The following is a 143,415-nucleotide window of genomic DNA, read 5'->3' on the forward strand; positions in this document are numbered from 1 at the left end:
TAGTTTTCACTTTTAAATACTCAAGACCCACATTTGGTTTGAGTGTGGACGTTCCCAACTCCCTTTGTGTGAGTAGCTCCTCTAACCCAGTGATCACCTTGCAGGATCTTGAATCTCAGATGCCATCTCCTGGTTTTTGCTTTCTTCCCAGTCTACTGGAGGTTGAGGATGAAGGGAAAGTGTTCTGAAAGTGGGTTAGATATCCCAGGACCAGTCCAATATAGTGGCTTCCTTGAGATGATTTTTTTTTTCTCCAGAAGCCTTCACACTGCATACATAGTTCACCCACTATCTCTCCTGGGAGAGGCAGCATGGAGTAGGCCAGAGGGAAGGATAAGGAGGAGGGGAGTGGGGCTGCACAACAGAAATCCTGAAAGCAGAGAACTAAAACTCATTGCCCAAAGCTGCTGCAGAATGGAAGGAGGGGGACTTCCAGCCCCCCTCAGTGTGGCAGCTGCTTGCTGGTTTAATAATGGTGTTCTGAGCAGCCTTTGCACTGGCATTTAGACGAGTTGAGAATGTGAATTCTTGCAGGGGAGGCAGCCAGGACAATCCCGCTTTGTTCCAGTTCTTGGAGGACTACGGAAATAATTTTTAAAACAATAACCCTCCTACCCGGGCTCTGTAACTTGTTTGTTTGCTCTGAGGAATGCTTGGTGACTCTTTGGTCTTTGGGACTCATATTTAAATTCTGTGTTCTTGACCCCCCAGTAAAAGATCAGCTTTGGGCTATAGGAAGAGACAGTGATGTGTTAACCGTGCCATTCTGTATATGCTGCCTGCTCCTAAAGGACCATGGGCCAGCACCCCTTACGGATTTGCTTGTTTAGTCATCCACTCAGCAGAACGTTTCCAAGAACTTAGTTATGGGCCCAAGACATTCCAAGAATTTGGAGTAGAAAAGAAGTAGAAGATGTGGCCCTTGCTTTAAGAGCACATATATTATGATTGCCTCTCTTTAACTCTGACCAGAAGCCAGGATGCCCACATTATGGCTGTTGCTCCATTGAATCATTAGGCCTTTCTGGGACATTTCTCATCCAGGCAGCAAAGGCTGAGCAGGGCAGAGGGCTACCCAGGGCCTGAGTCAGGCAGGAGATAGAAATTATGTCGGTGGAGCAACTGTGGGTGTCTAAGGGACCATTCTCCTCCCGGGAACATCAGATCACTTGGAACTTGTTAAAAATAGCTATGGTAGGGCCACACCCCAGTTCATCAAGAATTATAACCTGCTCATTTTGACATGGTTACAAGACGCCATCCATTTGTTTGCTCACTGACCTATGGGGGGGCTGCTGCTGGGAAGCTTGGCATTTAAGCAGGTCTCAGTGAGGGGATAAAGGAAGGCCTCTCCTTGTAAGTGCCCTCCCTGTTGCCATGTGAGGAGTGAGTGGAGACCTCCTAGGGAAGAGATAATGCCAGGTGAATGGAGTGGCAGGAGTAGCCTGTGGACAGGCTAGAACTGCAGAACCCAGTGCGATGACAGCTGAGACTGGGCCAGCTGGGAAAGGCTGTGTTAGCTGAAGAGTTTACATCCATGTGGGACTGAAAAGGAATACTGCCCTTCATTTATACACACAGAAACCAAAACACAATTAAGTCAAATAATTTACCCAAAGTCACATAGCTGGTCACTCACAGATAAATGTTCATAAGCTGGAATTCACACCTTGATGTGTAATCCCAAAGCACATTTTCAGATTCAGTACACTAAGGCCATAAGGAGACAAAATTTAAACATGATATCATTTTTATTAATTTTTTATGTGCATGAGTATTTTATCTGCATGTATGTCCATGTGTAACATGTTTGTCTGGTGTCCTGGGAGAACAGAAGAGGGTGTGGGACCCCCTGAAACTGGAATTACAGACAGTTGTGAGTCGCCACTTGGGTTCTGGGAATGAGCCCCTGTCCTCTGGAAAGAACAGTCAGTGCTTTTATCCATGAGCCATTGCTCCAGCTCCGTATGATACCATTGTTTATGCATCTTTATTGCTTAGCATTTGATTAATTTTATAATAAAATAGCTTAACTAACACAAGATGATTAAGATTGGAATAAAATAATAATCCCCATGGACCAAGAAGAGTCATAAGATGTGTTTGTGTGTTAAAGAAGAATAGGGTTTGCCATTCAAAGCACAGACTTCTTCCCAAGAAGCCTGTTCCCTGGTGTTGCTCTGTAAGCAGCTTGAACCAATCCCCTGGGAAGGTAAAGCACTCTATGGCTTAGTGGGGGCTCTTTGCTTCTGTGCTACGGCCTGGGCCAGTCCTTCTACCCTTCCTTTCTGTCTGTCCTGTTGGCAGAGGTGTTTAGCAACACCTAAGGCAGGATTGCAGAGAGGAGGAGAGACCCTGTGAAGCCTCACCCCTCTTCATCTCAGAGCAGATACATGAGACCTGAGCACCGACACCTGCTCAGACTCGGGGTCAAGGTGCCGTTGCTGACCACAGTCTGGTACACTCAACAGGTCCCTCATGGTCAAACTGGCCATTGTAGTCCCTGCAGGGAGGAAAGAAAGCACACATGGAGACAGCTGGGTGATTCAGAAGCCACCTTTGACCTTGGAAACTTCCCGTCTAATGACAGAGGCATTGCTCTTGCCTTCAGACAACTCTAAGTGGGATGAGGGAGGAACAGTATCTGTTTCCACAAAGTCCAGACTGCTCCAGGGGACTTCCAGGCCAATGGGAGACACAGAAATCACAGGCATAGGGGATTTTGGAGCACAGGGGGTCAAAGTTACCAAACTATTAGGAAAATAAAGTTAGAGCACAGCTGGTCTAAGGGCTAAGGATCATAAGTAGTGCACCTCTTGCCTTTTCCTTCTAAAACAGTAGGCACACATGGCATCTGCTAAATCAGAAGCCAGCAGAGATACTGGTGGCCCCAGCTGCATTGTTATTAATGATGAGGGATTCTCTGCCTAGGACTCATCTTTTAGGTTGCCACTAAGCTGGAACCAGGGGACCCTCCTGAGACTGAAGTGGGTAGCTGGCAACACTTGACCATCTCTCTTCCCACCCATCTTACAGCCAGGGCTGGTAGTGCCAGTCCATGACACAGCTGTTGGTTCCCACCTATAGCGAACAGCTGGGCCTTCCAGAGCACTGTCTAGCATGTGGTATATTTGTTGGCTTTGGTAAAATGGCACCCTCCCATCTCATCACCCTTCCTCCTCCACACCTCTCCTTGGAACTGTGGTTGCAGTTGTTGGAAGTCTGCTGAGAAGGATGTCGGATCCATCAGGTTCTTTCTTTCGGCCCACAAGTTACTCATGTGCCACCTTGAGCGGTCCTCCATTTTTCAGTCAGCATTAAAGTAAGAAGGATGGCCAAGAGGGGAGGGAGGTCATGTGACTTGAGTCAGCTTGTCCCAGCTTCATCTCTGGGCTCCACCCTGGGTATGTGATCTTGGGTGAGGGGATTACAGTTTTCCTCAGAGAAAAGGTTTTAGAAATCATTCTCGAATGAATCTCAATTCAGCATTATTTTTGAGATGGGAGAAATGACACACTGAACTCAGCTACTGTGTGAGTATTCAGAAAGTTGGATCGTTTTGTAGCTTTTGAAGAGGAGGCAAATAACCCTCCTCATCCTCACGGGGTGTTATGCTGATAATATTGACCGAAGGGGAGATCAGGTGTAAAACAATGTGCCTAATAAATATGGATAGTCTGTCTGAACTATTCGGCTAAGGGGCCTAAAAAGATAAATAAATGGAGACAGTGAGGGGGCTCAAGGGGTAAAGCCCTTGCCCCCAAACCTGACGAATTGAGTTTAATTCCTAGGACCCACATGATGGTTTGAAGAGAGAACTGACTTCCAAAAGTTGTTGTCTGACTCGCGCACGCACACACACACACAAACACACACACATTGAGTATTGCGTGCTGTGTGCACTCAAAGATGATCCGTAGTCCGTAAGGCTAAGATTTCTTTATTCAGATCAACACCAGCCCAAACGCAAAGCCAGAGCGTGCCCAGAGGCTGCAAGCTAGCGTGGCCAGAGAGAAGGGCCATCCACATGTGCGCGGTCCCTTAAGAATTTGACCTCCCCTGACCACGCCCTCATGGGCGTGGCCAGGCACACCTGTAGGGGCTACTAGGAGGCGGGGCTACAGTGTCTCCCTACATACATACACACACACACACACACACACACACACACACACACGGGGACTCAAGAGAGTCCAGGGAAACCTGAGTAGAGGGAGCTTTATCTTTGTTGAAGTGTGAAAGCACTTACTTACGAACTATAGAAATGATCCTGAAAGCATAGTCTTGAAAGTACTTATTTACAACAAATGGTTTTGGGCCTCTGTACCAGTTATTTCACTCAATGATGGGACAAAATGCCTGCTAGAAGCAACTTAAGGGGATTTATGTCATCTCACTGAGGGGACACAGCCCATCAAGGTCTGGTCTGGGTACAAAGCCTCAGTGATCAGGAGGTAGAGAATGAACGCTGTTTCTCAGCTGTCTTTCTGTTCTCTTAAATCAAGACCCCCATTTCATGGGGTGATACCATCCATATTCAGGGCAGATCTTCCCTCCTCCGTTAAACCTTTCTAGGAACACCTCAAATAAGCCAAAGGAATGTCCTCTAGGTGATTCTAAGGCAAATGAAATCAAATTGATAAGTAAGGTTAATCATCACAACCACTTTCCGTAGTGTTAGCACTGTTTTAGATTTCAGAGATACAGACATGAACCAAACAGATAAAGCCCCTGTCTTTCAAGTGTCTTATATTTTCATGAGAAAAGACACAGTAAAAGATGGGGGTGTGTTAGTTAAGTGTTAAGGAGCTGGTTGTAAAATAAAGCAGGTGGGGGTTCGGGGGTTATTGGGGTGAAGGGTGGCAGGAGAGGAGAATAGAGGAGAGTGTAGGGACCCAAGGCTTGAAGGTGGTAGGATTTGCTCTCGTTCAGTAGTGAAGGCAGAGACAGAGAGGAGACACTGGGCTCAGCACAGACCGTGTTTGGCAGGGTGCTAGGGAAGAACTTTAGATTTCTTGGCTCCAAGATACTCGTTAGAAATGCCACCAAAGGTGTGGGTCTGAAGGTCAAGGGGTCTGAGCTAGATTTAAAACTGGAGGTTTGCAACGTAAGGGTGCAACTCAGGGTGTGAATGCATTGAGGACACAGGAGCAGGGTGTGTGTGTGTGTGTGTGTGTGTGTGTGTGTGTGTGAGAGAGAGAGAGAGAGAGAGAGAGAGAGAGAGAGAGAGAGAGAGAGAGAGAGAGAGAGGAGCTCCTGGGGTGCAGCCCATGCTCTCAGCATCAGGAAACTGAGAGAAGAGTCCTGGTATAGGGGATTGAGAAGGAAAAAGAGACTTAAACTTAGAGTTGACAAGGGGACGTGTATCAAAGAAGACAGAGTCATCGTCCATGTTAGTTCAGGAAAGACGGTGGCTAGGGGACTGGTCATTCATCATCTTCTCACTAAGCACACTAAGGTCACTGGTACTTTTCTCTTGTGTTGAAATTTAGTTGCCAACATGAAGCGCTAAACTGTGGCACTAACACAAGGTGCTTAGGTCACAACAACTCTGCTTTGTAAGCACGTGATGCCATTATTTGTGGAAAGAGTTAGCTACTGGGGGTCAGGGGGGTATCTACCTTCTCTATCTCTGTGTGTGCCCTCTTTCCATGTGGTGCCCTACCAGATTCCAATGCATTGAGGTGCACATACCTGAAGGTACGTTCCTGCCAAGTCAGGTTTATCGAGTTATAATTTATATAGAATGACATTCACCTTTGTTGGATCTATGGTCCAAGTAATTTTGTCAAACCCACATGATTTGGTAAACATCGCTTCCATTAAGATACAGAGCATGTCCATCGTTGAAAAAGTTCTCATGCTCACTTTTTGTTAGTTTTAATCTGTTCCTTTATCATTCATACAGAATTTTTATTTCTTTATCTATACAATAAGTCTCTAATTTGTATTGATTAATTTCTGCTTCCTGTTTTTCTTCTCTTTTCAAATTGTTTAAGCAGTTTTGATTACTTTAATTTTTCTGTGTCAGTTTTAGGATAATCTTGCCTATTGCTACTAAAAATTATGTAGAGATTTTGATAAGGATTGCATAAAATTAGTATGTAAATTTGGGGTTAATTTGCCTCTTTGCTGTGTTGAGTCAAATCCATAAATATTCCTATTTATTCCTATTGTTTTTAATTTTTCTTTAACTTTCTAAAATGTTCACATAAGTCTTGTGCATATTTTGTTGTTGATGTTGTCTTTTGAGACAAGGCGTCACTCTGTACTTCAGGCTGTCCTAGAACTCACTATAGGAGCCCAGGCTGGCCTCAAACCATGGCAATCTTCCTAAGTGCCTCAAGTACTAGGATTACACATGTAAACCACTATGCTCAGCTTGAGTCATTTACATGTTCTGATATTTGAGGGGTTGTAAATGATATTGCATGTTAAATTTTTTTAATTTCCTTATGGTTATGGCTTTCATGTAGAAATACAATTAGTTTTGTATGTTTATCCTATATCACACAATCTTGATGAATTCATTAGTTCTAAGAACACTTTAATAGATACCTTGGAATTGCTTCCTTTATGGGTTCCTTCCTATATGGGTTTTGTGCCATGCATTTCCTTTTCTTGACTCATTACTGGCTGTGACAGCAGTACGGTGCTGAGCAACAGTGCTGGAAGGCATGCTTGCCTGTCTCCAACAACAGGGGACAGGATTCAGTTTTTCACCACCCAGTATGATCTTAACTGTGGATGTTTGTTAAAGAAAAAAAACGTCAAGTTGAAGAAGGTTCTTTCAATGTCTGTATTTCTCACAATGTTTTAAACTCTGATTGCTCCTGCAATTTTGTCAGAGGTTATGTCTGTATTGATGGGTATGGGGCACCTGATTGTTTTCTTTAGTCTGTTAATGTGGTGGATTGCACTCGTTAATTTTAAATATTGACCCATTTGAAAATATTGACTTGTCTCACTTGAGTGAACCTCATTTGTCCATAATGAAGAATTGTTTTTATGTACCACTGAATTCTGTTTGCTAGTACTTTACTATGAATTTTGAACCTATTTTTGAGAAATATTACCTGGTCTGCATTCTTTGGCTTCTTTTGTTTTAGACTTTTGGGGTCTGGTGTTGGTCTCAGGGTCACACAAGCTTCACAGAATGCATTGGAAAGTGACCTTCCTCTTTTACAATCTGGAGGAGATGGCACAGAATTGAGCTAGCTCTTTTTATGTTTGATAGAATTTTCTAGTGAAACAGTCTGGGCCCAGAGATTTCCTTTTGAGGTAAGTTTTAAAATAATGAATCCAATTTTCTTGGTGATTATAAAGACAGTTCACTTTTGTTGCATGTGGGAAAGGTAGTCTTTTGTTTTTGAGGATGTGGTCCGTTTCATTCATGTGTGCAGCATCTCCTGGTCATGCCTTTGAGCTCATAGGTTCCATAGCGACATCCACATCTTCACTTGTGGTGTTGTTAATTGTGTTATTTTTCTTTCTTCCTTGAAGTTGTGTTAGCATTTTGTCAGTTGTACTGACCTCCCTCCCCCAACCCCACTGTGCAGATCTCATGCTGCAAGTTTCTCTCAGCAATGCTCTAATTGTATTCCTCCAGAGTCCATGTGTTCTATTTTAATTTTAATCAGTTCAATGTATTGCTTTTTTTTTTCTTTTTGGGTTTTTCGAGCAGGGTTTCTCTGTGTAGCTTTGGAGCCTATCCTGGTACTCGCTCTGGAGACCAGGCTGGCCTCGAACTCACAGAGATACACCTGCCTCTACCTCCTGAGTGCTGGGATTAAAGGCGTGTGCCACCAATGCCCGGCTTCAATGTATTGCTTTTTATTTTGCTTGAAACTTTCCTTTTGAACTGTGGACTTTTAGAGCTGTAGTGTAGTTCAAAATTAATATGAAGCAGTTATTTTAAGTAATGAATGGAAGATTAAGTACATAATAAATGATGAAGTGTACATAATCAACATGAGAAAACTTCACAAAGCAATTGAAAAGATACAAAAAAAAACTGAAACAAAATAAAACCAAGTGTCACATTCTTTCCTTATGTATGTTGTTACATGTGTTTAAAGTATATAACATAATGATGTGAGGTAAACACAGAGGGTAAGCTGGTTCCCATGGAGTCAGTTTAACATGTCCATATCTTATGTACATTACCTTTGTGTATGAAGGAATGAATTAATGTATGTGTGTGTGTGTGTGTGTGTGTGTGTGTGTGTGTGTGTGTGCAGGAGCATGCTTTAGTGTGCTTGAAAAGCAGCTAAAGTCTCCTTTCTCCACAATATTGACTATGAAGCAATATTATTGAGTAAAGCCCCCGTTCTCTGGGTCTTTGCATTCATTCTGAGATGCTTCTTGAGGTTGAGGGGAGTGATGTGGGTATCCATTTAGGGCTGAGCATTGAGATGTGATTCATTCTCAGCGCTTTGACCAGTTATGAGTCTCTGCATTAAACAGAGCTTCTCTGACCAAGGTAAGAGGTGAGCTCTTCAATAACCAGTGCTGGGAAAACAGACTTGATATCATTAGATTTTTTTCCCTTACATAAGTTCAGAGGAGGTTTCAGATGGATAAAAGATTAATCACAGAAGATGACAGGATCCAAATCCTAACAAAAACATAGAACTGTTTAAAGATAGTTTTGAAAAAAAAGAGGCCCGTGTATGACACAAAATAGTGACAAAATAAAAGATCCATTGAGCTAGGAAGACATTTTTCACAGGAAAATGCTGCATGATCTAGTGATTTGATTCTCCCCTACAAAGCAGTAATTTTCATAGTAAGATTCCTTCAAACCTGTAGAAACAAACAGAACAGGGACAATTTAAAGGAAATGAAGATGTCCACCCCACCTCATAGTAGGAAGAAACCCATAGAATAGATGCCAATTTCTGTGCATCAGACTGCCAGAAACAAAAAGATAAAAGCTAAGGAACCCTTCCTGTACACTGCTGTGGCAGAGTAAAGTGTCATGTGATTCATGGAGAATAATTTAGCCAAATCCTCTATTATTCAAAAGTCTACACTCAGACATACATGCAGACAAAACACCAATGCATATAAAATAAAATAATTTTTTTGAAAAGTCTACTCTCATGAGTTGATCTTAAAGAGCAGGTGAGATGATTGGGTAAATCTGTGCAAGCTCATGACTGAGTTTGATCCTTGGGTCCCAAGGTAGAAGGGAACAAGCTCACCAGACATGTCCTCCACATAAAGACCACATGTACACTCACACACAGAGACCCAATAATAAATAAAATAGAAACATTGTTTCGATGAATTGATTCTAAATATAGTCTTTATAGTCTTGCAAAGGCAAGAATTCACATTTACCCACAGAAAGCCTCAAAACCATTTTCCATGTCAAATGATTACAAGCCACCCAGCTGATACCTTCAACATCTAGAAACACCCATCTTCTCTTAATGTGCTAGCTTTATGTGAACTAATAAAGAATGATATCCAGGATATCGATTTACTGGGGCTGGGGAGCAAGGTAGGGAAACCATGTATAATACTTATTTTTTAATTATTATTTTGGTTTTATATATGAATGGGTTTTTGCCTGAGTGTATATATGTGTACGTGTACTTGGTGCCTGAAGATGCCAGAAGGTGCTAGGTTACCTGGAGTTAAGGACAGTTATAAACTACCATATGGGTGCTGGGAACTGAACCCAGGTCCTCTGCAATGCTCTTATATGTTAAGCCATATCTCCAGTTCAATATTCATCTTTTGAGACTAAGACTCATTGTGTAGTCAGCCTAAGGTGGACTCAGACTCATCATGTAGCTCAAGCTGACCTCAGTAGTGGCTTTCTTCATCCATCTCCTGAATGCTAAGATTGAAAGTGTGTGATCCTGTAGCCAGCTATTTTATTTATCTCCATTTATGTGTGCACAGACTCACTCTTGAAGGATACACAAAATCTGGTGACAGTGGCTGGCCAGCAACAGCTGAGTGATTAGGACTTAGGAAGCTGAATGGAGGCAGGCATGGGAAGGAGATTTGCTAATAAAATTTATTTTTATAAAGTATTCTTTTGTATCTGCGTATGTAGGGTTATCTATTCAAACAATAACTGAAATAAAATGTGGGATATTCTTTTGCACTGTGTGAATATATGTTATTGTGATTGGCTTAATAAAGAAGGTGACTGACCAATAGCTGCACAGGATAAAGTTAGGTAGGAGAACCAGACTAAGGACACTGGGAAGAAGAAGGACAGAGTCAGCCAGACACAGAGTTTCTAGCCAGACACAGAAAAAGCAGCATGGAAAATACATAGATGAGGTAAACAAGTCTTGGAGCAGCACCAAGTTATTAATGTAACCAATAATGGAAATGGGTTAATTTAAAATGTAAGAGTTAGTTAGTAATAAGCCTGAGCTATTGGCCAGGAATTTATAATTAATATTAAGATTCTGAGTGGTTAATTGGGAGCCAGCTGGAAAACTCCATCTAAAATAAAATCTTAAACTGTCTCCAAAAGAGAAAGAAAGGGTAGAATAGCCTTTATTCCCAGAGCACAGACTGTGTATCCAGTGGGAGGAAACACAAGAGTTAAAAAGCCAGGGGAATTTGGAGTTTGTCCTTCTAGGAAGTGTGCTCTTGTGGCACCTTGGAGTCCCCTGGTGAGAAAAGTCTAGACAGTCTTCTATGCCAGCATTTCTTCAGTGGCAGAGGGAAAGACAGTCACAGAATAATAAACATTTGCTGAAGAGAGATGAGGGACCACAGCAGATATTAAGACAATAATGCTGGGAGAGCCTGTTTTGGAGTTGGCTCAACCCCAGACATGCCTTCCATTGTCATCATCATCTGCTATGTCTGGTCCTGCTGCTACTGGGAGCATCTACCCTACTGTCTGAGCCCTTCCGCAGCCCAGACTTCACACAGATCAGTAGGTGCTAATACCTGTGTGCCACTTCTGCCTTCTGGAATCTGGGGCAATGCCTAGGACTCACAGTAAACTCATCACCCTCTCCATCCTTTTTGGACCCACAGCTGCTCCTCTTGTCATCCACACCCTATCCGGTATCTGTGTGACCCCTACACTCTGGTGACAGGTGGTGAGCCTGTTCTCTGAACTCAAAGTTTCACTTTTTGCTTAACCCCAAATCCCATAAATGATGGATAATAAAAGTGTTGGTGGTGGGTGTAATCTTTTTTAAAAAAACAAAATTTATTTATTCCATGTGTTTTTTCACATCATGTATCTTGATCCCATTCATTCCCCATCCTTTCTTATCCACCCTCTGTCCCTGCCCCCCTCACCACCAAACAAAACAAAATTCAAGAGAAAAACTTGAAGAAAATAAGATAAGAAAATTTTTAAAAAGGGAAGGAATTTAAAAATCTCGAAATGGAAGCTGCAGTGTGACCCAGCAAGTCACTCTGTATACCCCTTTGTCCATACATCTCTACTTGCAAGTGTCCATTGCAAAGAGTCATTGGTCTGTTTCAACGCCCCTGGTCTATACTGCATGTTCGATGCTAGGCCCCATGGGGAGTAGTCTTACTCTTCTCTAAGGACTGTCTGTCTGTCTTCAATTACAGCTCTCATTTGATCTCACAACAGTTCGATGAGGAAGAACTGATATCTGGTTTTGAACCAGCAGCAAAAAAAAGTGCATACATTTGTTTTCCAAGTTCTTCTCTATGCATTGTCTTCTGCCTTCAGACAGGCAGGGAAAGGTCAAACCCAGGTATACAGCGGTCCTCTCTAAAGAGGCAACTTTGGAACAGTGGGCTCTGGGATGCAAACAAGAGTGTCTGAATCCTTAACCAATGGATTCTTTTGTTTGGTGTTGGTGGGTTTTATTGAGATGTGGCTTGATTGTGTTGCCTAGGCTGGCCTGGAACTCTCCACTCTTCTGAGTCCTGGCATTATAGGCATGCATCACCATGCCTGGCTTTTAATGAATGTTTTACACCATTTCTTTAAGTGTAAAAAAGGAGGAGCACCAATAACACATTAAATGGAAACCAGTTTAGATTTCTTGGTGGGGGGGCATTCTTTGCTTCCTGAAGATCATCTATCTAATAAAATACTGTCAAATGACCATGTTTTAATTTATGTGTAGCATTTTATTTTCATTTTTAAGGACTTGAACCTCCCGATGCTAACTAGTGGCCCAGTAGTCTTGCCGGTTCACTGTATCATATCCTCTCCCCATTGTGCAGATGCAAAAGACAATAAATATATAGGCAAAGACCCTCTCTTGTCTAGAGACAAATCTATGCTAGAACTTAAAACCCCTAGTTCCCAACCATAAAGTCTGAACCCTTTACAATGTGTTATGTATGGATTTGTTTGTGATGAACCTGTTTGCTTTTCTTTAGGTGGGGAAGAAAACACAGTAGTTTTTCTAAGGAAGTTAAGATATTGATGAGGTATTTATTAGTAAATTCTCCCTTTAGTGTAGAAGAGAGAGAGAGAGACTTCCATCTATAACTAAACTCCTCTAGGAGATTGAGGAATTAGCAATTGGTTTGTGGTGTCAGAGCATGAAGAGATAATTTATGGACGATAGAGCCAATTGCCAATCCCAAAGGCCAGCAATATAGACACACTCTGTCCATTTCTTTCAGAGTAAACAAAGATATCATTACGTTCTTCAAAACTACAAATGGATGTGGACAGAGATTTCATTCCTGAGTGAATTAAGTTCAAAAACCACAGAGTCTTCCCACATACATAGCAGGAGTAACCCTGGGTTTCTTTCTTGTGTTTGCTTTGAGACAGGTTGATTGACTTATGTGCAATTTGGGAGCCTGGAGTTTTCTTGCCCTCTGCAGACTGGAGCAGAGCCTCCGCTGGGGTTGCAAAAAGCAGGCCGAATGAGGCAGAGAAGGTATGAATGGGGCCTGAGCATGTTTGGAGGGTGGGGTGGCAGTAGACATTGTTGCCCCCTCTCCCAAGCTGGCCCCAGTAATCTTCAAGTACTCAGCTCCTTCATTCTCCCCAGGCATGGAAGCCAGGAGTCAGCTGCAGAGCCCAGCCCTGATGAGGCCTGCCCTCCAAGGAGGCTATACCGGGGCAACTCTGGCTCCTGCTCTAGGAGGGGCAGTCAGCTGGCATTATTTGCTGTCATTGTCTCTCCTGTCCACCTTGGTTGAAAAATTGGAAAACAGCTTTGTTAATGACCCTTACCCCTTTGCCTGGGCCCCAGCACCCTGGGTACTTCCTGAGCGACAGCCCTGGCATATGGGGGGCAGTCTGAGAGCCCCTCCTCTGGGTGGGGCTCAGGGCCTTGGCAGATGGATGGCTGTCCAGGATGCATAGAGCGAGGAGGCTCATAGCACTGAGGCCACACCCTGTATCCAGGCTCTGCATTGTTCCCTTCTGGAGAAGACTTTCTATTGTACCAACAGCACCTGCCTTCCCCAGAAAGGGTGGAGGCTGACACCCAAGTGAGGGGTTCGTTTTTTATCAGAGCAACTGATGGAAGATGACAATCCACTGCCAGAAGGCTGTAGGGACAGTGGACCAGATAACTGGGCACTCTTCTCCTTTTGAGTTTGGTCATTTCTGCTTTGCATCTTTCTTGCTTTAGCGTCCTCAGATTCTCTGTCTTCCCAGAGGCCGAGGAGGCAAAGGAAGAAATGAAAAAAGACAGAGTGTGAAGGTGACATGGTACAGGGTTCCAAGTAGTCTCCATGTGGGCCCCCTTTGGGCTACAGAACTGTCAGCTTAGGGAATCCCCGGGGGAGACTGGCGCTGGGTTTTTTTTTTTCCATTCTACCATTGTTAAAAACTGAACTTGACTAGACCCCCTTTTTTTCTTTTTCTCTACTATACGAGGAAGACTGACAACAAAAGTGATGCTAGTTTCTTGGAGTGGGTGCATAACATTGTATGGGGGCAGTTCTCCAGGGTTCAGCACGGTTGAAGACTTGGTTCAGCATTCGGCCTCCACAGCTCTCTTTGGGCGCTTTTTCATTGCCTGAAGCCCACTCTGTGTAATGCTGTGGGAGGTTCCTGATCAGAGCATGCTCAGTTCTGCTATGTCTCAGATGTGCCAGTCTCATCAGCAGTCCTCAGCCCTGGCTCAGTTTCCCTTCTTTCATCACATTCATTAAGTCTGCCATCGAAGGCTGGTTTTCTCACCATGGTGTCAGACTGCACAGTCACATGGAGTGAAGAGGAAACACCTTCCAAAGACTGACGGACACAGAAGAACCTGAAAGAGTGCTGAGACTACATGCGAGCAGACATGTGACTATTGGGAGACGAGCCTGGGTTCTTGGCCAGCAACAATGGTCATCCTTACCATAGTGTATATTTGAGTGTGTCTGCCTGTGGGGCCCTGTGCTCTGCACACACATGTGGTTTCCATGTTCCTCACAGCAGCCCTTTGAGACAAGACCCCTTATACTCTGTGGCAGATGCCAGGTCACAGAGGTTAAGGACTTGCCAAAGCCTCACCTAAGACAGTGCCATGCCTACATTTGGGTCCCCGAAGTCCGACTCTGGGTTGTCTGTGGCTCACTTTAGGTTTGGGGCTGAGGGTGTTTCCAAATGGTTTGTCCAGGATTCATGAGAAAACTTTCGTGGTGACTCTGAGCAAGTGTCCTCAGGGTCCCAGATGTGGTTCCGACTTGGTGGCTCCAGCTGGGAAGCCTTCTAGGAAGGAGCCCTGCCCTTCAGGTCTCCTCTGTCCCTTCTCCCTTTGTTCTCAGCCCACTGCCATCTGGAGCTGCCCCAGGCATCTGCTCCTGAGCTTTGCCCTTTCCCTTCTCCTCCCCTCCCAGCAGGAGGAACCTTCCTGTGCCCAGTGCCTCAACTCATTGTCAGCTGGGGTCACTCAGAGCAGACACCTGTCCTCTGACTCACGCAGGGAAACCACCCAGCTTCCCCAGGCCTTCAATTTCACAAATGGATCCATTTGGTTAATTGCACTCCTACCCCTAAGCCCCTCTCTCTGCCTGTCAGCCACAGTCAGCCTCCTCACCGCAGGCCCCACAGACACAGAGCATGCTCAGGACCCACAGCTGTGGATACACAGGACCAGGGCTGTACTCTTCACTGGGGACTGTTTAACTTTTCAAAATTGATTCCAGGCTATCAACATTTATCCACCTTCACCCATGGGTGCTGAGACAGGCAGGGGTAGGTGTGGGGTGTGGTTGGCAGCTGTGACAACTGGGGCCTAGGAGCTCCTGTTGTCCATCTTTGTTCAGCAGGAGCAATGCAGTCACTTCTAGTCTCCTGTCTTCTCTCTCTTTGAAAAGCCGGTTTCATGCTGTAGTCCAGGCTGGCTTCGACCTCACAGTCTTTCCCTCAGGTACTGAGATAAGAGGCTCGCCTAGTTTCCCCGTGGCCCTTTCTGCTAACCCAAGCTCATCTCTCCAACAGAGGCTAGAGACACTGTGTCCCACCCTGAGTTCTCGTTTCTGATATGACAGCCAGAGATTGTGGGCAACGCTTCTCTCTGACATGGGAGCTTGAAATGTCTGGTGGCATTACACAGCCACCAGCACTTCTCACAACCAGACTCTTGGCCAAATGGTGCGACTTAAAACTTGGGGAAAATCTCCCCCTGTCTGTTGCCTCCCCGCTTTTGCAGCCCCCTCCCCACCTCCTGTCTTCACATTCTTCCTGTCTGTGGGAGCCTGCCTGCCGGGATGGCAGTTGGATTCAGAATGCTGTCTGCCTGGGATGTAAATGCAGAGGAGGAGAGCAAGAGGGAGGAGGGTGGGCAGTGGAAGCTCCCTCCTGCTGGCTTCATCCTTTCTTTCTGTGTCCCACTTGTCACAGCAGACAGGAATTTTAAAAATGCAGTGGGGTGCCCATCTTTGGAATAGCAGCAGCAAACCCGCTATTGGCTCCGAATGGAAGTTCCATCAGAACTGACTCCACTGTCTCCTGATGGCCAAAGGGCTGGGTCGTGGTGGAAGGAGCTGGTAAGAAGAGGAGTGTGGGCTGCTTTGGAGGTGGGGGTGCCAGAGCAGGAAGGAGGAGAGCAAAGGTATAGTGACTGCTCCGGGATCCTTTAAGGGCCTCCTGTTCTTATTGGGTGGAAGTAGATACTACCCATGCCGGTAACCCGCTGATGATCCCAAGAGTGAGTGGTGGCTCCTTGGGCATCAGGCCAGAGTGGAGTGTCTGCATAGGCATTGTCTCACTTACAGACAAATGAATAGATGAGAAAGCTTAGATTGTCCAAAACCAGGTAGCAAACAGTGCTCCACTGTGATTTGGCGGGAAGGTGTGCTGGAGTTAGAGGCTTGGGTTAGAAGTTCATGAATTGACCTAACAATTGTCACAGCAACCCTTCAGTAAATGAGTATATCCCCCTCTCCTACAGACAGGAAGGCCATGGCTCTGAGAGAAAACAGCAAGCACCTGTGTGGCTGGGGTGGGGTCTGCAACTCTAAGCCCAGGCCCTTTGTGTGCCAAGAAAATCACACTTCACCTTTTAAAGTTAAATCCCCAAGTCAGGATCCAGCATATTCCCTCTGGTCTGTATGGCTCCTGGCTAGTTATTAAGCTCAGCTCTGTTCTGCTCTGCACTGACACTCACTTCTGTCATGGGCTGGGGACATAGAAGACATCTCTCCTGCTCACAAAAAGCTCAAAATCTGGTTACAGAAGTGAAGGTCACCTCTCTTCCTCCACCCCATGCTCTTCTATAATTTTGTCTCTTTTCTGTACTAGAATCAACCTGGCTTCCAACTGGCTTTCGAACAGTGCCCAACCACACACATATGGTGTGTGTTGAATAGAGGTGTCATTGGGTGAATCACAGTCTGGACCTATATAGACACCCACTAGGCAAGGCAGAGAACCTACCGTGCAGTGCTGGGTGCAGGGCACTGAGGTTTGGTACAGAGAGGGCAAGGGGGCGTGCACTGATGGCTTCCTTTTGGAGAGGGAAAGGAGTGGCTGTCCTAGAGTCACCTTCCCTTTATCTCAAAATCTCATGCTCTCTTAACCTTTTATTTTCAACTTCATAATTTTTTCCTTAACGATCATTTCTTTGATGCCATTAATATAAACAGTCCATTTAATTCCTTTCAACCTTTGAAACTTCATTTGTAATTTTTTTTGAGACAGGGTTTCTCTGTAGCTTTGGAGCCTGTCCTGGATCTCACTCTGTAGACCAGGCTGGCCTCAAACTCACAGAGATCCACCCACCTGCCTCTGCCTCCTGAGTGTTGGGATTAAAGGCAAGCGCCACCACTGCCTGGCTGAAACTTCATTTGTAAATTTAACCATTCATTTTCCTTTATGAACTATCACATTTTTTTATAAAACAAAGCCCTCCAGCTTTTCTGGTTAATGCTTTTAATAACTGCTTTAGTGAGATGTAATTCACATACTATAAATGTATCCTAATAACACATAACATCAATGATGGTATATAGTGTTTTGTTAGGGTCTAGTGTTGGACAATTACCAACAACTAAATTTTTATGATTGTATCACCATTTCCAGCAGCCCCACCTCAAAGCCATATCTACTTCTTTAGCAGTAGAACTCTGTCCTCACTCTATCCCCAGCCCTGGGCCGTCACTAGCCTACCCTCCCTGTTCTTGAATCCACTGGTTCTGGAGATTTCGTGTATATGGAACCATGCAATAGGTGGTCTTTATGTCCGGTTTCTTTACTTAGCGAGATAGTATTGAGATTCGTCCAAGCTGCAGTGGGTAAGCACTGTATTCCAATGAGTGTCTGAGTGACAGTCCATTGCATGGGTAGACCGTGTTTTGTTCACATGATGACTTCTTCATGTGAGGACCCTACATCTCTTTCTGATGAATATTAATTCCCAGGATCCCTTTCTGGTGCTCTACCTCCTGACTCCACCTTCTATCCCATCTAGGCTTCTCCTTCTTACTCCATCCCACTCTTGAGCCCCACTCACCGTTGGGGTCTGTCACACAGGATTATTACCATGGTCTCCCCAGCCTTCCTCTGAAACAGCTGGAACCCTGTCTTCTATCCTGATCCCAGTTGTGTTTCTTCCTCCTTGAAAAAGACCAGTAGTGTTCAAGTTCTGTGTAAACTTTCTATGGGATGGTAGTTATGAGGACAGGGAGCCCAGAGAGAGAAGCCAGCTTGAGTGCTGGAGAGGCAGGGCTCCTGCCCTACCCAGCTTGGAGGATTCCTCTGGAGCTGAGAGTCTCTTCTCCCTCTTTTCCCTCAGACCCTCTCCTGAGTGGGTCTGGCAGGAAGCCTTTGCAATGCTAAACTTTCCCATTCTTGAAATGCTCTTTGAAAGTAGAGGTCAAGAGTACCCCCCTTACCCTGCCATTTCTCTACCCAATCCAGTCCTTTTTCAGAGACCTCTCTGCCTTTCTCCTCCCTCACTTTCTGTTCCATCTCCCTGGGATAGGTTTCCTGCAACCCCAGGTTATGGTTTGAGTGTGAAATGTTAACCCTGGGGCCTGTGCTGGTCTCCAGCCGGTGATACTGGTCTGTGAGGGTGTGGAACTTTGGGACATAGGGTCTAGCTCGCTAACATAGACCACTAGGATGGACCCTGACTGCTGCCACCGTGTGTTTTCTAGTTCTGTCCTTTGAAGGACAAGAGAAAAAGCAATGACATAAATACAGTTCCAAAAGAACTCTTGACAGCTGGCTAGATGGTAGCAGAGATGAGGCCTAGTGGCTCTTAATTGGGTTGCAGAGCTAAGGAATGAGGCCACCTGTATCCATTGGGCTTCCTTGCAGTGCCAAACTGGAATGTGCTGGGTTCCAGCTGGCCTTGGGTCAGAATGACAACATGAAGCAGCATTCCACTTCCTGTGTGGGAAGGGCTAGAAATGCAAAGATGTCCATCCTGCTGCTGTTGTGGTGGGGAGCGTGGAGAAAAATCAGCCTAAAGAACCCCAATGACCAGAGAGTTAGGAGATATGAGCAGACCCAGAGGAGGCAGTCACAGTGTGGAACACAAGTTTTATGCAGGCCACCCCCACTCCAGGGGCAGTTGGGTCCTCTGCAGGGCTCTGGTCCTGATTGTTGCCTGTGAGTATCACAATGTCGTGGGGGTGCTTTCCCACCCCAGGAAGTCTGGTCTGAAACTAAAACTAGATGCTCCCCAGATCCTTGTGGTTGTCACCCGGAGGAAAAGGTCTCTTCTCACTTCCTTCTTTCCATCCCTCCTTCTCCTCAATGTCATAGTCAAGTGGTCAGGTTTCAGTCTATAGATTTGTTCTGGTTGCTGCATAGGAAACAGCTGTTTTTCACTCAGATCTCTAATGGTAATGCAGGCATTCTCTGCCCCTCCCCAGAGAGAATGAAGACTGCCTGACACCCTTCCCTAGTCCAGAAACCTCAGTGGCCTTAGCTGAGGCTTGCTTGTGAGGCAGCTAGCCTGTTTATATCTCTAATGGAAAGGAGCTTCTGGCTCCTCCCTATTCTCCCTCCCCATCCCCTCTCCCCCTCCCCTCCTCCTCCTCCACCCCTCTCCCTCTCTCTGATAACTGTGGAGCCAAGCGTGAGGCACACCACAGCAGATGGAGACCACCCCTTCCAGCAGCAAGAAGGGAATTATTAGCCTTGTCCCAGGTTTCCTTGGCTGTGTGAAAATCCTAGGTGACTGTTAGCCCACACACAGGCCAGGAAGCTAGTGGCTGTCCCCACTGGGCATGGGGAAAGCAGTGCTTAAGAAGCAGGCAAATGAGTGACTCCCCCAACACGGAGCAGTGTCCCTGGTGTGGTGCAGTTCCCGAGTCTTCCTGTAGGGGGTGATTATTAGGGCAGACTGGCTTTCTCAGAAGATGCGAAGATGTGACAAGAGATTCAGCGGCACAGTGCCCAGTGCTGTCAGAGTACGGAAGCCGTCCTCCACGCTGTTTCCTTGTCTAATGCCATCATCTCCAACCCCCCTGCCCCGCCTTTTCCCTCCTTGTTGGTGTTTTTGTTTATAGACGGTGGTGGCCATGTATAGCCACATTTTGCATCCCCAAGAATCCACATGTTGGCCTTAGACGCCCGTGAGCCGGACAGACTTTCTTGTACTTGGGTGGTTGTAGGGAGACACTGTAGCCCCGCCTCCTAGTAGCCCCTACAGGTGTGCCTGGCGTGGTCAGGGGAGGTCGAAGATGATGCGGAGAGAATTCTTAAGAGGCCACGAACACGTGGACCCTCCCTTCTCTCTGGCCACGCTAGCTTGCGGCCTCTGGGCATGCTCTGGCTTGCGTTTGGGCTGGTGTTTATCTGAATAAAGAAATTTTAGCCTTACGGACTACGGATCACCTTTGAGCAATAGGTGGTTGTCTGCCACTTTCTTCTTTGGTGTGAGAGGGCAGAGGTGGGAGTGGGTGTTCCTGGGGTCACAGAGTGGGACCTCAGGTGTCCCAAGCTGACCCTCTGCTTGGGGGCATCTTCAGAACCTAGTGCTGATGTTCTAGGGTGAATGGCAGGAGACTGGATAGGACACCTGCACACATGCATTCTTAGAGCCTGTGAGGCTGGCACTGAGGGTGGTCTTACCTGAGGTCAGACAGAAAGCTGAGAAAGAAGTAGGAACATTCTGGAAAATGAACACATCTAGGGCATTGGCTGAGCAGGAACAGCCTCTGTTTCTGAGGCTGCCGAGTCAACACTGCTCAGATATTGCTGCTCCCTCATTGCTCCGCATAACCACTAACAGCAGATTCATCAGGCCTTTTATTAATTGGAGATTTATTAGGCAGATTTATTGATGGACCAAACACCTCCTGGTAATAGGGAGCATCTGAAGCGATGGCTGCTCAGCCAGCTCATGAGGATTTATCGCGCTGTCTCACTGCAGAGGGAGGCAAGAAGCAGGCCTACCGACACCCGGGGTCTGCAAAACACTGACATAGGAACAGCTCTTCCCACAGGGCAGGAGGCAGTGACCACTGGGATGAGCATGGGAGACACTGGGAAGCAAGGGAGATGGCGGGGAAACAGAGGAGTCTGTGAGGACCTTGAACACTGGTGCAAATCAGTACTGTAAATACAGGCATAGGATTTGGGGCTTGGAAAGGATGGGTGTGGGTCTGGGCTGGGCAGGGGACACAGGATTCTCTGAGTGTGGGGTGACTGTGAATGAGAACGTGGGCTCACCCCTTTGGCTGTTTCTGGCAGACACAGCACACATAGTTCTTTGTCCTTTAAGAGGGGAGGGGGGAGGTTGTGGATGAAAATCTGATTCTGTGAAGGCCTGAGCCACTGAGGTTTGTGTTTTTGTATTGACCATTTGAGAATGCTGTGGGTTCGTATTAGGAGTCGCTTGTGTCCTCTGTTCCTGCAGGGGAGGGCTTGCTTATCCACACAGAACTCTCCAGCCTCGTGGGATGAATCTGAGCCCTGGCATGTCTCTCACACCACGCTCAGATGTGCCTCTGATCCAGCTCCTTTCCAATTCCTAAGCAGGTTGTTTTCGGTTAGCTATCACGATCAGCCTTGCTGCCTGTCTTTTTAATGGGAGTGGCTGAGGTTTGCGTTGGCACGGGGGCTTTTATTATCTCTCTGCTCCCCCACAATTTCCTGTGGCAGTGATGTGTGAATGTGTTCCTTAGTTGGTTCTTGTAGTACTATTCTAGTCACTTGATTAGCTTATTCCAAGAACTAATTGCTGGCATGTGGCCTCAATTCTCTCTGTTGGTGCATCCCTAGGCATTAATTCACACACAGCCTGGGAGAGCCTACAAGACTGTTATTCATGGCTCCGAGGCATTTCAGATGGAACTTACCCCCTGTGCCAAGCCCAGTCTCTGCATCCCAACCATGAGAGCCTGTTTGCTCCTCCTTCTGTATTCTCAATGCCAGTTCACAGCTGCAGCTAGTCAACTTTCCAACCTGGAACTCTCCATGCCACCCTCTGTCCTCCCTCAGAGCTGCCAGTTGTGACCCAGGAATCCTCAGATCTCAGGAAGGCCTTGGAGATGGAACAGACATCTTCCAATGTGGCGCTCCCTCCCTTCCCAGGCCGCCTGTGGGTCTGGAGCTGACAGGAAGTGGTAGCTCAAATAGAGGAGACCTCCAAGCAACATCCTTCGTGAGCTGCACCTACAGAGCAGGGGGATTCATTAGAACAAAACAGCCCGCCACCAAACCCTACCCAGCCATCTACCTTCAGCCTATGCCCTTGTGAGCCCCTGAAGGCTCTCTCTCAAGAGAAAGGGAACTTGTCTTCCCCAGCTGTCTCAGTGAAAGTCCCCAAGGACCAGCAGGTGTCCATTCCTGAATAGTTGTGCTTTGGGCAGTTCTGATTGTCTTGAATCTTGGGCCCCATTCTGGAACTGGGGTAAGATACTCTTGGGAAGGGTGAGAAATTCTCCCAGGGAGGGAGCCGCGCTATAGATGAGAGGAGAGACTGGATGCTGAGTGATCACCTTTAAGTGTCTACAGACATCTTGCTGGCTGAATAAGATGCTGCCTGCAACCACAAAGGACTCCGGGTACAGCCGGGGATACAGGCGACTCGCTGACATCAAGAAGTAGCATCCATTATAGTGAGAATATCTCAGAATGTTTTGAGAACATTTAAGATGAGGACATCCTGCAGACTTGTTGGGAAGGTGTGGCAACCTTCCCATTCTTCCCATCTCTACCATTCTGGGTAGAGATGTTGCCCTGGGACCTAAGCCTGGGTGATGAGTGATGAGTTAGGTGAGAAGGAAAGCTGGTCCAGGCAAACTTGGAAGACAGTGATTTGTGTAAAAACAGTGTGGAGCCAACGGTGACCACCCAGAAGGAGGGCAAATGGGAGAAACTATTGATTCAGAGCTGGATTGGGAGCCAGCCTCCGTCTTTTGCTTGTGCAGGGCCCAGGCCAGGTTGGGAGTGGAAAAAAGAAGGCTCTGAGTGGGTGGAAAGGCTGGAGGACGTCCTGGCAGCAGGGTGTTGTAAGTAACCAAGGAACATACACAATCTCGCTACTTGGTCCTGAGATGGAAGCAGAGGTCTGAATAGGGAAACTGGGGTCACTGACTATGTTAATCACTTTTTCCATTATTGTAACAAATACTAGTAAAGTTGACTTGAAGGAAGAAAGGTTTATTTCAGCTCACGGTTTCTGATGACGAAGCCCGTAGTCACATGGACTGAGAAGTAGACCAGCATGGGGAATGGGGTGGAGCAGAGCTGCTGATCTCTTAGTGAACTAGGCTTTGGGGGACAAGATCCAGTCACTAAGTGCCCATCCTAGTGAGGAGTAGCTGTGCAAATGGGATACCCAGATTCCTCCTATACCTACCTTGGGACAGGCTCCTGAAGCTCTTCAAAAAAATGCCCCACTCACCTGATGTGAGACTTGGGGACAAGGGTTTTGAGAATGTGTCAGCTCTGTACTAACCCCCCCCTCCTGCCCCAACACTTGGTGCAAAGTCCCGAAATACTGGGAAATGGGCTGCATCAGGTTTGGGTGATATGAGGGTAGAAACTGAAGGCTAGCCTCGCCCGGAGACTATGGAGCCAGAGTGGCTCTGTGCTTACATCCAGCCCCTCCACACTGCAGCCAGAGTGGCCTTTACACACGGATCTCACCACCGTGTCATTCTTGCTGAAAAGCTGGAATGCTAGCCATCAGTGGCCTCTGTGAGTAGGCCTTTGTCTCCCTGACAGTGCCATGTCCCAACCCTCTGGCTGCCACAGGGCCTTGGCACAAATACTTTTCCCTACCTAGGATGCTTTTTCTAACCCACCTTTATAAGATTGGTTCCTTCTTGCCACTCGGGATGCCACTTCAGGACTTGGCCAGATGGTACCTTCTTCCCATCCTATTGCAACTTTTTTGTTTGTTTGTTTGTTTGTTTGTTTGAGACAGGATTGCAACTTCCTTTTTAATAAACACAGTTATTATTATTATCATCATCATCATCATCATCATCATCATCATCATTATTATCATTACTGGTTTTTCAAGACATGGTTTCTCTGTCTTGAAAAACCACGCTTTGGAGCATGTCCCGGAAATCGCTCTGTAGACCAGGCTGGCCTCGAACTCACAGAGAGCCGCCTGCGTCTACCTCCAGAGTGCTGGGATCAAAGGCATGCACCACCACCGCCTGGCAATAAACTTATTTTTTAAAGAAAAGTTTTGGGTTCACATCTGAACTGAGTTGGTACAGAAAACTCCTACACATTCCCTGACCCCAACAGCAGAGCCTTCCTGTCACCACTGTCCTTTGCTAGATCTCACTGATAGTCCTGGGGCCACAATACCATTATCACCAGAGCCCCCGGTACAGCAGGAATCACACTTGGTGTTGCGTATTTATCTCTTGGGTCTGAAAATTTTGTAATGATGTAAATCTGCAGTCCACAAGTATGGTATGATACGGATTTATGTCTGTCACCTCCCAGCACCCTCTGATCTTACTGACGGTGTATCTTGCCCTTTTCAAAATGACATAAGTTGGAAGCACTCACTTTATAATATCCATCCAAGCAGCTTCTCTGACTTTTCATGGCTTGATAGCTCATTTCTGTTCAGCACTGAACAATGTTCCAACATCCTCATATGTCACAGTTAATTGATTCATTTGCCTGTGGGAAGGCACCCCACACTTCTGCGCCTGCTCAATAGAGCTGCTGCAGTGTGTGTGGGTGGATGGTGTTTTCATCCTTGAACTTAAGCCTTCTGGTCATCTCATTTTGCTCCTTTCCAATTCATTTTCTGTTATCCTCTTGGAAATGTGGGGTACGTGAGTGGATAAACTTGTTTCCACCCACATATGAGTTCCCTAGCTCAGTGCCTGCACCAGGTGGGCCTGCAGCGTGGATGAATGCCTGCTGCCTGCTGCCTGCAAGCCTGTGGCAGCCACTGCTCAGGGGACCAGAGCCACCAGCTGAGCCAAATCTCCAGGCTGCCTGTCTTTCTCTGTCACTTCAGACATATTGTACCACTGTCACAGCCTGCCTGAGACAGGGCTGTGAGGATGTCGCTCCTGAAGGCGACAGCTTGAAAGAGGGAGCTGTGGGCACCTACTCCATCTGCCAGGGACAGCTTGTAGGATCAACACCAGGGGCCTTCAATCTGGGGGGGGGGCAATCAGAAAAACAAAAGGGAGAAATAGGAAAGCAAGCTATGACAATGAGTGGATAATTCTTGTGACTACTCACCTGTTGTGGATAGGCACCCAGTCTGCCAGTGTGTATGCACCCTCCATCCCTGGGAGGGGAAGTCCTGATCCCTGGCAGCATTTAGCATGTGTGACGCTTTTGCTGAATACCCCACGAATGCTGCATGATTCCCAGAGGAAGTGCTTCTGGGGTAGGGGTTGGGATTATCTCCATGTTCCAGAAGAGAAGTACAAAGCTCTGAGGCTTGGGGCCTCTGCCTTGTAAGTGGGAATGACACTAAAGCAGGCAGTCTGAGTGCATGGCTAGTGCCCTTGAACTGGACCAAGAGCCACCATGCCAGCATCTTCCCTGGCTGGTGGCATGCGATGACCAAATTCACGTGTACCCATCTGAGACATCTCAAATCTGAGTTGCTCAGGAGGCTCACAAATGTTCAGGCAGGTCACTCAAGGGTATGGACTGTTTCTGAACAAGGTAACAGAAGTTCCTTGGCACTCATGTTCACAAGGTGAAAAAAATCTAAAACCAGATTTGGCCCCTCCCCAGAAGTTTAAGAGGTCAGAAGTTTGCACATTTGAGTGTTACCCACCACTCTGCTCAATTGGATTCGTTTTTCTTGGATGGTGTGTGTTGGCTATGGCTGATGGATAACTTCTGCTTGCAACCTCTTCTCTCAAACTTCCTCCTCCTTGGTCCTGCTTGTACCCCTGGTACCAAAAAACATTTTGTCCAGCATTCAAAGACACCAGTGGCCACTGGGCAGTCTTCAGCCTCCACATGCCCTCGCTCCTTCACTTTTTCTGTAGGGAATGAGGAATGAAGCTTTCCTCATTCCACCAAGGGGCTCTCATCAGAGCCCACAGACCCACCATCCCTCTTACCCATTAACCCCTTGTGATGGTTAATTCCTATTGCCAACTGGATATAATCTATAATAGCCTGGGAAGAGAGTCGAAAAGATGGATTGTCTAGATTAGGTTGGCGTGTAGGGCATGTCTGTCAGGGATTGTCTTGATTAATGTAGGTGGGAAAACCCACCCACTGTGGCACCTCCCCTGGTCAGGGGATCTTGAATTGCTCTTGACTGTGGATGTGACCAGTTCCTTCAAGCTCCTTTGCCTTGACTTCCCACAGAGAGAGAGTATAATCTGGAATTGTGAGATGAAATAAACCCTTTCTTCCTAGGGACTAAACCCTTCCTTTTGTCGGGGTACTTGTCACAGCAACAGGAAACAAACTGAATGCACCCTTTATGTTATTGGGGAGGCCTGGAAAGGGACCTGGGGGTGACATGCCTTGGCCACGGAGTGATGGCTGTGCCACTGTGGTTGACATTAAGTCGGGCAGTCTTTAGAGACGTGGATGTCATTGTTGTAGGCCAGGAGCCCCGCCTACAGCTTACCCTTGCCCCTTACCCCTGGTTATCAAGCTGGGTGAACTGTGGACCTTGCTGATGTGAGGCCTCTGGCAGGCCTCTCTGCCCTCACTGTGCACCAGTCTTCTATGCTCAGAGCTGGAGCTCTAGGCCCCCATCCCCTGACTCCAATGGAAATCCCCTCACAGTGTGTGGGAAGGGTTGCACACTATGTGCCTGTCTTCTGTGTGCAGGCTGTCATGCCTATACTTCCAGTCACCCACTTTCTCCTGCCCCTTTCCATCTCTGTGAGAATGTTACAGGGACCAATGTTATAATTGATGTGAAATTTATCTAAAAAAAATATACCATTTTAAGTACATAATTTAGTGGCAGTCAGTACATTCACAAACTGTGCATTAACTACCACCTCTGTCTAGTTCCAAACCATCTTCATCTTCTCAGAGGAAACCCATGCCAATAACAGCCACTCCCTATGGCATCCTCCAGGCTGGCACCAATGATGTTCTATGTCTGCAATCACCAATTCTGGGTATTTATATGAAATCCATACATGGAATCTTTTGTATGTGACAGTGTGGGCTCTTTCCCACTAAACATGTTTTGGGAATTGTTTCACAGTGTAGCAGATGCCAGCATTTCATTCTTTTCTGTGGCTGCATGGTACCCATAAACCAAAACCCACCCATCCACTTCTCCACCCACCTTAGATGGATGTTTGAGCTATTTCCACTGTTTGGCCCTTGTGATGCTTTGGTGAACATGTGTCCACATACATGTACACATACATGTACACACATATGTACTTGCTTAAGAATCTGTTTTAAATCTTTGGGGCATATACTTAGTAAAATTGAAGGGTCACAGGCAATTTTCTGTTTAAGTTTCATTAAAAAAAAAAAACAAAAAACAAAAAAATGACAATCTAGGGCCTGGAGAGATAGCTCAGAGGTTAAGAGCACTGACAGCTCTTCCAGGGGTCCTGAGTTCATTCCCAGCAACCACATGGTGGCTCACAACCATCTACAATTCAATCTGGTGCCTTCTTCTGGCACGAAGGCAGAACAATGTCTATGTAATAAATAAATAAATCTTTTTAAAAAAACACAAACTATATACTGCCTTTTAAAATAGCATTTTCACTTTGGGACTTGGCTGTGTAACAAAGACAAGGACACTAAGTGGAAAAGTCCTGGTCTAGACTGCGGGATGCCTGGATTCGTTTCCTAGCTTTGTACTAACTGGCTGGGCAATCCTTAGCAAGTCTCTGGCCCTCTTCTGACTATTGCTTGTTCATCTAAAAAGTGAGGAGATTATTTACAATTAAGTAGCTTGTATAAAATTAAATAACGGTTGAGCTTTTTATCTTTGAACATTTGGTTTCAGGAAGAATGGGTTCCTGAGAACAAAGAAGGGGTTTATCAGGCAGCAGAGTGCAGCTATCATGATGCCCTTTACTATGCTGTTAAACTGTGAATTTCAACATCCCCAACAGCTGGGCTTTTTCCTGCCAAAGCGTTTCTGATTAATGAGTAATTTCTGGCTTCCTAGTTCCATCAAGATTCCCAGAATGAGTATCTGTCCCTTTCCCATCACTTCTGCCACTTGGCAGGTTCTGAGCCAAACATGGTGGTCAGGGAGCCTAAACTAAGCCCTCCCATCCCTTCTTGAAGAAAGGCCATGACTTCCCTAGTGCAAGCTCCCTCCACACTGAGGCTTCAGTGAGAAAGTCAGGCTGATCTTTGGAGATGTGAAGTCAAGGTGAAGCATTAGTGGCTTTTCTGAAGGACAGTGTAAGGACCATCCTGGAGAGTTAACTCTTGTGATGCCTTCTAACCACAGGGTCCATCCTTGGAAGTTCTACTCTCTTGACTTCTTCCAGCTCATTGTCTTCCTGACATCTGACTGTAGAGAAGGGATTTTTCCCACCTTAGTCACTCTCCAGCCTGTGCTTCCTTGTGGTTTTCTAGAGGAACACACACACACACACACACACACACACACACACACACACACACACACACACACACACTTACTGCCCCCTAAGATTCAGGGATCTTCATAGATGAGAGAGCAGCAGGATTGTAAGAGCAGACATGGTAGATAGCCTCATGGAAACAGTGTTTGCTGGACACAGCAGAGCCGTTGGAAACATGAATGCATCATGACTGTGATAACATGCACAAGACCTGTGCACACTCCAGCCAGACAAAACCCTAGCATGGAGTGGGGGAGGTGAGCACAAAACCATTGCTAGCTGAGGACTTATTGGGATTTAATAGCTGCTGGTAGAGTCAGTTTTCTTTCATGATATGACCCTTAGTAGGGGAAGGACAGCCCCAGTCCCAGAAGTAGCTGGGCAGCACAAACTAAACTGGATGGGATTAATAGAAGAAGAAAAGGAGAAGGAGAAGAAGAAGAGGAAGAGGAAGAAGAAGAAGAAGAAGAAGAAGAAGAAGAAGAAGAAGAAGAAGAAGAAGAAGAAGAAGAAGAAGAGAGGAGGAAAGCTCATCCTTGTGTAAGTAAGGCATGGAGATGAGATATGGGAGGAGGAGGAGGGCATGCATATGTTCAAAATACATGTTATGGAATTCTCAAATAATAAAATGTTTTAAAAATAATAGCATCTAAGTAACTTCTTTCATTTATTCATCTAGTTGTTCATGTTTCTTACCTATCCTTATGTCCATTTGTCACACATTTTGAGGGTTCTGTGGTAAATTCCTAAGATTGGATAATAAACTTTACCATTTATGGGGCCTTCAAGTGACTTTTTGGGATGAATATGAAGCCGAGGATGCCATCGTGGGAGCAGAAGTGGGTATTCGGGAACACCTAAGTAACACTTAGCAAATCTTAATGAAAGGGGACAAGATCACAGACTGTCCTGCACACGGGTTAATCTTTCCTGGGCCAGTGGTCAAGACAGCATACACTGAGACCCTTCAGGAGCCACATGCCAGGGGCGAGTGAGATGCACATTGTTTGGGGCATTGAACCAGTAAAGAAAGTTAGCGTGAACTTGGGGACAATAGTGAGAGGTGACAAGGAGTGGTATATTTGTATTTGTGCTTGAGAAATAACAGTTCTGGTCATGGACAGAGAATGAATGGGGGACAGGTAGAAGCAGCAGGGCTACTTAAGGAGCCGTTGCAGTCACTCTAGCCTGGAACCCTGGTGATCCAAACCAAGGAGGTAGCCATGGTAAGGAAGGCAGGTAGATAATAGAGGGCAGATCTCAGATCTCTCTCTGTCCTCTCTCTCTCTCTCTCTCTCTCTCTCTCTCTCTCTCTCTCTCTCTCCTCCTTCCCTCCTCCCTCCCTCTTTCCTTCCCTTCCTCCCTCTCTCTCCCCTCCTCTCCCCACCCCCACACGGCTGGGCTAGTGTTGGGCTCAGTTGCTGAAATGTGAGCCAGAATCCTTCATTCTGACATGGGGAGGTAGTGGCTGGTGATGCTTCCTACTCTAGAACCCCAGAAAGATGGGTGTATACAGTTGACTGTGGCCTCAGGTTCCAGCCAAATAGAGCAGGAGCAGTGATATCTGTTCAGCTGATACAGATGTCCTCAGAGGAAAGCTGGAGGGACTCTGGAGACTTCCACCTGCGGTCTTCCCCCATGACTTGGTCCCATAATGCTGGCAGGCTCCTACCTTTCCATAGGGTCAAAGAACATCAATGAGCTCTTATTCCTGTGTCCTTACCCAAATGCATCCTTTTCCAAGCACAATCAGAAGGTGGTCCAGAGAAGCTTTAAGCTGGTACATCTATTCAGGACCTCTAAGCCAGTGTGTGTTTTAATAACTGCTCTATGCAGAGTTGCCTTTATTCCATACTGGGTCTTAGACACTGGTAGAATTGTCCTCTGGAGATGCCACCTTGTAGCAACTGGACATCTGGGACAAGTAGCAATGCCCAGAGATGTTTTTGGTTGGCAACAGGGCTGACTGGACTCTACTGACATTGGGTAGGTAGAGCCCAGGGGCACTTCCAACACCCTACAATACAAAGTACATTTCCCATGTCGTGGATTGTTTCGTTCCAAGGTTAGAAACCCTGGTCTAGGAGATTCCCACTCTATGACTAAGAGGCCCCTCAAGTCTTTTGAGACTCTGGGGGTGAGTAAAGCAAAGCACATGTTCAAGAGAAACTCAACTGCTGTTGTTTTCTTTCTCCAGCTGAGCACTGTCTGGAAAGCCCACGTGGAGCGGCACAAGGCGTCGAGAGCCCGTGGGCTGGGCGACTGGGAGCAAGGCCCGATGCTGAGGATGGACAGGCAGCAGGCGCCACCCTGGGTCCACATAACCCTCATCCTCTTCCTCCTCAGCCTCGGAGGGGCTATTGAGATTCCGATGGATCGTGAGTTCTGTGCCTGCTTTTTCTATTTTACTCATGATATTGGAGGAATGGGTGTTGGAGAGAGAGAGGTCAGGGAGGCGAGGAGGAGAGGGAGTAGCAGTGGATTCCAGGCTTCAGAGCTGGGTTTTTCTCCAAAGGCTTAATGTACACTGCCACTGGGAAATTGGAAACTAGGATGCAGGCCTCTTCTTAGGCATGTGGTTAAGCTGGTATCTGTTGCCTGAGGAGTGGAACTGAGAGTTACATAGTTTGGAATTCTGAGAGTCACCTGGAGTTCTCTCTCCCATACTTACCCGCATGACCTTATCCTTGACTTACCTTTCTAAAAGCAGTCTCCAGGATCAAGTGTCCTTACTAGTCTCTCTAACTCGACACACCCAAAACTGATGCCCGCCCTTGGCTGGAGTAATAAGGGCAATGGTGGATAGACTGGGAGAGGGTTGGCAAGGACATTCATTATCTTTGTAAAAGACACAGCCAAATGAGACATGAAGCTGTACTATGTTATCATGGGAGAGCCAGGCACAGGTTCTTTCTGTCCCAGGATTCCCTCGGAACTATCAAAATATGGAACTCTTTTCTGCCCCTGGTGGCAGAGCCCTGTCTGAGCCTGACACACTGGACTGATGTCTGGCTCTCTATCCTCGTTCTCTGGTACTGTGTTCACTGGTGGCTGTTGATCGGATCCTTATTCCTTGGCCCTGCTTGTAAGCACACACCCCTTTGCTACAGCATTGGTACATGGCCCAGAAGTCTTAGTTAGCATCCTAGTACCTAAGGTATAGGCATAGCACCTCTGCCCCTTATTCTCTGCCTCAAGGAATTCACGGAGTCCATGTGATGCCAAGATAGACTTGGACTCTGTCCAGTTAACAGATGGATGAAGGAGGTGGGAGGTGAAGATGGCCTCCAAGAAGGCCCCACAGCACTCTAAAGCCAGACCTCCCCCACTCCAGTAACAGCTACCCCAGAGGAGTCTGCACTTATCGATAACAGAGACCAGCAATAACATATGAACTGATACCAGGAGCAAGCTGGCCAAGACCACTGCTGCCTGTGTATCTATACATGGAAGGAGGGAGAGAGGAGAGCTGCGAGACCAGCGTTCCCATGGTGACCGTCTGTGGTGGGCTCAAGGAGAGTCTTATTAACAGCCAGGCCGACAGTCTAATGAGCGGTGTGATAAGGGTGTGTCCCTGGAGAGGAGGGTGCAGAGGAAATTAGGTTATCGAGAACATGGTGAAGGCTCATTTCTCTTCTGCCACTTCTCACTCGCCTGCCGTTAGATACACAGGTCTGGTGGGGGAGGGGCTCCTGCAGCGTGAACACGGAAGTAGGTGGTTTGGGCTTCTCTATTGAAGATATGGATTTCTAAGCTCTACTGGTGATGGGTATACAACAGGAAACCCAAGTACTGCCTGAGGCAGAAGGCTGAGGGCCCTGACCTCCTCATCACTGAGGAAGAGGAGGAGGAGGAGGGGGAGGGGGAAGGGGGGAGGAGGAGGACAGGGAGGAGCCATCCTTTCCTGTTGTATACACAGACCAGATGACCATTTCTTGTTTAGGGTCACACCTGTCACGGTGATAAAGGCAGAATAGAATCTGGGTCTTTTGACTGTGCTGTGGCACAATGATCCTGCTTCCCTTTTAGTCCTTGGATTCCACTGGAATTGCAGCTGCCCTAGGCAGACAGAGCCCTCAGAGTGGTGATGATCCCACCACATGTGGTTCTCATAGGATGTGGGTGCCATCCTCAGCTGCCAGGTCAGGGAGCTGGGACAAGCCGAGCCAGCACCTGACAGCAGCACCTTCGAGAGGAGTCTCTACCACATGGTGTAGTTGGTTCGGCTGTGTCAGGATGGACCCCAGAAAGCACCGCACCTCCCTCGTTGCCGCAGACCCATGTCAGTAACTCCTCTGCAGAAGCTGAACTCAGAGCCACGACACAGCAAGGACAAGGATTTCCTCAGCATGTTTCTCCCCTGGCTTAACCACAGCCCTTCCCACGTTCTCCGAGCTTACCTGCCGTCCGGGCTTGGGACAAGCCAGGTGTTCCTAACTTCCCCCCTTTGCTGAGAGTATCTGACTAGAGACTGTCCTGTGGGTGTCTTACTCATTTGCCCCTTCAGGGCATTCTGTGTGCCTCTAAGGCAGGGACACTGCTCCCACTCCGGCGCTTGGCGTGGCATCTTTTTGGAGCAGCTCCCTGGATGGCTGCACAATCCCTTATTGACTCACCCAGCCTCTGGCTCCAATTGCCCTGCCAATGAAGTCATACGCCACATCCCTCCCATTAGCCCAGAGGAGAACAGCATGACCTTAAAAAAAAAATGGTCATCTCATCAGCATGGCCTTGCCAAAAGAAGTGAGTCTTCTAGAAGCTTGCATATACTTCCAACCTCTTTCCACTCAAGAGGATTCAGCATTTCCTCCTGGGAGCTCACAGAAGAGGACAGCAGGATGGGGAGACACTCCTCCCCACCCTCCTGTGGGAAGGCCTCAGTAACACACCTACCCCACATTCTCCACCCTCCCAGGATGGAGCCCAGAGATCAACTACCAGAGCCCAGGAAGAAAGGAGGGGCATGTCCTTTGGGATAGGGCCTAGGGCCACTGCCATGTGTCTTGGCTCAGGGAGTATCCCTCGATGTGGATTGGGCTCCTGAAGTCCACACCTATGCTAGAGATGAGAACTGAACTACTACAGGAGTTCCCATAGATTTCCGAGGTCTCCTCATTGAAACCCACGGCCCCATCCCAAAGGATATGATAGACTGATGTCCTCCTATGGATGGCCTAACCCTCCCTGGGGAGCAGAAAGGATATGTGATAGGTAGGGTTTTAGTTGGAGGGGGAGTGGTAGGGGAGGAGAAGAGGGAGAGGGAACTGGGAGTGACATGTAAAACAATCTTGTTTCTAATTCAAATAAAAAAGATAGAAAAATTCTAATAACTACTATTTAGAGTAGATTCAATTTTTTTTCCAAAGTACCGCACACATGAAAACCATAGAAAATTATGCAGATATCTACAATGGATAAAATATGTTAAATAGAGAATGAATGCTATTTGAATTAATTAAAATGAATGTGAATACAAAAAAAAGAAAAGAAAAGAAAGGAGGGGCATGAAGGCAAAGCCCTGGAGCCAGAACAGACACCTGCTCACCCCCACAGAGATGGGTTAGAGGGCTATTTTCTCCTTAGAAACCAAAAGAACAAATTCATTCTCTACTTGACATCATCGACAGCGAGTTCTGGGAAAGGAAAGAATGTGTGTTGGGGTGACAGAGATGAGCACTGTTGCCCTTGTCCTCAGACAGGCTGTCCCCACTGCCTTCTCTCCATCTCGCTTGTCTTCTGGCCTGGTTCTATCCCTACAATAAATCCATTGGGGGCAGGATGGTAACTAAGATGTCATTGTCCCACTAGGCAAGTAGATGCTCAAGACGCCCTTAGCCAGGTAGGCAGCATGGGCTAGGGTCAGCAGTCAGCCAGTTCTAAGCTGGCTCGGCAATCTCCATTCACTGAAGTATCTCCATTTTCCCTTGTGTGCAATGTCAAGGACAATGGCGTCATGAGGCCTGCATCCAGCTAACTCACTAAGGGTGGATTTTGGAAACTCTGCAACAACATCTGGGGAAGCTAGTACATATTTTGTCTCCAGAGCTAGCTTCCATAGGACGTAGCCATGTGACCACCCCTCCTTGAATTCAGGATGCCATGAAGGCGGCAGAGCCTGGGAGCAGGGTACATGACGACCAAGAGGCATCATTGTGACCTGAAATGAAGCCAGAGCCCAGCTGGTGGTCAAAAGGAATGTGTTCAAGTGCCGGTCCTACCTGTCTGGAGACTGTCCCCTCCCTCGTGTCCTCCTGTGTCAGTCCCACTGGCTTTCGGTCTTTTTAGAATTACTGTTCTTGGCAGGAAAACCACATACAGGTGAAAGTTGTGTGGCAGGGAGCACCACAGAGCCTGTGTTCAGAGCCCCGTGCCTGTCCTCTTGGGCTTTTCATTCCTTTGTTTCCAGCCCAGGCAGACCTGGAAAAGTGAAAAGCAAAATGTCCCTTCATTGCTCCAAGGGCCACACCACCTGGCTCATGGAACCTTTCTAAAGGCTATACCATGGAGATTTTCTTTTGCTGACAGCCTGTATGGTGGCCTGCCTGCTCGTTCCTGTCACACACCATCCCTTCTTCACGTCCTTTTCTCTGCTTCCATGACTCTCTTGGGCCTAGGTGAGCCCTGGCTTCCTGCAGGCCACCCTTTCTGAACCTGCACCTCCTCCTCCCAAGTCTCTTCACTCTGGTTGGAAGACATCAAGGTCTCCATGACTCTGTTCCAAAGCCTCTTGCTCTCCCCAACAGCACCCACTGTGAAAGAGGCAGCCCACTGTGCCTGTGTGTGCCTGACCTCTGCACCAGCATGACGTGTGGATCTCACCTTGCTCCCTCATGGTATTGTAAGAAAAGACACTGAAGAGTCCTAGAGAAATATGTTATCCTTTCTCCACATCTGTTTGAACCAAGGCTTGCTTTCCACATCTAAAACCTTGCTACCCAGGGCGCAGTTCGTAGGCCACAGCACCACCTAGGCATTTATCAGAAGTGGAGGACTTAGAATAGATGCGGTTCTGTGGTCGAGCCCTTGCCTGAGTTCCACCGCCAGCACTGAAAGAAAACAGCAGAGCAGAATCCAGGCTCTACAGCAGGCCCTCCAAGCCAGAGCCTGCATCTTCTCTAGCTGCAGTGATTCATTTGTGGGTTACAGTGTGAAAAGCAGGAACACACCTGCACACGGTCTGTGTGTTCAGACAGGGCTGGTGAGGATGTGTGCTGCCTACCTCTTTGTCCCATTTGTGGAAGACACAAGAAGAGTGGTGGGCTCAGACACATGCTGGGATTCTGTCACCCAGGAACAGGACTTTTATAGAACATGTTTTTGTGTAAGAGAGAAACAGTGTAGTAAGGGAATGGGGTGCTTTAGGCCTTTGTCCCATAGACGTGGTTAAAGTCTACTCATCTACTCATTCCCCAGCATCTCCATGCTGACCCTGTGCACCAGGCTCCCACATTCCTCAATGGTGCCAGATGCTAGGAAGCCTCGGAGGGGCTATTGAGATTCTGATGGATCGTGAGTTCTGTGCCCGCTTTTTCCATTTTACTCCTGATATTGGAGGAATGGGTGTTGGAGAGAGAGAGAGGTCAGGGAGGCGAGGAGGAGAAGGGGTAGCAGTGGATTCCAGGCTTCAGAGCTGGGTTTTTCTCCAAAGGCTTGATGTAGGCTGCCACTGGGAAATTGGAAACTAGGATGCAGGCCTCTTCTTAGGGATGTGGATAAGCTGGTGTCTGTTGCCTGAGGAGTGGAACTGAGAGTTACATAGTTTGGAATTCTGAGAGTCACCTGGAGTTCTCTCTCCCATACTTACCCGCATGACCTTATCCTTGACTTACCTTTCTAAGGGTTCCTTTCAGGCAGCGCTGTCATTTGGGGACATTTGGACTTCCCTGGTAACATCTCCATTGGTTACTGGTCCTGCCCTACTGTGTAGGCTCGGTCTCCCTGGTGATACACCTTTTCCATGAAGTATTTGCTGGGTCTGTTCTCCAACCTTGTCTGGCTCTTCTGGGAAGCTCCAGATCTGGGATAAATCCCCATGTGCAGTGTTGTTCCCATGTCTCCTCACCCCAACCCTGTATGATAGGGCAAGAGGATGCCCGACAGTTAGCTGGTCAACTGTGTACAATAACAGTGTTTTCCTTCTCTCCCACTCCCAATGCTAACCCACTGGAACTAACAGCAAGCATTCAGAATGAGCGTAAGTGCTTCATGTGCCTTCATGCCCTTGAGTCTCTGGGAGGTTGGAGGGAGAGAGGCGGGTCTGGGGAAAGGCCAGCTGAGAAAACTAGGCTTAAAATCAGTGGCCTCTTCATTGCATGTGGGTGCTGCTCAAGCTTAGAGCCCTATAGTGAGTCCTTTGCCAATATAAGATCATATCCCCAGGACAGGGGGTGGGTAGGTGGTCAGAAGAAGGTCTGCGATGGCAGCTGGGATGCTCCCTAGCTACTGCAACTTGTGGCTGGCACTGCCCCCCTCCCCGGGACGGAACACCAGCTTGCTGGTGCACAGGGAAGCCCTTGCAAAGCTCTAAGGGACTGAAACCTCTTTTGGCTCTTGCCTCAACAGTCTGGCCATCTGTTGAGAGTCGTGGCTCAGAACCATCACAGTCCTAAATTCTGCAGTAATAGCTGGTTTCGTTCCTGTACCCATTCAACACACATTTAGCAGGAACTGTTGTGCCCTGTGCAATGTGCCAGGCACTGGGATATTAGCCTGGGTGAAACAAAGCCTGCCTGTCAGTTGCTCAGAGGGAGACTGGATCTTCTTAAAGGGGTTCCTGTGTTCCACGTTTGACATCCACCCCTGTCCTGTAACCCTGTTTAAGAAGCTGCATCTTCAGGGTACTACTCATACCTGCTTGCTTGCCTGCTTTCCCAGGCGCCTCCTGGTGCTCTTGACTTTAGCCACTCTCTAAACCAAGTTCAGGGCAGGTGTCTGCCGTTCTGACCATTGCCACATGTGTCCTGTTGCAGTGACCCAGCCCCCAACTATCACCAAGCAGTCAGTGAAGGACCACATCGTGGACCCCCGTGATAACATCCTGATTGAATGTGAAGCTAAAGGGAACCCTGCCCCCAGGTGAGTGGAGGGAGAGGGGCCTGGAAAGCCACCACTGGAATGACCTACTTCTTGGTCATACTGAAGGCAAGCAAATGGAGAAGTTCAGCATAGGGCTTGAGCGACTGCTCAATGGTTACAAACGAATACTGCATTTGACAGGATGTGAGATCAATTCCAAGCACCCTGGTCAGGTAGCTCAGTCACCTGTAACTCCAGCTCTAGGAGCACCCACTGCACCTGACCTCCACAGGCAATCATACGCACATACCCCACACATACCCCACACGTGCCCTCACATACCCCACCATACCCCACACATACATCACACATGGCCCCACACATACATCACACATGCCCTACACATATCTCACATATACCTCATACATACCCCACACATATTCCCCCACATACCTGATACATGCCCCCCACATACCCCTGAATTACTCCTCATGTACCTTCCATACCCACACATACCCCTGAGCATACTCCCACACATAATTAAAAGTAAAACAAATCTTTTTTTTTTTTTTTAATGTCTGGTTCATCCATCCGGAAAATATCCACTGACATTTACCAGGTGCCACACAGGAGCAGGTGTGAATGGCCACGTGGTTCAAAGCAGCTGTGCAGCGGCTCTATTCCTGTGTGCTCATGAGAAAGTTGCTCAGAGCTCTGAGACTCCATCACCTCTTCTGGAAAAACAGAACTGCCCTTGTGTTTATGGGGTTTTCACTAGTTTCAGCAAAGTGGGAAATTTACCTCGTAAGGAAACCAGGATGAAGATGTTAAAAGGCTTGTTTCTGTTACAGTGAAACCCTGGAGTCTCGGTGTGTATCCCAGGCTGGCCTCAAACTCATCACTCTCCTGCCTCAGTCTCCCCTCCTAAGTACAATGGTTACAGGTATGTGCCACTAGACACAGCTCGATGTTATTTTCAGACTTTTAGTATAACATGCTATGCTGTCCTGTGTCGGCATCATCCACCTTTGTTCAGTTTACAGGAAGTCCCTCTTCCAAGCTAACTCGGGGTTTTCATACTGAGCTTGTGTTTGCTTGTCTCAAATGTGAGGTCGGTAAACAGGAAGAAGAACATCCTATCTAGACTGTTACGTGCTGTTCCATGATCTTATTCACCTGCCCCTCTTCCTCTGTGGCAAGGCCAGTGTCTTCCTGAGGAGAGAAGGTGATTTTAAATGCCTTTCCTACCAGTCACCAGCTTGATTGAGCCCTCAGGATTTAGAGCCACTGCTACGTCTGTTTCTGCTGAATGACATAGCCTAGCAAAATGAAGATGTTAAATAACATGCTCCATTTTCAAAGTTGCAGAGTGTGTCTGGTATCAGGGAGACAATGCAGGGTGGAGGTTTGCTCTGCCTCTGAGATTGTGGGAGACAGTCAAACCAAGAATGATGAGCCCAGAGCCAGCAGGGATTCCCTCATCCCAAGTGGGAGGCACCCTATAAGGCCAGTCAGGACGTTAGTGACCATGCCTCTAAGATAGATCTTTTTCTACATGGGTCCTCTGTGGAGACAAGGACTCTAAGCACCCATTGCTGTTCCTTGCTGTGTTTGTACCACATCAGCACAGGGAGCCAAGAATGTGTGTGGCTGGCTGCAGCATCCTCCCAGGACAAGCTGAGGATGATGATGATGATGATGATGAGGAGGAGGAGGAGGAGGAGGAGGAGGATGCCCTCGACCCTCCTCCTCTCCTCTTCCTCCTCCTTTTTCATACGAAGGGTAAAACTTAGATTCTTGTACATGCTAGGCAAGTGCTCTGCCCCCGAGACCCCACTCCCCCAGACCTAAGGAGATAGTTTAGGCTCTTTACAGCTCTCTCTCATTAGCCTGCCAGTTCATCTAAAGCTGCCCTTCCATGGTTCCTATGCTACTGTTTCGTGGTCTTCATGCAGTACTTGTCAACCATGGAGCAGGCAGCCCCTGCCATCCGTGTTGCCTTCAGAGCAAATTATACTATTAAAGTGTGGCAGAGCAGAGGTGGCACCGTGGTACACGTGGGTTGGTGAAATAAGGAGTTTGCATTAATAGGAGGAGACTAGGAATGTCACAAGATAAAGGAAGCAGCTGGCTCTGTTTTGTTTTTTTAAGAAGCCACTGTGTCCCTGAGTTATGTGCTCACAGAACAGAACCACTAGAGAACATGGGTGCCTACTGCCCGTCACCAGCCTTAGCTAGTAACAGCACCCACTGTATGTGGTCCCAGTAGACCTGACCTGGGCCTTTGCATTCTTCCATGTGTCTCTGCCCAGCCAGGACTGTGTCCGTTGGCACAGAGGTAGGGTGACAGGGTAGAAGTCTGCCCCTAAGTGGGGGACTAGGCACCCTTTCCGGTCCTTACGCATGGTTGGCCTGGTCCTGTCGTTCACAGCTTTCACTGGACTCGAAACAGCAGATTCTTCAACATTGCCAAGGACCCACGGGTGTCCATGAGGAGGAGGTCTGGGACCTTGGTGATTGACTTCCGCAGTGGTGGACGGCCTGAGGAATATGAAGGGGAATACCAGTGCTTCGCCCGGAACAAATTTGGCACTGCTCTTAGCAACCGGATCCGCCTGCAGGTGTCCAGTGAGTGTCAGGGACGAGGCTGGTGCTGGCCCCCCTAGGGGTGGGGGGCAGACAAGAGGCCCTGCTCTCCATAGGTCTCTCCCACCTCAGAACGATTCCTGGAAAGAAAACATCCAGATGAGCCAGTACAACCTTACCAGCTACTCTGAGCACTGGAGAAGGGGAGAGGAGAGCGTCCACTGTTACAACAAGCTTCTCCCTCCTTTCAGCAGTCACCCTCGATGACCTCGCTTTTGCCTCCCCTATTCTCTCATTTCCCTTTCTCTTGAGCCTGTCCAGCTCTGGCCATCGCTTCATATCACTCTCCTATGTTTCTCTTCAGAATCCCCGCTGTGGCCCAAGGAAAACCTAGACCCCGTCGTGGTTCAAGAGGGTGCCCCCTTGACACTGCAGTGCAATCCCCCACCTGGCCTACCATCCCCAGTCATCTTCTGGATGAGCAGCTGTAAGTGTGGAAGCATGGCCTCACCAAGAGCCCAGCTCCTGCGGGTGCGGAGGGTGGGTTTAATTAGAGGTATAATGGTTACTATGAACTGTGAACTTGACGGCTCTAGAACCACCGTGGAGACAAACCCCTATCTATAAGGGATCTCTAGGTAGGTTAATTGAAATGAAAAAAACCCACCCTAAATATGCATAGTAACCTTTTCGTGGGCTGGGATCTCGGGTTAAATAAAAAGGAGATGGTGAGCTGGGCAGCAGCCTGCATCTCGGCTCCCTGACTGTGAATGCTGTGTGACCAGTGCCTCATGCTTCTACCACCATGCCTTCTCCACCACGGCCGACTTTCCCTGGATCTTTAAGCCAAAACAAACAAAAAGAAAAAAGAAAAAAAAAAAAACATCCCTTAAGTTGCCTTGGTTAACAGAGATGCACAGAAGTATGGGAACTAACGTGAGGGCTCACTCTGAGTTAGGAGACCAACTTGTGAGAAGCAGATGTGAAGTGCCACCTGGCTCAAAACAGCTGTGCAGAGAGGCTGATACAACTGTGTGCTCATGAGCAAGTTGCTTCACAGCTCTGAGCCTCTAGCTAGGCGGTGGTGGTGGTGGCAGTGGCGGCGGCGGTAGCAGCAACGCACACCTTTAATCCCAGCACTCGGGAGGCAGAGGCAGGTGGATCTCTGTGAGTTCAAGACCAGCCTGGTCTACAGAGCAAGTTCCAGGATAGCCAGAGCTACACAGAGAAACCCTATCTCAAAAAAAAAAAACAAAAACAAAACAACCCCTTCCCAAAAGAAGCTCTGAGCCTCTGTTCCCTCTTCTGGAAAACAAACAAACAAACAAACAAAAAAACAGAACAGCCATCTATGTGTGCAGTGGATGGGGGTAGGGGTGGGGTGAAGGTTAGGAGTGTTCAGAGCTGGACCACACACATAGGAAGTCCTTGGTAACTGCACTGATGAAGGTAAAGAGTAACAAAAGAAGAAAGCAAATGTTTTCAAGGGGTAACTGGTGGTGACAGTCTTGTTTCATCTTTGGTCCATCTGGTTTTACTGCAGTCCCCACACTTGGAAGTCAGGAGGTGAGTTGAAGACTAACATTTTCCATAGGCGATGTAGGGAGATAGAGTTTGGAGTAGAGAACCAGGTATCAGCACCCAGAGATTATTCTGGATCTGTTGTGCACTGATGCTCACCTAGCTCTGGAAAGACCAGGTTTTTTTCCCACATTTTCAATTAAAATAATAGGGGGCGTTGATAAAGGAGAGATGAGCATTCACCGCCCTCCATCCTGGCCCTGCTCTTGCTCTCTGCCTCTCACTCCCTGTCCATCTCCCTGGATTTCCCTCCCCTCTCCCTTTAAGCCCACCTGTCTGCCTCTGCTGCCCCTCGTTCTACCCTTCCTCCCCTGTCCATCCACCCACCCACCTGTCTAGCCACCCATCCATTAGCCTGTAAATCCAGCTGCCTACCATCCATCCGTCCATCTAGCCTTGACTGTCCGGCCTCTTTCCATTGAGGCTGTGCAGGGGGGCAGTATTAAACTGTTTTTGCAAGGAGAGGATGGCTTTGTACACATGCATCATCCCTCTCTTTCTTCTCACATTTGTGGGGAAGGATGCCTGGCTGTCAGCTGGTAGGTTAGTCCGGGCCCTTTTCTCTCACCTATCACATCATATTTATCACTGAGTTAGCTCTTGAGCAGCTCTCATGGCCCTCTTATTTCTGTCCTCACTAATATCTCCTCATCCCAGTAGCCCTGTTAGCTTTTGCCTGCTTTACAATCTCATCCGCAACAGGTCTCCTTAGGCTTTAAGAACGGAATCATGTAGCCTCGTTTGCATGCTTTCACTGGCTCCTCTCTTGCTTCAGCACAAGCCCAGACTCCTTTACAGTCTCCCTCATGATGCAGTCCTGCTGCCTCTCCAGCCACTCCCCTCATCCCTGTACCCTTCAGCTCCCGGCTAGGCCATGTCATGTCAGCCTCAGACACACTCCTCTAGTGTTTCAGGACCTTGCAGCACCTCTGTCTTTCGTGGCTGGCACAGACATACAGACCTCGGGATTCTGCTCAGGACTCTTGGGAGAGGACAAGGTCCCTTCTGCCTCCCCACTCTTCCTCCCCAGTGCACACTCCTCTCCACATCATCTCTTCCTTCTCTCCTGCTATACTGAGGGTCTGTCTTTCACCAGCCCCTAGAACATGGGACCTGGCACACAGTAGGCCTTCAGAGGACTTTGAGGGGTGATATGAAGAACCGAGTGCCTGTTGTGGGACAGTTGGCATCACCGACATGAAGAAGCAGCTGTAGGAACAGGAAGTAGATCAGCCTGGAATGTAGGTCAACAGACCTGACAGCTTGGAGAGCTGACCCTCTGTGTTAACACCAGTTCCTGAAAAATATAGTGATGTCACATCCCCGATGCTCCTATGATGCCATTCATTCTCAATCCTGAATTTCACCATCTCTAAAACTGGAAGACCTCTTAAAATCAACAGTGTGCGTCATCAGTTGGCATACATCTGACAATTATAAGTGAGAATTGCTTTTTTTGTCTTAAGAGTCAACAAAATAAAGTCCATATTATAATTGATGATGGCTAAATTTTGATTAAATGCAACAAAGCCAAGTTCAGATGTACTTAACACACAATTGAGAGTCCTTGTGTGCTCTGGCACTAGCTGGGCACTGAGGTCTGAGGATGAAGGAGTACTGGTTGTTGCCTGTGCACTTGACTTCTAACTTGAGGGGTAAACAAAGGTTTGTGTTCTCTCCCTCTGGCCTTGACATCAGTCAGGTTGTGGCATGACTGGAATTAAAAAACATGCGGTCACAGAACCTAGGCAAAGAGATCATGACCATCTGGGTTTAAATAATACCCTTTGGATGCATTCAGCCCTTCACTTTGCTATAAGGAGCAGACACACCTGCTTCAGGATTGGGAGGAGTTGACTAAATGGTAGCAAGCTCCAGTCCCCATTTGGTCTCCTACACGGCCGAGCTGGTTGTCATTGAGTCAGTCTGCTAACCTCCTGTCACCCCTCTGCTTCCTCACAGCCATGGAACCCATCACTCAGGACAAGCGTGTCTCCCAGGGCCATAATGGGGACCTATACTTCTCCAACGTCATGCTGCAGGACATGCAGACCGACTACAGCTGCAATGCACGCTTCCACTTCACCCACACCATCCAGCAGAAGAACCCTTTCACCCTCAAGGTCCTTACCAGTAAGTGCGGGCCCTGTTCAGAGCTGGGGGCCACAGGAGGCAGGCCCTAAGCCCACACATCATGCATACCTGCAGCTGGCCCAGAATCCACCTCTGGCTCATTGTGCCTGAGCCACTGCCAATGCCTTATGCAGCATCTCTGGATGCAGAATCCTTGCGTCAAACTTGGTCCTATGCTAAGCCTGTGCTTGCACTTTGGTTGGAATCAGAGTCACACACCAAGGTCTAGCCTTAATCTTACCTCAGCAGGCTTGGGCTCTCTCAGCCCGCAACTCTCATTCAAATGCTCCAGGAGTTTGAGATGACTTTAAGTGACCACCAAATCAGGAATTCCTATGGTACCCCTGTCTTATTCTTCTTATTTCTAGTCCTTGGTTGCGTTTGTTCAGGAAGAAAGCCAGTGTATAAAGCACTAGGACCAGTGCAAACACCAGAATAATTTGTGTTTCATTCTGTAATATGTATTTGCTGAGCGGTATGGATGTATTATTCCACAAACTGCAGATTTATGTTTTTACTTTGTGGGGGTTAGTTTTTAGACCCTGATTGTTTTTGGCTAGTACAAAAGCAAATTAGCCTTCGCTGGCCCACTACACTGGTGGTGGCTCTCTCCAGAGGCATGCAAAGACAAGTCAGGCAAGAGTTTCGCCTACCGTCCTCAGCTCGTTCAAGATGTCGCCTGGGTGTGGACATGTAACACGGCTAGCAGAGGACCTTCTAAAGAGTCTCTACCCCACCTGACTCAGGCTGTAAATGTCATTGTCAGTGCTGTGCTGTGGATGGTGAGGAATGTGAGGATGGCATGCCAGGAGCACCACCTGGGGGAGTCCCCTGGGGAAAAGCCTGGGTGGGCTTGCTTGTTCAGCACTGGCAGAGACCTCTTTGGTCTGTGCTGGTGATGGGAGGGGCCACTATAGCATCAACACAGCCTCATCCCTTTCCTCAGGGATGGAGTACCTGCCCGTAAGGAGAAGCTTCCTCTTATTCGCTTCTCATGGCTTCTTCCTCCTTTTTTCTTTCATTTTCTCCTTCTTTTTATTTCCTTACTCTGTTCTTTCTCCCTCTTCATTGCTTTCTTTTCTTGCTAGTCTTTTCCTCTGAACACTCCTCTGGTCACCTGCCTCCAGGTCTGTGATATGCCTTTGCCACTGGGAATTGTCGCCCATGACAGGACAGACAGCCCATGGCATTGCGCAAACCTCAGCAAGGAACACTGACTGCTGCTGCAGAGGCCCTGGCTTTCTGACTCCTGAACCCACCCCAGGAGACCCCTGGGAAAGGAAGTTGATTTGCCTGCTGTGCCTCCTCAGGTGACTTTAGGTGGCTATCTGCCAGCTGGCTGAATGAAGGAGGACAGTGTGGTGTGCCCAGAACCTCTGAGTGCCCTCAGCCAGGACAGGGCTTGCAATGAGGAGGAACAGTGTTGTGAAGAGGGTAACCCTACAGAGCCTTCACATCCACCTAGAAAGGGTGGTGTTGGGTGTCAGTCTGCCTGAGCCAGGCATCATGCTGTTCTGGGCAGTCTGAGAGCATGTTCAGTTAAATGGCACTTAGCAATGGAACTTTCCAGAAGCATTCTTCTCTCTAGAGGATGTCAGGGATGCTTGTCTCTGCTTCACTTTGAGTTGCCTGTCCCATTGGAAACTCTCCTCCCAGCAACAAGAATCCTTTTTGGTAACCTGGACAGAACCCTGCCAGCTTCCTGGAGTCCTCCCAAGAGTAGCTTTGGCTGGAAGCAAGTTCTGGGCATCTGAGCCAGCCTAGTGTTGGACACGGTTTCTTAAAATAGCACAGTTGGGCTCTGTTGACTTTCCTGTCTAGAAAGGGCACAGGCTTTCTCTAGCTCCTTGAGAACCAGGTCTGAATGGGAAGCCAAGCAGTCCACTTGTATTCAGCCTTTGGAAAAAAAAATCAGTCTGTATTACACTGTTTTTATTGGTTGCATCAAAGGAAGGGGAGAAATATATACACATATATTTGCATGTATATGTATATAACAAAATACCAGGCAACCTAAAACTCATTTTTAACTTGGTAGAGGATGAAGTAAAATATAACCAAGAAAATTGGGCCAATAAAGACACATCTGTGACTTAACAGGCACAAGGTCTCTACAGCTGCCATAAGAGGCACCCTGGTTAGAGAGGAGGGGATCTGCCAGGGCTGACAATGGAGTGTGTTCTGCACTTCCTGCTAGTGTTCAGGTGGCATTCCTCAAGGACAGGATCTCCCTAGATCTCTTCCACATGCTCCCAAAGCTGCAGTGATGTTGGCTGTGCGCATTGATCTTTCCCCAGAAGAAAGAAAGACCCTCTTCCATCTGGTAACTTCAGAGTGAAAGGGAAGGGCCCCCTTTCTGCTGAGCACGCCACTGTGCTCCCCCCGGGGGGGGGGTGGACATTCTCTCCCAAGCACTGCCTCAGCACCTGCTACTTGGTACCACCTACCCCTTCGTTCCACTGTGGAACAGTTCCCACCCTCCAGCCAGGTCCATCCAAACTGACTTCCAAAGCAGCTAGGTCTTTCTCAACCACTTCCACAGTGAGAAGCAGTTCTGAGAGTCAACATCTTTCCGTTGCGGGTTATAAAGCAGATTGGGGATACAAATTCAATGCTGGGCCCAGAAAAGAATTCATGTACCCTCTTATAATTACTTATGATGGGATTTGAACTGCCTTTAAATATGTAAATTTTCTAACACAGCTCCTGGCCTCTCTTGGAAGTTGGACTGTGTCCTTGCTTCCCGGGGTTTTCTGCTTGGCTTCCCTCCCCTGTGGGCACTGTCAGAACTTGAGCCCTCAGGGGTATGGATAGAAAGCAAAAGGATCCTTAAAGAAAATGGTATGTTTATGTGGCCTGTCATAAAATGTCTTCACTGAAGACTGAAGGACCAAGGGCGTTAGTCGCCTTACATTGGAAAAGAAGCCACTGATCCTGCTATTTAAAGAAAGTCCCTGTCCCCTTGCTGTCCAGAGAGCTCCAGGTTTTAGGTGTAGGATCCATCCCCTCATCTTGCTGCCCTGACCCAAACTGCCCTTCAGGAACCTCCACCAGGGTCTCCCAGCAGATGTCTGGCAGGGTCTACAGTGCTGCCCACCTGGTCAGACTAGAGTGCTCTTGTTGCTGGGCACTGCAAAGGGCCCTCTGTCCCTCTCTGCCAGTGACTGTCTTACACACGCGGGCGCGGGCACACACATACACACACACACACACACACACACACACACACACACACACACACACACACACACCTACCCCTGCAGCCCAGCTACTGCCAGCTACAGGGCTTTGCTGTCCTCTGCAGGTCTCACTAACACTCCTTTTTCTCTAGCTGGTCTCATGTGGAGTCCTGGGGCCCTGGGAGAAGCTGGTTCAGATCAGCCACAAGATGCTACAAGACCCTAATCCTTACCTCATTTGTTCATAGATGGACCAAGCAGAGCTCAAGCCTAATCTCTTTACTTTCAACATAATCTCATTTTATGATTGCCTTCTTTCCCGCAGGATTTAACCGTTTTGTTTCCTTTTGAGCTGTTTTGTGTTGACTGTTCTCTACCAAACGCATTCCTTTGCCACGTACACCATTTTCTTTTGCAAAACCCCACTGGCACTGTCCTCGGTTGCGATGTGGCTTTGCATTTCTGTTCTCTTCCTCCTGGTGTTTGCACCCACAGCTGCTGCGGGCCTCCCTGGTTGCTCACCCTCTTTTGTTTGTTGCAGACAATCCCTATAATGACTCGTCCTTAAGAAACCACCCTGACATATACAGTGGTGAGTCCCGGGAGTAACTTCTCCTGTCCTAATCCACTTTGGCTAACTTGACTGATACCATGACATTAACTCCTGCTGGGTGGCAGAGTGGACAGCTGCTCAGGCAAGGTGCCAAAGAGACACCTCAGGACACTGCCCGCCTGGAGCAAGGTGGCCAGTGAGGGAGTTTGGGGTAGCTCATATTGGAAGTGTTTTCTTCTTGCCCCTCCTATTGCAAGTCTCCATTTGCTAAATTCTTAGACGGTAGTTTTAAGCAGGGTAGATCTCATGGAGGACTCAGCAGAGGCTCGAGGATTCGTGGCAGATGGATGGAAAGTGGACTTTTGCATCACTGTGTCCAAATTATCTGAGAAACAACTCGAGAGATCAGAGATTTATGTCAGCCTATGATTTTGGTCCTTCACGGCAGGGAAGCAGGCACCGGAGCTTCATTCACTATTGACAGGAGTGTATGTGGAGGCCATTCACATCACAGCAGACTAGGGAGCAGAGAGCAAGGCAAGAAGCAAGGGTCAGATGTCCTTTAGAAGCCCAGCTCTAGTTACCAGCTTTTACCAGCTAGACCTCACCTCCTGGATGTTTCATCTGCCCTTAGAACAGCATTGTGAGCTGAAGAAGAAGCACGGACCAGGGCAGGGGCGCATTTCAGATTTAACCATAACAGAGGATGATAATAGGTGAGAGTCTGCAGTTAGGAGGGGACAGAAAACCCAGGTCCTATTGCTAGTGTAAAGAGCACAGCTTTCATTGCGTTAACTCTTCAGTGTCTGGGTATGAATTGCCTGCTTTGTAACTGCACTTTGCTTCCTAAGAGTATTGTGTCACAGCCAGGTCCCATATCTCTCTAAGGTTTTCCTAAAGGGCTGGAGGGATGATTCATCAGTCAAGAGCTTTGACTGCTCTTGCAAGGATCCAGGTTTGATTCCCAGCACCTGCATGGTGACTTATCTGCAACCTCAGTTTCAGGGAATCCGACACCCTCTTCTGGTCTCTGCAGGTATCAGGCCGATGCATGGTGCACTTACATACATGCAGGCAAAATATGCACATACATAAGATAAAAATAAGTAAATCTTTCTTTAAAAGATTAAAGGCTTCCCTAGAAAATGGTATTAAGAACACCAGGCCAGAGCTCTCTTTCCAGGCAAGTATGAAAGAAGTTGTCCCTTCCTGTCTCTGACACCTGTGCCTTTTCTCCCTCTGGCAGCATGGCAAACCCAGGGCCCACCAGCCACATCTGCAAGTCATGAATCAATCACAATGAGTAATATTTCTAGCAAACCACAACTGGCTGCTAGGTCTGATTAATAGGGGAACTGGCTATTTCCACACCTGAGTCTCCCCTCACAGTGGCTAAAGAGTGCCTGGTGTTCCTTGGGCAGCCATCGGACTCAGCATTTGCTGGCTTTGGCAAGGCAGCTGGTCCCATCATCTGCTGTGCTTCTGAGCCGAGGTCAGGTCCCCAAGGGGATCTTTGGGAGCTCAAAAAGGCAGGAATGTCTTTGCTGAGGTTGCTAATATAAGGAATGATCAATGTCTGTGGTGGAGGATGGGACAAGAAATGAGAGCCAAGGGAAAACAAAGATTCCGAGTTGGCACCAGCAGCAAAGCCATGCGGAGAAACTGCCAATGAGATTTACTGCCCAAGGAAGCTGGGGCCTTTGTTGGATTCTGGGGATTATTTGTTTTCAGGATAATGAAGCCAGCCACTGTTGGGTCAAAAGTCCCAGAGCACTGCTATGGAATGTGCCTTTTTCTAAACTGAACCCCAAATATCTAATATAAGAAGTGCTCTGAAATCCAGAACATATCGGAGCCCTTAGAGGTCGCCTGGCTCAAGTTCTTTGCTTTAAGTAAGGCAGGGAAATGTAGTTGTTTTATCCATGGAAGATGACTGGGTGATTTCAGCCATACATGACCTACATTATCTCCAAAGGTCAGTATTTTTTTTAAGAAGAAAATAAGTGAGATTTGTGAGAATCACTCAGGAATGTGAAAGCAACAAAGCTCACATGGAGACTGAGCCCCGGGTCCTCAGTCCATACCAGGACATGACTGGCATAGCCTGAAGCTTCTGGGAAGGACAGAATGTTAAAAAAAAAAAAAAAGTTACATACTGAGCAAAGGACAACCAAGCTGATGGTTTTATAAAGAAGGAAAAAACAAGAAAGTAAAGGAATTCTTCCTGGGTGAACAGAGATGCTAGCCAAGGGACATTGTCAGTGACAAATGTCCAGTATACACCTCTGTTTGGCTCTGAAATATGACGTCTCTTTTCTAACAGTAGGGCCACTCAGTCCTTCTGTTCTGATGAAGTGTTCAGAGTTGGCATCCAATGGACATGGGCCAGAAGCTGTCTCCCCCTCTGATTGGCAGAGAAAGCCACTTGGGTTTCATTCAGGCCAGAAAGCAGGTGGTTTATAGTGTGTACTTGGAGGTATACTGCCTCGAGTCAAATCCAGTCTCTAGGACACACCACCAGGAAACACTGGGCAAGTCATTAATGCCTTAGGACTTTGATTTCCTCATCTGCCAAACAGGCAGGTTACTAGCCCCAAAGATGGCTGTAAAGGTTAAAGAGGACCATGTGTCCACAGCCTGATAAGCTGCCACACACACTGACAGTGTTAATATATAACCCATTGCTGGATTTAAAGGGAAAGGCTTTGTGTGGACTGGATTGTATATAGGCCATCTGTTTCTAAATTAAGGGAAATGCAGAGAATTGGAAGAGAAGCCCGGGAGAGAGAGGCAGGCACACTTACAGGAGAGATACTCCAGAGGGAGAGAGAGAGAGAGACATCAGAGTATACCAGAGAATGAAAGCTGCCCAGATTGTGAGCTCTGCTAAGAACTGGGTAAGGAGAAAAGCTGCAACTATTACAGGCCGGAGTTGAGTTAAATTTATAGAAGAATTTTCCTAACAGGGAGACATACTAGGTATTTCTTGACCAAGAGACCCCCTTCCCCATACCTTTTGCTCAGCCATTCCTAAGGCCAGAAACATGGGTGAGGTGCCAGGAAACCTGCCTCACAGTTCTGAGAATTGAAGACAGCAGAGAGAACTGAATGTAGGATCCAGCTGCCATAATGAGCCGCATTTGGCGAAGGTTCCCAGGCGCAGCTGATGTATTGAACCATTGTTCCATTGGCAGGCGGCACTGAGTGACGGCGGGAATAGCTAAGTTTGTCAGCACTTTTGACCTTTCTCAATAGAAGACAGCCAGAAACTGTTTCTCATTTGACTCTTAAAGCCAATTTTATTAAAGTGGGGTTGTGCCCTGATGTCCTCTAACCGACCATCTGGCCCTGGAGATCTGTGAGTTCTCTCAGAGCCATAGCTTGCAAGAGCCACCCTTAGGCAGCTATCCTTAAAGCTATGCAGGTTTGGGTCTGGCTTCTGGATCCTGAGTTCCTCCGTATTGGGTGGACCGCAACCTGAAGGCTGGAAATGGGCAGAAACATCCCTACCTCCATAGTGGAGACAGCTGTCCTATCTAAAGAGACATCTTTCACTACATAGAGCTTCCTGCAATAGTTACCTTCATCTTGGTAGTTACTGGTTCCTGTGTCTCCTCCAGGGAAAGAAACTAGGCACCCTCCCTCGGGAACAGGGGCTCCCAAAGTCACCAGCCAGGCTCTCTTCTTAAGTTTTCATCTGGTCCCTCCTGCACAGCCATTTCTTCATAACCGCCCTTTAGCTCCAGTCTTCTCATTGCTCTGAAAAGCCACTAGTCACCATGATTCTCCTGCAAGATTCACACCTCCCCTAAGAATCCAGTTGAGAGGCCTTGGAGCCTCCTTATTCCCTCTCCAGCTTCTTTTCCAACTCTCTCAGTTGCCACCAAGGAGAGCTGGGATCTTTGATGGTAAGAAGCGTAAAGCAGACCAGAGCAGATCACAGGACCAAACGCCTTTCTCCTTCACCTCTCGGTGTTTGGATTTTGGGTTTCTTTGGCTGGGGTTATTTGAAATCTATTCTGAAATTTCCTCTTAGAAATGGGGACAAGTGGCATCTCCAGCTTCAGAAGAGAGTCAATTTGGAATAACCTCACAGCACATCTCCGAATCCAAAGCAGAGTGAACTCATGGGCTCGGGCAAGCCTGTTAACTTCACAGAAACTCGGTTTCCTCTGCTAAAAACAAGTGGTACTGCCAGAGTGTGTTGTGAGGATTCGACATGCTGGTGCTGCAGACCAAACAGTCCCAGCTCTTGGCGCCTATTAGGTCCGAACTGAGTGGCGATGGCTGCCTCTGACTTGCAGGGTAGTATTTTATTTCATTCTCCTTTCCAATGGCTGCTTCCTCCCTAAGACACCTCTGTGGGTTGGTAGCCCACATCCTGCAAACGTGGTGCTGCTGTAGCTTTGCTCTGGTTACATTCCAGTGTGCCATGATGCCCGAGAGCAGGCTCTGCACTAACCTTCCTGCTCTGCTTACTGTTTCCTGCCCCTGGGTTTTTGTGCTACATGGAGGATCACAGGCTGGCTCCTGCAGACTTTCTTCCATGTGCAGAATGAGTGTGATGACTGAGATGGGATCTTTTCCACCTCGTCGTGGGGTTTGCAACTCTGGACAGACTCATCCACTTAATATGAGCCTCCTGCCCTGGAATTGCCCTAACATTTTGGTGCCCACGCCTGTGTTTTCTTGACTGTTTTTGGTGACTGTGTGATGAGGGTGGGAGGAAGCTGCTTCGTCCTGGATACTGTGAGCTGGGTGCTGCTAGGTCCACAGGTATAGACAGTAACCAACTAACCACTTAATGAATTAACCCTGCAGTTGCCGCTGTTCTGTATGTGTGTGCTGGTGTGATAGATGAGGACAGCTATAGACAGCATGGGGTGTAAATTGTTGCCTCCTATTTTTGTTTCTTCTCCCCCTTTAACTTGTTTACCCCCCAAATATTTACTGAACATGTGTCATATGTCATGTATTGTATTGTACCAATAGCCAGTATGTGTTTTTAACCTTTCTTCCCCTGACGAAAAGATAAAAGATATCTCTGTGAGATGTTTCCCAATGGTTAATGAAGAGATGCCGAGCATCCCCAGGACAGGAGCTCCCTGATCCAGACAGACACCTGCAGATGCAGCCAACTCCCATAAGAAGCACAAATTACTCAGTTTGGATCCCCCACCAACCAGCCCTCACTCCACTCACACCAGTTAAACCCAGAAGAATGCCCTTGTGCCCACTCCAGGCATCTCCAAGGGCTCCTAGTTCCTGGCAGCTCTGCCTTTCTACTACTTTCCACTTGTCTGGCTGAGCCTAAGACCCATGGCTTAGCGTATAGTCATCTTTCAGTCCTTGGTCTTTGTGTATCTCTCAGCAGTAGTTCCTCCTCCAGTTTCCCTTTTGACTTGGGGTTTCAGGTTGGAAATCTATGATTTTTCTTTTACCCATTCCTACAGAGCCATACAAAGGTTACATAGGAAAGAAGTGAGGCTTGGACAAGGTGAGGTCCATTCTCCATGGGTGCACCCTGATTGGCATGGGCCCTTCCACAGGGAACAGGCTGATGACAGCATCAGAGTATGGACCACTGTTGACCACATCCCTCACCCTGACTGCCATTCCTCCCACCCACAACCACCCCCATCTCTCAAGCAGTTGTCAAGAGTTAGGAGGCAGAGTGGACGTGGCCCCAGAAAGCGTTTCAGTCATCTCTCCCCATTTGTTCTCTTCATGTCTTTGCTACGCCATTAATAATTCTCCCCGCATGTCCACTGTTTATCTGGGACTTCGTTGCTTCATCCAAGCTCCTGAAGAGCAGATTGCTTGTGCTATGTCCCCAGTCTATGCCTTTTCTTTCTCCAGTGTCTCTATCTGGGGAGGATAGACTGACACTGAATGACCTGCCCTGGGGGGGCTACCTCAGTGGCTGGTCTGTCCCAATACAGTTGACAGAGAATGGACCTCTCACTGCTTGATAACCCCTCCCTGTCCCAGAGGAAGGGAAGGGTTTCTAGGCTCTTCTCAACAGAACCTGGAGCTGGTTACATACATGTGCTGGTGGGGCAGAGACCCCAAGCTTCCCAACACACCTCTTAAATATGCCCAGATCCCGGGCTTGGGCTGCAAGGACCGAAGAGTGGGGCATGATGATATTTCTCTCTAACCCAACAGTTCTGGCACACCTGGGAAGGAGGCTCATGGAAGTTTGTTCTGTCCTGTTTCAGCCCGAGGAGTTTCCGAAAGAACGCCTAGCTTCATGTATCCTCAGGGCACCTCGAGCAGTCAGATGGTACTTCGTGGCATGGACCTGCTGCTGGAGTGCATTGCCTCTGGGGTGTATGTACCGTCTGCACCATCTTCTACCCCTGTTCCTGGAGGATGGGTGGGCATCAATCCACGAGTTTGGAGGTGCACCAGTACACAGGGAAAGGGAAACAAGCAGCCCCATGAGCAGAACACTGTATGTCTGTCACCTGCATCTCACTATGGCTGTCCCTGCTTGGGGAAAAGAGAAAAGGGAATGGCTGGGTGTGCTGATCACGTGGAATCTTAGCTCTGTCTTTCCATGGAGACCCTGTGGCCAAACAGCCTCCTCTGTATAGAAAAGCCCAGTTTTTAGAGGGTATGCACCTTCCTCCCAGGCCCAAGTCCCCTTTAAGGATAGCTGGGTGTCAGGCTCTCTAGAAGACAAGGGCTGCATTCAATAACAAGCCCTTTGTCTCCTGCTTGGTCCCTTTACTAGCCCAACACCAGACATTGCATGGTACAAGAAAGGTGGAGACCTCCCGTCTGACAAGACCAAGTTTGAGAACTTTAACAAGGCTCTTCGCATCACCAATGTCTCTGAAGAAGACTCTGGAGAATATTTCTGCCTGGCGTCCAACAAGATGGGCAGCATCCGGCACACGATCTCGGTGAGAGTAAAGGGTACGTTGTGTGTATTTCTCATTATGATTACATTGCCAGCCCTGAACACAAACATGACAACCTTCCCTCTGTGGCGAGGAGGCAGAGAGAATGGGGAGCATCCAGAGTGATATGATGGTGTCTCCCCTGAATGTGTGCCTATATGCACTCATGGACACATACCCTGAGGAAAGGACACAACCTTAATGTTTGCCCAGCTGGGAGAGCTCTCTGCAAGTGACATTCCTCCCAGAGCCTTTTCTTCACTTTGCATTCCCATCTGTGGTGTGTCGTCTTAGCCTGTGCTGTCTGTGTTGTATGCATGGCACTGTGCTTCTTCTAAAGGATGGGAATCATCATGGACCAAGACATTTTTTAAGCCACTTCCCTCCCCTCAAAGCAGATACAGCCCACATGAGCTGTTGCAGCTGTTTCGACACTAGAGCCCCTGTCGCTGTGGGTCCTGGCTATGTGATGGGCTGTGTGAATCACTTCTCAACCCAGGATTCCCTGCAGACTGCGAGGTCGAGGGCTGAGGGCTGAGTACAAGAACTTTCTCAGCATACAGTTGACTGATCTTACGATCTTGCCTTCAGGACTCTCCACACACAAGTGCTTTCTCATCCTTTTTGGTGAATAGAAGATGTTTGAGGTTTTAATCCAAAAGTTTCTTTTCTCAGGAAAAAAATCCACGTGTTCACAAAGTTGTCCAAATAATGGGAAGGGCCAAGAAATGCTCTAACTAAACTTCAGTGCCTAAAAGAAAAAAGTTCAGATCTCTCTTAGACCTCTGTTCTTATAACAGCGGAATCCTAAAGGGTGCAATCAAGGGCTCCATCGACACCTATGAGCTCTCAGAGCTTCAGCCACTCAGTCCCCTGACAGCTCAGAGGCAGTAGGTGTAGATGAGTACCGGTATCCCCATGTTTTAAAAGCCTGTTGGGAAAATCTAATAAGCCAACTCTGTTCCATGGGCTTGGCGAACCAGCAACCCGCAGACTGGGCTGAGCCATTGCTCTGGAGGTAAAAGATAAGGGCTGGTACTTGGGGGTCACCCTCACACAGGAGCCCACCTGGCTTCTCGTGCCTAGCCTGTGCCATCTACATCTGCCTGCCTTGTCTTTCAGCTGCTCCGTACTGGCTGGACGAACCCAAAAACCTGATCCTGGCTCCTGGTGAAGATGGGAGGCTGGTGTGCCGAGCCAATGGGAACCCGAAGCCAACCGTCCAGTGGATGGTGAATGGGGAACCTTTGCAATGTGAGTCTTACTCCACTTGTTCCCTCTGCCCTCCAGAGGTTTTATTGGTGGGTGATGTCCCCAAAGTGAAAGAAATGAATGACTCATTGGTGCTACTTCCAGCAGCCTTCCTCGGCAGGCAACTAGGAGGTAGAGAATGCCTTCCTTATTTTTCTGAGAGAACAGGAGGATAAATAGCCTAGAGCCTGTGGTTGTGTTCCAGTGTTTAGAGATTTCTGCTTCTTTGTAGTTTTCTTAGCATTTGCTTTCTGCCCAATAAGTTTGGGCTCTGAGTGGTAGGCGGGGCTTAGAAGGTTGAAAAGCCCTCTGTTGTCATTAACCACTGATGGATATGAGTCTGTGACAATGTGAAAGACTGTAGTTGAACGTGAGGAAGAACTGCCCCACTAAGTGTTTCGGAGAAATTTTCTTTTTTGCTGCACTTTTAGAGTTCCATTTATTTCTGTTTATTTTTTTTAACTTTCGTGTTTTAATATTCTGTTCTTCTTACATTTAACTACTTGCATTTATGCATTTTTCATTGTCAATGTGTGTGTGTGTGTGTGTGTGTGTGTGTGTGTGTGTGTGTGTGCAGGTTCACGTATGTGCCTGCAGGTAAAGGCCAGAGGATAACTTTGAGTGTTATTTATCAGGAGCCATTATCATGTCTTTTTGAGACAAGGTCTTTCACTGGCCTAGAATTTGACAAGTAGAGTAGGCTGGCCAGCTAGGGAGCCCTGGTGATGTACCTGTCTCTGTCTCTACGCTGCTGGGATTATAAACATATTCACTGTGTCTGGCTTTTTTACATGTGCTTGAGATCAAAGTAAACAATTTACTAACCAAGTAATCTCCTCAGCCCCAAAGTCTTTTCTGTTGTGTTTTATTCCCTTCCTTACATCTATCTCATTTTCTTTTTAGACTTTTTCGTTGGTGACCTTTATTTAATCCCTTTTCCTTTCCTCTTCCCCTTCACAACATTCTACTACACTCCTTTTCTTTTTATTATCTTATATCTAACCTTGCTTTCTTGCGTTTTCCATTTCTTTATCACATTCATTTACTATTTTTGTATGCACTCTAAATAATTTTCAACTTCATAGCACGCACTGCATTATTTTACTATTTTCTGTTCTACAGCCATTAGCTTTGTATCCATGGGCTTTTGGCCAATATTAAGTGTATTTCCATGCCAGGTGTTGGCTTGGTGTTGTTGCTGTCACAGCAATTTGTTATCTGCTCTCTGAATGGTACTGGGAATTGTCCCCCTTGAAAGCTCAATAAGAGGAGGGTGGTGGTGGCACACACGCCTTTAATCCTAGCATTCGAGAGACAGAGATAGGTGGGTCTCTGGGTTAGAGGCCAGCCTGGTCTACAGAGTGAGTTCCAAGACAGCCATGGTTGCACAGAAAAACTCTATCTTGAAAAAACTAAACCAAACAATGAGCTCAATAAGAAGATACAGAAATGAAACTGGAGGAAGAACTATTAAAACTGACAGATGTGTAAATCACAGCTCAGACACACAAGAAACATGAAAAAACCATATAGCATGACTCCAGCAAAGGAACATGATTCCTCCACTGCTGAACTCAAAGACATTAAATTAGTAAGTGCCAGATGAAAATGCAAATGTGTAAAATGACCAGTAGCCTCAAAGAGGATTGGAACAAGCAGCTGTGTGAAGTGAAGAAATGAGTTCAGGATCAAGAGACATGGACGAGACAGTCAGAAAAACACAGGAAGTCAGAAACATGGAAGAGCAAGGACAGTGAGAGCTGTTTAAAAAAAATAGAAATGTTGAAATGAAAAACTCAACGAATCAAGTAAAATAACACAGTAGAAATCATCAACAGACTACACTAAGAAGATGAAAGACTATCAGGAATAGAAGTAAATGTCAAGGAAATCATCTTCCTAAAATTAAAAAAAAAAAAAATAGCGTGACAACAACTTCCTAAAATCCTGAGATGCAATCAGGAGATAAACCTAAGAATCCAAAATGCAATAGAAAGAGCTGAAATAAAAATAAAAAAAAAAACTAATGGTACAGAGAATCTATTCAATGAAATTAAAAGCTGTAAGAGAAAAATATCAACTGACAAACGCATCAGAATAACATTAGGCTTCTTTACAAACCCTAGAAATGACCAGGAAAGTGTAGGTTAATCTGTTTCCATCATTGAAAGTAAATTAACTGTTAGCCAAAATTGCTATATACATCAAATTACCTTTTAAAATTCATGGACATGAGCTGGCTCAGCCTGACAACCTGAATTTGATCTCATATGGCAGAAGGAGAGTACCAATTCCTACAAGTTTTCCTCTGACCTCCAGATACATGCATGGCGCATGCATGCCCTGCTGCCCAACACACACTAAATATATATAAAAATGTATTAAAGTAAAGTCATGGAGAAATAAGGACATTTCAAGACAAGCACAGATTAAAGCAATTCTTGACCACCAACCTACTCTGCAGAAATGCGAAAAGAAATCCTCAACAGAAAGAATGAACTCTCAACTAAGAGAAACCAGAAAAGAATATAACTTTCTCTTATTGAGCAGGTGAATAAGGAAGACTCAGAAAGGATCCATCATGTCCAACACCATAAACTAGCGAACCCTTATTACAAATGGAGAAAAGAAAAAAAAAAGCAAACAATAATTCCCTAACCAGAAAAATAACCAGTCGTTAGCAAACGACTTTAATAACACTAAATGCAAGTGGCCTCATCAATAAAAAATAACCCCACAGACTAATTGGCTGTATTAAAAAAAAATAAGATCCAACTCTCTGTTTTCTCCAAGAAAACATAGCTCACTGACAAAGACACACTTAGGGTGAAAGTGAAAGATAGAAATTTGCCAAACAAATAAAAGCTGAGAACAAGCTGGTGTAGCTATTCTCAAAGCTGCATATGAAAACTGGTCAGGAAAAGATAAAGGATGCCACTACATACTAGTAAACAGAACAGTCAATCAAGAAGAGAGAGTGACAGTAAATGCATTGAATGCTGGAGCTGCCAATTTCAGAGAGCAAGCACCATGAGTTAGCAACAGCTGGTTCCTGACACAGTGGTGGATGATTGTAATAGCTCATCTCATCAATAGATAGGCCATCTTGACCTAAAGTCAAAAAAAGAAACTTCTTGGCAGGCATTTATAGAACATTCCACTCAACAGTTGCAAAATACACATTTGTTGCTGCAATCCATGAAACTTTCACTAAAATAAATCAAGTTTTATGCCATAAGAAAGTATCCAGCACTCGGGAGGCAGAGGCAGACAGATCTCTGTGAGTTAGAGGCCAGTCTGGTCTACAAAGCTACACAGAGAAACCCTGTCTGGAAAAAACTTTTAAAAAGACAAGAAGGAAGGAGGGAGGAAGGGAAGGAAGGAAGAAGAAGAAATCTGGGAAGAAAAAATTTTTAAATTCTGAGACTCAAATAAAACAAAAGCACAATTTATCAGAATCTTTGAGATATAACAAAGGCTGTTCTCAGAGAAGCATTCATAGCTACGACTTCTTATACGGAGAGACCTCACTTAAATAACTCAAAGATGAACCTCAGGGTCTCAGGAAAACAAGAGCAATCCAAACCCAAAAGTGGTAGATGGGATGAAATAAGAAAAATCAGGGAAGAAACTCAATGAAACAAAGAGTTCTTTGGAAAAATAAATAAGATTGACAAATTCTTATCCAAATGAATCAAAAGAAAGAGAGGATACAAAAAATAATAAAATTAGAGATAAAAGGGGGAACATTACCACAGGTTTCAATGAAATCTAGAGGATATTTAGGAAATGGCTTAGGAAAAACATATATAATTTGAAAGAGCTAGAAGAAATGGGTAAGATCTAGATGCACATGACCCCCCTAAATTAAACCAAGAATGGATAGCAACTTAAACAGACCCCAAAGAAGTAACAAAATTAAAAGCCTGGGGGCTGGAGAGATGGCTCAGAAGTTAAGAGCACTGGCTGCTATTCCAGAGGTCCTGAATTCAATTCCCAACAACCACATGTTGGCTCACAACCATCCGTTATGAGTTCTGGTGCCCTCTTCTGGTGTGCAGATATACATGGAAGCAGAATGTTGTATACATAATAAATAAAATCTAAAAAAAAAAAAAATTAAAAGCCTGAACCAGGCAAGATTTACTGCTGAATTCCACCAGACTTCTAAGGAAGTGCTAATGCCAGTGTTCCTCAAACTGTTCACGAAATCAAAACAGAAGGGACACTATCAGACTCATTCTATGAATCCAGCACTACTTTTATATCAAACTTGAAAAGGACACACACGCACACACACACACACACACACACACACACACACACACTCGATCTATAAAGCTGGGCATGAACCTGAAAGAGGAGGATAGTTGTGGGTTTAATGCTAGCCTGGGCTAATTGGTGAATTTCAGGCTATCTTGGCCTATGGAATAAGACTTTTCCTCAACAAGAAAAAATATAAAGGGAGACCAATTTCCCTGATAAACATAGATGAAAAAATTATCAATTAACAATAAAACAGTTACAAACTAAATTCAAGAACACATTAAAAAGATCACACATCATGACCAAGCTGGTTTCATTCCAGGGATGTGGAAAGTTGGCTCAACATGTATAAATCAATATCTGTAATACAGCAGATAAATAGACATACAGATGGGAGTCACAGGTCACCTCACCCGATGCAGAAAAGTCCAACACTCCACATGATAAGCTTTCCTGAAGAAACCAGGAATAGAAAGAACAGACCTCTACATAATAAAGTCTATATTGCAACAAACCTATAAAACGTATTGAGTGGGGCTGGGGGGTGGTGGCGCACGCCTTTAATCTCAGCACTTGGGAGCCAGAGGCAGGCGGATCTCTGTGACTTCGAGACCAGCCTGGTCTACAAGAGCTAGTTCCAGGATAGGCTTCAAAGTAACACAGAGAAAGCCTGCCTTAAAAAAAATATTGAGTGGAAAACCAAAAATATCTCTACTGAAATTAGGAATGAGACAAGGTTATCTGCTTCCGTATTCACGATAGTTCTTGAAGCCTTAATTAGAGCAACAAGACAAGACAGAAACAAAAGGGACATGTCTTGGGTAGGGTTCTATTGCTGTGATGAGACACCATGACCATGGAAACTCCTACAAAGGAAGAATAATTAATTGGAGTGGCTTACAGTTTCAGAGGTTTAGTCCGTTATCATGGTGCTGGAGAAGGAGCTGAGAGTCCTACGTTCTGGCTGCAGTCAACAGGAAGTAGTCTATCTCGCTGGGTGGTATTGAACATAAATGAGACCTCAAAGCCCAACTCTACAGTGACATACTTCCTCCAACAAGGCCACACCTCCTAAGAGTGCCACTCCCTTTGGGGGCCATTTTCTTTCAAATCACCACAGGGCACAAATAGGAAAATAAGTCCCTACTGCAGATGATACAAACCTATGAAAGGCTTAGTCTTAGATTTAATAAATGCTTCTAGAAAGCAGCAGTATGCAAAATCAATATACAAATCTTAGGAGCTTTCATTTCCACCAATAGCAAACTTGATGAGAAAAAAAAAACAACAGCAGCAAACAACTAACAGAGAAAAACAACCAAAAAAGCAAAAAGGAAGGAAGGAAGGAAGAAAGAAAGAAAGAAAGAAAGAAAAAACCCCAAAACAAATAAACAACAAAACAAAAACCCCCAGTGATAACTCTAACCAAGAAGGTGAAAACTGCCACAACTAAAACTCAGAACACTGAAGAAAGTCACTAAAGACGACCCTAGAAATTGGAAGGATCTATGGATTAGTTACTTGTCACTGTAGTAACTACTTGACAGAGGCAATCTAGGGAAGGTTGGCTGCCTGGGTAACAATTCGAGGACATGGTCCACCTAGGCATTTTGAGGCAGCTGGGCACATGGCATTTGCAGAGAGAGAGATGAATGGTAGTGTCAGCCCTCTTTTTGCTTTTATTTGGGCCAGAACCCCAGCCTGTGGAAAGACCCATAGTTAAGACTGTTCTTCCCAATCTCTGTCCATCCAGTCTGTGTATAATCACTGCCCTAAGTCTTGTCTCTTAGGGGCTCTAGAACCTGGCAAACGGTTAGCACTAACCATCTCAACCTCCCATGTTCTTGGTTTGGCAAAATTAACACCATGAATACGATTACCAAAATCAATTGCAAGTCTACTCAATCCTCATCTAAATTGGAGGGAAGGGTCTTTAAAATCATATGAAGAAAAAAAAAGGATCCCAAATAGTAGAGGGAGGGGCTGGAGACATCACTATCCCTGATCTCAAACTATACTACAGAGTCATAGTAACAAAAACAGCATGGTTCTGGAACAAAACATAGATAGAGATAAAGAGACTAATGGACTAGCATACGGGACCTTGTTATAAACTCTCAACCATAGCCACCTAATTTTTGACAAAGATGGCAAAAACGTACATTGGCAAGAGGATAGCCTCTAATCAATGGTGCTGTTAACACTAGGTATCCACATGTAAAAGAATGATCCTAAAGCCACCTAGTACAAAAATCAATGCAAAATAGATCAAAGATCCTAAAACTCTTACAGAAAAACATGAAACACAGTTTCTCAGGAAACAATTCCAGGAATTGGCAGATGGGGTGTGTGTAGTACAAAAACTTCTGTACAGTGATGGGGGGAACAGCAGAGCGGAGAGACAGCCACAGAATGGGGGAACAGCAGAGCAGAGAGACCACCACAGAATGGGAGGAGGACAACGGGCAGAGTGGAGAGACAGCCACAGAATGTGGGAAAGTCTCCGCTAATCCAGCAGGATAAATATGTAGACTCTGAAGACTTGCTACCAGGAAAATGAGCTGTCCAATCAACAAATGGGCAAACTAACTGAACAGGTAGTTCTCAAGAGACATATGAATGACCAATAAATACATGAAAAATACATTACATTCAACATCCCTAGCCATCAGGAAGACGCAAATTAAATCTACAAACATAATGACACAGAGTGTGAGGAAGGAGGAACTCATACATACACTGTTGGTGACAGTGCCAACTGAGTCGGCCACTGTGAAATCAGTGTAGAAGTTCCTCAAAAAAAAAACCTAAATAGATAGTGGGAGTGGTAGCACACACTTTTAATCCTAGGACATGGAAGGCAGAGGCAGAAAGATCTCTGTGAGTTTGAGGCCAGCCTGGTCTACAGAGCGAGTGCCAAGCCAAGCCAATCTGGGCTAAATGAGACCTTTATCAAAATACACACACACACACACACACACACACACACACACACACACACACACACACACGCGCGCGCGCGCGCGCGCGCATATACACTGAGAATAGAGTTGTCGAGATGGCTTAGCAGGTAAAAGTACTTGCTGTATAAGCCTGAGTACCAACCCTAGAACCCACATAAAAAATGCAAGGGGAAAACCTACTCCACAGAGTTGTCCTCTTATCACACAGTTGGTGGCACACATGTCCCCACACACATCTAGATGTAACAATCTTAGACCCTTCCTAACATTTTGTACTTGGGCTGGTGGGGTGACTCAGAAGATTCGGGCACCTGCTGCCAAGCCTGACAGCTTGAGTGTGAACCCTAAGACTCACGTGGTGGAAGGAGAGAACCAACTCCTAAAAATTACCCTCTGACTTCTATCCCTGCACTGTGGCGTGTGTGCCCCAGGCACATACACCCAAAGTAAAATACCTTTACAAACTAGAAAGAGAACTACCATATAATCAAGCTATAACGTCCCTGATCATATATGTACTAGAAGGAATCTGAGTCAGCACACCACAGAGATACTTGCAGATCCATGCCTTTGCTGAACTGTTCACAACAGCCAAGAGACAGAAGTAATCTCTTTGCGCATCCACAGATGAATGGATAGAGAATAACACGGCACACAGACACAATGGCGTTTTATTCTGACATAAAGAAGACCAACCGCTCGCATCGTGTTAAGTGAAATAAGCCACACTCAAGACAGGAGTTCCATGTTTTCTCATGTGTGGAATCTGGGCTAAAATATGAATATACATACATACACACATCAAGGGCACAAAAGTAGACATCTGTAAAAGGTGAGAAAGCGATTTAAAAGGAAGTGTATGTGGCATGAAAGCAGAAAGGAACCTGTGGGGAGGGAAACAAGGAGAGTAGGGGGAGAGGGAGATGGGAGTGTAGCTGGGGGAGAATATGACCAAAGTCCACTGGTATGTATATATGACAATATTGTCTCATAATTTTCATATGCTAAATTAAAAAATCATTTTAAAAATAGTCAAGGAAAGGAACAGGAGAAGAAACAGAGACAGGCAAAGTGGGGAGGCTGCTTGCTAGGTGATGTGTCCGTGCCCTTTCAAACACAGAGGGTGAGGGAACTAAGCTGTGTATTGCAGGAGGCCCCAGGGTGGGGAAGCTGAGGACTGCATTGGACTGCAGAGGGCTTGCAACCTCTAAAACTGAATCTGTCAGTATTCCCAGGGACTTATTACCCCACCATGTGCAGCCATGCAGCCACCGCCCTCTGGCCAGTCTTCTGCCCTTATAGACTTTCGGGGAAGCAGGGAGTGGTGGTGTACTTGGTAGCACTGTGCTGGGGATGCAGCCCAGGGCTGGCAGCTGAGCCTCAGCCCTGAGGTCATCTCTCAGCCTCTGCAAGAAGTGCCTAAGGGAGGTGACTGACTGGCAGGGAAATCGTGTTCATGAAATTAGCCAGGCTAGGTGTTCAGGTGGGTGGTGTCACTTCCCAGGTGCCTTTTTGCTGAGTAGGTCCCAGGGTAGAGGGATAGGACACCGACCATGCCTTCATTTACCTTCTGCTGAGTCCCCAGATTCACTATCTGTTGAGTGGCGCCACAGGGCCAGACACCTGCTACCCTTGCAGGTCTAAGCAATCCCAGGGAACCCCAGCCTCATTGGGCCAAAGCATTTGCTTCCAAGTTCAGATATTTCCAGTGGTTACAAATGAGAAAAGTGGCTGTTCTTTACATTTCTGGAAAGTTTGTTTTATAGCCCCTTCTCATCCCCTCCCCCCACTTCTTCCTTCTCACGGGGAAGACAAGAACGATGCTTCCCTGGAGCATATGTATTGCTTCATTTATCCCCATGTCCCAGAGTGACATATGGGCAGGGCCTATGGCTCCCCAAAGCCAGCAATACCAGGAGAACTATGGGCAAGAATGGTCTCTCTATGTAGGCCACTTTTCTCGGGAAGACCTTTTTATAAGCATGAAGACTCAGTTGGCCTGAAGCTCTGTCTGGTGGGCAGCTTTTTGTGAGATAGGTTCTGCCCAGAGGATGGGAAGATGGTGGGTTTGGGCTACTTGGATGTTGCTGTATTCTTATCAATATACATTGGATTAAAATCATAATGAATGAATATCTGGCACAGTGACTTACTCATGTCTGTAATCCCAAGGATTGGGAGGCTGAGGCAAGAGGACTGCCATGAGTTTAAGGCTTGTCTGGGCTTCGTGATAATTTCAAGACCAGCAAGAGCTACATAGCAAGACCCTGTCTCAGACAATTAATTGACTAAATAAATTGAGTGAAAACAATAACACTAATTCTGGACCTTCCACTATTCTCTTTATACCTGTGTGGAATATCTCAGGATATTGTCACAAGACTCCCTAAGGTGATGGGTTGCCCCACTGACCAGGATCTGAAGCGGTGTGAACAAGGCTGACCAAAGATGTAGTTAGATTCCTATTTTCAAAGTTAGTCTTTTTCCGTAGCTCATGTCTTCAACTACAGCTGCCCAGCTATTGCTTGGATAAAGCAAAAATTCAGATTCCCACCAGATGATGGGTTGAGAAAAAACTCCCAGAGCCCCAGGTCACATGGTTCAGCAGTGCTGAATCTGGAAGCTGGGTCTACCTGGGTCCACCCAGCTGCCTCTTCCACAGAACACTTAGCATATTTGGAAACCCTGTCCAAGATCCCTGCCTGCCCCTCACTTCGTCTGGTTCCATTTCTTATGGGAAACCTCCTTTTTTTTAACCTGTAGCGGCACCACCCAACCCCAACCGTGAGGTGGCTGGAGACACAATCATCTTCCGGGACACTCAGATCAGCAGCAGGGCAGTGTACCAGTGCAACACATCCAATGAGCATGGCTACCTGCTGGCCAATGCCTTCGTCAGTGTGTTGGGTGAGCATGCCCTCATAGTAGTCTCTGTCCACTAGCAGTGGGGTCTTCCTGGGGTAGAGTGATGCCTTTAGGTACATTTTCTTCTCTGGAGCCTGGGCATGCTGGGCAGGCTTGGAGAGGTGTGGAACCTGGAGCTGGGGTTTGTGGGGAGAGTGGAGGACTTGCACTCCACCAAGCAGATGATCACAGGGCTCACTCCATCAGAGAAATTGGGTAGGATGGGCTTCTGAGCGTGGTTGCTGCGCTTCCTGTGCAAGGAGAGGGCCGTGGGAACTGGTGGATACAAGATGCCTCAGGGCTGTGGAGGATCAACTCCAAAACCTGTGGTATAATTAGGGGAAACCCTTTGCAAAAGTCAGTTTGGATGTGGGACAGGTGGTGGACAGGCAGAACCTTACAGCAAGGATGCCCCATCCTTTGACGTTGTAACATGACTGTGGTCTACAAATGTGTTAGGCAGCGTTTATAATGATCCTGGGACACCTGAACCCCAGGGGCTGTAGGTTGGGCAGTTCCCCTTAGATGAGGCTTGTAAAAGAAAGGGGTGGAGAAGGATACCTAGGTGTCTGGAAAGCTGCTCTAAGGGGAAAGCATATTGTGGTGACTCTGGGGAGGAAGAGGAAAGGTTGTGTTCCACACCCACATCGGCAAATTGGCCCTCTGGGATTTCAGATGTGCCCCCTCGGATGCTGTCTCCCCGGAACCAGCTCATCAGGGTGATCCTTTACAACCGGACACGGCTGGACTGTCCATTCTTCGGCTCTCCCATTCCAACACTCCGATGGTAAGTCCCAGGAGACCAGGTCTCCCCAGCAGGAGTCATTTGTCTTTTTTTGCTGCCATCTGCCCTATAGGGATCCTTAAACAGTCAAAGCTGGCCATCTGGGTGAACCCCCATATTGTTCAGAGAGGGGGCAGCTAGTGGCTATAGGAAGAGCCTGCAAAACTCAGGACTCCATGTGTCTGCCTCAAACCCTCCAACCCCCCCTCCCCCGTACCCAGCCATGGACTCTGCTGCTTCCTAGCTCCCTTGGGCCAGTCCTTTCTCAGTATGCTGTGTTCGCTGCTCTATTGTGAGGTTTAAGAATGGGCAAGGAAGCAACCTGGATGGTGGTAACTACCACGTCTATGAAAACGGCAGTCTGGAAATCAAGATGATCCGCAAAGAGGACCAAGGCATCTACACCTGTGTGGCCACCAACATCCTGGGCAAAGCTGAAAACCAAGTCCGCCTAGAGGTCAAAGGTAAGCAAGAAAGTTCACAGGTGAGAGTTCAGGTTGGGCAAGAAGGCTATGCTCACCGGTATCCATGGATGCAATAGGAAATGCCCTGCCTGGGATCTGGTGGGCACCAACATGTCCTCTCAGTGACTCCAGCTGACCTAAGTATGGGAACACTGAGGCAGCTTAGCAGCCTGATCCAGAACCTCACCTGTTTCCCCTCACCACCACTCGCATCACGGATTCTGAGCCAGAGAACTATTTGGGGATTTTGATTACCTCACGCACAGAAACTCCTCACCATTCCTACAGCTAGTCACACTCTGTGTTTGACACCTTAAAGTCAGGCCTGTCACACTACGTGGCCACATTGGGGCTGGTGGGCAGAAGAGGGGTTCATGCCAGCTTTCCGATCATCCTCACAGACCCCACCAGGATCTACAGGATGCCCGAGGACCAGGTGGTGAAGAGGGGCACGACAGTGCAGCTGGAGTGTCGCGTGAAACATGACCCCTCCTTGAAGCTCACTGTCTCCTGGCTGAAGGACGATGAGCCACTGTACATTGGAAACAGGTTTCTGCTCTCCATCTCAATCCCTGGCGCACACTCAGGAGGAAGTTTGCTCTTGCTTTCAGTGTCACGCATGTCATTAGGGGGCTGCTAAGAGAGGTGATGACCTTAATGACCCTTTCCCCAGGGCCAACCCCAGGAACCACTCTTCCTCTCTCTCATCTACCTGTTGCCCTCTCCTTCATCTCTCCTCTCCCATCTGCTCGTTTCCTCATGCCTTCTCTCACTTTTCTTCATCCCTTCATTTATATCTCATTTTCTCTTTTTCCCTTCTCTCTTCTGCGTTCCACACTCCAAGCCTTCCAGCTCTGCTTGTAGTGCCCCTGCTCGCCAGTAGAGGGCAGGTCTGGCCCCAACTACCACATTCAGTGCAATGCTTGAAGATGCTCAGCTCCTAAATCTTCTGGGTGCTTTGACGGTGCCCCATCTGCACCTCGCACACCAGTTCAGACTTTATTTGTGTAAGGGTGGGATTCCAGTGCTGATGGTATTGAAAGGTCCCTGGGTTCTTTTTAATATGCAGTTAGGATTGAGGATCCCTATCTCCCTTTGCTCTCTTCGCTGTCTCTCTTCTAGCAGTAAGGCATCATCCATTCCCAGTCTCACCCAGCTTCATGCAGGGATGCAGCCTGCCTGTATTCACGGGCATCCAGCACCCATTAGAACTGACAGTTCTACTACAATCTTGTCTTGCTCGGGGATGCCCCTCCCTCTGGTGGAAACAGATCAGAGGAGCCCAGGGACAGGGCTCCAAAACTGGTACACAGGACAAAACACATGTAGGGGAAGAGAAGCAACACCAGCCTGTCTTCTGTGTGTCGGGTGATGGTACCCTAATTCTGGGAGTGTGTGCAGAACAAGAAAGGCTCAGAGATGGGTGCAGTGTGGATGCTGAGGAGATCCCATCCACTCTTCTACATCCAGTCACAGTGTTGAGGTGGCACCTACACCCCCCACAGGAGCCATGGCTCTCACCTGGCCCAATCACCTCCTTTGTCTTCCTTCTCACTATCCCCTTGTGGGAAGAAAGTAGCAGCCATGCCCAGTATGGGAGCCACCCCCTGCCAACCTCAGCCTGGCACCTTGCAGGATGAAGAAGGAAGATGACTCCCTGACCATCTTTGGCGTGGCAGAGCGGGACCAAGGCAGTTACACGTGCATGGCCAGCACCGAACTGGACCAAGACCTGGCCAAGGCCTACCTCACTGTTCTAGGTAATGGCGGCCACCCACATCAGCACTGACAACCCTTCTCCCTGCTTCCCAGCAGCCAGAGTAGCTGTGCGCATTGGGTGGTCCCCAGGGCAGTGCCTCGTAAGCAGCAGTCAGGTGTGATGACCTCTTCAGGTCTCTGGATTAGGAAGCCGCCACTCTCAAACAAGCTGAGGAAAATTTGGAGTTCTGTCTCCTGAGTGAGGTCCTTGACCTTCCAACCCCAACCGAAAGGTGTGGAATGGCAGAGAGTGGAGTGATGTCTGCCTCTTCTGCTCTTATCGCTACCTCCACACCACCAAGTTGACGAAAGCCACCCGGAAGCAATGCTAGACCAAGATGGGTGTGTGTTTTGTATATGTGGTGTGTGTGTGTGTGTGTGTGTGTGTGTGTGTGTGTGTGTGTGTGTTTGGTGTGTGTGAATTTGATGTGTGTGTGTATGTGTGTGTTTGATATGTGTAATGTGTGTGCGTGGTATATGTGTGGTATGGTGTGTATGGTGTGTGTGTTTGGTGTGTGTATGTTGTGTGTGTGTGTGTGTGTGTGTGTGTGTGTGTGTGTGTGTGTGTGAATTTGATGTGTATATGTGTGTGTGTTTGATATGTGTAATGTGTGTGCATGGTATATGTGTGATATGGTGTGTATGGTGTGTGTATGTGTTTGGTGTGTGTATGGTGTGTGTGTGTGTGTGTGTGGTGTGTGTGTGTGTGTGTGGTGTATATGTGTGTGCGTGCACATGTGCAAGCACACTTCCACCTCTTCCTCCAGCTTTCTTCTCCTCCCATGCTGCTCCCAGGTTTTAGTGGCTTTTCACACTGGGTCACACACTGAACAAAAGGACATCATCCCTTCTTGTCCATGTGTCCAGGCTGGACTGCAAATACCAAACCATCCTAAACAGAAGGGAAGGAAGCTACCCCTTCCCAATGAAGCAAGTCCTCTGCTATCACCTGTGTCCTGTTCCCTCTCTGAACTCCTGCAGTGGAGGTCACACTCACTGGTCATGATGGGCCCAGATGTGTTAACATATCTGGACAGGAAGAAGCCAGCGACCTCATTCTAGCTCATGGTCAGCTGGGAAGTGGAACTGTCCATGGAAGGGAGAGGACAGCTATGAAAGCCTCATCTATCCATTGCCGTCCTTCTAGAACCTTTAACCCTGATAACCTGCTAACCTGGATAACCCATCTTACTGTTGCAGCTGATCAGGCTACTCCAACTAACCGTTTGGCTGCCCTGCCCAAAGGTAATTTGTACTAATTGGGGGCTCTGGTGCCTGGGGGTGGAATCTTGAGGCGGAATGTGTCTCATGAGAAGACTACATGCAAGTTGGTAGACAACACTCCACCTGCCCCACATGTGACCCCTGGCCCTCAGGCACCCAGAGCCACCTGCCTCCCTGGACTATATCACAACTCTGGCCTGGGCTCCTTCTGCAGGTTGGATTCAGAAGTCTGCACCACCATTAATCTCCTTTCCTTCCACCCCACTTAGCCCTCCCTTGAGGCTCCTGCTGTCTGCCCCTAGCTACACCTCAGAAGTGCCTAATGGCCAGTCAGGAAGGCTGCTTCCTAGATTATCCCCTACAGGCTCATCACTTTATAGCTGCCACACATCACACTGGCATGCATCTATGTACTCCCTCCTCCAACTCCTATACACAAATCTCTCTCTCTCTCTGTCTCTGTCTCTGTCTCTCTCTCTCTCTCTCTCTCTCTCTCTCTCTCTCTCTCTCTCTCTCTCTCTCTCACACACACACACACACACACAATGTGAACATAGTGACTCACTGACTAAGTCCTCCCAGTACCAGCCAAATCATGGAAATAGCTGGTTAAGGGAGGTAAGATGTGGGGGAAATTTGTCTACCTACATTCTATGGCTGGATGACTCTCTTCCAAAGCCAGGACAATAGAAACCACCACCACCACCCCATAAAAAGGCAAGTCCCTCACTCCTGCGTGGATGCCTCTGGCCCCTGCTGTTCTACTCCCTCACTTAATCCAAGCTAAGTCTCCCCCAATGGACATTCTTTGCACCCTCCCGACTTCCTCATCTATCTGCCCTGCTCAGCACTTCAGAGCTCTCCTGGGTTCTGGTCCTCAGAGTCCCGGCAGCCAGAGAAACAAGCAGTACTTGTGAGAAATGAGATGAAGCCCCATACCTCCCTGAGGTCTCTCTCATGAAAGCAGCAGCCTTTCCCCAAAGTGCATGTTCTAAAAGAACAGCCAAAGAAACAGGATGACTTGGCCCCTGTTCCCTCTGCCCTGCCTTGTTCCATAGTCTTTGGGATTCTAGGTTCTTCCTTGTCTCCTGGAGGAAAGGGGGTGGTCCCTGCACTGGCCCTCCAGGGTAAGTTGGGGTTTGATCTGCTGGCAGTATTGACCCGAGCCCCTCAGGGATCTGTCCAGCTCTAGTGTTACCTATCCCAAGGAGAGGGGCTGGCTCTCACTCAGGAGCTCAGAGTGACATCTTTTTCCTCTGCTGCCAGGACGGCCAGACCGACCCAGGGACCTGGAACTCACTGACCTGGCTGAGAGGAGTGTGAGGCTGACCTGGATTCCAGGGGATGATAACAACAGCCCCATTACAGGTCAGTCCAGGGCCCTGTGCTCCAGAGCCAGAGAGAGCTGGTAACATACCAACTTTGGAATAGGACCCCCCAGTGTCTGCTCGCACCCCTGCCTCATGACACATGCATGGAGGCTTTGATTCCCTCCCATATACTGGGAAGACTTCTTCACATGCCACTGTCTGTCTTGGGGAGATGATAAAGATAAATGGAAGCCAAGAAGGATGCGCTTCTAAAGAAGGACTTTGTGACTCCCAAAACAGCTCTGTCCTCCTTGTCCACTCAGACTACGTCATCCAGTTTGAAGAGGACCAGTTCCAACCAGGGGTCTGGCATGACCACTCCAAGTTCCCAGGCAGCGTCAACTCAGCCGTGCTCCATCTGTCCCCGTATGTCAACTACCAGTTCCGAGTCATCGCTGTCAATGAGGTTGGGAGCAGTCACCCCAGCCTTCCATCTGAGCGGTACAGAACCAGTGGTGCACGTGAGTACTTGAGCCCCAGGTGCCCTGAGTTTACACTGACTCTCCCAGCTCCCAGCCGTGGGAACTTCTGCAAGTTACTTGCCTGTCCAAGGCCTGGCTTCCTCGCCTTATTGTAACACATACCTCTCGGGGCTATGGTGAGGGTTCCCACTTGAAAAAGCTGGAGAGTAGAAGCACCAGGTGCCAAGTCTGACGACCTGAGTTTGATCCCAGGTACCCAAATGGTGGGTAGAGATGACCGACTCCCAAAAGTTGTCCTCTGGTCTTCACGCATGCACTATGGCACATGTGAACCCACACATACACATAAATAAATAAATAGATGCAATGTTTAAAAACATTAAAGAAGAAAATGTGTCTTAGGGACCATTCAGTTAGTAAAATGTTTGCTGTGAAGTATGAGGACCTAAATCCAATCCCAGGTCCCCATGTAAAAGGCTGGCATGGTGGCACTCGTATGTAAGCCCAGCACTAGGGGGTTGGGACGGAGGATCTCTGGGTCTTGCTGGTCAGTCATTGGAGCTGAATCACCAAGTTCCAGGTACAGTGAGAGACCCTGTCCCAAAAACTAAAGTGGAGAGTGATCGAGGTGACGCCCAATCACACGTGCACACACAGATACACATGAAAGAAAAAAGAAAATACACGCCAGGCACTAATTGTGGTGCCTGTCACATAATAAGCACACAATAAATCTATTACTGTTAATGGTTCTTTATTATCTGCTCAAAGGGGCAGAGCTGTGGCAGAGGCATACATAAAAAAAAAAAAGATAATCTGGTGTTATGTTGGATTTCTCTTCCTAATACACTAGGATAAGGTTTAAGTTTATGAGCTCACACCAGCTCATGGAGATAGACATGCTTTCTCCAAAACACTGACTATCAGGATAAGCCAGCGTGTCGCAAGACATAGCAGCGGATGATCTGTGAGTTAGCACAATGGCCACCAGAGATGAGGAAAGGTTTATGTTAAGTGCTTTCTGGTAGAGGATTAAATTTAAAAGAAATTATGTCTACTTTGAGGGGTTTGAATCTTAGCTAGGAAGATGTGTCATGCATGGGAGAAAAAGAGTTGGGAGCTGTGAAGAGCCAGCGTACAGAAGGGGGCAGTTAGGTGGGAGGCAAATGGGTGCCCTGGCCTGGCTCAGGTTTGACTTCAGCTTTATCTGTTTGGGTTCCAGCCCCTGAGTCCAATCCCAGTGATGTGAAGGGAGAAGGGACAAGAAAGAACAATATGGAGATCACGTGGACGGTAGGAGTACCTCCCCACCCCACACTCACCAGCAGCAGGCACCCAGGAGCCCCCATTCCTTACTCCCTGGGGCCTTAGAATGTTTCAGACTATCTAACTGATTGGGACCACTGTCCTCTGAGAACCAATCTAGTCTCAGAGCTGAACATTCAGAAGCCAAACAGGACAAGTGCCTAGGAGCAGGAGTTCAGAACAGACATGTGAGCAGAAGTCATCCAATTCCACAGACTACCAAGCTAACAAAATCCATCAAGAAAACCACCAAAATAAACGGTCTGATGTTGAAGGCGGGACTCAGGCTTTGGGAAAGAGAGACATGCAAAACACCAGTGCTGAGCTTGCTGTGTGCTGGCTCTGTGCAGTGGGTTGTTGGAAGCACTGGAGCCTGGGCTAGGTGACTTCCTTCGGGCTAGGACTGTCAACTCCCCCTCTTCACCCTGGCTCCCTGACTACACTTTCCAAATTAAAACTGGAATATGTTTAGAAACTGACTTTTTCTAAACCACTCCTAAAAGCTGGAAATGTAGTCACTGAAGTGGTAACAGTCAGAGCTACATGCTCCTCAGAGTCACCATCAGCCCTGTCACTCTGAAGCCTGGCCAGCCAAGCTCCTTGACCAACAGCTTTGGACTGAACTCGAATTCTGGACAGCTGGCCTGTGGCTCTGTGTGGCCTGCTCTGGGAGCCTGCCTCCTTAGCCGGGTCCTTAGGGTGAATGAGTTCCAGTCATGCAGGTTTGGTAGAGTGAAGTCAGTTCTGGAATTTTGAGCTCCTCAGCGGGAGAGTAGTTTGGTTAGATTGGGGTCCTCTCTCTGACTGGAGATCATGACTGTCAGTCTTTGGCTCCCAGCTCCTTCTGTCTTAGGAGGAATTTTGCCCTAAGTAAAGCATTTGTTCCCCGTGCACCCCAGTGTGGGTGGTGCTTGCAGTCAAAGTGATTTAGTTTCTGGGGAACCTTTTGTCATAGATAATCTGGGAGCTACAGAGTTCCTGGGATTTTAGGCTCTTTGGGGACTCAACAGAGGTAAGGTACCGTCCCCTGTACTGAAAAGGAGCTGGCTGGTGGCAGGCAAGCCTGGGTAGAGTGTTTGGCACAGATGAAGAGGGCAAGCTTTACCAACGCCCTGTCCACCCTGTCTGCCTGTCTGTCTGTCTCTCCCTGCACAGCCCATGAATGCCACCTCTGCCTTTGGCCCCAACCTGCGCTACATTGTCAAGTGGCGACGGAGGGAGACCCGAGAAACTTGGAACAATGTCACAGTGTGGGGCTCTCGCTATGTGGTGGGGCAGACTCCTGTCTACGTACCCTATGAGATTCGAGTCCAGGCTGAAAACGACTTTGGGAAGGGTCCCGAGCCTGACACCATCATTGGTTACTCAGGAGAAGATTGTGAGTATTGGCCCACTTCCCTTCCCCAACAGGGCCCTCGGTGCCAGCCACTTGTAGCCACTCTCTCGGGCTGAGAAACTCAGGATGTGTCGAGGAAGGACAGCTGGTTCCCAAGAGATAGGGCTACCCTACTGTGGCCTAGTACTGTTAGCCTACAGTGCTGTTACTTGTAGCACTGGTAACATCAGGAAGAGAATTGTCTTTTGAACACATCCCCACTTTAGACCAGAACTGAAACTTTACAGCTGTAAAAACTGAGTCTAGAGACAGTCCTGCCCAGGACTGTACAACAGCAAATGGTCAGGCTTGAAAATAGAACCCAGGTCCCCAGGTCCCCAGGTCCCCAGACAGGTTGCTTTACTGCCAAGCCTTGCTGGCACCAAGAAAGAGATCTGGATTGCTGTTTGAATGAGCTATTTAGGTGCTCCAAAGAAGCTGGGTACAGTCTAGGCTCCCATGGCAGGGAAGCCATAGTCAGTGAAGTCTACAGAGAACCAACCAGAGTTCTCCTGACCCACCATCTCCCAGCATTCAAGAACTGTTCCCAGCCCTTGGAATTGAACATGATATTGGATTTTCGTAGGAAGCTGAGCCTGAACAAACCAACGTTCTGGACCTGTATGTGAAAGTGTGGGCATGGCCTCTGTGCTTGGTCCATCAACATCAGTCCCACAGCTCCTGGGCAAAACAGAGTATTGTAGAGTCAACTAGACTTAGCAGTTGGGTCTGTTTCTGATACAAGCAGAGATGGAGGGATTGGTGGGGTGAGCAGAGGAAGGGACACAGGAGGCAAGACTGGGCTCCAAGAAAGGCCAGTGATCCCTGAATGGTGAGGAGGGACACAGTGAGGACCAAGTCCCAGGAGCAGTCATGGATGGAGCCCACAGGAAATTAACAGAGAGGCCTATCCCAGTCCTCTACAGTGGAAGTTACTTCCCTGCAAAAGTCTAGTGGGGGCTGCCAGTCAGTGATTTGGGGCTTTCTGGATGAACCCATAGTTTCCACTATATCTGTCCACCCTGGGGCCTGTGTATCATTGCAGTAGCTTTGTTTTGGTTGCAGAGCAGGGGTCACAGAGCTATGTTTCTTTTCTGAACGAAATTAGCGGCATCTCCTGTCTGCAGATAGTGTTTCTGTTGGCACACTCAGAATTGGTTATTGAAAATATATGAAGATTATTAGAGGGAAATAGTAAGGTCTCAGAGCCTCGAGAGTAACCAGAACCTGTGATTTCCCTTTGAGCCTCAAAGAGGCAGGGGACACATGAGTCACCACCGCTTGTGAGTATTACCCTAGGAGCTGTGGCCATGGGCAGAGGAGCATAGCACTGTCAACCTGCAGTCCTGCAGAGAAAGCCAGGGGAAGCAATGTCCACTCCCCCTCTACTCTTACCCTGGCACCTCATGTTGGCACCTCCTATTGGCCAAGCTCCTCAAGAAGCCTGAGGAAAATGTACTGGGCTGATAAAAGAGCAGCCTCTTAGGCTACAGAACAGTGGGACAGCTAGAGAATGAAAAGGAAGGTAGATAATCCTAGAACTTGAGTGCCACAAATAATTGTTCTATTCACCTAGATCGTCACCCTCTAGCTCTGAGACTTCACTGTTGTCTGGAGTACCCAGTATGCAGTAGAGTGGAGGTATAGGCTGTCAGAATACATCAGAGGGGACCTTTGAACCCAAGAGCCAACCTTGCCTGTATAACCAGCTCTCTGTCCCTACATATTGCAGATCCCAGAGCTGCACCCACTGAAGTTAAAATCCGAGTCATGAACAGCACGGCCATCAGCCTTCAGTGGAACCGGGTCTACTCTGACACGGTCCAAGGCCAGCTCAGAGAGTACCGAGTGAGGAGGCCAGCCCCCAGCCCCACCTAACCACCTTCTCGCTAACCAGGGCACGGGGCAGCAGCCGCATGTGTAGGGGATCTCGAAGGGGTCCTAGGAATACTCATGGCATCTAAAGTTGATTCAAGATGATTTCTGAAATTCAAAATTACCCACTGGGGAACGTATACATTCACACATAGATTTATGTATATTATACATATGTTCGTGTTTCACCCAGCAGCAGGGACATGTTCTGAGAAATGCATCATTAGGCAATTTTGTCATTGTGCCAGCCTCATGGCTCGTACTGAGACAAACCTAGCTGATAGAAGCCTCAGCATGGCCACTTACTTCAGTCAACACACACAGCAAGCTTAAGACATGTGAGGCTGTTGCCAATGTAACGCTGGAAACTGTTTTACAGTAAGCTGCATTTTCTAAATAGGATAAAAAGTACAAAGTAGGGGGGTTAGAGAAATGGCTCAGAGGTTAAGAGCACTGGCTGCTCTTCCAGAGGTCTTCAGTTCAATTCCCAGCAGCCACATGGTGGCTCACAACCATCTCTAATGAGATCTGGTGCCCTCTGCTGGCCTATAGGGATACATGCAGGAAGAACACTATACATAATAAATCAACCTTTAAAAAAGACAAAAGTATAAAGTGGGGCCTAGGGGCATAGCTCAGTGGTAGAGTGCTTGCCTAACACTCATGAACCTGGGTTCAATTCCCAGCACTACAAAGGCAGATTGAGAGTGCTGAGTAAATACAAAACTTGGGATAGTATTATAAATGCGTAAACCAGTAACCTGGTGGTGTTCATTACTAAGCAGTCCAATTGTATTGCTATGATTTTGTGATTGGCAGCCCAGTAGACCTTTTATACACAGCTCCACCACACCTATAGTGTAATATGACATCATGGTGGCTACAACACCATCACTAGGTGAAATAATCTTATGGGACCACTGTTCTATTGTGCACATTCCCTTACTGGCAGAACATCACACAGCTCAATACTAGATGAACACATGTGGTGTATTGAAGGTCCAGCTCAGCTAGACCTCCTTAGGAGGATGCTGGGTCTGAGCTGGCACTGCGGAGCACATGTGTTTGGTATACATGTATGAACGAACATGTGTATCTTCCTCTGAGCTACCCCCTTTCCCTCAGAGGCCCCTGCTGAGCTGTTTGCTTCCCCAGCCTGGTTCCAGAAGGCCACACTAACAGAGAAAGCCACTGAAGAGACATAAGCTGCTTCCCTGTTGCCACAGCCAACTCTGGAACCCAGCACAGCTTCTGAAGGCCCTGACCTCTTGTCTTTCGGCCTGGGAGCAGTTTCTGCCAAGTCATGCATCCTTAGGGGGTTGGGCTAAGTTGGGGGGGAAGTGGCAGGATTTTTCCTCAGGAAGGTAGTAGCTACATTTCAGCTGGCTGGCAGTGAGCATGATACAGCCACGGGTTACCACTGGGTCTGTGGCTTCTGAGGTCAACAAGAGTTGGCTGATAGACAGCTGGGGACAGACAGAAGGGGTCAACCCCTTCTTGGTAAATGAACTTGGCAGTGAGCTAAAGAGAGGCCAAGTGCACCTGATCTAGCCCCTCCCCAACAGTTAACTTTTTTAACCCTTAACCTGCTGGCCTGGAGATTTTTCTTACTGAAGTACTTATCAGTCGCCATGAGTCTGGACTTCCTCACCACTTTGCTGGGGACACTGCTGTGACAAGTTGTCCTGTGGCTTCTTACCTACTGCTAATAAGACCTACATTATACCCTTCACCTCTACCACCCTCCAAGGCCACCCTTCCCATCCAAGCGCTGCTGCTGCACAGCCCTGAATGAACCCCAGCTTACTTGGACATGTGTCTGCCATCTCTAAAGATCTTCAACAATTCATAAAGAAATCGCTTGGCTTCAGAGAATTATACAAACCATTGCTCATACTCTGATGTTCGGGACAACCTGCTCCTTGCATGCCCACCTGCTGCCTCCCTAAACTACTAATCCAACTGAAAGTGAGATGGTCTTTGAGCACCAGGTACAGCTTTCAGCGTCAGGACCCCTGATTCAAGTTTGTGGTTCTGGGATGAACTGTCCGTGCAACATGTTGTTGCCCAGCTTGGACACATTCTCCAAAGAGGTGGCATGGCGCCAAAAATGGGTGAAACCACTCCCCTGTTTCATGTTCAGCATCACTCTGTCATGAGTGCCAATGAGTAAGGACCATAAGGCTGTCCCCCCAGCCTGTATGGGGTGGATGAGGTCATTTGGGACTGTGAGACTGTAGTAAGCAAAGGGAGGACCAGTCACTACCACCACTAACCACTAACCTGGCCTTGCTGCCTGGTCCCTCACTAGCCTGCCTCTGTCTCTAAGGCTTACTACTGGAGGGAAAGCAGTTTGCTGAAGAACCTGTGGGTGTCTCAGAAGAGACAGCAGGCCAGCTTCCCTGGTGACCGCCCCCGGGGCGTGGTGGCTCGCCTGTTCCCCTACAGTAACTACAAGCTGGAGATGGTTGTGGTCAATGGGAGAGGTGATGGGCCTCGCAGTGAAACCAAGGAATTCACCACCCCGGAAGGAGGTAGGTCTGACCTGCAGCTCTTCAAGGTGGGGTAGGATGAGGGTAGCGTCACCGGTGAGCCTGGAGCAGCTCCAGCATGGCTTGGCATGGACAGCCTGGATGACCTCAGCGAGCTGATGACCATCACCAAGGTGGCCCATCCTTACGGAAACTTGTGTCTCAAGAGATCTGTTTGATATGACAGTGCATTCCAGTCTGAATAGACTAACCCCAGCACCTCCTCTGAGGCGAAGGCCACACATGCATCTGGCCACTTTGCCCTGCGTACCAGTACCCGAGACCTGCACAAACCTCCCCTTGACATCAAGAAACACTCATGGGAAGCTGGCCTGTGTGTACAGAGTACTGCCAAGTGTCACCCAGCCCGCCTTCGGGTTTATGGTTTGATCTAACCCTGTGATCCAGATTATCTACAAAATTCTATTCTCAGAACCTTGGTTCCCCATAGGCTCTTTTATCCACTTGGCATGAGCTTTGCCTTCTGTTTTGCCTCCCTCCCTCCTTAACTGTTTCCCATTTTTCTTCTTCTCTTCCTCCTTTCTCTTCTCCTTTGTTCTTCCCTCTTGTTTTCTTTATCCCTGTCTCTCCTTCCTCAGTTTGGTTCCCATCATCAACCTCTCCCCATCACTCCCACCCTTCTCCAGGTGCTCCATCCTGAGTCTCTCTCTCCTCCCCCATGGAGCCCATATTCCCAGCTCCGAAGCTGGGGCCTGCTGCTGCACCCAGTGGTGTAAGCCCTTGGCTGGGGACTGAGAACTGCACCCTTGCCACAAGAGAGTTAGGATTGGCTCCCTGCCTGGGAGTGGCTCTAAGATTTGGAGGTATACTTGCAGGATTGAAACAGCCTAATGTATGCCAACTCCAAGGTAGTTGCTAAAGGAAAACTCATTTGACTTCTTCTGCCACTTCAACAGCAATATCTGAGCCTCCTTGACTCCATACCAGGTGACAGTACATGCCAGGCAGGCAGCAGCTTTTGCACTCAAGGTTCTAGGGCCTAGTTCAGCAGTGGTCCAGCCGAGGGATACCTGAGGTCATGTCTTCATGCCTGTGCTTTGTTTTCTGTGTTCTCCTCATCCTCCCTGCCCTCATCTCCTGGCTCCCTCCTCCTTCCCCAAGTACCCAGTGCCCCCAGGCGTTTCAGAGTCCGTCAGCCCAACCTGGAGACCATCAACCTGGAGTGGGATCACCCGGAGCACCCTAATGGAATCCTGATTGGATACACTCTCAAATACGTGGCCTGTATGTTCTGCTTTTTTGCTTTTCCTAAATGAGATGTAATCACAAACCCTTTCTCACCATTTTCTTGAGGGATGGGATGGAGGTTGGAAGCCTGTAGGTGCAGATGGCATTGCATAGGGATGAGAGTACCAAGGAAAAGTTCCTTGGAATTAAAGGGAGCAGGCCAGCCCCGATCCCTACTCTTCTTACACAGCTCCATCTGAAGGAGGGAGACAAAGGGTCCTCTGAGAGACAACCCCAGCCCTCAGGGAGCTTGTAGTCTCTCTAACATACACAAGTCTAAAAAGGAGATTTCCTTCTCTGTTGGCACTTCCATCTGATTGGCAAACAGTGTGTGCACAGGCATCCAAAGATGCTAGGGAGACACTGGATGCAGGCATCATTTGATAAGACAGTTATCTGCAGAACAGTCAGGCTGCCATGGGATGATGTGAATCAGGGGCCTGGGTCAGGAAGTCCTTGCCACAAGATCACCAGGTGGGAACAGGAATGCCATCACACTTCAAAAGTGTTAAAGTGAAGGCAGTGCTGCCCCTCTTTGGAAAACTCAAAGGGCCAGACAACATGTTGTTGACACTTTAACAGACGACCGTGTGCCCTCTATGCTGTTATGAATTGATCTCTGGACCTGACCCTTCTTCTGGTGTGTTGAAGAAGTGGCCTTTTACAAATGAGGCAACAGTTTTCAAAAGCCTTGGGGGATTTTCCCAGATCTATTTCAACAGAAGAAAAGAATTCCAGAGATTTGACCTTATCAGAGGGCTTGGGACATGTAAACTGACCTTTCAGAACTGGTCACATGGCCTTTGGGAAGCGAGAGACAATGGGCTCAGTGACAAGTGTGAACCCTGGGGTCCAATGGAAGTACCTCAGTGCTTCCAATGGGAGGGAGCTTGTGCCCAATCCCCTTCCAGAAACTCCAGAAGCTGTCCAAACCACAGCTTCTAGGACCCATGCAGGTACTAAACCACCCACTCGCCTCTCTCTCCAGTTAATGGAACCAAACTAGGAAAGCAGATGGTGGAAAACTTCTCTCCCAATCAGACTAAGTTCTCGGTGCAGAGAGCAGACCCTGTGTCGCGCTACCGATTCTCCCTCAGCGCCAGGACGCAGGTGGGCTCTGGAGAAGCAGCCACAGAGGAGTCCCCAGCACCTCCAAATGAAGGTAGGTCCATGGCAGCAGCCCCTGGAGCGGAAGGCCCTAGCTAATCTGGACACCTAGAGAAACACACCAGAGGCTGGGCTTGGCCTTCCAGGATGGAAAGGAAGTCAGGCCACAAATCCTCAGCCCCGCCCACCGCAGGAGGTAGCCTGTGTATCTGGAAAAGTCATGACTCAGACATGCAGGCAGACCTGGTCCTCCACTTGGCCGTGACTTGTTCAGCGACTTACCATCAACCATCTGTCCCTGTAGGAGAGTAAGGAAGGACATGTGAGTTGAGATGAGATCAGGGGAAACGTGAGAAATAACCAATCTGATGAACTCCAAAGAGCCAAACTGCTCATCTACTGAGGGAGGCAAGACTATAACTGAGAGTCCTCCCTGGGAATAGCCTGTCTTTTGCCAAGAGCATAAAGAGCCAGGGAGACAGGGCAAAGTGCAGGGATTGAAGCTGCTTGACTGGACCAAGAGTAGGGCGGGAAATATGGTCTCCCTTTGCAGCCTGAATAAGATGAGATGTCTGGCTGCAGAGAAGTGGGAGCTGGGAACAACCCTTTGCCAAGCCAGCTTCACAAAGAGCAAGTGAACTAATACCCGAAGTCCCAACCCCGAAGATCCCTCCCTAGAGCTGCACCTGACCTAAGTGTACACTAGAGGGCACTCTTGGCCCATTTGCACGTACACTGGCTTCAGCATAACCTCCCAGAGATGCACAACTATAGCAGCCTCTAAACTGGCAGCTCCTTGTAAATTGATGGGGACCTTCTGCCTCTCCAGAGGTAGTGGTCTGTGCAACAACCATTTATTAGGCACCCGTCCACATGTACCACACCAGACACTGCACCAGAAGCAAGGGACATTTACAAGAATGGCTGGTTGTCTTTCTGCCCGAATGAAGGTGCTGAAGTTTAGGGTATTCAATACGCAATCGAGAGACCAAAAAAAAAAAAAAAGGGTAATATGAACAGGCATCTCTGGGATTACCACACAATGGTGACTCGTACTTGCCTCCTGGGAGGCTCGGGACCTGGGATCTGATCCTGACCCAGATGGGGTCTTCTGAGTATCCCTCACCCTGCCCCCATTCCAGGAGAGCATTGTGCTTCCCAATGGGCTGCCAGGCCATGCTGCCTGAGCTCCTCCATGCAGCAGGCCAGCAGGCCGACGACTGCCAGTCCCTCTCTGATCCTCTAGATCAGGGAGTAGTCACACAACACGTTCCCAGTCCTGGTGTCCTCTTCCAGCTTCTGGACACACAGGAAGCTGATTAGGGCTGGTGGACTTCAGGTAAGTATCTGCTTGGGTCTGTTGCCAGAAACTGCCAAGCTATGGTACACACTCTATAGTTCTAGAGATATGCAGAAAGCCTTTCTGCCAGAAGACAAAGCCCCTTTGTCAACTTCAGTGACCATGATAGGGAAAATCCTGCAACCCTAGGGGACAAGAGAACAGAGATGTTTTTGAATTTGTGGAAATTCTCAGAGATTGTTCTAGAGCTCTCAGCCATATTTAGGTTCCTATTTTCATGAAGTACAGTTGGTGGGGGGCGGTGGGCTCTGAGACAGTGGGGAACCAGGTCAGGTGCTTTCAGAGCTCCAGGACCTTCAGAGAGCATCATACTTTCCACGTCTGAGGTGGAGATGGTCCCTCACCCACTACTACTAGGCATCTTGCTATGAAAGTGCAGGGGCTATGTTTGTGCCTACTTGGCTGCTCCTGCACCACCTACATCTACATCCTCAATGCCTGGCATCTTAGGGGGTCACCTAACGCAGCCAAGGCAGGACACGCCCTTGGAAAAAGAGCTGGAAGTACAGCGTTTTGCCTGCAGCCACCTCTTACATGGCAAATCCTTGAATGTGGGTAGAAACATGATGTATTAGAAAGGTCTCTAAGCCCCAGATGGAATAATAGGAACCTGCCCGACTCCAGTGGGGGTGGAGCATGACTATCTGAACACTGTTTAGCATGTTCAGGATTGCAACCTAGTCACACCACTGGAGTCAGGCTGGAGCCAGACCTTCTCTGCTTTCTTCTATGGTTTCACCTATGCTGTTTTCTCTCCCCTCTCCTCTGCTCTCCTCTCTGTCTGGCCATCTTGGGTGCTGTGTCTGAAGCTACTCCAACTGCAGGTATTGTACCAGCAACAGAGGTAATGGGCATGGCACGGGGCAGTGCAGATGGAGCCCGTGCTGGCCAGAGCCCAGCAAGAGAAAGTGACTCAGGCTGAAAGTGTGCTCCAGGCTCACCCTTTCAGAGGAGAAGCCAGACTTGAAAGGAAGTTGTATAGCGAGTGTTGACTGGAAGGGGTGAATACGCCCGGTCCTTTCACGCAATGCCTGCCCCTACTAAGGAGGCTGTCTTGGAAGGGGTCTCACATGTGGATTTTATCTATTGTGGCCACCCAAGCCTTGCTGGACCTGACATCTCTGAGCAATTAGATAGCTCTGGAAGATGTGCTATAGAGGGAACAGCTGGCTCCTATTCCTGAGGATGCCACAATCCCCTGAAAGGGTGAGCACACTGTGCATGCTGGCCTTGCATGCTGCATGGGGGCACCCAGCGCCCTCCCACCAGTTAGCATATGTTCCACTCAGTGAGAATAAGCAAGCATGTCTGTGAGTAAGACCGGGGCTCCAGGGCCTGGAGTCTCACTGGGTGTCAGGGATTGAAGATCTCCTTGACCCAGAAACTCAGATCCTCAGTATTTGATGTGGAGAGAGACTTTCTCCTTTGGGGTCAGGCACTGGGCAGATGGGTCTATGTTAAAAGCCAACCTGCTAACAATGCCCCCCTTCAGTCCCCATGTCTTTGGTCTGAGGACCATCAAAGGGCTCTAACTTAGAGGGCTATCCTCAAGCCAGGGAACTAGGCGGGGGATGCTGGGGTTCCTTTCCTGCTCCTCTGAACTTGAATCTTCCCATGAGTTAGGAGCTGAGGACAGAATGCCTGGGGTATTACAAAGGCTAGAAGCCTGAGCACACTTATGCCTGCATAAGGAAGCTCCATAAGACACAAGCTTCGTAAAGACACAAGCTTTGGGTGAGGGAATCAAAAGCCAGGCAGGCATCATCCGAGTTCGCTATTTATTAACTAGCCCACTTGGTCTCCTTCCTACCTATGCCCATTTATTTCCACCTGCTCCTTCCTAAGTTGATTCTGCTTCTGTTGCATACCCTCCTTATGTTTTCATGTTTTGCCAGCTAGATCTGCCAGTAATTAAAAAAAAAGAAAAAAAGAAAAAACCACCATGCTTCCTTCCCTCAGTCTCTTCCTCCCACCCAGTAACTAGGCCAGCCTTGCTTTCCCACCAGATCTAAAGCCCCCTTCCAAGATTTGAGACACAGAGTTGGCCAGGGCCTGGGGATTATAGATCAAACCATTCTTGCCATGCTCGAGGGACGGTGGCCCTGCCCTGTCTTCCTGTGTGAGTCTCTTCCACAATCGTGACAGCAGGTACTCGGGACAAGTCAACTCAAGGCAAATTGGTCAAGCATCTTCCTGTCTCCCTCCCAGTTCTGGCACTCCAAATCCAATGTAGTGGATCCGGTTGCAAGAAGTCTACTGTGTTGGGGGGGGGGCAGCCTCTGCAGTCCTCCTGTGAGCTGCCATCACAAGGGGGACGAGAGGTGCTATTCCAACCCTCCTTCCACTTCTTCCTTCCAATTTTAAAAGATCTAAACTCATCATACCATGCAGAATGGGCCCAGGGTCTCTACTGTCAATCAAGTGTGTTTCCCAGGCTCCAATTTCCACATGACACACTGGGAAGGGCAGATTGTACCTTTTTGTAGCTGAGACGTGCCAGTAATATCAGATGTTCTCAGCTTTGCATACACAACACCTTCTGGGGCAGTAGAACTTGGGTCTACATTTTCAAAGGGAGCAACGTCCAGCCCACCACCCTCTTCCTTATCATCCTCACCAAACTTCAGTACTTCCCCCAAGATGGATCAGTCCTTATATCGCTCAGTGAAGATAAACCCTCTCGTCCACCTGTATCTTCAGTCTGCTAGGGTTGCTGCCATCTGTCTAACAATCTGTGACTTGGCTGGGGGAGTCTTCATGCCATGTGGACAATCTTGGACCGAGCATTCCATCTTGGAATGTCTGGAAACTGTTCTTGTCTTTGACTCAGCTCAGATCTGAAAATGTTGGGTGGGTAGCTGATAGGAACTCAGCTCTGTGGCAGGTTTAGGAGGATGAGAAAATGAGCAAAATGTGTCTTCTCTCTATCTCTACACAATGCTCTCCCAGATGCGCAAGTCCTTAGCTATTTGTCATCCTTGGGGCCTTAGATATTCTATAGGGTTGACCCATCCTATTTTGGCCAACTTCTGGCTTCCAGATCTAGCACCTTCCTGGCACCCTAAAACCATCTTAGGTACTTGACATCCATTGTTCTCTCTAGGTTGCTGGCCAGCTGTGACCACCAATCAGTAGCAGCCCAAACCATTTCCAAACTGTTCCTGCTGTGACTAAAAAATGACATTCTAGCACAGGAATATGTCTGCCTAGCCTGTGGTCCCCTCTGTTTATGCCAGCCACACTTAAGGACTCACCAATCTTCCACCCTCTCCCCAGCTCAGTCCAGGGTCTAAATGCTCTGAATGTCCTGAGAAATACATAGTTCCCTTGTGAAAAGCTCATCCCTTCCTGCCTACCTGCCCCAGGCTTTGTACCTGTCCCAGATTTAGATGGTTCTCTCTGTGACTGCAGTGCCTTTCCTCTTGGCCTCTGCCCTCACTGTATCCTATAGCCCTCCATCCTGATAATAGATACAGCAATGAGTGGGTGGGGGCATGCATTTGCCAGCTGTGACCTCTGGGGTCTACTCTTTATAGGATCTCACTGGGAGCACCCCAGAAGCTGCCCTCTCTCCCCATCTCTCCTTCTCACTTATTCCCTAAGGCTTGCCTCAGAGCTCAAGAAGTACCCAGGAGCTATTACCACAGAGAATACTTGGTAGGAGTAGCTGTCAAATGTTGGCTGGAAACGTCCACATAGTCACTTCTCACCCTTGTCTTCAAGCTGCCAAACACAGTTGGAAACCCGTTCTGATCTCTCAGCATTTCTGTCCCAAGGGTATTTGCTGGGCTGCCCTGGAAATCATGTGGCTCCAAGGGAGTAGGAGAGGTGTATATGTCTTTGTATGTTAAAGGATGCCGCCATAGGAGGAGTTTGAGGAAAATGGACTTGGATTCACAGGCCCTGTAAAATGAATAGCTACTGTATTCTGAGGGGACAGAAACCCAGGTCCCTGGGCTATAGGATAGGGCAGGGCAAGAGGCTCAAGTTACAAGGAGTATTTTCTCATGACACCCTTTGGAAAGAGGGCCTTGTGGACATTTCATCTGCCAGAAAGTACTAGAAAATACACCATTCATAAAGAACTAGGTGAGAGCTACTTTGTTCAGAGGAACACAATCTCTTCTTATCTGCCACATGTAGCCAAGGGCAGGGGGTGGATCAGAGGGACAGACTCTCTTCCTGTCTGTCACTTGTGACCAAGGTCAGGGTGGATATGAGACCAGCCCTGAAGCAACTGATCTGTGCCTTCCAGTCTCTCTGCTCTTCTGTTTGTGAGTCCATGCTTCCACAAGCATGTTGGTGGGTAGTTATGATAAGCCAATCCCTTTGGGCTGAGTGTTAAGAGCACTGAATTGACTTTCTGGCCTAGGGCTGAACTCACCCCTGGGGGCGGGCGGGGGAATGATAAGAAGGAAAGGCTTCTGTCTGCTCCCTGACCCCACCCTAGCCACTCCTCCCAATGCCTTCTTGATGTCTGAAAGTTGACTGGAGGTAGGGAAATACAGTGTTATTGACTTTGAATGTCCCTTGGATTCTCTGAGATGTAATGGACAGACATCTTCCCAGTGTGACTTTGTAGTCCCCACATTTAGGGCCATTAATAGCTCTGATTTAGCAAGTAGGGAAGCTTCAGGAGCCTTGAAAATGTGCCCTTCTTCCTAATAGGGGCTTGTAACACCAGAGCCCCAGGGAAGTACAGTAAGTCGGCTTAGGTTCAGGAGTCTGATTGTCCTGGGGAAAGTTCTCTACCTTCCATCCCTGGCCAAGCTCTCTTCCGTAAGGATGGAAGATGCAGGGGGTATTATTTTCCAGGATTTCTGGAGATTTGAGGCAGATATCACTATTCCTCAGAAGTTAGGGTTACTGTTTATGTCTAAGTCCTGCCTACTGCCAACACCAGAAAGTAAACAGTGGTCAGATCATTGTCAGTGATGTCACAAGAGAGAGAGAGAGAGCTCTGCTCTCTGACTTGCCTGGTCATCCTCACACTATGAGTCTTAACAAATATTGATCTTGAAAGTAAGGAGAGGCAGCCCCTTTGCTAGTTTCTCTGACAGTTTTATAGAGGAAGAGTGGTATGAAAACGTTGCTGCATTTGTGGACTAGGCCCCAGGGCCGACTAACATGAAAAGTCTGCTTTAGATAAGCAAGTCAGGCCAAATATGAGCCAGATGTTTGTGACCCGGATGAAGATTCCACAGAGAGGGGGCATGGCACTCAGCTCCTTTGTTGATGCAATTTGTGTCTTTCTACCCGGAGACTAAGGTTGCCCATCACAGGCCACACTGTCATGCATTCTATGTTCTAATGGGAACAGGAAGGACTTGAGTGTGTGGCGGAGGGGAGGGAGGGAGCAGCTGCCAGTAGGCAAAGAAGGGAGAGATGGGGGAGGGGGACAGAAACCACAGAGATGATAAAGGGGGACTTTGGATGGAGGGGCTGGGAGTGGCAAGCTTGCTTTTAGTCCCTGAAGGGCAGAGCCCAGTCACCTGCCCACATCTCTTCTGAGCTGAGGCTCCAGGACTGGACCCACATGGTGTTTCTGGCCCACTCTCTGTGCCATCCCTGGGATTCAAATGATTCAGTGTACGTGTGTCCTTCGGCCACTGTCCTAATCCCTGGTTGGATGCATGCTGGGTGCTTCAAGCTATGCAGACCATGAGAAGAAAATGAAACACACAGCAGCTTCATTCTCTTCCCCTCCCATGGCTGTGTATCGGTTGCTGGGGTCCTCCTGGACCAGTGCGGATGCTTGGGGAGGCTTCTGACTTCTGAGCCCATCTTCCCACTGGGCTGCCTGCCTTGCACGTGGGGGCCACATGAGCTAGCTGAGTGCTACCAGACCAACCAGACTCGGTTATTTCCCATTTCCCTCTTAGCTCCTCCCACGTTACCCCCGACTACTGTGGGTACCACAGGCCTTGTGAGCAGTACTGATGCTCCTGCCCTGGCTGCCACCAGTGAAGCCACAACAATCCCCATCATCCCAACTGTTGTACCTACCACCATCGCCACCACCGTCGCCACAACTACTACAACCACCGCTGCCACCACCACCACCACCACCACCACCACCACCACCACCACCACGGAGAGTCCTCCCACTACCACCATTGGGACTAAGATTCACGAAACCGGTATTGTGCATTGCCCATGCTCCTGGCCCCTCTGAGCCCACCTCATAGCTTCCCCAGACAACCCAGACTTCTTCAGCTGAGTGGTGGGCTCTGGGGTGGTGTTTGACTAGCCCCACCATGGTTTACTTTGTACACTAAGGCCCGAAATCCCCACCCTGAGCACACATGGATGATCATCCGCCATTCAGCACTCCTTATGCTAGTCAGATCCTGCCATTCAACAGAGCACCAGGCTTCTCTGAGAGAGCCCCAAGCATATGCCAACTAGTCGGCCAGGGATGGGTGCTCGGGAAGAAACGTGGTGAGAAGGGAAGGTTCTAATGGTTGTGTGCCTGGCCAAGAAAGCTGCTAGCTACACCATGTCTGTCCACCTCTAGGGACAGAGGCTAGAAGGAGGAGCAGGGAGTGGCTGCCATGCCATACGGCTTTGCCTCTGGAACTCCTGCCCATTCCTTGCACCTCTGTCCCCAAGGAATTCTTGTGGGTATTTCTTTTTAAAAGTTAGAGCATGCAGGAAGTAGTGTTACCAGTTCATAATGCCTGACAATGCTCTGTTTGTTCCCCCATGCACCCCTAAAATGCTCATCTGGAGGAAAAACTGCAGTTCTGGGGATGGCCTTTAGGGTCCCTGGACTTAGAGAATTCAATCAATTCTGAATACCAAGCACCGGCCCTTTATTACCATAGAGCAGAGGGTCTCTAACTTCCTGGACCCAGGGGGCAGCTGTAAAAATAGCAGTGGAAGCCAATGGAAAGACTGCCAGGAAGCACCCAGAAGGCTCCCATTCCTAGAGAGTCATAGATCCCTGGCCTTCATTCACTGCTTTTGCTTCTTGGGCAAGTCCCTCTACCTCCCCAGCCTCACTGCCTCCCATCCTCCCACTTACCAGCCTCTGGGTGTAGATGGAGGCTTGTGGCTCCTGTTAGTGTTTGTTCTAGTTCAGTTACTGGTGTTAAGTGAACCATAGGCAGAGGCAGGTGATTCACAGCTGACACATTGCTCCACACTTGGAAATGCTGCCGTACTTTAGAGGCACAGTGCTAGAATGTAAACATGACATTTAGGGGGAAAGCCAACCCAGGAGAGGCCTTCCACACAATCAGATGCCATCAGCGACTTGGGGATTGCTGTCCTCTGGGTCATAGGGAGGCATCTTTTTCATCAGAGCAGGCCTTTGAATCCTTAGGGTGCTTTGAATTCACAGAAGTGAGCCAAGAATTCAGAAACAATGAATCTTGCTCACTGGCAATTCCTGACCTAGAAACATCACTCTAAACCAGGCAGCACTGGCCCCATGACTCACAGCCCTAGTGTCAACTATGCCTGAAGCTGCAGAGGGCCTGGCCACAGCCCTGATGGTGTAGAAAGCTTGGGGACAGCTGTGAAGTGTCTCAGCTTCCCAGGAATCTTTTAAATGAGATTCATCTTCATCTCGTCTTATATCTTAACATGCAATGTTTCATAACTTGTCCTTTTTCAGGGCATCCTTTGTGTCATCTTTAGATTTAGGTGCTGGGAATCCACAGAGCAATGCATGCTAAACATGGCCTCCTTTTGACTTCAAGAGTGCTCACAGCTCACCTTGGTCCCTCCCTCCGAACACCCCTGTTCTTTAACAGGCACCATCTTGACCCTCAAAATCATCTGGTCTCCCATTGCTTGGGTTTTTCTTTGTGTGTGTGATGTGTGTTTGTGTGTGTGTGTGCGCGCATGTTACTGTGTGCATGTTAGTGTGTGTGAATGCAGGTCCATACATGAATATGAGAGAATGAGTGTTGGTGCTGGCTTTCCAGCTCTCTGGATTTGGGACGGGACCTCTGGTCATTTGCTGCTCCACACAGTGGCCTGCAAGTGTCACGTGGTTTTCTCTCAGCCTCCCCTCTCCTGGTCTGAAATAACAGACACTTGTGTTTCTGTTTTTAGCTTTTGTTTGGGTTTTGGAGATCCGACTCAGTCTGACAGGCTTGAACAATGAGCATTGACTCACTGCCCTCTCTCCAGCCCCTGCTTGGCCTTTCCTAAAAGCACCCTGATCATCACCACTCCCTTGGAGAGCCTTGAATCTGGCTCAATATTACTTTGGGAGGTCGAGCTGTTTCGATGCAAATTCTCTAGGTGTCATACAGAGCCCTGAGGTTAGGAGCAAGAAAGACCCCCACACCAGGGCTAGTCAGCTTCATTACTACTACAAGATCCTTGAACTTCCAGGGAGGGGGAACTCCTAAAACAGCCAATGGGATCAAAATGGCCCTTGCAGGAGAAAAAAGCCTCCTTCCCTCCCAGGCAGCAGGCCTTCTGCTGCCATCAGTGGAGCCTTTTTCTCAACTCCTCATTTGACAAACATTGTGCTCACCTGGGGCAAACAACACCTGACAGGGTTGCAGTAGGAAAAAAAAACAAAAAACACTTCTTTGAAGTGAAAATCAGGGAATCTTTTATCACTTCCCCAGCCCTGCAGACTCAATCACGAGTCGACTAGATAATGAATAAATGCATCGCCAACATACTCTATTCATTTGTGTCTGACGAGTGAGCTGGTGACAGTGCCCCCTTGCATTCTAATTAAATATACACGAGCCATGTTTGTCAAGCCCTTGAACTACAAGCATCCTTGCAAGTCTTTTGCTGCTAAACCTTTGCTGGGAAATGTGGTAATCAGACTTCTGGGACTCTGGCATTTGAAGGCTGCTGCCATTCTCCTGTATATGGGCTATGGTTTCAGACAGCATTGTGGCTTTGATAAAGTAGCTTCCAGCCCCCAGGTGCTTGATAATTAGTGTCCTCTTTGTTATGTAGAGATCAAGCCTCAATGGCTCTGTGACCGAGAAGCCAACAAGCAGGGCTCTTCTAATACAGGAAACACTAAGGGTTGGATGCCAAGGGAAGCTCACCATCTTTTGGTCCTGTCTAGCCTGTGTTGGGGACATCAGCTCTGACTGTACCAGGGACCCTGAGGTTCTAGACCACAGTCCAGGTCATCCAGGTTCTCATTAACCAGAGGGCCTCAGATCAAAGTTACCTGATTAGTATTCTCAAAGCTTCAGAAAGCCAGGAGAGTTTTCCTGTATTTAGTCTCGTCCTTAGCATCTCGCTCTTACATGGTTTTCTTTTGGTGGTGCTAAGGATGGAACCCACATGCCCAGGAAGCACCCCAGTACTGAGCCATACTCCCAAGGCACTCCTGCTTGATTTTCAAAAGCAACAACCCCTCTCCTTTTAGTTGAAGGAGGAAAGCCTACTCTCTCCCCCTCTGCCAACATCCTGACCACACAGGGCCTGTTTCTTTGCCCCTTTCCTTACCCTGTTTAAATCTATGACAAGGGACCCAAAAAGGCAATAAATCCAGATTAGAGCCCCAAGGGGTAATGACTGAAAGCCCACTCTTGTTCCTAACCCCTTCTTGTGAGGAGAGACAACTTCTCAATCCCCTTCACATACAGACAGGTCCTGTGCATCCCTGGGTACCTTTGGCCTGGCTGTCAAGACTGCAGCCTGTAGCTGTGTTGAGCCCCCTGCACAGCTGTTCCTGACTCCTCCCTTCCCCAGCAGACTCTGGGTGTGAGAGTTTACACATGTAAAATGTGCATCTCTGAGTCTCCTGTACTTCCTCTCTCCTCACCACTAACTCCTCTTCTAACCCGTCCACCAGCCCCCGGTGAGCAGTCCATTTGGAACGTCACGGTGCTCCCCAACAGTAAATGGGCCAACATCACCTGGAAACACAATTTCAGGCCTGGAACTGACTTTGTGGTTGAGTACATCGACAGTAAGCATTGCTATGTGGGGTGGGGGTGGCGGCCGCGGTGCCGCGGTGGTGGGTAGTGGTAGATACCCATTAAGGAGATCCTGTTGAACTCCCCCCAGGCTTAGAAGCCTTTTAGCCTGGCTTCCTTGTTGTCTTATGAAATCGATCCCTGCCAGAGCTAGCAGAAGTGGAAGGAGCAGGCTTGAACAGGAAGGGACTTCCAAATCCATTAGCAAAGGCCTTGAGTTGCATGTGTGGTGTAGGATCTGTGGACTGTGACCTGGGTCCCCGCTCTTGCCCAGAATAAGGATTTCCAGTATCCGAAAGTGAGCCAGGTCTTGTTTCCTTGTTGATCTCCTGGCCAAGACTCTGGGTGTTCTGATGCTTCTGTTGCGAGGTCCAGGACTCAGACCTGTGCTGCAGCTGCTCCCTGTCCACAGAATAGTGGAAGGCAGCAGTCACAGACACAGACCAGACAGCCAGTGCTCTATCAAGGTCAGCCATGTGCTCTATCAGAGCTTGGGATTTCAAAAACAAAACAAACAAACAAAAAACCTGAATGAACTGCAGAATGTGTTCCAAAGATCTGCCTTCTCTGGACAAGGGCCCCTGGTTCTGCAGGGCAAAGCCCACACCTCTCTAACATGTGCTAGAAGCAGTGAAATCAACAAGGCAGACAGAAAACACAGCTGGATTACTCCCTTCCCCCAAGAACTCTTAGGAAATGAAAACCTGGAGCTAGGTTCTGAGAGGAGGGCTGCAGATCCTCAGGGTCTGGAGTCCCTATTTAGGTCTGGCTGTTTTAAGCTTCCTGCCACCATCATTCCCTCCCACAACCCAGAGACACAGATACTTTGCAATGTGAATTTGCAATGTGGCAAATAGTTCAAAACGAGGCCAAGAGTGAAGTGAAAGCCAAGGATCCTGTCTCACCTCCATGTGAGATACTAACCATGTGACATACTAACCAGCACGCTGGCTCTCCCAGAGGCTCTGGTGCAGAAAGTCAATCACTTTCACGGCAGTTGACATGCTTCAAGGCTGAGGCAGCCAATCTTGATGTGCTTAGTGCTAAGTCTGTAGTGAGGAAGCAAGACTTCAGGGGGAGACGTCATGTAAGAGTTAGAGTTGCATGCTGGGCGTCAGGGAGCTGCCTGTTCTGTGTGGTGGACTGGACCCAGGGAGCCTTAGCCCTCTTTCCCCACCCCTCTGCTTTTGACAGATGAACAGGGACCTAAACACTCTCTCCAGCTCCCGGTGCCTGGTTGTAAGCTGACCTAGGTTTCTGTTCCCCAGGCAACCATACGAAAAAAACTATCCCTGTTAAGGCCCAGGCCCAGCCTATACAGCTGACAGACCTCTATCCCGGGATGACGTACACATTGCGGGTGTATTCCCGGGACAACGAGGGCATCAGCAGTACCGTCATCACCTTTATGACCAGTACAGGTGAGAGGGGATCTGGCCTTGCCATCCCCCCGCAAGCATGGGCATCTCATCCTCATCCCAGCTTCCTGCTTGTCTCTTCTTGGAAACAGGTCTCATCTCCACCCCATTCCTTGCCTTGCATGGCGTGCCTCTGGCCTGCAGGAAGTCAAAAGAGCCAGTCAGATATGCATGTCCCAGTGGAGAGTGAGCCAGGCTCTGGCCCTGGGTAGGGGTGGGGGGTGAGTTGGGAATCAGGAAACAAAGGGCTGAATAATGAGGACAGTGAATGCTTGGTTCCCCACCACGTCTGTAACAAAAGGGCTCAGTGCATGCACAAGTGTGGTCAGTGTGTGTGAGGGGCCCAGGGGTAAGGGAGGGGCTAGAGAGTCATGCATTCTGCCCCACTGTTTGGGAGCTTGCTCTCTCCAGGTAAAATGAGGGGAAGAGAGCAACCTGGGTCTTGATTCAGAAATCTCCTGAGCAACCAACCAGCCCTGGGACCAATGTGTGTGTTGCTGGCTTGCTGACATCAGTGTTTTGTTTTTATTTCATTTCACTCCAAGTTTGTCCTGCTTAAAAGTAAGTGGGTTTTGGCTGTTTTTTTTGTTTTGTTTTGATTTGTTTTGCTTTGTTTTTTAATCATGCTAGGGGCAGGACGATGACAGTCGGGCTCTGTAGGAGCTTTAGCCTGGATAGAGAAGCATCTTCATTATAGCAAATGGCTAGGCTACCTAGGGCTCTGGAGGGACCAGGCTTAGAAATTTCTCTTCTGGTGGGGGCAGCTGGGGATCTGCAAACACAGAGGCACTTGCTTGTCTGCGGGTGTGCATTTGTGTGTATCTTTCATATCAGAGACACAGCCAAGTTGAAGCCCTGGGGCTAAGGGGAGGTAGGGAAAGGGATTATGCAAGAAAAGGATAAGCCTTTGCCTCTAGGGATGGCCTAGTCAGACGCGGGTTATTAGACACACAGGATGGGGGAAACCCCACAATGATTTATGTGAATTTCTGAATGTTGACTTGAATATTCATTACTGTTCCCTCGCCTAGCCACATGATGCTGGTAGCTTGTATCTAGGGAGTCACTGTCCGTCTGCAACCTTGACTCACCCTACCTCTTCTAGCCTGGTCCCTCCTAGTGTGTCTTCCCTGCTGGGCCTCTGCCAGTCCTGCACATTTCCAGGCCATAGAATCTGAGTGTGCAGCTCTTTGCTTAAGATGAGCCAGACACACTCAGGCAGGACGTCTGAGTGAGCAACCAGGCCATCTTGTTACATGGGAAGCGTCAGGCAGAACAGAGCAGGTAGCTGGACTCGAACCTTGTTGGAGATCCCAGGCTCATGGGCAAGAAGCAAAGATGATGCCTGAGGGTAGAACTCCATCCTAGAGATGCTGGGGAATCCAGCACTGCCTATTTTGAGAGCTGTCTCTCTAAGTGCTGTGGATAAGGGCCAGAAAGAGAGCCAGAGAGAAAAGGAAAGGACAGACCCTCCCTTTGGGTTTGGCCTAATCTGTTTCAAGTATTAAACATGCAGTATTGGGGGTAGGGAGTTAATAATGGCTGATACTTGGTTCTGAATGTTGTCATTGATACCTAGTTTTCTTTCTCTCTGCTGGATCTGAAGAGGCTCTGACTGCTTGCCTGCAGTTAAGAGCCCAGGAAACATGTAGCATCCACAAGTCTTCCCTGACCCCTTCTCAGGCAAGCTCAGTACCCTGTCTCTGAGTTCAGGTTGTTCGCCTCCTCCTAGGCTGGCTAGAAACTACTGTGTACAAACCACATGAGGAAAAGAAAATGCTTTCACTCTCTGAAGTCTGTGTGTGCCTGTAAAAATGTGTCAAAACGGTTTCCTGTAGGTGGACTCCAGAGGCAAGGCCGCACAAACCCCCAGATCTCTGTGTTTCATCAAAGTAGAGCTTTTCTGAATATCTCTGGGCCCCAACCACAGGTCAGTTAGTCAACCACAGGCCATCACTTTAGTCTGCAGATGACATGCTGCTGTGGTTCAGGAAGGAAGGAGAAAGGACTTCTGGGAATGCTAACAGGATTTCTAACCCTTGCTAGAAAGATCCCACTGGGAACTTAATCATCGCTTATTAAAGCTTCTGAAACCAGCAACCTGTGGGGCTACAAATACATGACCATAGAGTCTAACGGGCCCACCCATGCTTCCCTACTGGGATGCCGTGGATGACCTAAGCATTAGAATCGGGCAGCAGGCAGCTAAGACCTCATGGAGGCCAGAGAGACTACAGAATGAGACAAGGTATATGGAGAAAGGTGACTCAGGACTTGAGGGAGGGCAGCCATATTTGTGCATGAAGAAAAGTCATCCCTGTTATGTTATTTGTTCATCCATCTTTAGAATGAATTTCAGTGATGAGCCTGTTGTGTATGGCCAAGCCAGATTCCTCCAGCTAGACATGGGAGTTGAATGAACTCTCTGGTTAGGAAGTGAATTTCCCATCTTTTAAAAATAGGTTGGAGGAGCCGGGCATTGGTGGTGCACGCCTTTAATCCCAAGCATTCGGGAGGCAGAGGCAGGCAGATCTCTGTGAGTTTGAGACCAGCCTGGTCTATAAGAGCTAGTTCCAGGACAGCCTCCAAAGCCACAGGGAAACCCTGTCTCGAAAAACCAAAATAAATAAATAAATAAATTTAAAAAATAAAAATAGGTTGGAAGTTGCATGAACTTTTCCAGGAAGACATTAAATTAACATCTGCCCCAAATCGGAATTGGCACCAAAGCCCATAGAATGACTCATTCATGTTATGTTTGAATAAAATGAATTTATTAGCAATCATTTGTAGAGTGGTAGACAACTACAGACAGGTGCATTTTCCCCAAGTTGCCAACTACCCCTAGTACCAAGCCTCTGACTCTGAGTCTCCAGCTGGATTGATGCAAATGTGGTTTCAGTGCACTATCCAGGGTTCAGGCAGTAGAGATGACTACAGGCTCGGACAACAAACAAACCAGTCTGAGAAAAGGCACAAACAAAACCAGTCTGAGAAAGTGATGTTTCTGCATACTCCATCCTGGTCTCAGAAAATGCTGCCCAACCATGGAAAGGCTGGCTTATTTTGTGTATAGAATAGATAGGTGGAAGCTTGCTGCAAGGTGGGGTCACTCTGGCTACAATTGGGAAGACTACTAGCTTTGCTTCAGGTGTGGCTTAGAAGGGTTGAATGTGAACACTTCTTCTAGTCCAGGGCAAGAGGCATTTGGTCTTGTGCTTGCCAGGCCTGTGGTGGAAGAAGAACGGCTCCTGTCATTTCCGGTTGGAGGTGGGGAGTATAAATGCTGTCTCTGGAGGTTGATAGCATTAGCATCTCAGTGACAGTTTAGTAGATCAATGGAGTGTGGCATTGGTGGTCAAGTGTAGCAACTCCGGAGCTTCACTCAAATGGCTTCCTCTCAGTCCAAGCTGAGATTGTTCTATTATGTTCTGTTCTTGAGAAACCAACTTACTTTATAGCAAGGTGTAGTCAGTTGGCCCCACTTGGTTTTGTGTCTGAAGTTCGAAAGAATTTTTATTTTTTTATATTTTTTCCAATCATCTGAAGCTGCATTTCAACTTCTCCTGGTACTGTCAGGAGTGGAACGCTGTCTTTGCCTTCTAAACTGCCCCTGTAACCACTTTCCCCAGGCATCATGACCTTCTTTCTGAAGAGAAAGGGCATGTCGTGGAGATGGCTGCCAGAGTATCAGAACAAATACAAGGAAGATGGGGGTGCAAACGGGTCGTTGCAGAGATGCAAACCAACCTCTCTGCAAAATGTGGGTGCCACTGTCCAAACACAAGTGAAGTAATCCCCTCACCTACTGCCTAGGCATGGTACGTAGACAGGAGGATCCATGTGGCCACTGGCTGGTATGGGGAAAACCAAGAGTGGGGTCCCAGGTTATCTTTCTTACATTAGCATTAAGTGGGTGTGTTCATCTGTAAATAATCACTGCTCATTTATTATGTGATTGCATTATGCTGAGTACTGGGAGGGTCACCTTGTTCTCAAAACTAGAGCAGCACAATAGGAAACCAGGATCCAGGAAACAGAACAATTACATGTTAATTGGCATAGAAAGGGGAGAAGGTGAGAGCATAGTCCAGAGAAGCTGTAAGTTGGAGTGACCAGAGAGGCTCTGGAGGGAGGAATGTGAAAATGTAGTCAGATAACAGGACGGCAATCTAGAGTCTTAGGTAGGGTGGGAACAAGGCAGGAAGAAAGCCAGACAGGCTTGAATTCCTTGTGGCAGGAAATAAGAGAGGCATTATCTAAATAACATATGGGAGTGGTAACGTTAGCCTCACTGCACCCATAGGTGCCAAGATGCATTGGTGCTGCACATCATGTATCAGAGTTGTTTGGGGGGGGGGATTGACAATAATCCTTAGATGTGGAACATGTATGGAAATTCAAGCCAAGAGGTTAGGGAAGAGTGTTGGACTCAGAGCTGTGGCATTGGCTGTGGGTACAAGAGATGATTAAAAGGATTGCCAAGTCAAAGTCAAGACTTGCCTGGGGTCAGAGTCAGGGTGGGGAGAGTAGGGGTGGGAGAGGTCTGCTTACTCGAAAGGGTAACTGAGACATGATGGTTACAGCACCTTGAAGTCAGCTTCCTGTGAATGAGGAGCAGACTTGCCAGGACCTGGAGACCATGAGAGATAATGGGTCGACCTGATCAGAACAAAGCATGGGCCATCTCAGAAGGTCTGACAGGTTCCTCTAGGTTTGTGTTTTAAGACACAGAAAGAAGAGAGCAAAGAGGAAGAAATGGAACATGCTGGCAGTCCAGGGGTCCTTACAGGAATGAAGGACCAAAGTGTTGCATTCCAATTAAACTTTGGAGGAAGAAAAAAAACTTTGGCACATAAGGAGGGGACAGCTGCAGAGGCTGTGCAGGTTCAGGCTCTCCTGGTCCAGGGAAGGATCCGGGGAACTCTAGAGAGAAATGAAAGAGAAATAACAGGGTTACTGAATCCTGAGCAGCAAAGTCCAGCAAAATGATGAGGTAAAGTTATGATGGAATGGGTCTTCCTCCAGTTCTAGGACAAGAGCTAAGCAGTGAAGTCATTGCAAGACTCACTGGTCTTCCTCAGTAGAAAGAGCAGCTGCTGCAAAGGTCCAGAGGCAGGGATGCCAGTGGCTGAAGGGTTGGAGTATGGAGAGGGACGTAGAACTACAGGTGATAGGGCCAGCTCCCTTTCAGAGCCTGACTGGATGAGGAATGTGGGTTATCCTCTCACAGCATTTAGGAGTTTTAGAGGATTGAAGCAAAGGAGTATTTTAGTACCTTGTGGGATCTCGGGTTGCTGTGTGGGGAACACCAGACAGGAGCACGAAACGAAACAGGGCAGGCTTTTCTCCCCAGCATACAGAGATCGACAGTCATATGTCTTGTGGACTAGGCTTCTTTGCAGAAAGTCAGCTAGGATTGGGGCGCCGCTCCTTAGTGTTTATAGAGAGAACCTTCCTGGCATGGTGTATTCGGCTTGGCCCTGAGACAACTATGAAAGTTTTGCCACCCTCTTATTGGCAAAGGGTAAAATGTACCCAGAAGCTAGGGGACAGGGTGTCACAGGTCCAATGTCTCTTAGGAGAAGGTTTGGTGCTGTGACTCACCCCACCGGCTTCCTAACTCTCCCAAGCCTGCTCTGGGCTTCCTTGGGTATGTTGCATTCCATGTATCCTTCCCTTCTTCAATCTCACTCCCACGAAAGGTTGTGTTTCAGGAACTATCCCCTTTGTCCTCTAGTCCACAGGAAGAAGGGAGAGTGCGTACTTAGCACACTGTCCCACAAACCCAAATCCCCAGCCCCTGGACAGCATGGACACCATCAAAGGATTCATAGGCTCCTGCCTTTAGACACACCTGTATTCCCTTCAGACCACAAAGGGATCTGTGAGATGGTCTCCACAGAAAGGAAGGCAAGTTGGCTTGTCACAGCCCACCAGGAGCATTCTCCGTGAGGTGACTTGAAAGCGCAGACCCGGCATCACTGCCTGCCTGACCTGGGCACCTGGGCCTGAATTATCTGCCTGCTGTCAGAAAGCACAGTCCAGCTGGGGAGACTTGAAAAGGCACAGGGCCACCAGAACCTCCATCTGGCCCAGGAGCCACTGCCAAAGCCTGGTGGACAAAGAGGCTGTGCCTGCAAGGTGTCTTCCAGCAGAGCTAGCAGTGTGGCCATGCTCAGCCTCCTGACAGGTACCATGCAGGCCCATTCATTAGAACCGTGCTGCCACGCAGCATCACTCATTCCCACCAGGCTGTGGCCAGTGCATGCAGTCTACAGCAATGCCATGCCTTCTCTTTAGTAAACGTCTCCATCCTACAGGGCCTGCTCAGCCTTCTGCTTCTCTGCTCCCTGCACCCCTTTCCTTTGCCTCTTTTCTGATCTTTTGGCCCTTGGTTCCTTGACCATTTTCTTTCATCCTTGAGCAGAGTAGCTTGGGCCAGAGGGCTGCTAGGTGGGAGCAATAGGCTCTAGGACAAATCTGCCCAATAGCTGTGTGCCTCCCCCACCTTCCTCCTCACCCACTCCCCAGGCAATGGCTCATGGTTTGCTTCCCACCCTCCCTGCCAGCTTACACCAATAACCAGGCAGACATCGCCACCCAGGGCTGGTTCATCGGGCTCATGTGTGCCATCGCCCTTCTGGTGCTGATCCTGCTCATTGTCTGCTTTATCAAGAGGAGTCGAGGTGGCAAGTACCCAGGTGAGAGGTGGGGGGGTGTGGTCAGGGTCTCCCATGAACCACCAGGCCCCCCGGGGATCCAGGGCTCCGATCTCTGCTCTTTTAATCTTAGAACCAGGCCTGTGGCATATTTGGCCTATTTCTTACAAGCTACCAGCAAACAACTAAATTCATTTTATCTGCCCCGGGTGAATGGAAGTTGCAGTCTAGGCTGCTCCAGAGAGGCATGGAAGGAACCCTGGCTCCTACTGAGAGGGCCTGCCTTCCCTTGACTCTCCTCCTATTAGCTGGGCAAAGTGGCTTTCTTTGGCCTGGGACAAAGTGGCTTTCATTGGCCTAAGAGTCATTAAAGCGCTGGGTCGGGGCAGAGGTGGGTAAGTGAAAAGGCCATGCTAGAAATGGAGAGTAAGGGCCTAGGCAGAAGCAGCATAATCCAGAGAGAACCTACATGGTGGGTCACGCCCTTCTGAGGGTTGTCTCAATGCCTGTCACCACAGACCTAGCAGCTCTGGGGACAGGCTGTGCTAATGACACCCTGGCCCTTCCTTCAAGTCCCACAGAAACGTGTCTCTTCTGTACCTCAAGGGCCTTCAGTGTCAAGGACAAGGACCTCTCCATTCTTGTTTCAGAAAATAGTAATTTTTTTTTTTTCAAATGGGCAAGAGTCGTCTGGCTGTGACAGGGTGAGTCAGGTGACAGGCGGCCAGATGACAGGTAACCTGAGAGTAGCCACCCTATTGAAGTGAAGGATGAACCTGCTTCTGCCTTAGAGCTCCAGCCCAGACACATTCCCTAGATGCTCCTTGCTCCTGGAGCGGGGACAGGCAACCTCAAATGAAGCAGGTAAGAGGAGGAAAGATGGTGTCTCTTTCGTTCCCTGGCTGGTACCCACAGCCCTATGTCCTGAAGCTATGCTCCTGCTTAGGTGAGGGAGGGTAGGAATTTAATTCCTTGTTGGTGGAGCAGTGAGTTCTTTCACTTTGTTCCACTACATTTACACTGTTTTATTTCTTCTCTCTGCAAGAGAAAAAAACAGAGCTGGATAGAGGTCCAAGCATGGGGAGACTTATGAATCAGGGAGACTTACTGAGTCAGGGAGACTTACTAAGTTGGGGGACCCTAAACCCCTGAGGACCTCACCATGTACACCTAGAGCCTACCTTTGACCTTCCAGAAAGTGTCCCAGCCCAGAAAGTTCTCTCAAGCCAGTCAGTCCCCTTCTCTCCAACTTTGGGGTAAGCTCCTCATACAGTAAGAAGTGAAGCAACCCAGGAACCAGGGCATGAACTCTAGTCTTCCGTTCTTTCCACAACTACTAATTCTGTGGCCTATTCTCACCTCTCAAATGGGTTGGTTATTCCATTAAGGCATCAAAAAGTCCCTCATGTAAGCACCTGCTATATGCCAGCCAGGCTCTGTGCTAAATGCTAAGAATATAAGGGCAAGATAACTGACTTCAACATTACAACTAGCTCCGAGGGACCAACCACAGCATAGCAGGACAAGCCTTGGTTATCCATCATCCCAGAGGCCACATAGGGAGAGGAAGCCAACAAGAGAGGATCAGGGGAAAACACCTTCATCCCACATCCTCCCTCTAAGTACTATGCTCTGAGCTTTGGAGAAACACAATCCCTGCCTTAAAGGAGAAAGCTAACTTCTGTCACCAGTGAGGAAATATATAAGATTATTATTATTCAGAACTAACCGAGAAAGAACTAAACAAGGGAGTGTTTGCCTTTGGCAGAAAAAAAGGATTCCATCTCTGGTATATCGAGACAACTTGATGGAGAAATGGCAGAGAGCTGAGAGGTTTGTCATCTGGGGTGTAAAGACCCCTTGGGGTGTGAAGAAGGAAGAATCAGCTTAGCAACTGATTGAGCCTGGGGACATTAATAGTGTTTTGTTAAAAGGAAGCTTGTCATTGACTGTCACTGAGCCCAAGATGGTGTCTAGGGTGTGGTGGATGTGGGTGTGTGCACTTGTACACAGATACAAAGAGGATATTGACTGCCCCACTCTATCATCCTCTGCCTTATTCCTGTAAGACAGGGTTTCTCACTGAGCCTGGAGTGAGGCTAGTCCCAGCAATCCTGTGTCCACCCCCACAGCTCCAGAGTTACAGGCACACACAGCAACACCTGGCTTTTTACACGGGTGCTATGGGACTTGAACTTGGGTTCTCTTGCTTGCACAGAAAGTACCCCTAGTCACTGAGCCATCCCTCTACTCTCCAAGGTGATGTCTTTTGTCTATGTGTTCAGAAGTACCCTGGAGAACAGATACATCATTCTTAATCATTCTCTCTGTCTGTCTTGCCTTCTCTTACTGGCCAGTACGAGAAAAGAAGGATGTCCCCCTGGGCCCTGAAGACCCCAAAGAAGAAGATGGCTCATTTGACTACAGGTGACTGATCTCCTTCCTCCCCTGGCAGCTGGCCTTGCTGCCCAGAGCAGCCACAGGGCCACTGTGTCCACATCCCTCCAGTCCACGAGACTGCTTGCTGCTTTTACCTTTGTGGCAGCCATTTGGCGGGGTATATGTACACCAATAGTCTGAGAAGCCCTGGTACCCTCTACTGGATGGGACTTCCTGTTTGTTTCTTTCCACTTTTACCCTCAAAATGAGCCCTGGGCCCCTTTTCTGTGAAGTGAGCTTGACCAACAGGCCTCCTCCCAGCCGGCATCCCACTCCTAAACCCCAAGAGAATGAATGGCCTGAGAAGCTTCACTGCTCTGTGAGCTGGTGGCAGAGCTGAAGCAGCTGGGGCTGAACTGCCAGGTGGAGCTTCTGTCCTGTGTCCATGCTCCCTCTCAGATCTGAACAGACCTTTAAGTCAAGATTTTGCCAAGTTGTCACTGGCCCATCTGGATGGTCAGTATATTCTGTACTCAGGAATGGATCAGGGTAGGTCATGGAATCTCATCCAGGACCATTTAGGATGGGAGAAAAATATCAAAAAACAGCTCTCCTTCCCCACCCCAACCCTGCTAACTCTGCACAGGTCACCCCGTCATCCTCTGACCTCTCCCTCTTTCTAAGCCTCTACTACCTGCTCTTCAGGAGCCTGGCAAACAGCACCAGGTCAATGGGCAGGGAGCTGCTGCCTGCCCAGAAGCCATCTGGCAGCTTATGGCCGCAGCTGTCCATCCAGCCTGACATCACTGTGACAGCCTCCTCCTCTCTCCCTGGCTGTCCTGGGATCACCTGGCAGGGTCTAGCCTCCCTGTGGGCTGAGAGCTACCTCTGGCCCTCAGTTACAAGGCCGTGGAGTTTTTTTTCCTCTATGCCCTCAGTGTAGCCCAACAGAGTGGGGATAAACACAGGACAAGCTGTCCCCACCTTTGCCAGCATTCCTCCCTCTAGCCAGCATTGGCTTTGCGGGCTCTGCTCTTAGAACCTGCATCAAATGAGTTCAAGAATCCTACTGGGGAAAGGCTAAATTTAGGAAGTCGGAAGAACTAAGTTTCTAAGGGAATGTGCCTTGGAGCAAGGAGCGGGCTCTCCTACTCTGTTCTTGGCTTTGCTGCTGGATACCCTTCTCATGAGATCTGCCTCTTCCCCATGTCTGTCCTCTTGGACCTTGCAAGTCTGGGGGCAGGAGTGCAGACAGGCAGGCAATGGGCCAACCAGGCCAACTCTTCCATTCAAGTCTCCTTACGAAAGTCGCATTCTTCTAGACTGAGGCCCCTTTCCCCTCAAGAGCCCCACATACTGAAGTCTGACTGTGCAGGACTGTCTCTGCCCAAGGGTGCATTTAGCTGAAGTCCCTGGACCCTGTACAGGAGTCCCCTTTAGACCACCTAATGCAGCGTCTGTGCCCTGTAGTGGCATGTGTGGGGAGAAGCCTGGCAGTAAGAACCTGACTGTAATGAGTTCCACTTCCTGCCCAAACTCAGCTTAGCCCTGAAGATCCACTTGCCTCACTCTGCTACAGTCCTTCCTGGTGCCCTGCATCAGAGCACACAGATAGCTCAAGTCAGTAGGTCACATTCACCCAGCATATGGCAGGTATGGATCTGTGGCTTTGTGACCTGGCTATAACCTTTCCATCAAGAGGTGTTGGAGCACACATGGCCTGTGCTCTTGACAAGAAGTCAAGGAAACCACCTCTGCCTTTCCACCTTGGCTTTGCTCCTCTGGGCAAAGCAATGCTAATGCTTTGGGGTTAGCAAGTAAAGGGGGTGCATGTTCCCCCCACATGCTACTACAGGGCATTAGCATTGCATTAGGTGGTCTAGGGGGACTCCTGTACAGGGTTCAGGGACTTCAGCTAAATGTGCCCCTGGACAGAGACTGTCCAGACTTCAGCAGTCAGACTTCAGCATGTGGGGCTCTTGAGGGGAAAGGGGTCTTGGTCTGGAAGAATGGGACGTTCATTAGGAGGCTTGAATGGAAGAGTGCCTGGTTAGCCAACTGCCTGGCAGGCTGGCCCCATCTGTTCATGCTCCGCTCCAGCTCCATCTAAGGCCCCTTCCTGGTAGCCGTCTACCCAAGGCTGCTGTTAGAACACACTGACTGTTAAAGTGGCAGTTTAGCCAGGGAAAGACTGAAGACTAGGAGTATGGAGGGAGTGGTGTATCTGCTCAGACTATCTGGCACCACTGTGCTTCCTCCTGCAGGCCTCTAGACTTCCACAGCTGGCCCACAGCTGCTTCCTGCCGGGGAGCCTGTGTCACCTGTGAAATGTAACCAGCATTGGTCTCTCTCTCAAGCAATTTTTCAGGCAGGAGGAAGGGCGCCACACCAGCTTGGAGAAGTAGCAGTTCTCAACCTGTGCAAACACATAGTACCAATGGTCTTAGGAACTGAGACATCAGTCGGTAGCAAAATTACAGTTAGGAAGTAGCAACAAAAACAAATGTATGGTTGGGAGTTCCTAAGACCATCGGAAATATGTGTTTTCTGATAGTCATGACCCATGGGTCATGACCCTAGTTGAGAAAGACTGTGCTAGAGAGTGTAGCTGATATATGTATGGGCTGGGCATCTATCCTAGCAGCCTAATGCCAGTATATCTCCAAGGCCTGGAACTCTTGTCTACCAGGAGGGCCTTAAGGACAGGGGCTAGAAGGGGCTAACAGCCGTGCTAGTGTCTTCTCAAACTATCAGGCCTCACATGCTTCTCTGAATGCTCCCTCCCTCCCACTCCCCACCTCTTGTACTTGCTGGGTGCAAAGCATTGCTCTAGTCCCCAATCTTCTCCAGTATGCCATCTGCCTTGGGGAAGATGCTAGTCCTCTTTGTGCCTCAGTTTCCCTTTTGTGGAGTCTGCTGGCCAGGGGAGGGTGAACACTGGATGATCTCCAAGTCTCACCCTCCTGCACTGTGTGCTTGGTAGGAAGCCAATTACCCTACGCCTGCCCCCGCCCCCAGGCCCAGTTTAGACTGTGCTAGCCAGTTTGGGCCTGACTCTCTGTCTCTCTCTGGCCAGTGATGAGGACAACAAGCCCCTGCAGGGCAGCCAGACATCTCTGGACGGCACCATTAAGCAGCAGGAGAGTGATGACAGCCTGGTGGACTACGGTGAAGGTGGCGAGGGCCAGTTCAATGAAGATGGCTCCTTTATCGGCCAGTACACAGTCAAAAAGGACAAGGAGGAGACAGAGGGCAATGAGAGCTCAGAGGCCACATCACCTGTCAATGCCATCTATTCTCTGGCCTGATGGAGCACCCCAGGCACGGCACTGCTTTGCAAGTAGGAGGGGAGAAGGGGAGATAAAGCAACTGCAGACCTACCACAAAGCCACAACCACCTTCAGGGACAAGGGTACAACATGGGTGTCTGCCAAGCTGTGAGGACCAGTGGCAACCCAGCTATCCACAACCCCCTCCCAGCGATGCCCCAACTCCCTTGGGTGTCACTAGATGGGAAAGCTAGAGCTATGCTCATTGGAGGGAGCCCTAATTTCTTGCCCCATGTCGTGGCCACCCTGAGCATTCCACCACAATGGCCACCCTTGATCTCGGCACACATTCATCCATTTCCATTGCTTACAATCTTCTCCGTCTTTTTTTTATTTTATTTTTGCTTTGTGCATCTTCTCCTTCCAACCCATTGTCTCCATTTTCTTTTACTTTTGAAAAAAAATGCCCCTGGAAAAAGAATAAGTGGGCTCTCCCCCAGGGAACGAAAAGATGGGCGAAAAGGATTGATCCATAACACGACGTGCGGAAAAGCTGTAGTATTCAAGCTGCCACCAGGCCAGTGTGTTTCCGAAGGATGCCTTTCGCCATATGCCTCCCCCACCCCCGCTCCCCACCCATCTGCCTCGGCCTTGTCCATGCTGAGCTGGGCTTGGCTCCTTTCTGGAAAATGACAGTGTTTTTTTTTTTTTTTTTTTTGGGGCAGGGAGAGGGTGGGCGGGACTCCTTGCCACACTCTGGTTTGGTTGGGAGTGGGGTTTACCTCTTGCTCCTCGTTCTAACTCTGCCCCTGCTGCCAGAGAGTCTGAGAGTGAGCTGCACAGAAGAATGAAGAATAGGACTGTGGCAACTGAGCCCCATGCAGCAGTGTGGTTCCTGGGTAACAGAGCAACCCTCTGGAGAAAAAAAAAAGCAGGGGAGGGGCTGGGTTTGGACCTCTTTTGTCTCTGGCAGTGAAACCCAGAGTGGAGGAGAGAGGGCCACAGCTGCCCACCCAGTCAGGGTCTACGCTGCTACCCTCTGAGAGTTGGATCCCTGTGATACAAGAGCATGGCTGGTGTATCTGGGGGTAATGATGCTGCTGCCCCTCCCATCTTCTCCTTGCTCAATTGTGTCTGACATTGACTTGTGTTTGACATGGTATATGAATGGGGATCTGCTGCCCCCAGACTGAGCCTATCTGTCCTTTCATTAGGGTACACATACATATCAGGGGACCATGAGGTACACCGTATTGACAGTGCTGTGATGCCCCTGCCTGGAAGGACGCAAAGCTCTTCGTATGCCTTATGCAGCTCTCATCTAACCCTGCAGTTCCCAGATCCCTAGCCCTACTCTGCAAGCCTTGATGCCTCCAGTGATGTATGTCTCGGGACCAGGGCAGCCTATGCAAGTGTCCCCTTGGGACCAGAAGCAGCCACTCCACACATGCCCCTTACCCCCGGACTGCCCTAATGGAGACACTTGCAGGCCTGCAGTTCTCAGCTTGAAGGTGCTGCCTTCATCCCCCACCTAATTCACTTTTGAAACCAAAGGTACCTTGCCTCAGTGACACAGAGATGAGAGATCTTGAGCCAGAGTGTCGCCCTGTAGCTGTGTCTGCAGTTTGAGGCAGTTGTGGGAAGGCAAGGTCGACCACTGCGAATGGATCACCTGCCATTGGCATGGCCTCCAACTTGAGCTACTAGTCAGGGGCCTAGGCAGGGCCAGGGCTGTGCCCTTCAGAGACTTTCCAAAAGCATTATTTGCCATATGTTTAAGCCACAGAGGTATTAACAATGCTTGCGTCACTCGATAAGCATCCGGTTGAAGGTCAAGCCCATAGGCACACACTCTCTGCAGGTAAGAAACCATATCCCAGAGATGAGCCAATAATGTTTGAACCTGAGAGTGTGTCATGGTCCTTTGGCCCAAACCATGGCCAGCACTGCTGCCTGGAGGCCCGAGGAATGGCTCTCATGGTGAAAGGGGACAGGGTAAACAGCAGAAGGCCAGGGATAGGGATGTGCTCAGGGTCCCCTTCCCTGGCTCTAGTTTAGCACTTCCTGAATGCAGCTGGGCATGGCTACAGTATAGGTCACTGTTCCCGGAGGGAAGGTTGAGGAAATGTGCCTGTTAGCTGAAGTGAAGGGTCACCCTTTCCAGAAAATACTTGGGATCTGAGCAGAGTGGTCAGTTTCTCAGGCCTCATTCACACGGAACCACCAACTAGTGAGCTCATTGCATCGACAACAGGCTTTTAGAGGAAGGGACTCTTAGATGTCACTGTAGCTATCTCCCTGCCACAGACAGCCTGGAGAGGGCTGCTTTAGTCTTCAGGGTCTGGGGGGAGAAGTAAATCCTTAGGCTGTCTCTGTTCTGTCAGGCTTAGTACCATCCTCCTCTGTATTCAGAGAAGGTTAGGAACCCTTCTCTCCAGCCGTTGTTTTGTGGGTACTGATAACTGCCCCAGTCGCCGCTGATCACAGCTCTCCCCGCAGGAACACATCTGGGCTGGAGAACCAGCTTCTCCCAAGTAGAGATGGCAGGTGCCCCCAGACAGGCACAGCAGTGTGAGGTTGCAACGTGGAGGCAACTTCTTCCAGGGAGAGGCCACTTTCCACACAGCCTGCCAGAGTGTACCCCAACTCAGCAGGAGAGCAGTATTGCCCCTCCCTGCACCTGGATCTCAAGCAGCCATCCCAAAGCAATGCCTCGCCCTACTAGTATTTCACCTATCTGGTAAGGACAGGCAAAGGGTGTGGCTCATCTTGCAGCGATTCCGGGTGTTTATCAAATGTTCTCTGAGTCTGGGCCAAGGCTTGAGCCCTGAATACCATGTTAATGAGAGAGGTCAGATGTGGCCCCTGCTCGCACAGGGCTGATATTACTGGAAATGAGTATATGAGTTACAGGGACACGGTGACCATTAAGTTGGAAGCATGGTGCCCTTGTTTGCTTAGAGGCTTCTAAGGGAGAACTTGCTCCATTGGGCCCAGCAGATCTAGGCAGAACATGGCAGTCTAGATGAGCAGGGTTCACAGCCAGTGCTGTGCTTCTTTAGGGTGTCTGTCTCCCCCATTTATCCCCTTTTTGAGTACTCCTGTACAGAGGTAAATTAGATGTACGGGTCGGCACTGGCTGCTCCCCACCCTGCCTAGGATATGGTAAACAGGACACATGGGTCTCTGCTTGTGGACATTAGAGGGAAAGCCAGGCAGGCTCCTGCCCTTGACTATTTCCTCTGCCCCCAGAGGTCAGGCTACGAGGGACTACCCCCTCCCAACAAAGTCTAGAATGATCACTGGGCCTAGAGTCAGCCGGTGACTCGGCTCACCTCACAAAGAGAATAAGGGAGCGTGTCCCTGATTCCCCTGAACACAGTCAGCATTGAGAAGGGAATAGAAACATCCATGGGTATTTGTAGAGTTTCTGGACAACCTCCCCACCCACCACACACCTGTGCATACACACGCACGCACGCAGCAGAGCCATATCCTATTGCAGAGCAGCGCTTCCAGCAGGGAACAATCTGGATCGTGACATCATCTTGCTATGAGTCCATATTTGGTTCACAGGAGATGAACTCCTAAGGCCTGGGGGAAGGGGGCACTTTGGGAAAGGAGAGGGGGGGAGGGGGACTTTGGGAGGGGAGAGATTCTCGGGGTTGGGTCTTATTTTAGTGATTCCTGTGGATGGAGTGTAGAGAAGAGATCTGAAGGAGAGACAAACAGGCCTCACATTTCCTGCCTCCCTCCCCTCAGGAGCCCCTGGTTAAGCCAGGCTGTCCTAGAACCTCTCCAGCATGAGGGGGAAAGCAAGGTTTTCTTGCTATTTATGAGGCTGTTTCATTGTCGCTCTGCAGAGGCAAAACACCTTGGTCCCTCCATGGTCTAGGACTAAGGCCAAGACTCACTTCTCAGTGGGAGGATAGCGGGTCTCCCGGATGTCACCCTAGAGCCCACTCCTCACTTCTGTCACATTGGGGTGGGGTGTCCTCCAACCAAGTCCAGCAACCTCCATCCAGTGCAAGCCAATGGCCAGGATTAAGTCCACCCCCACAGGGCTCCGTTTTTTGCCGAAGCAAAAGTCCTTATGTGAATTTCAACAGGTAGCTTAGGAATCCCCTGTAGGCTGTCCCCAATTCAAAACAAGAAGTCTCAAGCCAGCCACAGAGACTGCTGAGTGTCAGGAGCTTCAGTGCCCTGGGGGACACAGGTGGGCTGGGCAGAGCTTCCCGTCAACTGGCCAAATGCCTTTTAGTACTAATGTGCTGATAACAGCAGCTGCTGCCGTGGGAGATGGAGACAAAGCAGGTCCAAGGCATCTAGCTCAGGACAGAATCGGACTCCCCATGTGAAGAAACCTCGGAGCTGATCTAACTGAAATGACTCGTTGTACAGACAGGGAAATGAAGGTGCAGGGAGGAAAGCCGGCCAGTAAGGGTACCATTAGGACTTGAACTTGGGCCTTCTGACTCCGTGTCCAGTGTTCTTTCATCCCACCACAGCTGCCTCAGCAGGTGTTGCTTATCACCCCTCTACTTCTCTCTACCATTACACTTACGCTCCCTAAACCTCCCGGTGAACAACAAAAAGGCTTCTCCCGAAGCCGAGATCAGCCTGTCTGTGACAGCCCCACGGTTAACTCAGCCGGGGAGTTACAGGCAGCCCAAGGCCAGAAGGTGGAATGATGAGCCCATAGGTGTTTGTTACAGTGAAACCTGGACTGGGCTTCAGAACGGTGTCTCTTGCTTCATCACACACCAGGCCTTCAGCATGCTGTATTCCTCAGAAGCGAGGGCATGGAGAGGGCCTCTGTCCGTTCTGCCCTTGGCCACAGGTCAAGGTGCTGAGCGGTAGCAGGGCCCAGGCAAGTTTACCACCCTGGGATCTGCCAAGCTGGAGTTCAGCAGATGTAAAGACTTCCATGAAGCAATAAACACAAAAGTCTGGGATTAGATATCCAGAATTTTGTGCACTCCTGTTTTGTTTTGTTATCTTTTTTTTTTTTCAAAGTTGTTGCAGATCAGACGACCCTGACCTGCTTGCTCTTCTAAGTCTCAGATGTGATATCTTCAGTCAGTGTTTCTCCTCTGCCCAGCTTCCCAGCTCTTTGCCAACTTCTTCTGAGCTGATTATCAGTCACCTGTCACATGCCGCTATCTGTCCTGGTTCCCCACCACCACCACTATCTCAGCCATGCTGGATCCTGGAGGACCTCTTGCCCTGCCCCCAACCACACAGACATCTCTCCCTTCCAACATGGTGTTCCCCGTGTCTCCATCCAGCCCCACATCCCTGTACACACGAGTTGTTCTAATCCTTTTCCCATTGGTTACACATTTAACTCTCCATGGCAGGCTCACGTGAATCCCTCTCACATCGTGTCCCTCCCTTCTCGTGAGTTACTTGTCATTAACCAACTTTGTCAGCGACAGATGTATATCTGAGGGTGTCATGCACGACCTTCAGCAGGGACTTCTGGGCCATGGAGGACTGTCTAATACATGGACTTATAAACTGACTGCATGAGCAATGAAAAGGCCAAATTATTCAGATTTTTTTTGGAATCACTGTAAAAAAAAAACTGATTTCTTTTGTATAGAGAACACTAAACATATAATAAAAGTTGTTCAAAATGGGCTTTAGTCATATGGTTTGTTTCTTTTCTTTGACTAATAGGTAAGAGGGATGTCAAAAGATTAATGACAGAAGTAAATCTAAGGGTTAGGCAGGGTGACACATGCAAATAATCCCAGCACTCAGGAGGCTGAAGCAAAAAGCTCAAGGATTTGAGCTATATATTAAGTTCAAGGTCAACCTGGGCTATATAGCAAGAGCAGCAACAAAGAGGGCGCAAAGGATTTTCCATAGGCACTGGGCAGCCTTCTCTGTTAGAGAATTTTGCCATTCGAGCCCCCATCTAGAAAGTTAGACTTTATTTGGAAAACTCAGTTGTGCAGCTGTGTGTTTTAAATCTAGAGTGACTGAGATGGGATGCATATGGTCAAGGAGACACCTTCTGGTTAGGTGTAGCCGTGTGCACATACTACCTAAAAGGCATCATGCTGGGGAAGCTGGGGTGAGGAGAGAAATTGGTAATGGTACCCTGTCCCCATCACTGTTCCTCTTGCACTCTGTGCATGGGGAGACACTAGCATGTTCCCTTTTGTCTTTAGCCTGGTGTAGGCAGCTGGCAGAAAATTCTGCTCTGAAGAAAGAGAACTGATAGTTCATAGGTAGAAATAGGAAACTAAGGCAAAAGGACCCCTACAAAATATAGACCCAACTCCCTTGAGCGAAGAATCAGCAAGTAACCCTCAACCACCTGGTTTCCTTCCTCTCCTTCTGAGAGGCCCCATAGTGGATCACTGCCTTGAGGGGGGGTCACTGTTTCACTAGATTAAGTGGGACTTCTACTTCCAAGTGGGCCTCCTCTTGAACTTTTAGGGGACTCACTGGCTTGTCACACAATACCTCTGAACCTTCTTGTCACTCTCTGAAATTGATTCCTTATGTCCGTTTGCTTCTGTCTCACCCTTGCTTCAAGCCGATAGGGTCCTGGGAGAAGGGTTCACCGCACAAACTATGGCCCCAAGCTCTGTTTGTGACCTCCCTCCCCACCCCACCTTCACTTCTGACTTTGTACACTGGATTCCAGACCCTGCCTCTTTCTAGGCCCCTCTAAATGCTTTTCTGGTTACACCTTCTAAACTAGTCCTCCCAGACTCCTTGAAGGCAGCTGTAGCCATTGTTCTAGACCACCTCTCTTCTCTCTCCCTCTCCCTGCCCCCCCCCACACACACAGGGTCTCATTATTGCTCAGGCAATCCTCCTGTCTCAGCTTCCAGGACAGTTGAGACTACCTTATGCTCTATTCTATCCAACTTCACATATCTTCAGCCTCAGGTGACAGCAAGAGACTTTTTTGTTTCCCTCCTCTGCTCCCAGACACCAATGCCTGACACTGGACTAAATGAGTGAGCTGGTTGACTGAGTAAGACTACCATTCCTTTGAACAAAGTAGCTGGGTAAATTTAAGAAATCGGTTTTCTTCTCTGCCAGTACTGGGTAGATGAATACTGAACAAGCAATGACACTTCAGGATGGACCTCAGGATGTGGGGTCCATTGGCCAATGTGCAAAGTCACCCAAGGAGACAGAAATGAAGAGATAAAGGGATCATCCTATTTGAAGAAAACCAACCTCCATCCGGCGGAGGCCAGACAAAGCACCTGCCTCCCTTCAGAGCCCTGGGGACCTCTGAATATGCCATCCTTCATCCCTGTCTCCTGAAGCCTGCACCTCCCAGCCCATTAGAAATGCTAATCTCCAGCTTGGAGTTGGTTTAACAGACCCAGTAGGGAGGAGACAAGCCATCTTCGGATGTTTATTAAGAGCAAAATCTGTACCAGCCATTTCCCAGCTGCCCCCAATAGTGCAATCAGGGAATTCATTCTGTCCCCGCTGCTCAGCAGTATATTACATGCAGAAATGCAGGCAGAGCCACACAAAACCCTCTCCCCCATACACACAACTTAACGCATCAGGGCCCATTTGTTTGATGTCAGTTCCTGCTGGAATAAGGACTAGGCAGTGGGCCTCTTAGCAATTTGGAGCCACAGCTGCGGCCCAGCAGCCCAGCCCCAACCCTCGTCTCCACCCCTACCCCATAATTTGCTACTGATTTGTCTAGACCCCAACACAGAGAAGCAGGGCACGATTGACCCAGACTCAATACACATGGACCATGATCCCTGGCTTGGACTTATTAGGAATTCACCACAATGAACTCAAGCAGGCATCCTAACTGCAAAGAGCCAGCAGCAGCCAGAGAGTGGGCTGACTTCACCCTAAGACAAAGATTCCCAGAATGTATTTAAAAGTTCCCAGGATTGGCTGGGAGCTGACAAGTAGCAGCTCTGTGTGTGTGTGTGTGTCTGTGTATCTGTGTGTCTGTGTGTGTGCGCACGTGTGTGTTGATGGTGGTCCTGTTTAATAGGAGGGAGATTGGAGACTTCTAGGCAATCTATGGGGAGCATTGGAATAGTTGAGACAGGCAGAGAAAAGATCAAAGCAATGCTGTCCACATGTGATTCCCACCCCAAGGCATACCTGAATCTCTTGGGAACTGGGAGACACTAAAAATTCCCAGGTCTAGTGTATCAGAAATTCTGGTATATGCTATAAAAAAAACCTTCCTGGTGCAGGTGATAGTAGCTGCTGCTTGAGGGAGATGGAAAAATGAGAAGATACCACCTCTCATGCCCTTTGCACAGCCAGCCATCCTACTCCATTCATGAATTTGCTTTGAGTAGGTAGAAGTTTTAGCAAAATCGGTGAATTTGACATAGAGAAAAAAGGAAGATTGAGAAGAGGGAGTCTGGATTGGAGTCCTCAAGACTGACCAGAAAATGCGGGAGAGCCTTTGACTTTCTGCAGCCATGCAACTTGCAGAGAACTAAGCCATTTATAATACTAATGGCGAAAAGGCAGGAGGGTACCAGATGGCCTTTGGGTGACAGTACAGTCACATTAAGAAAAAGGGAACCAATAATGCTGACAGCTACCACTGTGATGTGTACTTTATGTGAATGGTTCCTATTCTTTTGCTTTTTTTGCAGGGCTGGGGATCAAAATCGGGGCCTTTCCCATGAAGCGAGCACTCTCACACTAAACTATATCCTTAACGGAAAATGATCTCTTTTAACCTTCCCACAGCCCTTTGAGGTAGCAGCTATATCCTGTTACACATAAGAAAACTGATTCCAAACAGCAGGATAGTGCAAACCCAAGGTAAAGGATAATGCCAGAAGTAGGTGCCGGGCCAGACTACTCACATACCCTGTTTCCACTACTACATTTGGGGTATGAATGGACAGCTGATGAATCACTCTGAAATGTACAGTTCAAGGGCATTGTGCCAGGGCAGCCCCTGCAAACCTCTCAATACACTGCAGAAACAATCCACCCTTCTTCACCCTGCAGTGGTAGGGGTGCCCCAGAGAAGTCCTGGGCAGTGACCAACAAGAGCAGGGAGGCAATAGGGTCCTGTCCTTCTCTAACCTATCATGAGCTCCAGCAAGAGCTGAGATCCTGCGGGTAGATCAGGCTCTAACTGTGTGGCCACTGGCAAGTTACTTACCCTCTCTTTGGCTGAATTTTCATATGCATGAAACAGGGACAGCCTTTGTAACCACAGCACAGGCTGTTGTGAGGGTCAGGACAGTTAAGATGGCACTCCAAGAACAATGTGAAATTATACTTTTTCTCTCTCCTGCACCCCCCCCCAAAAAAAGTCCTTCCCAGTATGAACTCTGCCTTCACCACCCTTTTTATCATGCTCAAATCTAATTGTTCACAATCCCAGTGCTGCCCGTCCTGGGGGCTTTCTCCTCTCTTGCTCCCTGCTGCCCTTGGCTTTCAGCACAGACTCCAGGGTGCTATAGTAATTCATCTCTTCCATGCCTAGCCAGGCTGCGGCTGCCCGTGCCTCCTATATCTCTGTGGTTCCCAGTCTATTTCTCACTAGGTACAGTGGATGATCCATACACTCATGTTGACTGATCTTTGAGACCAGTGGTTCCCAAAGCTACCAGGTGCTGTTGTATTGAAGCTGTCAGCATAACCATACATACTGCCTGGGTGGTTTAGTCATTGTGGTTTGGGGAAGGAGTGTGAGGAAGGGTTTGGGCAATACCTGCCTTTCTAAACTTTAGCAATTCCAGTGGGGTAGGAGCAGTGATGATTGTCAGGAGCTGAAGTCTTGTCCCATTGCCCCATTAATTAACTTTCCTGAAGTTCTCCAAGCATCTTGTGTCTCGCCCCGGCCTTGGGACCCATACTCATTTATCTAAAAGCACAATTCAATTTCACCTCTCCTTCCCACTCTTGCCAGTACTGGCCTGGCTGTGTAGTTACTGAAGGGACACTAGTGTGTGGGCTCTGGCAGGCCTTGCCTTTCTCCCCCATTCTCCATGCCTTGCTAAAAACTGTTAGATTCCATTCTTAAAGCTAGCCCCCAAGATCTACTCTCTTATTGAGCCAGTTCCTCCCCCTGAGACTGACTACCAAGGTCCAGCTATCAAAGTACTGAAGTCCAGCAATCAAAAGCCCCTTTGGCTCACCTAGTTAACATGCTCAATTAAAATTAAACACTTCATCTTAACACAGGGCTTCCACTTTTACCTTTATAAACAGCCATTTGCCTATGGGCCATGTCTGTCTCCTCTCTATCCAGAGGCAGTCCTTTGTCCCTCTGGGGCAAATATCCCTTACCCCTCTCCCTTGCTCCTTTTCTCTCCTCTCCCTTGTTCCCTTCCCCTTCTTGTCCCTTATCCCTACCTTTGTCCCTGTGGGGCAAATAAATCTCCTTTGTTCTGAGAACTTGGTCTTGGAGTGTCTTGAGCTGACTTCAGAGTTCCCTACAGATAGAGCCCGCGTGGCTAAAGGGTATATGGCTAGATGTCTTGTCCTATGGTCAGTTGCCTGGGACAAATAGAAGGCCTGGGCTTATCCTAGATAACTGATCACAGGGCAGGACTCAGCCAGCATTGTTTTACAACATTGGCTTTGATGGAATTAGAATAGTTACTTACTCCCCTGGGGCATTTTACACTGAGACTTGGAGCCTAATTTTCAAGCTGGGAGCTACTTACCAGCCATGGGCATGAGGTTGACGGTTCCTCCCGTCTAACCTTGGGGAAGGAGACTGGCAAAGATCATTGTCAATTCAATCAGCCATGCCTACATAGGAGTTCAAGGTCAGCCTGAGCTACATAGTAAATGTCCATTTTAAATAGCCAGAAGAGTTGGAGGTTAACCAATGCCAAACTACCAGGTCCCAGCACAACATCCGTGAATGACAAAATCAAAGTCTTTCTGAGCCATAGCCTCAGGCTCTTTCCTTAGTTTTCTGTGAGGCCATGTCTGGCGCAGCCAGGTAGTGAAAGCTGACTGGATGACTGGACTAAACCAGCACAGGGCCTCAGAGCAACACATTGTGGGCAGCTCCTGTACTCCTCTCCCCGTACCCACCCCTTTCCGCTTCCGACTCTCCAGCCCCTTTCTAGAGCCATCAGATGACTCTCGGGGGTCCATCAGTGGCTTTTAACTGAGCCCCCGGCTCTCATCCTATTAGTGAGCCTGGAGTAATTATGACTTCATTAGCCAAATAGGTTCTTGGTTCAGAGACTCTCTCCACAAAACCAACACATACATCGGGCTTCCTTTCTTCGACGCCTGTCCCCCGGGGCCTCCAGCTAACAATGCAGGAAGCTTGGGGGAATCTGGCAGGAAAGGGGGAAGATGCTGGCCAATGAGAAAGAGCCCCCCCCTGCCCTCCACTGTGGTGCATCTGTCAGTTACCCCTGGAGAGGCTTGACAGAGAGGAATGGCACTCAGCAAATGAGGGGCATGATCTCTTGCATCTGTCTGCTGCTCCTTGCCCTCTGGCCTGATTCACCCTCCCAGTCATGGACATAAGCAAAAGCTGGTTCACTGCCCGGATGGACAGGCAGTCTGCTTGGGTAAGGGATCTTCCAATTCCCAGAAACATAAGAGTCTGAGGCATCTCTGGCTTTCTTGCCCCCATCTCCTATTCTATACTTCAACTGCTGTAGTTGTTAGGGCAAGAAATCTCTAGGGCCAAATGGCAAGGACAAAGTGATGACAGACCACGAGGCTGGAGGACCTCTAGCCAGTCCACCACCACCAGATCAGACTGGTCCCTGACACCTGGGAAAAACTTGATAGCTCTCATGGCACATATCTGTCTCACACCTCAGTATCAGGAAGTACTTTCTTTGCAGCTAAGTTAATTCTAAATTGCATTAGAACTATCCACACAAGAAATCGCTTATCATCGTCCTGTTCCTATACCTTTAATAGATTTAAGCTCACAGAGTCCAACCTTCCTGCCTCTCTTCAGCACCCAGCCAACCACACCTCTTGCAACAGGGCAAGGCTGCTGTTCTTGCAGGTCAGACCAACATCCTGGATGAAGCTGTTCTGGCTGCCCAATCCCCTTACCAAAAAATGCAGGTTCCCTGCAGACCCTCAGACACATGCCCTTTTATCCACAAAGCTTCCAAAGAGGTCTGGCTGCCTCTTCTGGGGGCTTTGCAAATAACAGCTGGTGAATTCTCGTTCCTGCTGAGGGCCCCTCTGCCTGGGTCCTCTGTCGGCAAGATGCCATCTGCTGGGGCTGAGTCCAAAAGCGGAAAGATAGATGAGATGACCTCCAGACAGCCCTGTCACTTTCGAGACTCCAAGCTATTGGAAGACTTGGCCCTGGCTCTGGCTCTAACCTGACCTCTCGTTCTGGCCCCAAGCCTGATGACTCAGCCACCTCTGCCCTCCCTCCCCCAACGCCATCCATAAGCAGCCCAGAGGCTAGGCAGGAGAAGCCCTCCAAGGGAAGGAAGTCCCTAGAGGCCATCCCAGCTGTGCATACTCTGCCCCCACCCTCCCACCCCCTCCCTGCTGTGTTCCCTCAAAGCAACCATCCTTTTGTTAATTCTGCAATTTTCCAAAGTGCCAGGAGCCTCTCTTCTGACAGCCACAGCATCTGTTCCTCACACTTCCCAGAAGGCTGGTGGGATCCGTGCCAGCCTTCTCCCCAAAGCTGCCCCAGCCTCACACTCCCTCCGTGTGAATCTGAATCCAGGCCCCCTGCTCACCTTGTCTTAATAACTGCCTCCACAGCTCTCAGCACACCCATGTCCGTGACTGGAATCCTTCATTTCATCAAGCTCTCCTTACCACGCCCATGGGCACCTGCGCTGGGTCCTTATGGGACAGAGGAGATATTCTCTTTCCCCGTTTGAGGTTCGTCCTGAGCCCTAGCAGGTAGAAGAGCCACGGGGCACCAGGAAAGTCTCACGCATAGCTCTTTCCATTACCCCTCCTTGCTCATCATCTTCCAGCTGTTAAGTTCCGGGATCGTAGAAGTGAAGGCTGGGCCCCATCCCAGATAACCTATAGGGATCTGGCTGACCCTGCCCCCTGCTGTGGCACAGAACATCTCAGGCCAGCTTTGGGGACATTTGGGGTCAGGAAATTAGACACGAAGGACTATCCTTGCAGTGGAGGGTGCTTAGCAGATCCTGGCTCTCACTCAGTAAATGCCAACACCCCCCCCACACACACACATACCCTCTCATGACAACCCCGAATGTCTCTAGATAGTGCCAAATGCTCTCTGCTTGACAACCACTAAGCTGAAGCAAAAGAGACCTAATTCCTAAGTGTCAGTGACTGATACTCCATAGTTTTGCATCTAGGCTCCAAATGACAGAGAAATGTCTTGACCCAAGGGTTAGCAAGCATTTTCTGTAATGGTCCAGATAATATTTCTACTTTGCTGCCATACAATCTCCATTGTAACTTCTTATCAGGTGATAAATATTTCTACTTTGCAGCCATACAGCCTCCATTGTAACTACTTATTGTAACTACTTAGTGTGGCTCGAAGCAACATGTGAACAGGTGGCTAGGAGCCACTCCACCTCACTTAGGAGCACAAGATGTCAAATGAATGTTATTTTCATTGTCCTGAAGCATTCTTTTGATTTTTTTCACCACTTAAAAATTGCAATGTATTCCTCACACAAGGGCGCTAACCCTGGTTTTAAAGGCCTCAGAGATCTCTGTCAGACCTTAGGGGGACTGCCACAAAGCCAGGGACAGAGCCTGAAGTTGCTGAGGAGGACTGGTCCTCTAGGGAGGGGACCAGGATTACTTCCCCCCAATTCTCTTCGACCCAGGTCCTGTTTCTAGCCCCCACTGAACTCCTCAGGAGCAACACACTTCCAGTGTTCACTGAGAAATGAGTTCCTTGTTTAAAACTTATTCTTAACTCCCAAGCTGGCAGTAGAAGGGGTTCAAACTGGGCTCAGCCTCCCCCCAGTGTGCAGCAACCCCACAAGCTGCACCCATGACATTCACCGTCACCTTAGCCTTCCTCCCAGGGAGGCTAATATCCCCACTTTGTTAGTCTTCTAACAAACAGGTACATGCAGCTGGCTCTGTGACCCTGTGTGACAGCCCTTTAGGCCGCACTGTCACGTACTGCAGCAGGCCGAGATGGTGAATGGGCCATTAAGCTGAGCCCCACTCCCCTTGCCAAGCTGTGAAGACTACAGCTTCCTGCCTTCATAAATGGCATGTTTTAAGCTTTTCCATCTTCTGCATCCCCTCTCTGTCCTCAGCACCACTCTGGACTTGGTCCTGTACCCGTGCACTGGCTGCACCTGCTCAGAGGATTTTGTTCAATAATATAGGTTGTTCAGGGCACCAATACCAGTGTAGGAAAGAAATAGCCCTATGCTCAAACATGATGCTATCTACCTCCACCCTGGTCCTGTAAAGGGAAATGGGTGCCAAACATAGGCTGAGCATTAGACACTAAGGCAGGAGGACAGTGGTGAAGCGATTCATCACAATACAGACGTAGCCTGTATTCATCACAATACAGATGTCATAAGGGGCTGCTGTGGCCTAATGTGTGAGAGTGGGGGAAATTTAGCAGTGAACATAAAGGAGAGCACTATTGCAAGCTAGACGCAGCACAAAGACATGCCGGAGGAGAGTCCGGATCTTTCCAGGAAGATCAAGTGAGCTGAAAAGTGTGGACTAAAGAACCATAATGTCAGGCCGGGCATTGGTGGCACATGCCTTTAATCCCAGCACTCGAGAGGCAGAGGCAGGCAGATCTCTGTGAGTTCGAGACCAGCCTGGTCTACAAGAGCTAGTTCCAGGACAGCCTCCAAAGCCACAGAGAAACCCTGTCTTGAAAAAACAAAACAAAAAACAAACAAACAAAAAATCATAATGTCACAATTCCTGAGTGTTAGGGAAGGGGCTGGGACTCTAAGCTGAAGGAAGAGTCAAGCTAGGCAGTGCTCTCATCTGCTTCAGACTGAACCTTAGACTTCCAGCATCCAAAATGGTGAAAAGTAAATATCTGCATTTTAGATGCCCATCCTCAGGTATTCTCTTATAGCAACCTAAAATGCCGAAAAACAGGGAGCTGGGGGAGTAGCCGAAAAAGTGAAGGGCCTTGTTTTAGTTGGATTCTCCAGAAAAAAACAGAACCACAACATACACAGCGACTCCTGGCCTTCCAGTAGAGTTATGTCCCAATAAACTCATTCAGATCAAAACTGTAAGTTAGAATGTATTTAAGGGCTTGAAGCATGGCTCAGTGGCTAAGAGCACTTACTGCGCAAACATGAGGGCTTGAGTTCCGACCCTCAGCACCTACATAAAAGCTGGACATGCCCATGTGCTCTTGTAAGTCCAGCACTGGAGCAGGGGAGGAGGTCGCCAGAGACAGAAGAATTGCTAGGCCAGGGGGAAAAATTAAAAATCAAAATTTGAAGTATTCTTTCTATTGAATGAACCTCATTTTTTATAGCATTAAAAAGTAAAAACAGGCATCTGGAGAGATGGCTCAGAGGTTAAGAGCACCGCTTGCTCTTCCAAAGGTCCCTAGTTCAATTCCCAGCAACCACATGGTGGCTCACAACCATCTATAATGAGATCTGGTACCCTCTTCTGGCATGCAGACATACATGTAAGCAGAATACGGTGTACATAATAAATAATTTAAAACAAGTAAAAACAAAATCTCAGGTCAAGAACTGTGAGTATGTACATGCAAAGTGTGTATTACATATGCTGGATGTATTTTAAGGAATTGACTTGTATGACTTTGGAGACTGGGTAGTCTGCATTCTATGAATGGAAAAGCCAGCAACCTGAAAAATCTCAGGCAGGAATTGATGCTGCAAAGCCAGGCTTGGTGGTACACATGTGCAATCCCAGAATTTGGGAGGTGGATGCATGAGATCAAGAGTAAAAGGCCAGCCTGAGATGCACGAGACCCTATGTCCAATAACAAAAAAAAAAAAATGAGACAAAATAAAATAATAATGAAAGCTGCCGTCTTCTGTCAGAGTTTCTCATGTCTCAGGTGTAGAACAGTCTTGGTCTTAAGGCCTATTAACTCAATGGATAAAGCCCTGCTCCTTGTCAAGGTCATGTCCTTATTTAAGTCAATTGATTACAGACATTGGCCACATCTACCAAATGCCTCACAGAACTACCAAGATTTGTGAATTTTGGATTAAACAAACCTTAAAGTGGGGCACAAATAATGCGTACCTCAAAGAAGTCAGATCAAGTTTGGGACGAACGGATGTTTAATAGGAAAGTACTCACTGAGTCAGTCCTCTATGCCAGGTGAACCATGGAACAGATAGAGCCGCCTGCGGGTGACCCTCATATTTAAGGTCTTGCTATGTCACTGACCACGCCCTAGTATGCATGGTCTGTGTCACCTGTGCCAGCCCCCAAGAGGGCGTGGTTAACATTTCCCCTACAAAACCTAAGCACATGGGCCCATAAAAGTGACCATTATGCCTCAGGCTTTGGGTCCCCTGGGGTCCTCCACCAGCCCACAGCCAACAAGCTTCAAGCGGGTGGCCAAGGAGTCTGCCAAGCTGCAGGCTGGAGCCACCTGTCCTTGAGCCCTGGTAGAGGAGGAATGACCCAGATCTAGCCTTCCTTCAGGGTCAGTGTGACTCTGTCACCACTTGAACAGGGACCCATGGTAGTGAAGTGACCTGATTAGGCCATTCCAGGTATGATGCTCACTCCAGCTCTAAAAGGAAGCCTCTGTAAAGGATGCTTAAAATAAAATTGTAGTGACCCCACAGAGACAGTGAAGAAGGAACCTGGGAGTTCATATGAAATCCAGCCGGCAGGCCAGTCAGTTTCCATGTCCTGTATCTCCATCAAGCTCTCTCCCTCTGAAATGTTCCCTCTTTGTTAATTCTCAGTGTGATTTTAGTAGAACAGACCAACCTTACTCTGTTCTTGCCCCTTGTTTCTTTTTCTTTTCCCTCTTTTGCCTTTCCCTTTCTCTTTACTCTTCTCCTCTCCCACAGAATACACTGTGGTCTTGTTTTCCAGGTCTCTGTACCTCAGTCTCCAGAGAGATAGGACTGCCCTGTGTCATCTGGTAGCATCTCTACCACTCTCTCTTTGGCCTTTCTTTAACCAAAATTCCTTTATCACCATCTTCCACTTTCCTGTTCTGCTACTTACATTCCCCCTTTTACTTTCTCTCTGTCATCTCAATGAAAATCAGTAATCTTACTGTTCTTTTTCCTTCCCCACATACCCACAGCAACTAAGGCATTGCCATATACTGCGCTGTCTATGTCCATTTACTCCCTAACATGGTTAGCACTTCAAAGGGCATTGTCATTTTTTATAGTTGATTACTACTCTATTTTCATGATGGAGCTACTCCTGGATAGTAGCTTTTGATGCAGATATATTCTGCCCACTGTGGGAGATGGGATGGAGAACATCAGAGGAAAACAACCCTTCAGTCCTACTATATCCCACCCCCTCATGAATACAGCAAACACTCCCACTGAAAGAAGAAAAGTGACCTAAATTTTACAAAGAAAATCGGCCAATGATCTAAGTCCCGATGGGCAAGTCTCAACACAAAAACACAAGTAATATGAAAAACCAAGAGAACACAGCTTCTCCAAAAATCTAATGGCCCCCAGTGAGAGTGACTTAGATGAAAGTCCAAAGAATTCAAAAGAATGATGATGAATATGTTCAAAGAGACAAAACAGGACACGAAAAAACTCCCAAAAGAGCACAAACAGCTGAAAGAAATAAGGAAGTCAATGCAGGATATGAAAGTGGAAATCAGTAGCAAGATAGAAATACTGAGAAAAAACAAACTGAAAAGATTCTGGAAATGAAATTTTCAATAAATCCAATAGAAAAAAATACACAAAGAAGGGTCTGATAAGACAGTTCAGTGGGTAAAGACATTTGCCTCCAAACTTGATGACCTGAGTTCTGTCCCCAGGACCTGCATAGTGAAGGGAGAGAGCTGACTCCTGCATGTGAACCTCTGACTTCCACACATGCGCCATGATACACCCCCATAACACAAAATAAATAATGCAGTCGGGCGTTGGTGGCCCACACCTTTAATCCCAGCATTGGGAGGCAGAGGCAGGAGGATCTCTGTGAGTTCGAGACCAGTCTAGGCTACAGAATGAATTCCAGGACAGGCTCCAAAGCTACACAGCTACCCTGCCTTGAAAAACCAAAACAGATAGATAGACAGACAGACAGACAGACAGACAGACAGACAGAGCAATAATTTATTTAAAGTGCACTGGAAAGTATCACCAACAGAATAGATCAAGAGGAAGACAGAATATCAGAACCTGAGGATGAGGTAAAGGAATTCAGTCAAGGCAACAATATCTTTTTTAACCTATGGATGGAAAAATGCAGATCTTTGGAATACCAGTATAAGAGCAAATCTATGGGTTATAGATTTGCAAATCTATGGCATAAAGAAAGAGAAGAATTCCATGCTAAAAGCATAGAAAATACTTTCAATATAATAGTCACAAAAAATTTCCTAAATCTAAGGAAAGAGAGGTCCACCTGGGTAAAGAAACACGTAGAACACCAAATAGGGCCCAAAAAGAAATCCCCTACATCATATTACAATTAAAGCAATAAATATACAGAGGGGGGAAAGGTGTCTTGAGAACAGCAAGAGAGAAACACAACAGAAGCTGATTTCTCAACAGAAACTTTAAAAGCCAGAAAGGTCCAGAATCATGTGTTTCAAGTTTCAAAAGGCCACAGCTGCAAACCTAGACTAAGATGATAATCAGAAAAGCTGTGTGTCATAATCTAAGGACAAAGGAAAACATGTAATGATAAAAGCAGGCTGAAGAAGTTGACCACAAAAATAGTTCTACAGAGGACACCCGAAGGAAATAGCAGAAGGAGTTCTTCAAGCTAAAGAGAATTACAAACACATCAGATAGGCTTTGGCAAGGGGAGATGGTTGGGCAGTAATTAATTAATCAAGGACTGGGAAAACACCTAACATTACAAAAATCAACCAAGTGACAGAAATCAATGCACACCTTTCAATAACTTTGAATATTAATTCTCATTTTCCTAATTAAAGGCACAGAAAGCAGACTGGGCTAAAAGATAAGCTGCATCTATCTGTTGCCTCTAAGAAGAAATAAAAGGAGTATTTCAGACAAATTAAAGTAGAAAACATGCAGGTGTCCCTGTTCTAACAGCTGACAAAATAGGTTTCAAGTCAAGGAAACTGGAAGAGGTGAAGAAGGTCATTGTATGCTAATTAGTTCATCATAAGGACATTACAGTTCTACACATCAAACACAGATGAGTCTAAAATCACAGATGAATCTCAACATAGTATTAATGAATGACTTCAATAACCCATAGACAGATCATCCTAACAACAACAACAACAAAAATTAAAGTTAAACAACATCATAGATCAAATGGACTTAACAGACACCTATAGAACATTCTATCCCAATATTGTGGAATATGTATTCTTTGCAGCCCATGGAAATTTCTCAAAAAAATGATTCCTGTTTTAGGACACAAAGCAAGTCTGAAAAAATATAGAAAAATTCAAATAACCATTTGCATTCTATCTGGCATCAATGTGACAAACCTGGAAATCAATAGCAAAAGAAAATGTACAGATAATTCACACGAGCTCATGAAGATTAAATAACCAACTATCAAATTAATGAGTGAGTCATTGATGAAATCAAGAAGGAAAAAACTCTCAGAATTGAATGAAAAATTGATATAGCATACCAAAAATATGGAATATAATGAAAGTAATCTCAAGAGGGAAGCTCATAGCTGTAAGTAACTACATTTACAAAAATCAGAGAAGTCTCAAATAAATAACTTAATAATTTATCTTAGGGTATGGGAAAAACAAGAACAAGATAAACTCAAAAGCAGTAGATATAAAGAAATAATTAAGGTCAGGTTCAGAAATCAATAAAATAAAGCAAATGAAAAGGATCAATGAAATGGTGAGTTGGTTCTTTGAAAAGATAAACAAAATTGACAAACCCTTAGCCAAACTAGCCAAGTGAAAGAGAAGACCCTGAGAAGTAGATTAGAGCTCAAAAATGAGACATCACAACAGTTACCACTGAAATTCAGGTAATCTTAAGGACAAACCTTTAAATATATATTCTGATAATCTGGAAAATCTAAACATCCCTTGGTAATTAAAAACCGTGAAGAGACTAGAAATGGAGGGAACATATTTCAACACAATAAAGGCACAATATATGTGGAAAACCTATAACCAACATCATACTAAGTAGAGAAAAGCTCAAAGCATTTCCCAATAAGGTCATGAATAAAACAAGGATGTCCCCTCTCCTCTCTATACTCGTATTTGTATATGAGTTTTAAGTCTTTAAGTCTTTAAGTCTAGCTGAGAAATGGGATGAAAAGCACACAAACAAGGAAAGAAATAAAAGTATTCTTATTTCCAATTGATTGATTCTATATATCATAAGAGACACTAAGGATGCCACCAGATAACTCTTAGAGCTGATTAACACTTTTAGCAAAGTGCCAGGATACAAAATTAACATACAAAAGACAGTGGCTGTCTTAGTGTTCTGTTGCTGTCAAGAAACACTGTGACCAAGACAACTCTTATAAAGGAAAGCATTTAATTGGGGGCTTAGTCCATTATCCTCATGGCAGAGAGGGTAGTGGCAGGCAGAAAGGCTGATGCTGGGGTGGTAGCTGAGAGCTTTACCATTTGATCCACAGACAAAGAAAGAGAACCTGGGCCTGGAGTTGTGGGCTTTTTGAAACCTCAAAGCCCACTTCCAGTGACACGCCTCTTCCAACAAGTCCACACCTGTTAATCCTCGTCAATTTATCACAGGTGGGGTGGGGGTAGGCAACTTAAGCATTCAAATATATGAGCCTGTGGGGGCCATTTTCATTCAAACCACCACAGTGTCTTCCTATGTCAACTTGCTGAAAAAGAAATCAAGGAAACAATCCCATTCACAGTAGCCTCAAAAATCAACCTAATCAAGGGTGTGAGAGAGCTCTACAAAGACAACTTAAACACTGAAAAAGGAGATTGAGAAAGATAGTAGAAGATGGAAAGAGCCATGCTCATAGTTTGGAAGAATTGATAATGTGAAATAACCATCCTACCAAAAGCCATCTGCAGATTCAGTGTAATCCCCATCAAAATGTCTGTACCAGTCTTCAAAAAAGAAACAAACAAAAAAAAAGAAATTAATCCATGTGGGAGTACAAGAGACTCCACATAGCCAAAGCAACCCTGAGCAAAAAGATGAATGAAAAAGGAATGAATCAAGTGATTGAACAGAGCCATAATAAGTGCACAGCACTGTCACAACAACAGACACACACAACAACTGGAATGGAAGAGAGGGCCCAGATCCAAGTCACACTGCACCTTCCCTTGATTGTTTACAGAGATGCCGAAATCACACATTAGAGAGAAGGCAGAGTCCTCAACAAATAGTTCTGGGGAAATTGGATAACTACATGTATAAGAATGAAAACATGAGTCTCATCTCTTACTCTGCATGAAAATCAGCTCCAAATGGATCAAAGACCTTAAAGTAAGACCTGAAACTCTGGAACTGCTAGAACAAGAAGCAAGGGAAACATTTCAAGACACGGGCATAGGTGCTGCATTCCCAAAGAGTACCCCGGTCACTCAGAGGAAAGCCCAACCACCCACAAATGGCATGTCACAAAATTCAAAATCTCTGACAAGCAAAGGAAACAGCTAATCAAGTGAAGACACAGCCCACAGAGTGGGGGAGAGTTGCTGCCAGCTATCCATCTGACATAGGGTTAATATCCAGACTTTACAAAGAACTAACTAAATAAACAAGAAACAAACAACCCAATTAACCAATGGGATAATGAACTGAACACAAAGTTCTCAAAGGAAGAAATCCAATGGCCAATAAATAGTCTTTAGATGTTCAATATCCTTAACCATCAGGGAAATCAAATCTACTTTGAGATTTCATCTTACCCTAGTGAAATGCAAATGCTGGGGAGGTTTTAGAGAAAGTGGAAGGCTAATGCACTGTTGATGGGAGTGTAAACTGGTACAGCCACTGTGGAAATCAGTGTGGAGGTTTCTCAAACAAGTAAAAATAGAACTTTCATATAACCCAGCTTTACTACTCCTGGGCATATGCAGGAAGGACTCTATCCTACCACAGAGACATTTATATTGATGTTGTGTTCACAAAGCCAGGAAATGCAAACAGCTTAAATGTCTATCAACTGATGAATGAAAAATGAAAATGTGGTACATACACACAGTGCAGTTTTCTTCAGCTATGAAGAAAGATGAAAATTACAGGAAAATGGTTGAAACTGGAAAATACTAAGAGAGGTAACCCAAATCCACCAAAACTGTGCTTTCTGTCCTTTGTGGATCCTAGCTTCTGACCTTCTAGGCAAGTGATTGTGTGGGAATAAGTATGTGTAGAGCACAGAAAACCAGACAGGGACCACAGGAGGAGAAAAGATGCTTTAAAGGAGGAGGGTGATACACGTGTGATACAAAAGTGGAAGGGGTTACAGGTGTGCAAAGGTTTATGCAGTGAGGGACACAGGGAGATAGAGAAGAGGGCCAGCCAAACTACGTATGTGTGAACAAGTCATAAGGAAGTCTGGTATTTGATAAGCTAATCAGAAATAACTTTATGTGTGTGTTGTATGCATGTATGTACTCACATTCATATATATGTTGACATATGTGAATGTGGGAATGTAATGCACATGTGTGTGGAGGCCCAGAGTTCATGTTGGGTGTCTTCCTCAATTGTTCTCCGTTTTGAAAGGATTTTTAAATTAAATTCATTCATTCATTCATTCATTCATTCATTTTTTAAAAATATTTTCTATGTATATGTGTCTGTGTGTCTATGTGTGGGCACACTTAATTAAGACAACTTAATGGGATCAATTCTCTTCTTCCACCATTCAGGTCTTAGGGACCAAACTCAGGTCATGGGGCTTGGCAGCTAATGCTTTTACCCACTGATCCATCTCTCTGGCCCCAGGTCTCTTGTTGTTGAATCAGGGTCTATTGCTGAACATGGAGCTGGCCAGTTTCAACTAGTCCTTCTAGGCAACTTGCTGCAGAGACCCCTGTCTCTGTCTCCTATGTTCTGAGATTACAGGTGGCCACTACACCTGCCTGGCATTTATGTTGCAGTTATAACTCTAGTCCTCATACTTGCATGGCAAACGCTTTATCCTGTGAACCATCTCCCCAGTCCCCCAAATCAAATTAATTTTTTAAAAAAAGTTTGAACAGAGGTTCCCTGTGTGGGTAGAGCAGAGGCCATAGGTTATAAAATGAAAATCCTAGTAGCAATGACAGGCTACCTTCCTACAAGTTGTTGGTCAAAGAATTCCCTGAGGCCCCCCAAAAATACAGGTAATCTCCACAGCTTCTGGTTGCCCATCAGAACTAGATAGTAAGACCCGATTGCTGAAGACTCCACTAGCATTGCTTGCAGTACAGCAAGAAATCAAGCTGAAACTGGACTGGAAGCTTCCCCCCTCTTGGCTAGCCCTCATAGTGCCAGACAGTGCTATGCATCTGCTGAGGGAAATTATCAGCAGTCTTAGTTAGCTGTGGACCTTGTGTGCAACGATGCCAACTGCCAAGCAAAATGATCCCACTGGTGCTATAGTGGCAAGTCTGTTATGTGGGTTAGCAACCACTTTCTCATTAGATCTGCCTGCTCCACAGGAGAAAAGTCACTTCTGCTATAATAGACACAGTCCAAAGCCCATGTCTGGGGAGGTTATAGGTCCTAGTGTGAAAGCTACTACTGTTGTTTTGCTAAATGGACATGATGTATGTATCAAATTGCCAAAGTCAAAGTTCTAAGACTAAATGATGAATACCCAAACACAGTGGGACATCTCTATCACCCCTCCAAGGCTCAAAGAAGATTCTGGAAGAAGGAGAGGAAAGAATGTAAGAGTTGAAATGGGGGGAAGTGGTGTGGGACACTGGCTTCCCAGTATATCATGACTGTGGTACTCTTGAGCTCACAGCGTCTGTGATAACCCAAGCTGCACAAGATTGGGCCCAACAACCATCCTTTTACAGAGGGGGGGATGAGCTCATGGGACCCCAATCCTCCTTAAGAATTTATACAGTAGGCAGGTGGTGATGTGGCACAGATCTTTAATCCTAGCACTTGGGAGACAGAGGCAGGTGGATCTCTGTGAGTTCAAGGCCACCCTGGTCTACAGAGTGAGTTCCAGGACAGCCCGGACTGTTTCACAGAGAAACCCTGTCTTGAAAAACAAAAAACAAAACAAGAAAAAAAAATAATTTGTACAGCAGTTAATGGTTGATGAGGTGGGAGGAGATAGATGCATTTCTTCATTAGCATAGCTACTTATAAAATGTCCCTGTAAACAAACTCTCACCATGTGCCTGTAAGCAACCCTAATGAAACGCATTGAATCACCACAAAGAATTTTAAAAGACATTAAAGTAGAAAGGGGGCTAGTTGAGAAGGAAATTAGCTGGAAGGGTTGATCAAAGGCCATTATGTACATATGTATGAAAATAACTAATATAGACAATAAAGGCATTTTTTAAAAAAGAGCATTCAAAGGCTACCTGCCTACTTCAGGGTCACCACTGCCCCTAAACCTGTCCCCTCATCCCATCCCCACCCTGGACATATGCTTCTTGCCAGAACCAAAAGGTGCCTGTACCAGACCTGTCCCCCTCAGATCTCAGTGGAGGGTACACCAGCGCTAATCCTAGTCCAACCTTGTTCCACTGCTCTGCAACCCTGGCCTTGTCATTGAACTTTGCTGGCTCCAGCTTCCTGGTGCCTTGATCCCTCTCCATTCCCTTATCTCTGTTCTCTGCCAAATTGTTTCAAAAAAAAAAAAAAAAAAAGAAGAACTCAGGGTTCTTTGAGCTAGTGGAGAGACCACATAAATGCAGGCATTATTAGCATCATTACCATTAAATATTAATAATGGCATTAGCATTGTCTATTATAAGCCTTAAAAAGAAGCTTGGGGAGGCCAGGGTTGAAATGGCAAAGAGAATAATTAGGCCCCTCTGGGCCAAAGACCCCTCCAGGCCCTTAAGTGAAATTAGGAAGGCAAATGCAAAGAGAATATGGAGATTTCCTTCTGGACCCCTACTCAGGTCAATCTAACTCGTCCTGATGCTACCTAAATCCTGCTCCTACACAGGCCCCATGTCCAAGCTTCTGCCATGCCCATTCCCTATGCCAGAAAAGCATCACTGACATTCTCCTCATCTATCCAGTCCGATCCAGGGGGGGTTTCTCTTTATCCCACTGACGTTTTCATCTACCTCTGCCTACTCCATCCTCACCCTCTGACAGGTACCCTGAACACCATCTACTACTGTTCACCCAGTCAACTTGTTTTACTGGGTTTCTGCCATGTACCAGGAACCATACTAAGTAGAAGGATGGGGACTGAGTAAAATAAACCTCTCTCTCCAGATACTGCATGGCCAAGATAGTAGATTAGCAATGGAAACTTAGGATAGCAGCTGACAACCCATGAAGTCCTTTTAGAAATTTACTGGTTTGCCCACATAGCCACACAACCATCCTAAACAGAAGTAAAATCATTCCCATTTTACTGAATGGATTATAGGGATGGAAACTGGAAATGGACACCCACTAAGGGAGTGTTTGCCTAGCTGTACAACTGGGTTCCATCCCCAGTACCAAATAAAATCAGACATGGTGGTTTGCAATTGTAATTCCAGCACTGGGAAAGGAAGAGGCAGGAGAATCACACCTTCAAAGTCATCCTAGGCCATGTAAACTGTTCAAAGCTATACTCAACTGCTTAGTTTTTGTTTTTAATTTATTTATTTGTTTTTTCAGGAGAATGGATTCTTAGAGCAATCAAGTCTTATTCAGTGGCTTACCTAATGTCATCTAGATAGGAGTTGCCAAGCTGGGACAGGCTGTTCTCTCAGTGGCAGAGCTGCAGCAGAGAGGAAGAAAACAAAAATAAAGTGTTCCTTGTCATGCATGGGCACAGCCCCTTGTGCTACAGTTGGGCAGTCTCCATTCCAGAAATGCCAGTAAAAGCCTACTAAGTTAGCTCCTTCTTGTGTGACAATAGCTTTGAGTGTGTGTGCTGACCCTTATTTTCAGATGGGGGTAAGAAGGTCACATGCCCATGGCCACACAAGTGCTCAGAAGCAGGGTGGAGAGCCAGGCTTGTCTGTCTTCAGTGTCTTGCTGCCATGTTGCTATGGCTGTGGATGGAGAGCCACATGTTACACAGCAGACAGCTTCCAAAAAGATTACAGGTGCTTTGAAGGTAGACCTCATTCTCTGGCTCTGGAAGCCCTGCCGTTCTAGGCAGCCATGTAGGACCTCCTGGGAGCTCTGGAAAAGGCTGTAGAATCTAAAACCAGAGACAGCTATGCCGCTGTCTTAGAGCAGTCAAGAGAAGAGATACGGAAATGTTGCTAGTGAGGAAAGAGAGTGCAAAGCTGCCAATGCCAAGAAGCCATAGCAAGGTCTCGTCCTCCCTTGTCCCCTAGGACTGGGCCCAGGCCCTTGTGGACTGATGGCGCGCCTCTGGACTCCAGTGCTATTGATCTGGTGGAACTAAGGCAGAGAAGAGCAGATGGTCTTGGAAGGATTGAATGGTCCTCAGAATGCCTCCTGAGCCTTCCCAAGGGGCACCAATGTTTATAGCCAGAATGGTGGTCCATTTGATTAGTCACTTGGCTATCTTTGGCTGTGCCTCTATCACCCCATTTTGGAGTCTGTGGAGACTCAACTTCAGGTGCTCTGGACAGATCAGAATTCGATTCTCCACGTAAGAAAGGTTGCCCTGATGGTCAGCCACAGGGGGGATTCCAGGCACCCCAGTCAGGAAATGACTCTCTGCTCTATTTTGTGTTCTCTTTACCATCAAGAGCAGACAACTGGCATGCTCAGCAGAGAGTTAAGCCAGGAGCTCTATGTCAGCCACTCCACTGCTTTAGCTGATCCTAGGTGAGATGGGGAGGAGAAACAAGAAGAGGGTAACACAAGTGTCTCCTAGGTGAGTGCGTCAGGTAAAGCTGACACACTAGGCTAGCACAGCTCCTAGCCTTCTGGAGGCAGACAGCACTTCTACTACTATGGAACCCATGAGAAAGCTCTGCCTGGATCCTCACATGCCTACCTCAGGCACATTCCCGAGTAAGAGCATGCCAGACACTGGCACTGAAGATCCCTGGTGCCCACCCCAGTCTCAGGCTGAGTCTGAGAAGGCAAACTTGGGACCCGTCTTTCTAAACTGAGGTCCCAGCTTGGGAAATATTCTTGTTTCTATCCTGCCTATCAGGATCCACCTGTGTGTGGTGAGGCAGGCTGGCTGTAAGGGGATCTGAGAGTCTTTGGGAACAAATTTGCTGACATTAATGACCCTGCCCTAGAGACCTGGTCCCCACCACAAGGGCAGCAGTTGTCCTAAAATAGAGTCACAAAGACAGCTGTCTCTGTCTAAAACGATTCTGCAAGCAGTTCCAGACCCATGGCTCATCAGTGCCACAGCAGCAGAGATGTTGCCCTGTTTGTCAAGGATCTGCTCCTACTGTCTTCTGCTAGAGATATCTTGCTGAGACCCTGGGTAGAGCAAGGCTGACTTGGTGGGGAGGAGGGACGAGGTACCCAGGGACCTTAGGAACAGCATACTAGTCCCAGACAGACAGACAGACAGGACCACAGTATCGGGGCAGCACACACGAGGGAGTGGATGTGACTGTCTTGTCACAAATTTAATTCAAAACTGCATGAGAAACAGCTTGTTAGAGTTTAGGCATCTCTGTATTAGAACAAAGAAGTTGTGCTTCCTACGTGTGCCTGCCCTCAGGAGGGGCACTGGAAGAAGAGATGTGCAAGTCTCTCTAACAAGTATTTGGATGCCTTCTCTTCTCCAGGCCCACAGTCACTGCCAGTCAGCAAGATATGGAGCCATATTCATATTTGACAGGTATAGCATTTAAAACTCAGAGGCTGGCTAGCCTTGCCAGCTGTTGCAGCATCTGGGCCCCTATCCAGTTTTGCCCTGGACAGCAGGCAAACCAGAGTTGGGTGAGACAACAGTGACAGCCTGTCAGGGCTGATTGGTGCTGCAGATGGCTGGTCCCTCTGCCTGCAGGCTTCAGTCTTCCTGAGCATGTCCCCACATGACAGGAGCAGGGCAGGAGAGGCATGCTATCATCACCCAGGGTAAGCACTAGGAATCTCAGAGCCAGCAGAGGCCTTGGCCATCTTTAACCCTTTTACGTTAGGTTACCAGTGAGGCTCAAAGGAGGCGAGGCACTTAACCAAACACACAGCCCATCAATAGCAAAGCACAGAGTGGCCCCTACAGGTACTCAGACTCCAGTCTCATGAGCTTTTCATTAAGTCATGCCATTTGCTGGTTGAAAGTGGGCTGGATCTGGGTGTACTGGTGTGCAAAGGTGTCCAAGCACAGTTATATAGTCAAATACGCTTTGCAAATTATGATGTATTCTGCGATCCCATTTTCATAAACGAATCCTAATAACCCATGTAATGTAAGTGAAAATATAAACCTAGAGGCGGTACTCAAATTTGTCAAGAATGGAGGTTGGGGACATTTTTAATTTCTTGTATGGTTTGACCATTTTGACAAAAAAAAAAAAAATCCCATGCTACTTCTGGACAAAAACAAGGAAGAGGAATGTGGCGAGTAAGGGGACAGGGGTGACAGAGGCTGACAGCTCCATCACAGCTGCCCCACGCAGAAAACTGGAGGTTTGATTTGGATCCTATCTTCTAACAAGGGATTAGGGAAGGAGCGAAGCAAGAAGCCTGGTGCTCATGTGTCGCCAGGATTTCAGGAGAGCCAAAGACACTTTCTTTGTGCCTCCTCAGTGCACCCCTCTGCAGCCGGCACGGAGCTGGCCAAGCTTGATGGAAGACGGCGGTGCTCAGGCTCGCTCCCTGGTCCTTAAACGACAGCAAATGAGGTAGAGCCAGGAGGGTGGGGACGGCGGGGTGGGAGGGGGCAGAGGAAGCCATCTCCGGCCGAGCGTTGGCTGAGGAGCCGAGCCAGCCAGTGAGCGGAGCCTGTGAGAGGGAGGAGCGCATCCTGATGCAGAGATGCTGCAGTGGCTTGGGGCGCGCACACACTTACGCACCCTCGCCCGCTGCTGCCGCGCCAGGACAGCCAGTGGCTAAGGCCGGCGGGGCCAAGCAGCCGCGAGGCTGGCGACAGGGGCTACTCACCGGGTGACTGCAGCATTGTCCCAGTCAACATCCCTCCTGCACTCCAGGTAGGTGCCTATCGTTTTTTTTTTTTTTTTTTTTTTTTTTTTTTTTTTTTTTTTTTTTTTTTTTTTTTTTTTGGTCTGTTCCAGTCCAGGGCTTCCCCGGGTGCTCAGAGGAAGGGACGCAGGGCTCAGCCCTTATAAACATCTTCCTTGAAACTTGGGAGGGGACAGGGAAATGCAGCAGACTGGGTCCGGTTGACCTTTCACTCTAGCGCTACAGTGGCCACCACTCAGGCTCTTCCCATCCTGTCTAGGTGGGTGGCAGTCTGCAAGGCCTGTTTTACCGGCCCAGGAAGCTGGTCCCCAGGAGGGTCCAGAAATCTGTAAGGCCAAGCCCTAGCCTGTCCCTGGAAGTCCTTAGATGGACCTAAGCCTAAGATCCCAAATTTGAGGTCATATGGGGGGCTGCTTCTGCCAGATGACCTCTTTTCAAAGTCTTGGTTCTACTGGACTATGTAGGCTATGGAAGAGAGGAAAGAGCACAGCACAAGTCTGGGCAAAAGCTGTCCAGGAGCTGGGACTTGGGAGAGAAACTGAGGCAAATCATATCCCAACAGTGAGGCTGGAATCTAGCCTGCAATTCTTTTTCCCCTTCTCCCTCCTCCACCTTGCTTCTCCTCGGATCCCTCCCCCTCAGTCTCACTGGTGGGAGGGAAGGATTTGCTCAAAGTTTGGCTTTCCAGGGGATTCTAGAGAGAGGGTGCAACCCCTCTGCCTAGCCCCATGACTTATGTAATGGGCTGCAGGAGAGAAGCCGCACCAGCCAGGGAGTGTCAGTCACTACCTCCAAGACTGGCTGTGGCACTGGGGGACAAGGGGCTAAGACGTGGTTGTCCTGGGGATGCACAGGCGTCTGGACCCAAAGCTCTGCACACCAGCTCCCCACCCCCACCTCCTGTCTTCAGGATAAAGCTGTCAAAGTTGTAGTACACTTGTAATTAGTGTGACCAGCACTGAGTGATTGTGCATGCAATGACCCCAGCCCTGGACAAGGGAGAGTTTGAACTCCATTCCTTTCTTCTGCCAAGGAGGCAGGAGAAGGTACTGTCCACACAGCCTGGTTCTGAGCTCATCTAGGCAACTATTCCAGACATTCTTTCAGATGCCCCATCATCCGATTAGCCTCTGAAATGATCTCCTACCCGTCCTAGGTCCCATTCAAAGGGACCAGACGGTCACTAAATAACAGGGACCAGGGACAGCAAAGAATAGACCACCTGTGGGAGGGGCAAGTGCAGCTGAGGCTCCAGGGGTGGGGCAGAGAAATGGTCTGGAGGTTAAAACAGGTGTCATATTTCCAGGCTGCCACAGAGTCAGAAACATTCAGCTCCTCCCAGGGGCCCCACCAGCTAACTCTGGAGAGCCAGGCTCAGGCAGAGCCGCTCAGCGCTTCTGACACAAGGTCAAAGTCCTTCCTCCTGTCCCATGGGAGATCTCTGCCGGCAGCTGAGACAGACAAGGAGGCTCCTAAGCTGATGGCATCAAAGACATTCAAGGTCCACTACCCTTCTTCAAAAGTCACTGTCCTTGTCCTGATGAAGTGAGGGGTTTGGGAAGAAAGGCACGCTGCCTAGGGAGGCGGGGCCACTGAAAGGACTGCTCTCTTCCCTTCCTCAGTCTCCACCAGGCCACGCCATTTCCTGCATCTCTTATCCCAGAGCATGTACTCCTCAGGTCCACAGACCCTCAGTCTAACCCCAGAAGCTCCGTTGGGCACCTCCACTTCCTGCCACTGTTTAAGTGGAGGCACAGGTGCCTTACCTCTGAGTACCTGTGATCCACTGGATAGTTGTATGTCCTGCCTTGGACAGACCCCAAGGAGTGCAAGACTCTCCTAAGGAGTGCATACATGGAAGGATGCTCCCGAGCCAGTTTCTATGCTGATGCTATCAGCCATGCATTGGGGAGGGCTTGAAGAGTGCAAAGTCCCTCTGCCAGGAAGTTTTTCAAGCCAAATGGTGGTGAGGAAACATATTTTAAAGCCAATCTGTAAGCATGGATATGGGTAGTATTTGTATTTTTGGAGAGACTCTTAGGAGTGGAACCAGAGTATCAGGGAAGAAGTGGTTTATTAGCACACAGGAAAGAACCAGAGTAAAGAACATGCCGTCGAAGTATGAGAAGTATGAGGGACTTAGACCAGACAATAGAAGATACTTCTGAGAAGGAAATAGAGGCATAGGGCAACCTCCAGTCACATGACTGTAAAGATGACTGCAGGGCTGGGGTCAGCATCAGGTCCAGGCTTGAGGCAGTCATGCCTAGAGGCAGAGGTTAGGCTGGTTACAGGCACATTTCTTCCAGCCTCGGACCATCCTCTTTCAAATGGTAAAAGACAGCATCCTTTCCATCTCCCCGAATGCTGGCTTTTCTGGTCCTTCAGGAGGACCACTGGCCCTCATCCAGACCAAAATTCCAGGGCTGTTGCTAACTTGGAGCATTGATAGGGCAGATTTCACCCTCCTAGAAGAAAGTTCCTTTTTGTGGTTTAATGAGACCTTATACAAAATGAGACCTTGTACAAAATGAGACCTTGTTTCTTTGTCTACTAAACGGGGTGCAACCAAAAGCAAAGGTGTACCCCAAACCTGAGCATCATTCATCCACGGACATACTAGAATATACCTCAATATCCATCTCAACCATATGGCCCCTTCAAACGGCGTTAGTCAATCCCGCCCTGCTCACAGCACCCATCTTGACTTGAAATCCATAGGTTCTCCTCCAGAGGGAGTCTATATCATCGCAACACCTGTCAACCCCCAGCACTTTGAGGTTCCCCACATACACAGGCGCCTGCCCTCCACCAGCTTGCAGAAAACTGTCTGGGAGCTGGGGTGGGGTGGGGTGGGAATAACAAGGAGTCTTCTCTTAGTTAAGGGAGCAGGCCAGCAAAAACCACCCTGCTAATGCATGAGGTCCTCTTCTTCCAAATTTGCTCCTTTGAAAACAGGTTGAAACAATTTTGTTCATGCTCCTCCAGTTTCACAAAGGATCGATCCTTCTGAGGGCTGAGGGTAGAGTGCAGCAGAAGGATGCTTGTCTAGCATATCAGAGGTTCTGGATTTGATCCCCAGCCTAAAAAAAAAAAGTGTGAGATCCTTCTTCCAAGGCCCTTGCTTGCTGTCTCACACTACACACAGAGACGGACTGGCAGGGTGGGGCGACTGATGGTTTTGGGATGACGGAGCTCTAGTCCCACACTTCCTTCCTGGATGACCTAAGATGCCCCATACCTCTGGCCTCTTAACTCTAAAGGGTAGACTCGGAGTTAAGAGTCTGTAGACTCCAGGCTGCAGACCAAGGGCCAGACTCATCCACTTGGTATTGAAGGTTCAGACAGACCCCTGAGCCTGGGAATCACAGTAACCCCATGGGATTTATCATCTGCATTGCTGCCTCAGGAACCAGCTGCAAACACAAAGAGCCATGCCTGCTGGGGAAAGAGAGCTGAGGGCCTCCACCCTCTCTCACTTGGAGCTGAAGGTCCTTATCCCATCCACTCCTCCCTTTACACTTCAAACCCTTCCCCTGCCCAATGCTGCCTGGCCTGGCACACTGAGCACCCCAGCAGCCTCCACACCTCAGCTTGGAGCCCCATCCTCCCGAAGGCTGTGGTGACTGAGACCCTCCTGGACTTTGACAGTCCTGTCAGGTAGTAATCCCCACCCTAAGCAGAGGACGGGTGTTGAGCTCAGACTCCCTCTGCCCTGGGCAGGAGTTGGGCACATGAGAGAAAGTCATTGAGAATGCCATGGGCACACCCAGGCCATGTTCCCTGAATATTTGTGCTTTGGGTACAAATCTGCCAGCTGGCTATCTTGTGCCATAGTCTGTGGCGATTGCTAGGGTTTGCCTCATTACACCATGCCTTTGAAATGTGAGGAAAAGGCTCTGTCAAGAGATGGCAGGTGTCTTTGTCATTAGCACAAGACTATGTCAGCAAGCTCGACTCACACAGGTGCAGAGTGTGTAGATACCCTGAGGGACAGGGGGAGCTTGGTTATAGGATCCAATCTTTCCCAAGCACTGACAGTGGCCCAGGCTCTGACCTTACAACCATCCCTTGAGGTGACCCTTCTTACCCCCACTTTACTGAAGAGAAACTGAGGTCCAAGTAACTCAGGTTATACTATCTAGGAATGCTAGGTCTCATTGGCTCAATAACCTGCTCTATGACTCTGGAGACATGCTACAGAGCAGAGGCTGAGGTGAGCATACAAGAGGCTCCTGCAATACCTTAAAGGTTGGACCCTAGTTCTCTGTCTTCTGCTATACTCCAAACCCTCCCTTCCCACACTATATGCACTAACTACTACCACACCCTTTAATTCTCTGACCTCCTTGATTGGGAAAGAGCTCAGGAAGCAGCAAAACTTCTGTTGGGCTATATACTTTTTTGTTTTAATTTTGGAGTGGCTCCATATAGAGATCTTTAGCCAAGAAATCCTGTCCAGTGCTGGAGTCTAGCTTATAGTCTGCTGTCCCCAAGCTGTCCTTCCCCTCACCCTTTGTTTCCTGGAAACTTCTAGTGTCTCTGAACCCCTCAATGACCTACTCCCCCATGTACCTCACAGAACCAGCCCCTTGATGGTGACAGCCTGTGCCCGACTGTGACAGCCTGTGCCTGTACCCCTGCACCAGGGCAGCTGGCCTGGGCATGGCTTGGCTGGCTCAGAGCTGGCAGGGCCAATCTGGGTCTGGCATAACTCCACTCCAGCCTCACTCTGACAAAAAGGTCTTCTCCATTCTGGGCCTTCTAGAACACATCATATGGATGTGGGAAGACAACTGATCTCTGAACTTGGAAGCCCATCTCATGGCCGCTCTCAGCTGGCCTGGGAGTGCCATAAAGGGAGTGTCTCAGTTATTGCCTCCATGTGCTCAGCACAATACCTGCCATGTGGTCCCTGAACACTGAAATGGGCTTGGATGTGGCAGCACATTCCTGGGATCCCAGCTGGTACAGGAGGCTTGTGGGTTCAAGGCATAGAGAAGGCCTTGCCTCCCACCGCACAACACATGTGCTTGAACACAGGTACACATGCTCACACACGTGCACACATACACACACGCACATGCATGTACGTACACACGATAATGGAAATGAATGCAAGACATGGTGGATGCGGCTACCTCATCTTCAGGGAGGCAATAAGCTCCAACCTTTACTCCACACTTGTACGTGATCTCTTACTGGTTTATTCAGAGCAATGGGGCTCACTATATATCTGATCACACTGACTGATGCAGTGAGTCCCAGGGGAAATCCCATATCCTCCTGATCCCACACACATCTAAGGCTGTAGGTCTTGGTCCCTGGAGGGCACCCAGGACATTTAGGCCAGAGTGGTGGCTGATAAAAAGCCTGGATTAAACTAAAGTTAAAGGTGTGCAGTGAGATTGGATTATCCATAATCTATAGTCTTTACCAGAAAGACAACCCAGAATCTCAACCACTACATGATGGAGGTGACCACTGTGACTTCATCTCTGCCTTGCTCTGGTGTATTCAGATAAACAGCTGTATACCAGCCTCTTCCCAGGCTAGACCCTTGTGCCTGAGCTGAGTTCTATCCCTGGATGGCTGACAAAAGGCAGGAGGAGTAAATGACAGCAGAGTCTCTGTGCTGAGCGTGAGTTCATAATTTTCCACAGGGATGATTTTCAAGTCCTTCAACAAGGAAGCATCCTGGGGAAGTCAAGGGTATGGAGTGGATACCAGAGGAGATGGAGGCAGGAGAAGGGGGGCATCTAGAGTCATCCTCTCCCTCTCTCCCCACAGTAGACTGATAGAGGTCCAAATGGCTCTGGGCCTTTACAGCTACTTGATAACCAGTACAGGTGATACCAAATGCAGCCACAAAACCACTCTAATGCTCACATAGTCCCTAATTTTGTCGATGGGGGAAATTGAGGGAAATAATTCACATCAGGGGGAATAACTTGTCCAAGCCCATAGAGCTGTAAAAAGATGAAGTCAGGAGGCTAGAGAGATGACTCAGTAGTTAAGAGTATATACTGATCTCTAGGGCTTGAGCCAGGTTCCTGGCATCCAGCTCCAGGGGGGTTGACACCCTCTTCCAGCATCTGTGGGCACTTACACTCCCTTGTAATCAAAAATAAAATCAATTTTACAGAAAAAAAGAGATGAGGTCAGTATAACTAACTCCTGTCTATCACTTTCCCAGTCATTGGGTGAGTGGGTGGACTGCAAACTGAGCCAGCACCTCCCTCTGTCCCACATTTGTGTGGCATCCAGAGGGGTATTTGTGAGATTCCCTGTTACTGGCTGCCCTGCTGACCTGGAGACCTCAGTGTGTGTGTGTGTGTGTGTGTGTGTGTGTACCTGTATGTGTGAGTGTGGGCATATGTACCATTTGCCCTGGACTGCCCCACAAACAACCAAAGACCTCCCAGCCTGGTCAGGTGTAAATTGAGTTCCATTGTGAGTGCATGTGTATGCTTGTCTATCGTGTGTGTCCACTGCCTCCTGGAGGCATATGGCAACAGTGGTTCTTTAATAATTGAATGTGACACACAAGCAACATGTATTACGTGCCGGACACTTTCCTGGGCAAAGTGCTCTAGAGATGGCCAGTGTTCAAGCCTCCTCTTGGGTGAATGACAGTCTTCCACTGGAGACAGTTCCACAGGCAGATCCTTAGTTCTGTACCAGAGGGCAGAATGGGGGTGGGCAATTGGGGGTTGAGAACTGGACACTTCCTGACAAGAAGCAGAGACTAAGAGGCTGGGGTCACATGTGAGGGAGTGCTTCTGCTCCTGACCCCCAACCCCTGCTTCCTGAGTCCCTGAGTCTGCTGAGCATTCCTACCACACACCCTGGCAGGCCCAGGGCACTCTTCCTCTTGACTTTTGGCTGCTGGAATCGGAAAAGGTGGTGAGAGCCCAGGTTGGGGGGGGGGGCTTTTCCTATGAGTGCTGTGGGAGTGAGTTGTGTCATATCTGAGTCCTCCTTCATCTACACAGTCTTCGCTCTCAGCCCACAGGGCAGGGGTCCTGACTGCTCTCTCAGGAAGCATCAGAGAGCCTGAGCTGAAGGACCTGAAAGAGCACAAAGGGTACAGATGCAGATGGCAGGGCTCCACAGCCGGATAGTGGGGAAAGCCCCAGGCCTTCTGCAGGCAGGGGGAGGGCAGACTGGTAGAATCTGCAGCCAGGTGCCCTGGCCCTGTGGCAGCTCTGAAGGGAGGAATGGGCTGTAGTGACCAGACTAATGCCAACATCTAGAAGGTAGCTCCTGGGAGTCCTGTTCCTCAGAAGTCAGGACTTGTTCCTGAGGAAAAATAGATAGAAAGGTGGCCCCATCCCTGCCCTTCCTTTTCCAAATAAGGTCCTCATCTCCTCAGCCATTATCCTGCTCTCTGTGACCTACCCAAGCTGATTTTACCAAGTCTCTGCTATTCCATTGTGGTGGGAGTGTGACTGATAGGACCAAGGTCATGACTCCAAGCAAAGAACCCAGGTGCTGTGTCTGGGCACCCCAGCCTGGGACAGAGCTGAGCCATGAAGTTTCCCTTACTTTGAGAAAATCAGTCCTGGTTTAGAGACTGTGAAGCTCCAGAGGGGCTTGGTGGTCCCCGCCCAGGAAGCTGTGGGAAAATAGCAGGGAGAGAGTTGCCCTGGTCCCCAAGTACCAGAGGAGATGTCCTTGGCTCCCCACCCAGGCACAGGCCCCGCTCTCTCAGGGCTTCTCCTGACACAGAGGGATCACAATTGCAGGCAAGCAGGCAGGTGGGTTCCTGCCTCCCAATTAGTTCTGTTTCCACTTCCTGTTCAGCACCTGCTGGATGGAGGGAGGGGTACTGGGAAGAGCCAGACTCCCAGGGGAGGTGTGGGGTGGAAGGGGAGGATGGACAACAGGGGGCACTGAGCCCTGGAAGAGCTCATTGGTAATAGCCAAGCCCCTCCTCTGGGACCTGAGGGAGATGAGCTCTTGTGCCC

General features: G+C 48.1%; 1 protein-coding gene across 7 annotated transcripts; it reads left to right on the forward strand.

Moving 5' to 3' along the window:
• The first annotated feature begins 30,661 nt into the window (after window positions 1-30,661).
• Nfasc (neurofascin) lies at window positions 30,662-106,217 on the forward strand. Of its 7 annotated transcripts, XM_035445236.1 has the most exons (30): window positions 30,662-30,752; window positions 36,551-36,568; window positions 37,344-37,449; window positions 39,821-40,017; window positions 40,340-40,462; window positions 43,519-43,689; window positions 53,643-53,754; window positions 54,161-54,345; window positions 55,452-55,583; window positions 65,573-65,716; window positions 66,389-66,500; window positions 66,795-66,961; window positions 67,363-67,510; window positions 68,597-68,721; window positions 69,920-69,964; window positions 71,210-71,311; window positions 71,577-71,774; window positions 72,958-73,028; window positions 74,196-74,418; window positions 76,148-76,263; window positions 78,620-78,824; window positions 79,944-80,066; window positions 81,058-81,231; window positions 83,346-83,360; window positions 88,419-88,676; window positions 92,327-92,443; window positions 93,719-93,871; window positions 100,441-100,572; window positions 102,888-102,957; window positions 105,986-106,217. In XM_035445236.1, exons 1-30 carry the CDS (start codon window positions 30,662-30,664, stop codon window positions 106,215-106,217), a joined length of 4,065 nt encoding a protein of 1,354 aa, XP_035301127.1. The 7 variants fall into 7 exon arrangements, with proteins under 7 accessions (XP_035301127.1, XP_035301128.1, XP_035301129.1 ...); XM_035445237.1 differs by lacking the exons at window positions 76,148-76,263; window positions 78,620-78,824; XM_035445238.1 differs by lacking the exons at window positions 36,551-36,568; window positions 88,419-88,676; window positions 92,327-92,443; window positions 93,719-93,871 and adding an exon at window positions 47,410-47,460.
• Window positions 106,218-143,415: the final 37,198 nt, after the last annotated feature.

The sequence above is a fragment of the Cricetulus griseus genome, chromosome 5 (genome assembly GCF_003668045.3).
Source record: "Cricetulus griseus strain 17A/GY chromosome 5, alternate assembly CriGri-PICRH-1.0, whole genome shotgun sequence".
Lineage (NCBI taxonomy): Eukaryota > Metazoa > Chordata > Mammalia > Rodentia > Cricetidae > Cricetulus > Cricetulus griseus.

What these genes read in the sequence shown, in the direction of transcription:
- Nfasc (XM_035445236.1), top strand. Translation starts at nt 30,662, where the DNA reads ATGGACAGGCAGCAGGCGCCACCCTGGGTCCACATAACCCTCATCCTC. An exon ending in GAGTGCATTGCCTCTGGGGT is followed by an intron (nt 53,755 to 54,160) that starts GTATGTACCGTC and finishes TCCCTTTACTAG; the next exon opens with CCCAACACCAGACATTGCAT. An exon ending in AGTCCGCCTAGAGGTCAAAG is followed by an intron (nt 66,962 to 67,362) that starts GTAAGCAAGAAA and finishes TCATCCTCACAG; the next exon opens with ACCCCACCAGGATCTACAGG.